This window comes from Musa acuminata, chromosome BXJ3-4, assembly GCF_036884655.1.
Source record: "Musa acuminata AAA Group cultivar baxijiao chromosome BXJ3-4, Cavendish_Baxijiao_AAA, whole genome shotgun sequence".
NCBI classification, from domain to species: Eukaryota; Viridiplantae; Streptophyta; class Magnoliopsida; order Zingiberales; family Musaceae; genus Musa; species Musa acuminata.
Window position 1 is genome coordinate 8,467,802 of NC_088352.1, and position 114,845 is coordinate 8,582,646.

At 39.3% G+C, this 114,845-nt stretch overlaps 10 protein-coding genes, 1 long non-coding RNA gene and 2 pseudogenes across 18 annotated transcripts; 3 read left to right on the top strand and 10 right to left on the bottom strand.

The window, feature by feature from the left end:
- Positions 1-3,141: 3,141 nt before the first annotated feature.
- Positions 3,142-4,291, bottom strand: LOC135634611 (probable CCR4-associated factor 1 homolog 7). The gene has a single exon (XM_065145030.1). It carries the CDS (start codon positions 4,029-4,031, stop codon positions 3,222-3,224), a length of 810 nt encoding a protein of 269 aa, XP_065001102.1. The 5' UTR covers positions 4,032-4,291; the 3' UTR covers positions 3,142-3,221.
- A 2,641-nt stretch (positions 4,292-6,932) lies between these two features.
- Positions 6,933-10,654, bottom strand: LOC103981194 (large ribosomal subunit protein uL14x/uL14z/uL14y). The gene is made up of 4 exons (XM_009397829.3): positions 10,516-10,654; positions 10,121-10,405; positions 7,497-7,538; positions 6,933-7,259 (listed from the first exon to the last, which is right to left on the bottom strand). Exons 1-4 carry the CDS (start codon positions 10,526-10,528, stop codon positions 7,177-7,179), a joined length of 423 nt encoding a protein of 140 aa, XP_009396104.1. The 5' UTR covers positions 10,529-10,654; the 3' UTR covers positions 6,933-7,176.
- A 7,900-nt stretch (positions 10,655-18,554) lies between these two features.
- On the bottom strand, positions 18,555-23,163 carry LOC135637110 (uncharacterized). 2 transcript variants are annotated; one of them, XM_065149526.1, is made up of 6 exons: positions 22,719-23,163; positions 21,977-22,264; positions 21,089-21,262; positions 20,884-20,990; positions 19,792-20,072; positions 18,555-19,258 (listed from the first exon to the last, which is right to left on the bottom strand). In XM_065149526.1, the coding sequence occupies exons 1-6, from the start codon at positions 22,902-22,904 to the stop codon at positions 18,717-18,719; spliced, it is 1,578 nt and encodes a 525-aa protein (XP_065005598.1). In that variant the 5' UTR covers positions 22,905-23,163; the 3' UTR covers positions 18,555-18,716. The 2 variants fall into 2 exon arrangements, with proteins under 2 accessions (XP_065005598.1, XP_065005600.1); XM_065149528.1 differs by having other exon boundaries at positions 21,977-22,261; positions 22,719-23,162.
- A 2,579-nt stretch (positions 23,164-25,742) lies between these two features.
- Positions 25,743-31,663, top strand: LOC103981196 (26S proteasome regulatory subunit 4 homolog; annotated as a pseudogene).
- A 2,173-nt stretch (positions 31,664-33,836) lies between these two features.
- On the top strand, positions 33,837-38,939 carry LOC103981197 (CASP-like protein 2C1). Its single transcript, XM_009397832.3, has 4 exons — positions 33,837-33,861; positions 35,180-35,634; positions 35,716-35,854; positions 38,517-38,939. Exons 2-4 carry the CDS (start codon positions 35,480-35,482, stop codon positions 38,793-38,795), a joined length of 573 nt encoding a protein of 190 aa, XP_009396107.2. The 5' UTR covers positions 33,837-33,861; positions 35,180-35,479; the 3' UTR covers positions 38,796-38,939.
- Positions 38,940-45,273: 6,334 nt separating this feature from the next.
- LOC103981198 (zinc finger protein 4-like) lies at positions 45,274-48,987 on the bottom strand. Of its 3 annotated transcripts, none has more exons than XM_065147847.1 (3): positions 48,408-48,884; positions 48,248-48,301; positions 45,277-45,897 (listed from the first exon to the last, which is right to left on the bottom strand). In XM_065147847.1, exons 1-3 carry the CDS (start codon positions 48,408-48,410, stop codon positions 45,526-45,528), a joined length of 429 nt encoding a protein of 142 aa, XP_065003919.1. In that variant the 5' UTR covers positions 48,411-48,884; the 3' UTR covers positions 45,277-45,525. The 3 variants fall into 3 exon arrangements, 1 of the variants encoding a protein (XP_065003919.1); XR_010495842.1 differs by having other exon boundaries at positions 45,278-45,813; positions 48,408-48,873; XR_010495843.1 differs by having other exon boundaries at positions 45,274-45,806; positions 48,248-48,987.
- A 1,727-nt stretch (positions 48,988-50,714) lies between these two features.
- On the bottom strand, positions 50,715-51,638 carry LOC135635321 (fasciclin-like arabinogalactan protein 14). The gene has a single exon (XM_065146326.1). It carries the CDS (start codon positions 51,636-51,638, stop codon positions 50,715-50,717), a length of 924 nt encoding a protein of 307 aa, XP_065002398.1.
- Positions 51,639-54,397: 2,759 nt separating this feature from the next.
- Positions 54,398-59,638, bottom strand: LOC103981668 (U-box domain-containing protein 52-like). 5 transcript variants are annotated; one of them, XM_018824655.2, is made up of 12 exons: positions 59,251-59,637; positions 58,977-59,160; positions 58,765-58,847; positions 57,873-57,994; positions 57,585-57,784; positions 57,425-57,482; positions 57,072-57,318; positions 56,809-56,910; positions 56,316-56,744; positions 55,402-56,157; positions 54,778-54,903; positions 54,398-54,675 (listed from the first exon to the last, which is right to left on the bottom strand). In XM_018824655.2, the coding sequence occupies exons 1-11, from the start codon at positions 59,500-59,502 to the stop codon at positions 54,802-54,804; spliced, it is 2,535 nt and encodes an 844-aa protein (XP_018680200.2). In that variant the 5' UTR covers positions 59,503-59,637; the 3' UTR covers positions 54,398-54,675; positions 54,778-54,801. The 5 variants fall into 5 exon arrangements, with proteins under 5 accessions (XP_018680200.2, XP_009396685.3, XP_018680201.2 ...); XM_009398410.3 differs by having other exon boundaries at positions 54,398-54,678; XM_018824656.2 differs by having other exon boundaries at positions 54,398-54,903; positions 59,257-59,638.
- Positions 59,639-60,672: 1,034 nt separating this feature from the next.
- Positions 60,673-69,451, bottom strand: LOC135637162 (YTH domain-containing protein ECT1-like). The gene is made up of 9 exons (XM_065149641.1): positions 69,243-69,451; positions 67,496-67,563; positions 67,241-67,418; positions 66,568-66,638; positions 66,141-66,483; positions 65,929-66,053; positions 63,151-63,651; positions 62,809-63,021; positions 60,673-61,351 (listed from the first exon to the last, which is right to left on the bottom strand). The coding sequence occupies exons 1-9, from the start codon at positions 69,274-69,276 to the stop codon at positions 61,007-61,009; spliced, it is 1,878 nt and encodes a 625-aa protein (XP_065005713.1). The 5' UTR covers positions 69,277-69,451; the 3' UTR covers positions 60,673-61,006.
- A 2,169-nt stretch (positions 69,452-71,620) lies between these two features.
- On the bottom strand, positions 71,621-72,203 carry LOC135636778 (uncharacterized). Its single transcript, XR_010496034.1, has 3 exons — positions 72,067-72,203; positions 71,833-71,941; positions 71,621-71,740 (listed from the first exon to the last, which is right to left on the bottom strand). It is a non-coding gene; the product is annotated as an uncharacterized LOC135636778 (long non-coding RNA).
- A 2,908-nt stretch (positions 72,204-75,111) lies between these two features.
- Positions 75,112-77,195, bottom strand: LOC103981669 (uncharacterized; annotated as a pseudogene).
- Positions 77,196-77,461: 266 nt separating this feature from the next.
- On the top strand, positions 77,462-89,605 carry LOC103981200 (chaperone protein dnaJ GFA2, mitochondrial). The gene is made up of 18 exons (XM_009397835.3): positions 77,462-77,769; positions 77,858-77,936; positions 78,065-78,133; positions 78,255-78,346; positions 79,963-80,043; positions 80,116-80,154; positions 82,092-82,217; positions 84,981-85,031; positions 85,125-85,212; positions 85,312-85,376; positions 85,469-85,543; positions 86,363-86,435; positions 86,930-87,021; positions 87,093-87,164; positions 88,715-88,771; positions 88,878-88,926; positions 89,106-89,169; positions 89,274-89,605. The coding sequence occupies exons 1-18, from the start codon at positions 77,683-77,685 to the stop codon at positions 89,371-89,373; spliced, it is 1,359 nt and encodes a 452-aa protein (XP_009396110.2). The 5' UTR covers positions 77,462-77,682; the 3' UTR covers positions 89,374-89,605.
- Positions 89,606-109,493: 19,888 nt separating this feature from the next.
- On the bottom strand, positions 109,494-112,099 carry LOC103981202 (probable polyamine transporter At1g31830). Its single transcript, XM_009397836.3, has 2 exons — positions 111,949-112,099; positions 109,494-111,194 (listed from the first exon to the last, which is right to left on the bottom strand). Exon 2 carries the CDS (start codon positions 111,150-111,152, stop codon positions 109,728-109,730), a length of 1,425 nt encoding a protein of 474 aa, XP_009396111.2. The 5' UTR covers positions 111,153-111,194; positions 111,949-112,099; the 3' UTR covers positions 109,494-109,727.
- Positions 112,100-114,845: the final 2,746 nt, after the last annotated feature.

A 114,845-nucleotide genomic window follows, 5' to 3' on the forward strand; every position in this document is an offset into this window, starting at 1 on the left:
TTTGGTCATTTATTTTAGGACCACATGCATAATAATTAATAATAATATTTGTTAATTGATTTGACTTTGACAAGACATCACAACATCGAATATAATTTACGATGTAAGCTGTCTTTATGTTGGAGAGGAGGGTGGGGTCCGTGCGGAATGGATTGGGTCTGTGGTTCCTATCCCGTGGACGCTGACATGGGACTGCCATTATTAAAGCCTCATCCTAATCCCTCCACTTGCATGGATCTTTTTATATACAGATAGAGAGACAAGTGCAGTGCAGTGCAGTTTCCACTCGATGCGTCACTATTGACTCGGTCACTACTGTCATCTCTTCGGGGCAGATCTTTCTATGGAGTGGATTGAAGTCAAAGAATGCGTTCCAAAACCATTGTTATCAAAACTGTTGAATTGTAGAAAACTGTGGATCAAACACTTCCAAGGAACAGATTAAATAACTGTAGCAACCGATGTGAAAGGGAACAAACTCCACAGCAACAAAAGGGAGAGTGAGAGGAAGACAAATAAGAGAGGAGGAGACGAAGAAAGAGACGCATAGGACGGAGAAGGGAGAAGAGAATGAGTAACTATTTGAAGAAGTAGTAAGAGGAATAAGCATAAAAACAACTCATCATATGAAAAGAGCAAATATCCAAATCCAATTTTAATTGACGATATATATATATATATATATAGCTTTCGAACTTGCAGCATGAAATGATTTAGTTACATGTGCACACAACATGCTTCAAGCAATTTGCTGGTAAGCAACCAAATGGCCTCTGTATTTGGTTCTTGTATAATCCAATGAAGCACTCGCCCACTTAAGCTTATCAAAAAATGGTCACCCTTAAGGTGAAACATTTATGTAAAGAAACTAAATTATTTGTTGGCTTCACCATTAACATGCAAATCACAAAGGATGTAGTTCGCAAAAGAAAATTGCCACTTGATACTTCATGTTTGTAGAAGAAACTACACAAAGGAAGCAGTAAAATCTTAAATGGTCAAAAGAATAGTTTAAATGTCGATCCAGTATCAGTTTCGGTAACCAATCGAACAAATGCAACAGCAGTATAAAAATACATCCTTTCCGATCCGACATATAGTATCGCAAAATCCATCCAGGGCTATTAAGTACCCCCCTAGTTATAAAAATACAGATTAAAAGAAATTTAAAGTAATAGATGGCATAAAAGTTGGATGAGCGTGCTCGCTAATTAGCTCCATAAGCTATAATACATTTAGGAATTTGAAGGACAAAAAATTTCTAGCAAATCTAATGCTAACTCAAGATTACCTCTAAAACCATAAACCACATCAGTTCTCTATTGAAAATGTGTTTTGCAATTTTTCTTTTCCCTCACTAAATTTTGCATCATAGCATTTATTTCAAATAAAGCTGTGAAGAAACATTTATACATCTAGATTCCTCTATGCAGATCGATTTTGCAAATGAGAACAATCTCAAAGTCTCAACAAGAAGTAATTAATAAACCACCAGAAATGCATCAAAGAATCTAAAAGACTATTATAGCTTTACCCGGTGCTACAACAAGCTCAAAGAAAGTATCAGATTAAGTATGATGGCTTCATCAAAATAGGTAATATCTAAAACTATGAACCCAAAGAGAGAACGTTGGAATAGAAGTTATTAACAACTAACAAGAAGCTCATCATTTCATAACGATAGTTATTGTGAATGTAAATAAATTGGTTCCACCCTAACTCACACTTTTGTTTAACATCTATTCCGATTAAGTATCTTTTTGTTCGACATGATCTTGTTGAACCCACCTGGACAAAGGGAAAAGACACACAAGAAACAGTAACATTTAGATATGAAAGTGGAATTGACTTAGCTTTAGCCTTTGCAATATGCAGAGATCCCGTGTAGCCACCCTCTTGTTTTCTCATCTAAACCTCTCCACTGCTAAGGGGAAATTGCTGCATCAAAATTATCCAAAGAGATGGGTCTTCCAAGCTATCCTGCTGCCACAGTACCACTATTAGTATCCACTGTAATAAGAGATCGGCATCACTAATTGACAGAAAAGCAAGGATGCGGTCCATGTAAGAAGGAAAAATAATATCAGTTCTAGTTGAGCCAAGAAATAAACAAAACTAAAGACATGTATCAACTTACCCATCTACTCTAGCATTTTCCTCAATTACATCCAAGAATTCAGTGAGATGATAAATAGAATCCTTAACCATTAAAACGCGTAGAACAGTCTAGGAGGCATTTGCATCCAACTGTTCCATACTACTAAAGAAACAAATCAAAAGGTCGATTAAAGCTAAGAAAGAAAAGTAGAGATGACAGTTAAAATGGGACAAACAACATACTTCGATACAAAGATACTGCTGAATAGAAGTTGGACATAGAATCCTTAACAATTGAAACACACAGAAGAACAACCAGGTTACAATGGGTCATGAAATTCCATACTAACATCGAGGCAAAGTAAAAGGATGAGAACAAAAGGCTATGCGGAAAAAGCATAGACGAAAAACAAACAATGCCTCCAGTTAAAATTGGACAGATAATGTGCAAAGACACTCCCGAATAGTTGTAATATCATCATTAGCGGCATTTTCCACCAAAGAACCATCTATATTTGTTCCAGTTCCAATTGAAGCAGCAAAACTCTAGTTCATCTGAAATAACCACAGGTGGCAGAAATTCCCCAGAAAAAGTCAACTACCTGTTAGAAAATAGAAAAAGTATGCAGTGGTGACTTCTACCATTCAAGTTCTTATTACAACCACCATCCATTCAATTAAATGCACAATGCAGAAGTTACCAGCGAAGAGCTTGACAGAAAACTACAAATAAGTGCCAATACTAAAACAAATGAAAGAAGAAATCAACAAAAACATGGAAAATGAAGACAATATACATGAAAGGTATCCCATCTGACATAGCAAAAATTTACTTGTCTAAACGAGATACAATAGCAACAAGCAAACTCGCAAAGAATTACCCCAAATCACATATTTCATCTAACAGTATGTAGAACTCGAAGCGAGACCAGAATCTCAGCAATGCAAAGAAGCAATAGAAGTTGACATGAGTAAAAGAACAGGGAAGAAAATATGAACACATTGAGAGGGGGCAAGAAAACATGAACAAATAGACATTACTCATCAAACCAAGTTTCTTTCTCTTTTTTTTTACTAATTCGAATATAAAAGTCTTGTATCTAACATCACTGACCACTCGACCCTCATTCAATATCGAGACCATACATAACCCCAGCATATCTCTCAATTGACCCATCAAAGTACTTGTCCGTCAACTTCCTAAATGTCTGTGCAGTAAGCAAACTATCTGAGCCAGCCTGATGGCAGATTCCAACCCTGTCAACCTCCAACTGCTCGGCAACCTTGTTAAGCCCCCCATGAAGGCTGTTTGAAAACCTCATCAGGTGCTTAATGTCATACACAACCGGGAAGAAAGTCCTGGCGAGCTCAAAGAACCCCTCCCGGTTGTCAGGTAGCCTTCTGCAAGTCAGGATCTTTAGGAGGTACCCGAAGTCGTAAGCACAATGGAAGGTCACCCAGCGGACGGAATCATTGAGAACGACGCCCGACGACATTAAGAGCTCGGCAAACTGGTTTGCATCGACCCCGTGCTCCCGATTCCTGGCGAAATCAATGCCGGACTTCTGAAGGAGGTCGATGGAGTCAGGGTTGCTGATGTCGCCGTCAACGTCGAACTCCCTGAAGTTGAACTGCCACACGATGGGGCGCGCGCTATCGGGCGAGGCTGGGAAGTTCCCATCGGCGTCCGAGAAGGTGAGCCCGAGCTGGATGAGGTGGAGGAGGTCGACGTTGGCACGGAGGATGTGGTAGTTGCTGTCGGCTACGGTCTTGAAGTCGCCGAGGGGACGGATGGCGACGCCGGGGAACTCTGTGTCCATGGCGACGAAGGGGAAGTCGTCGACGACTTCCCGGATCACGGCAAACTCGGCCTCGAGGTTTTCGGCCCAGACGTCGCGGATCTCGACGGCAGTGGCTTCGGCGGTCTTCGCCATAAGACAGGACGCAGATCGAAACCTAGAATCGAAGAATTGGCCAAGGGAAACCAGATCTGATCGTAGATCGACCGAATCGGAATCGGTATCGGAAAATAGGGGGATGGGGGAGAATTAGGGTTCGTGGGCCCGATCGAGAGCGGAGAAGGGGAAAGACGGAAAAGGAACGACCTTTTTGTCCCTTCAGCATTCAAGAGAGAGAAACGCTTCAGGGTCAGAGGGCGATGAGGCCACCACCCTCTGCACTTCACACTGATCTTGGAAACACCATGGTTTGACTTTATAGAGGAGGAAGGCGAAGGAGGAATGAGCGTGCCGTGTTCCGCTGGAACAGGTTAAATGATGGGAGCCGACATTATTACTTTTCCACCGAACATTGTTTACCCAGTGGCAGCCCAGCCTGTGACTGGAACAAACCTCGGGCCCCGGTGGGTCGGACGTGGAGATGACGGAGGTCAGTAGATGAAAGCATCGTCGTTCGTGACCGATGCTTTCCCTAATTGTTTGTCGTCTACCCGTCGGACCCCAGCTGTGAGCCTCATCCGGGGCATATGACGAGAGCCGCGGGGCCCACTAGGAAAACAACAGGGGTGCGTGAAAGACGCGTGCGATTTGTGCGTGGCGGAGGGGGTTGAAGGCACCCTTTGGGCCCGACCTGCACGTGGATTTAAAGCTGAGATCCACAGGCCAATAATATTAGGCAAGCCTTAAGAGTGAGATCTAAGGATTAAACCCACAACTCATCTCTGCCTTTGGTATGAGACGATTGATGTGGTGCAAATATTGACATCAAAGAAATCTCTCTCTCTCTCTCTCTCTCTCTCTCTCTCTCTCTCTCTGCCTTAAGAATGAGATCTAAGGATTAAACCCACAACTCATCTCTGCTTTTGGTATGAGACAATTGATGTGGTGCAAATATTGATATCACAGAAATCTCTCTCTCTCTCTCTCTCTCTCTCTCTCTCTCTCTCTCTCTCTCTCTGTGCCACTGGTCTACTCTCTTATCTGGTTACTGAATAGATGATACGTGACTAGAAGTTATTTATTACTAGTATATGTTGAAAAAAATCTTTGTTATTTTTCTAATTTGAAAAGTTAGATATGGTACACATTTTTATAACTTGATGTGGAACACATCTCATTCATTATTATTTATTTCATGTTCTTAAAAACCCTGATAAGTGTTGAATATATTTAGTTATTATTAAAGATAAAACTAATATAAATATATTTTCTCTTGATAATTAAGATTCTTTCTCATCTCTTATATAAATTTGGACAAACATTTTCTCTCTTTTTCATCTTGTATAAACTCAAAACTACGAGAGAATACCACAAAGAAGAAATAGATAAACGTTATCGCCTTCGATGATATTCCAAATACGGATGAAAAATTATTAAGTTTTATTTTCACTCCTATTTATGATTATGCTTTGGAGTTTTCCTTCAAATTTTTTATGTTTCTTCGTAAGTGATTTCATCCTAAAGGAAGAAAAGGTTTATATTGAGTCATTTAAATTCTTTAAAGACAAAAAGAGTTATCATTTGTTCACAAAAGGAAAGAATTTTTTTAGCACAAATAGAATGTTTGATGATGCAAAGGTTTTTACAACTCATACTACCAATCACTTAAGGTTTAGAGAATATTTCAGCCAACAAGCTTCATCTTATTTTCATTACCGTCTATAATCCAAAAAAAAAGGCTAAAAATTCGAAACATATGCTAGAGAACCTTATCAAAGATTTAGTTATCCACTAAAATATAAGTGAGAATAGAATTGATAATCTGAGAATTAAATCTGTATATCACTTTGAATCTTAAAAAGGGTTATCATAACTCAAAAATTTTTAAAAACTCTCAGGTAATCTTCTTATAAATAGAAAATGTTACTAAATTATTTTATAAGTCAAGTTCCCTCTCTAATGCTTAATGAGTGATAAATAAATTATCTTTGTTGAGATATTTAAATTGGTCTGTGTGTTATTGCATAATTAATAAATCTCATTTTTTTTTTTTTTCTGTTATACAACTAATGATGTTAAGAAAAATCCCTCATCCTTCTTTCCCCTTTCACAACTCACAAGTGTAAGGGGAGAAAAAGGATAAGCCTAGCCACCCTTCATCGCATCGTTGTCGATACCAATTCGGTAACGAAAAGAGAAAGAAGAATGAAGGATCAAGGAAGACCAATTCGGTAACGAAAAGAGAAAGAAGAATGAAGGATCAAGGAAGAATAATGAGCACCACCCGTCATCACATCATTGTCGATATCGATATAGTTATCAAGCAATACCAATGTAAATGCAAAACATTGACATCTATATCATCCTCTTCTTCAGCATTCTCATCAACCACTGTATCATTCTTACCAATCACAACAATCATCCGTGACACCTAATAACACCATAGGTTAAAATTATTTTTTTACCCATCATTTCCATACCAAAAATAATATAAAGATAAATAAAATTAAATATTTCACTTTTAGAAATCTCAATATTAATCTTTAAATCTAAAAACTAATTTACTAAAATATGTAACTACACAAAATAATATATAATTAACACTAATTTGGTGCGTACACCCTTTATCACAAATCGCATATTGGACAATTAAGACCATAACTGGATCAAATGAATGTAGATCCACAGGATCTGATTGTCCAATAAATAACAGCAGATAAACAATTCTGAAGCAAAGCCCCTAAGGTTATGATCAGGTCGGATCCAATAGTTTTAGGATCCGACAAGCAGGGGTTGTTCATTTATAGGCCAACATAGAAGACTTGCTAGTGATGACCACAAACAAGAGAAGTAGGCTAACAAGCTCATGATTTATCCTCATATTTGTCAAAACATACAACTAGGATTTCATAATATTGGATTAGAATACTAGTTAGATAAATCAAACAAAAAACATTAAGAATTCTAATAAAACATAACAACATCCTGCTCACCAACGTAACGGTATCAGTTTTAGAGTACCTCAATATTAATAACAGTAATATCAAATCCTTACCACGAAGAACTCTAGCAAACATCAGCTAGTTAGTGACCAACTCAGACTAACATCGATACAGAAAATTTTCATGGAACAAATACAACACAGTCCAAAACATCTGCATAGATCTCAAGAACCAAGACATTACACAATAGCATTTGCTGCACTAGCAATCCTTGGCCACAGGTCCGCACACTCCTTTCCGATAGGTCCTGTGATAGCAGATCCTGCAACAATTTGTTACAGACAAGTAGCAAGATTTTATGATGTCCCAGTCCAAGAAACAAACAACAAATAAGAAAGACCCTGAAGCATCTACAGGTTTGAGGCAATATTAAAGGTTTGCACAAGATTTCTCATGCTTTACGCTTTACGGTATATGTTCTATGGCTTTACACCTCTTTGAAGCTAAGTGCATAAGACTTCTCATGCTTTTAAGTGAAAAGATACTTAGTCCTTCGTACCTTTCATTTCTCCTTTCGGGTTGACAATAACTCCAGCATTATCTGTATGTTTTGAAAGGCTAAAGCATTAGATGCATGAAAGTTACACTAACATAAAAAAGTAGACATGTATCAAAAGGCATCTAAGGAATCCACTAAATGTTAATGCAGAAACAGAAAAATCTAATTATGGCATAAATAGGTTAAAATTTTATAAAATAAAATAATAAATTTAACAAAACAAGAACCCAAGGCACCCGAAAACTATCCTAAGCATATTCCTCACCACCATACAGGCATTCATCTAAGAAACCACCCAAGATGCAACTAGTCTACAACTCACCTAGGAACCAAATCTTGGATAATCGAGAAAATGTCCCAATAGCGTGGAAAGAAATCAGGATAACTAAAAATGTCAGAAAGGTTAAAGTCAATAGAAAATCAAAGGAATTAGAAATTTTGATCAAACTGCAAACAGCTTGAAAGAATTAAAAGTTTAGTGTTTTTTGAATTATAAATAACAAACTCCAAAAGGGGCTATTTATAGCTTTTTTTTCCATCAATCAAATGTTGCTGCATAGCAACATGCAAATGCACTGGTGGCACGTCAACATGAGCTATGCATGTGCATTGAAACAAACACTCCTTGAAATGCATGGCACAGCATGATGAGATGAAAACATGCCACATGAGAGATGTGCACATGTCACATGAGACATGACCAGAGGGTGATGAGAGAGAAAAGGTAAAAACATAAAGGAGTCATTTTGGTTTTCTTTACCAACTCTAATAATCCCCTATAAAAATATATTTTTTTAAAAATAAATAAGCAACAATAAAAAATAAACAAGTGAATTAGCATAAACAAGAAACCAAATAGGCATGGAAACCAAATTTATTATAGTTGTTTATTTTTTGAATAAAAATTCCATGTTTAATGGGGGTTTTGTTAGAGCTCTTAAAGAAAATCCAAAATTACCCTTTTGCTCGTTTACCCTTTATCTACTCATAATTGTGCATCAATCTCTCACGTTATATGCATACATCACAACTTATTGCTCTTACATTACATTGCATGCAATGCATGACCCAAGACAGGACACCCAACGCTCATAGCACTCACGACATGGTTCACTATTGTGCGTCCATTCACGAATCACTTGATTGTAGCAACCTCTATTGATAAAAAATGCTATAAATAGCCTCTTCCACAATCTATTATTTTCAATTTAAAGAAAAACCAACTTCCATTCTTACAAGTTGAATTAACTTTCAATCAAAGCTTTATATTCCTATGAATTTTCAACAACTTACATCTTTTCAACAACTTCCATTTTTCCAATAATCTCTCCACTGTTTTCACTAGTGTCCTTGATTCTCCATGATCATATACACTGGAGAGTCCAAGACTGGTTGTATCTCAGGTGGCTTTCTCGACCAACACTTGCACATGATCGAAGGATATGCCTAGGACAATGTTCAGTCACCTCCAAGGTTTTCTATTAATTCCCAAATTTCAATTTACAATATTTTAATAATTTTCCTTTAATTGAGGGTTAAATTTTTTCTTCCTATATCAACAATAAGTACTTGCCTTGCAACAACTATAAATATATACAACCACAACATCATGCTGTGTAAACACAGATTATTGTACGTGCAAATACATCACACAAATTGTAGAAAATGATTTGGCAACACCATATAAGCAAAATACTAAATAGCTTATCACTTAAAGCAACTGATCTACATAAATAATGTTAGCAACTAACACAACAATGAACAAAATATTCAAAATACTTAGAAGTTACAAATAATCATCCAAGGAATGGAAGGACAAAGTTTCAGCACAAAAATCAAACTGCATAGAATTACAATCAACACTAGGAACCGAAAAGAAAAAGTGGACACCAACAACAACTACCTAAATTTTAGCACCAGAAATGGATCAGACACCTACTGTCGAAGACCACCAAAGTTGTTCAACACAAGGATGTCCAAATCACCCTAAACAGACAGCTCTTGTATGCTCATCAAGTTAAAATCTTTTAAGTTGGGCAAATCCTCAATATTCTGAAGCACTAAGATTTTCAGCTTGATAACTTGTTTCAGATCCAGGAATCAAAGAGCAATATAGCAAGGTTCTTGCACTTTTTGTTTTCAACCATATTAAGTGTCACAAAAAAAAATACATGCAATTAATGGAGGCAGTTTCATCGCAAGATATTACCAACTCTCTTTCTCCAGAGATAAGAAGATCACTAAATATTTGCTTATTTAGGTTGGTTAGGTTTTGGAAACGGACATAATTTACCAGTGATCTCAAATTTACAGCATTGTTCATGTACAAAATAAACTTTTGCGGTACACCAACTCGTTCCATGTTATCAAACATCTACATCAACCCATTGCAAGAGAATAGTTTCAATGGATATAAAAAGAGCAATTCAACGGAAACAGCTCAAAGTAATCCAGCCTACTAGACGTAATCATAAGACACTCTCATTATATTCACAACATTAGCAGCAAAGATAAAGGTAATTTAAAGAGTAAACATTAAAAGACTTGCAAACAAAACAATCTGCAAGCCGTAACGAAGAACGTTAGAGGAAAAGAAGCTTGCAAACGGGAAGCAACCAACACACCTTCAAAGTACATGTAGACGCCATCCTTGCGGCGCCAGGGCTTGCGCTGGCGAACAATGACGGCGGGCATGACCTTCTTCCGGAGATCGGGCTTCCCCTTCTTAACGGTGGCCATGACCATGTCCCCGACGCAGGCCGAGGGCAGGCGGTTGAGGCGGCCCTTGATCCCTTTGACGGAGATGATGTATAGGTTCTTCGCGCCCGTGTTGTCCGCGCAGTTCACCGTCGCTGCCACCGGCAGACCAAGTGACATCCGGAACTTGTTCCCCGCCGTCCCTCCGCGCCCTGCCAACCTCGTTTCAACAAATCCCACTCAAACAACGCACACGAAGACCCCAACTCTCCGATCTCGAAGGGATTAATGATAGATCTAGCGATAGAGATGGAGCGTTTACCTCGCTTCGACATCTTGGAGGAGCTCGATCTGCCCCTAGACGCGACCACGGATGAGAGGCGATTGCCTCGAATGCTTTCGGCTTTTATATTTGCGGGAAAGCATTCGGTTTAGGGTTTTGGTGATCCTATTTGACGAGAATGCCCTTCTAGGTGAAGTTAGCGGCCGGTGGGCTTTGAATTTACATGAGATTTCAATTCATATATATATATATATATATATATATATATAACATAAAAGATCATTTTACTTTTATCGCTGGTTAGAAACGTCTTAGTCGTCCTTATGCAATACGCGACAATGGTGATCATTTAGTCTCTCTCTTACACACGAGGTCTACAAATAAAAATAATAAAAATCATATCAAACCCTCTCTTATACGTGAGGGTCATTGCCTCCTTCATCAATCTTATTGGACCCTCCCCTACATGAGAGGGTTGCTCGTCATTATCGTCGCCCCCCTCCCCTTGTCCTAAGTAATGCGAGGTGAGTCTAATAAGATTCGTAAAGATAGAAATAAAAGATAAATTAATTTTTTTCATATAACAAAAGTGTTCTGTTAAAAATTCTATAAGTTTAAACGCTCTACAAAAATTTTTCAAAGATATAAAACTTTTTCAAGAATTCATCATATATATATAATATTATAAATTAACTTATATTATAACATTATAAACCTCTTTCAAAACATTATAATTGATAATATATCTTATATATATAATATTTGGATAAAAATATTATATTAATTCATCTCAAGAATATTATGAGGATTATAAAAAATTGAGGGCATCATTTCAAAATTTTAAGAAGCAATATATGTTGAAAAATCTAGGGCGACATTACACATGTAGCATAAGAATAGAAAAATAAAATCTTAGATTTTCATATAAAAATTATTCTCTTGTCGTGTAAAGATTGATGTGTAATGACCCACAAAATCGAAAAATTATACATATAAGAAGATTGTGTTACTTTAGGAGATTGTATATTCTTGAATTCCTGCAGATCTGTGGGTGCGAATGTATGAGGTAACTTCCTCCTCTTTAGTGGTGATCGACACGACAAGGGCTACGAAGACACTCCTTAAATCAGTACACAATCCTCCTCGCTACGTGTACCACACAATCAAGATGGGACGATCCTTCTTGTTGTCCACACACCCCCAAGGAGAATAGGAGGTGACAGTCAAAAGGGTCTAGCATATAATCATTTGGTTCTCTTCCATTTATAGAGGTCCTCTGCAAACTTAGCCCTAATGGATCATATCCTATTGGGTATTGGATCTCAATCAAGCTACCCAAGTCTCTTAGATTAGTGAGTCTCTACCCAATAATATCTAATTGGCTCTTATTTGAACTCATATATAAGATCCAATAATTTATGGGCTTATTGGACATTCAATAAAATAGGGGTTCCAATGGATATCTCATATATGAACATTTACTCATCGCAACACCTTCCATATGTATGTAACCCTCTAGGCCCAATATCGAGCTGGCCGTAAGTCATACCGATCAGAACTTATTTTAACTCAATTAATATCTGAGGAGGAGAGTACTTGAGTATATAAGGAATTTGGTGCATTAAATGCTTCTTCACGAGTTTTTGCGCACAAATCTTTACACAACATTTTCTATGAAAATATGATATTTTATTTTTTTATTCTTCCGCTACGCATGTGATGTCACCCCAGATTTTCCAATAATAGTATCAAAGCCAGGTTGTTCATGCAAAAGATTGATTTTTAAACTACTTGTGTTATGTTCAATCGCGTAGAATTATTTTTATGTGATTGCTATGATTTTTATCATAGTTTTAAGATCTGGGCTACGCATCTTCTCCTTGCTAAAATGTATTTTAGATCAATGTTTTGTCACCAAAATTAGTATCACGAAATAGGGGAGAAAGGGTAGCAACTATTGCCGCTATACAATTTGGCCGAAGGCTGCTTGTAGCCTTGGCCAAGAGCATAGCTAGCTTGCTACTCTCAGCTTGGCCAAAAGCAGTAAGGGTGCTCTCGACCTACAAGATTGGTAGCCACCTGGTTTCCTGGCTACAAGGGGTACCCCTGGTAGCTAGGGTTTCCTAGTTGCCAAGGAGACCATAACGGCAAGGATTCTTGGCCGCATGGTGCTAGTCATAGGTGCCATGCAAGCCAATCACATGAGTGATGATACGTAGTCTTTTTGTTTATTATTATTATTTGATATTTTATTATTTTATATTGATTATTGTATATATACCTATATATATTGTGATGTCCTTGAATTTATGCAATGAGAATCGGATTGTGATGAGATCACGATAATGAGATCGATTCACCTTTAAATATAGATCCTAAATAATCCCGATCATCGATTACTCGAGAGGGACATCGAAATAACCGGATAGACTAGTGTGCTATATACCCATCCATATGATAGATGTAACTGGTCTCATAGCTACTCATATGGGGACACTAGGGATACAGTATATGTACTAATTAAAGAATAGGTTCACTAATTGATCTGCTCACGAAATATTGGATGGTTAATGAGACCTTATTATCAGACAATAATTTCATTGTCCTAGTGGTGTACCTAGTCCTTAGAGTTGAGACACCAATGATATCATATATGAGTGCTCTACTTTTTTATAGTTGACTTATAGGTTTGGATGTTTCAGATCTAATTCTAGTCATATGTGCCCTATAAGTCAATCATGTGAATGATACACGTGTGACTTGACATACAATCTCTATGCTTATTATATTTTTTATATTTATCACTTTATATTGCTTGTTATATATATGCATTGTGATGTCTTTTGATCCGTGCAATAAGAATCGGATCGTGATGAGATCACGATAATAAAACCGATTCACCTTTAAACATAGATTATAAATAATTTCAATCATAGGTTACTCAAGAGGGATATCGAGATATCAGGATAGACTGGTGTGTTGTATACTCATCCATATAATTGATGCAACTAGTCTCATAGCTACTCGTATGCGGACACTAGGAATAAAATACATATGCTCATTGGGAAATGAGTTCACTGATTGATCCGCTTATGTAATGATGAATTGTTGATAATGCCTTATTGTCAGATAACGATTCTATAGTCCCAATGGTGTATCTGATCCTTAGACTTAAGACACCAAGGATGTCATGTATAAGTGCTTCATTCTTTGATATCAGATTTATAGGTTTGGATGTCCTAGATCTAGCATAATCGGTCACTGGGAGTGGCGGCCAACCTTATGAAAGCTATTGAATGTCGATAGAGGATCATCCACTCTCGGTGTCATGAGAGAAATGTCTCATGTATTCTTACTAAGACAAATCCCTAACCAGGATTATTCATATTGAGATTGAAAGAGTTCTTCGGGAGAATTCGATCAGAGCGAGACTCAAGTAGAAATCCTATGGGTCGGACAACACCATGTCTGGTATACAGTCTTTGGGATATTAGATGGATGAGGAACTATATACACAGTAACTGATGATAGTTAAGTCTAATATATTTGATTCTCTTGTATAATCTAGGGACTACGACGTAGTGGGCTGATACGTCCGTAGTCGATGAGTCGAGTAAATTATTATGAAAATAATAATTCACTAAGCCAAAAGAAGTTCTTACAAGTATGACTCATAGCCAACTCGATATGGGGCCTAGAGGGTCACACATATATAATAAACATTGCAATAAGTAGATGTTCAAATATGAGATATCCGTTAGAGCCCATATTTTATTGCATATCCAATAAGTCATTGAATTATTAGATCCTATGGATGAGATCTAATAAGAGTCCATGAGATGTTATTGGATAGAGATCCACTAATCTAATATGTTTGGGTAGTTTGATGGAGATTCAATATCTAATATGGGAGAATCCATTAGGGTTAAGTTGATAGGAGACCTCTATAAATATGAGAGAATCAATGGTTTATAGGCTAGAGCATTTTGCTTGCCTATTTTATTCTCCTCCCCCTCTCCACTTCAGAGTAGGCCTGGAGTTTTGAGGTGCATTGTCACAACCCTACTGTGTGGATCACCGTTATAGAGGAGGACGCTTAATCTCCTTCACCCTCTCCTAGAGATCTATAAGGATTCAAGGATATACGATCTTCTTAAGTAACACAATCTATCTCACACGTGGTTTTCTGTTTCATGAATTTTACATATAAATCTTCGCACGATTACGAACATATTTTTTGGAATTAGAGATTTTATTTTCTGTTCTTTCGCTGCGCATGTGATGTCGCCCCCCAAGATTTTTCAACATCTAGCACAGGGGATAATAGGGATATAGTATATGTGCTCATTAAATAATGAGTTTACTGAATGATCTATTTATAAAATGCTAGATGATTAATGATACCTCATCATCAGATAGCGATTCCATAATCTTAATTGTGTATATGTCCCTTAGACTTGAGATACCAAGGATGTCTTGTTTGAGTATTCTGTTCTTTAATACCAAACTTATAGGTCTGAAAGTTTTAAATCTAATATAAACGATCATTGAGAATGACAACCAACCTTACAAAGATAATTAAGTGTAAATAAAGAATCATCTACTCTTGATATCATGAGAAGAATATCCTGTGTATTCTTAGTCATGTAAATCCTTGTAAATCCTTGATTGAGTTTACTCGGATTAAAAGAGAAAGAGTTCTCTAGAAGAATCCGATAAGAGTAAGGCTCGCGTGGATTTTATATGGGCATGATAACATCATGCCCAATATATGGTTTATAGGATATTAGATGGATAAGGATCTATCGATACACGGTAATTGAGGGTAGATATATCAAATAAATTAGTTTCGTACAATCTCGGGACTATGGCGTAATGGCCTAATATATTCATAGTCAATGAGTTGAGTGAATTATTATGAGAATAATAATTTACAGAGTTAAAATGAGTTCTGGGTCAAAATGGGTTCTAACAAGTGCAACTCATAGTAAACTCGGTATTGGACATAGAAGGTTATACACATATGGTGGATGACGCAACAAATATAGTATTAGATATAAAATATCTAATAAGTTTTTTTAATAAATCCATTGGGTGAGACCTAATAGAGAGTTTAAATTGTTATTGAATGGAGATTCATTAACCATTAAGCTAGTACTTATTGAATGAGAATCCAATATCCACTAAGAATGATCCATTAGGGTTAGTAAGAAGAGCTCTCTATAAATAAGAGAGTGGGGTTCAAAGGATCATAGGTTAGACCTTTATAGTTGTCGGCTTCTTTTCTCCTCGTCCCCCTATCTCTCCCTATCGTGAGCTATGAGAGGACAGCAAGAGAGCTGGTCCCTCTCTTAATTGTTGTTGTATAGTGGTATATGATCACAAAACGAGAACCCGTTGATCAAGGAGGTGCATCATCACTGTGTCCGCTTTATGGATTACCACTAGAGAGGAGTTCACGAGAGTTCTTTCATCCCATGGACTAGGATCTACGATTTGGGGATATACGATCTCTCCTAAATCGTCTTACCCTCTTGATGCGATTTTATCGTTCGGTGTTTTTCACGTACAATCATCGTTTGACAATCCGATAATATCTGTTTTAAAAAATTAATTTTTATTTTATTTTTTGTTGGGCATATGATGCTCCCTTGTGTTTGTGAACACTTGTTACTAGCAGAATTGATCTTAACAAAACTCCTAATGGTTAGACTTTGCCTCTTTGTTGTTTACACAGCTATTAACTATAGTTATTCCATAGATATTTCACCATTTTGATCCAAGGTTTTAAAGCTCAGTCTGGTACCGATCTTGTCATCTTGGTTACCTACCACTCCATTAAATTACCCTCGTATCTGTCATTACACCGACTCTCACTATCCGGTATCAACTATATATATATATATAATTGAAGATACATTGTACATGATTATATCTTGATGTAACAAATGAATCATTGTATTCACAGAGCTCCATGCCACTGTTTCTTGTGCAGGCTTATCTATGCATTGGAGGCAACTTGCCCTGGAAAAAGAAAAAGAAAAGCGAATCAACTCACGGATTCTGTCTCCTGAGCTAAAGAAACTTTGCTGGTATGCTATGCTTCTGCAATTATCCGCTCCGCTTAATCCATTTCGTCTATCCTTCGTACTCTTCTTTTAGATTAGATGCTTTAAATGTTAGCGCGTTAGAACACTTGTAGGTTTGCTTGAAGATTTAGTTCTGCATGCGATCGTGCTTTTGATTTATTTACCTGAATAGTTCGTTCTGCCAAATTCGGAGTCGGATCCTGTATGGATTTGATCCGAATGTCCTGTTGCTAACATCAGCATATAGGAAAAGAAAAAACTTATTTTCCATCAAATGCAACTTTTACATTTCGGAGTATATATTTAGATTCGAGCTTTCATCTGCAATCTTATCACTTAAACAAACATTTGTAGAAGATACGGTGCGAATCGAATGTTAGAAGACAAACCATCATGTGTAAATCATGCGACTCGCAATAAGCCACGTAATCGAGGGGCCCGCACCTTACAAGTGAAACGTTGAAGTCGGCCGAGACGGGCTATGTTTTTGCCTGAAGAATACTCTCGTCCACCAGTCTGCTACGTACCCAAAGTTCTACCTTCGAATTAACTGGAAGTCTCTGTGGAGCCGGGCAAATCGCCCACCGGGACCGGGCCCTACCTGTAACGACTGATGGGTTACGTGTGAACAAAAGGTTCGGAGAAGTATTACTGGGTTTTAAGCAGACACGGAGGGGGTCGAGGGTTCTCCGACACGTTAGAGGAAGCACGAGACGAGAAAAGGCTTCGGAGCGGCGTTGCATGTTCCTCAAGGTCCTACCTCAATCATCCTCCCCACCACTACGACTGCTGCAGTGTATTGATTCCGATCCCAGCCTTCGCCCCTTTGTTCTTTTTCGTCCGTCCGACGTTGATTTCCTCCTCCTCTTCCTCTCCATTTTTTTGTTGGTTTGATCCAAAGCCGGAATTTTGCATCTGCTTCCTGCTGACGGAAGCCCTACCGGAGGGAGGGCTTACTGCGAGCCCCTTGCCTAAGTTCTACAGTTAGGTCCACAATTCTTCTCTTTCCATATCAAAGATCGTTTCTTTTTGTTGCATTCTGCAACTTGTTGATGGCCATTGGCCATTATTTGTTGTTCTTACTCCCTAGATAGTAACGCACACCACATTGCCCTCTCTTTTTGCTGCAAATATCAATCACCAGCATCGTGTCTCCCTATAAATCTACCAACTTTATGATGGTCGATTGAATGTTCGTCTTCTGTGAGAGAATCGATCATGGAGAACTAATCTAACATATTTGACATATTGCGGCATAAGGATTCCCATCTTTTGCTTATTTTATAGACATAAGATGGCTGATTTTATTGCTTATTGATAAGAGAATAAGTATGAGAAATAAGGAATTGTAAGTCCGTTATGTCTCTCTTATTGATAAGATGGCTGTATGGGTACGTTGATCGCCCAAAGCGAACAATTTCTTATGAACTTACAAGCCGCACCAATGGTCGGCTAACCAAATTGTCCCTTATTAGATTGGCGCTAGAAGGAGCCATCGTTCAAAATGAATAATTCCTTACGAGCCTACGTACCGCACCAATGATTGGCCGATCAAATTATCCCTTATCACTTATTTTATTTTGATTGATTTTAGTTGACATATCGAAAGGAGGGTTAATGCCACTTTTCAATTAATGCCACTGGTCATAAAACTTGTAAAGCAAAAATTAATGAACATAAATATACTTTTTAATTAATTCTTTGCTCCTCACAAATTTAATGATTCATTGTTTTATTTTGCTTGTCACTTTTTTTCATTATTTTTGCAAATATTTGCTCTCTTGTGATCAGTTATAAAGATCATATCTGTTTTAGATATTGCATCTAATTTAGCATATATGAGGGATCTTACAGCCATAATCATAGCTAACATATTTGCATCTGTTCATGATTAATGATTTAGATACTGCTGGGAAATAATAATTTATATGCCTCCTTGAATCTCAGCAAACGTTTCAGCTTCTAACATAGCTTACACAGAAAACAACATGTATAAAATATTTCATCAGAACCAATATCATCAACTACATTTTCCAGCTACATCGATGGCACTTCATTCTATCATCAATATATGATAACCTGATGCATGACTAGATTGCTACTCTATACATTAATAGAGGAGGGATACAAATTCTTAATGAGAACTCTGGATTATTTTTGTGAACCGATATCTTCACCATCTTCTGCGATATCGAACAAGAACTGAGGCAGTGATGCAATGCGAGGAAGATGCATCAGTAGCTCCCCAAAGGAGTCCTTTCTTGAGATGTTTGCCGCTGTCCTACGACCCGAAGCCTTGTCGGACTCTTCTTCAGGATCGAAGACATTACCGGTTGTCGAAGTTCCACCCCAGTTCATCTGCTGGCTTTGTACCATGCCAGCGTCCTGGAGCAGACAGCAAAAGGAATTCACCTTCGACATGATCGATCTTTCATCGGAAGCAGGCATCTGGGAATCAGTAAAAAGAGATTCAACCAACTCCAATATTTCTTGGTCACGAATAACCGTGCCAGAAGACTGTGGATTCCTTGATGCGAACTGATCAGATATGCAATATCCTAGTTGATTGATAAAGTCATTGATCGATATTGAAGGCTTGAGTCCAGGAACTGTCAGATGATCCCAGCAGCTCTGATTCTTAGTCTCTTCGGTTCCAACAGCGCCGTTTCCTCTTGATACTGGAGGTTCAAGAACTGGAACACAAAATAGAAGGTTTTAAAACAATGTGGAATTGCAAAGAGTAACTATGTCGTCAAAGGTTAACTGATCAATAGATTAGCAACCCAAAAGCTCCATTTTAGACGAAGAAAAGAATAAGCAAACAGAAAGCACCTGCCCTATCCATCTCCAGGCAAGAAAGTCTAGCACCTTTGTTCCAAAGAAGACATGCTTGCCCACTAGATTTTAGATATACAAATCTAGAGATAATCAATATCCGATTATAGATATCGAAAACATGAGTTAGATGATGAGTTCAGCATTTTTTACGAGTGATATGTCCTGATTTCTTCTTTGAGGTTCAAACAAAAGGAGGAAGAAAATTTCTGCCTTATACAAAATGAGAAGACAATCAATTGTCCTATCCGAGCAATGATGCACTTCAATTAAGATCTCATTGGTAAAAAACAATGCAAGCCTTTCATAGTAGAAAGTGCAGAATATTTTTGTTTTCCTGAACCTTTAAAACACAGGTACGTTCTCACACAAAACTGAGTTCCAAAACTACCTGAGCTTGGTGGGTGGATTTCCGCTACAGAAACATCAACCGATGTGCCGCCCTTAGCAGAAGTTGATCTTCCGGCACAAGCCGATGCAGAATCTTGAAACTCTTGAACTGAAGATCCATATGAATCTTTGAGATTATCAAATGGATGACACCTTGGTTCAAAGAATCGGCTTTCCTGAATTTCTGGTTCTTGACTTAGCGCATATAGCCGTGGATCGTATTGGATAAGCTTCTCTAAATGCTTGCTTAGCAAACCTTGCGGGCATTGTAGAAAATGCTTCCTGAAATCGAGTATATCGAAATATACTATCAGCACAGTACATTAAAATAATACCGAAGAGAACACCAAATTGCAAGTTCTTCTTATTCCCCATTAACTAATTAAACGACAATTATGGAGAGTGGCACACAATTAATGTGTAATATGTGCTGATCAACCGTTTAACAGAGCCACTATTTCAAGTATGATTCTGAATTATCTTCAACAAACAACGAAGTACATGACAGTTTTAGCTCATGGTACAAAACACTAAATATCTCATAGGTAAATCATTCCTAGTATTGATTATTATAATATTCCTTGAACTAGATCAGCTAAATCTATTTCCATGCCTAAACAAGGCCATGTCTAATCCTTTTAGTACATCTTCATAAGCAACAAAAGTTCATCCCACCAACCCATGGAACTATGCTTTGAGGTCCCAACCCATGGAACTATGCTTTGATGTCACTTGGGCTATCCACAGAGTTCATGTATCTCAATCCATGTAAAAGAATAAAAAGAGTCTATGACAATTATAACAGACAAGAAAAGTCATGATATGTTAAAGCAACGAAAAAGTGTCTAAGAAAGGACTATAACAAGTTATGTGATAGTCGCAACATATTACATGCAAAACAAATTTGACGACTCCGACAAATATACATCACGATGAGAAAGGCAGTTCCAATCACTTTGCCCAAAATCATATGTTCTCATGCAAGAAATAGGCAGTGTTGATTCCTAAATGCTGGTATAATGGTAAAGTAAGATAATAAATCAACAGCACAATCCTCACTCCATCAATTAACCAATGCAGGAAATAAGTTTACCTGTGAATGCTTGCTTGCCCATCAGTGAAATCTGAAGTCGCTTGCCACAATGTGTGCTTCCTAGGCTGTGGATTGGTCTCTCTAAAGAAAAGAGGCTGCCTAGCCGACTGCATATAAGATATAAATGTTATATTACAAATCAAGAAGTCTTGACAAAACTCTCGAATGACCACTGGATCTCAATTTTATTACAAATAAAATTTACCACTACATCCAAAGTCCCAGGTCCATCTTCTGGGCAATTTGCTTTGAGAGCTGTGATATCTGACCACTGGATCTCAATCTTGCTCTTAAGACCTCCTTCGAGAATCTCCCAGACAAGTTTTCGCTTTGCGAAGTAGCACTTGGCTACTAAATCACCTTCATACCTCGACACATACTGCGTTTAAAAAAAAGAAAAGAGAACGGTTAAAATTCATAACACCACCGAGTTGAGAGCTTCTCATGCTCCATTAACATCTGACCAACCTAGAATACAGGATAAGCGCTTGCAGGGGATTATGCCAGCACATAAAATAAAGGCAATCATGCCGATTATGGAATGGTAATGCACAACATTTCAACTTCGCAGGCAACGCTGTGCTCACTCTTTATTATTAACAACCTAAGAGAAAGGTGTATAGATTTACTGACTCAGCTCTTTTATGCTAATATCATGCGTTGGTATAACTCTACCATGTTAGATGTGGAGAAAGAAAGAGGATCCATCCAGACTACACAACTTCAAACTACTTGGGCAGAAGTAAAAAAAACATGGCTTAATGAGGCATTCAATAGCTAATGTCAAAGCTACCTTTCATATATATAGTAACTACAGAAAACAAGATGTGAAGATCTATATGATCAGGTGTGTTGACTATACCGAATATGAGAATAACTTCAAGATAAACTTCAAAGCAAACAAAACATGAGTAATTTTATATGAATTAACCATATTTCTATAATCTGGTAGTTCAAATTATACAGCTAACAAAGGATTTGGTTATTTAGCCACATGAAAAGTGCTCTACTCAAATTTTTTTCTTGGTTCGCAATGCTAATAGTAAAGAGAGTAATCACATTCCAACAAACATAATCGAGAATTTGGGATTACCTCCCAACTCCCAATCCTCAAAATGGAAGCCGGAAAGTTTGATGCTTTCATCTTTTCGGTGGTAGCCAGAGCACTGCTTGACCTAGTTTCTTTCTTTTTTTCATCCCCCAAGCCTTCATTTTCCATGCTGTGTGAAGTAACAGCCGCATTTGCTTGAGACAATCTCATCTGAATCAAATCCAGCAGTGATGGACTCTTTCGCAGGCGAAGTCCCAGTGGACTTGGCTCATCAAGTAGATCATACTGAACACCCTCTGTTAGAGGCATATCTTTTCCTGTTCCCCACTGCTATCATACACCAATTTAGTTAGTAAATATGCAGAACTACAGAGTAGTTTTGTCTTGACGAACAAATTTTGCAATGAAGAAAGAATAGCAATTGCCTATCGCAGTACATACCAATTCAACTCTTACATAAAAAAAAAGGGAGAAGAGTTGGCAAATCAACATTAAACATGATCCATAAAAAACGTTTCATTCTTAATACTTGTGGATCTTTTATCACACGTTTTTAGGTTCCAAAATCCCCCCAAAAAACCCAACTTTTTAACAGTCGGTTTCACGAGGTACCCGAAAAGATATAAATGGAGGAAATTCATCATCAGAAACCCCCAAACACAATCAGATCAAGTAATTCTTTGAGAGGACTTGAGAATCATCTGCAAGCGAAGGCAGACACCAAGGAATTCGCAAAAATTTAGGCTTTTGCTTGAAACAAGACAAAAGAAGTAAAGTGAAGCACCTGCTGGAGATGAGGATCAGCAACCTTGGGTCTCTTGTTGAGCGGCCCATGCTGGTCCTCCAATTGGTCCTCAATCTCCAACTTCACCTTGGACGACGGCGGCTGCGGCTGCGGCGGCGGTAGTCTCTTCTTGATCGGCAGCTCGGCCTCCGAATGCAGCTTGCCGTAACTCGCCAAATGAACCATCAGAGACCCTCCCAAACAAACAAAGAAGAGAGAGAGAGAGAGAGAGAGAGAGAGAGAGAAAAGGCCCGAAAAGAACCGCCCAAGAAATCCGCGTGGAAAACCTAGAACTCCGGTCTCACGCAATCTCTTCCGCAACCCGTGATCTCGAGGAACGAACCCAAGCCCTGATCGCGAAACTATGAGGAAGAAGGGAGGAGAGGAAATCGGAAATGAAATAGGCGGCGGCGGCGGCGGAGACGTGTCGGCCGAGGACGACGAAGTCGGAAGGCAGCTACTGCTTATAACACAAGCAAGCAAGATGATGCGGCATGACGTGGACTCGGTCAGCTGCCTTACACGTGCCATGGGACCGTAGCGTACGTGGCGCTTAACGTCCTTCAAAAGTACGATTTTGCCCTCGAACACCCCTCCCCCTCTTCCCCTCCTCGGGAATCATCTACCAAATTCTATATAATACATTTGGTTTCATGTAAGACGGAACAATAACATACAATAATTATTTAGTGGATTATCTTCATTCGACTTCTTTTATTTTTTTAATTGAACTAATATATTCAATTTATTTTGTTAAAGACTTTTCAGTGAGGGGTAAACTAGAAGGTGACGCGGGAGAGTGTAAGGGTAATTTGGTCTTTTTTCGGGTGATGGGGACGGCATCATGGTGGAATTGTCGGCGTGTGGGACGGGGTTCACGAACCTTCGCTGCTACCGAGTATGGTGAGGCGGCGGAGGACACGTGCGATGGTGAGGTGGGCTTCCAACTCCGCGTTGTGGATAAGGATCGGATAAAGATGGAATTAAATGGAAGGTTTGCCGATGACCGCAACCACTGCACACCAAATTGGCATTTCTCTTTTCGACTTTTTCCTATCAATATTTTTTCATAATTTAATATTATATATAATAAAAAAATAAACGATTGAGATAAATTTTAATCGATCATATAAAATATTAATCAAATAAATTAGTTAGTGATTTCAAATATCTAATCCAGATCGATGAATATATCAATGATTATTGGTATTTTGAAAATATAAAAAAAAATTAATTATATATATATATATATACGATATTTCAGAATATTATTTGAACGTATCAACATGAACCAATATATAATTATCAAATCAAATCAAATAGTGATAGGGCGCAATTTCACAGCATGCCCTCCGATAGCATAATGGGGCCATGACAACACCAACATAGAATTTATAAGCCGATATGACAGACCACATCGACAGCTCGTGGTCATCCTCCCAGCTTGTGCAAGGTCGTACAAGCAACACAGTTGAGCATAGAGTCATCCCGGAATGCTCGGGACGACGTCGCTCGAGGACGACTCGTACAAGTAGCGTCGTCGAGTACAGAGCCGCCTCGAAATCCTCTGGACGACACCACTCGGGGACGATCTGTACACGTCAATCGCGTACGAAGGCATGAGCCGATTGCTTGAGGGGTCAGCGATCATTAACATATGGAGCACGATCGATCCCCAAGTGAAGGTATAAAATCCCATCACTTGGTCAGTGCAAAAGTACTTCGGAGACACTACTCTCTTTCATTTCACAAAAAAACTAATTTAAGCTTTGGAGGGGTTGAGTCGGGAAACCCCCCTCTTGACCTTCATCAATGTGTAGGAGCCCGTGAGTGGACCAGTAAGTCACTTGCTAAGAGAAAAATACCATGCTCGGAGGACACGGCTCGAACCCGACCCGACCAAACACTCGTTCTCACCACCTGAGCATCCACATGGGCAATCTTATACATCCGGTACTGGCTCGAGCCGTGCTGACACCTTAGCCATGGTATAAAAGTTCCGCAACATATAGTAACAAACAATAACTCTAGAGTTAGAATTTGATTTTGAACTATGCTAAAAAAAACTTAAAGCTTCTAAGTGGAGATATTATAATAGTATGATTCAATCCCATATTAAATAAATGTAGGTTAAAATTTAGATTGACTTTTATGATATAGTGAGAATATTATTTGAAGTTAGTGGTCTAAACCCAATGAGGTTAATAGGTTAGTTATTCTATTAGATAATTTGTTTACTGTGACTACTAATCAAATCATGCATTAATGGTTAATCCTCAATATTATAAATTGACAAGTATAAGTGGAAGTTTGTCAATACAAGGCATTGCAATGTCATTCTCTAAGCTTTTTTCTCTATTACTTGATAAGTTATTGCAATAACCTATAAAAGAGATAATTTCATTTGTGGTAACTAGAAAAATTGATAATTTATTATATAGGGATAAAATCAAATTGAATTTTTTTTTTGGTAATTGGGTCAATTACCCAGTGGCATTAGTATCCTTGTCAAAAGTTCTTTTGCTATGCTTAAATTGACAACTAATTGTAGCTTGACTTGAAAATTTGTTTGATGACTATATTATTTAAAAAAATAAAATGATAAATGGTGGGATTCAAGTTATATGATATTATAATAAATTATAAACACTTTTATTTATTTATTTATGATGAGATGATAAACTTTGATCACCTCTTTTGTTTGGGTCTTAGTCTCTCAAATGTTTAGAAGATGCACACTTATCTATCTTTTTTTGTTATCTAGTTTTCTAAATTGGTAGATTAATGTTTTCCAACATCCACACAACACATTACAAGCATTACATAAACATATAGTGTATTAATTGCATAATCATTTAACAGTATATGTCATCATTATCTGTAATGCATTTTAAAATAGTTAAAATTTCAAATAAATCTCAAATTTTGAGAAGCCTTTTATATTTAATTTTTCCTATCTAAAATTATGTTGGGCTCATTTGTAAATTTGAAGCCCAAATTTCTTCTTCTTCGAGTCACCGACGAATAAAGGCCTCGATTCGACGTCTTTCTTCTTGCCCGTTGGCGAAGCCTTCCTCTTCTCTTCTCGGCCTCGAACACCTCGGGAACCCTCGAAACCCTAGGATCCATGCATGGGCCAGGGAACCCCGGCGGCATGGGGGAGCAGAGCCTCCCCGGCGATAAGAAGGACAGGAAGTTCGAGCGGCGGCCCCGCCGTCCCGCGTCGGCCGGAAGCAGTGCAAGCAGAAGGGTCCCGAGGACGCTGCTCGCCTCCCTGTCGTTACGCTCCTCTCCAAGTGCCGCCTCCGCCTCCTCAAGCTCGAGCGTGTCAAGAACTACCCCTTCATGGAGGAGGAGTTCGTCGCCAACCAGGAGCGCCTCCGCCCCCAGGAGGAGAAGAACGAGGAGGACCGATCCAAGGTCGACGACTTCCGGGGGTCGCCGATGAGCGTTGGGAATCTAGAGGAGCTCATTGATGAGAGATCCATGCCATTGTTTCCTCGTCGGTCGGGCCGGAGCACTACGTTAGCATCCTGTCCTTTGTCGACAAGGATCAGCTGGAACCGGGATGTGCGATCCTTATGCATACCAAGGTCAGTTTTTGATCTAAATGATTAATTAGGGTTTGAGGTTTGGACTGATCATTTGGGATCGGCGAACACTTTTGGCGTATGAGATGGGGATTGTCTTCTTCATAGTTATAGCAAATTTTCTAGTGTTCGGGATAGCTTACGAGTATTTGGTCTTCATGGTTAGTTTAAAAGATGCTTTACTAAGTCCGGACGCTAGAATGGTCAGGCTGGCTTTGGTGTGTTCAGTTTCCTAGTGTGCTATCAAGGAACTGTGTGGAAGTTATAAGCAGAAAAGAATATATGAATTGCATTGGCCCCTGGCAACTAATTGGTCTGTATATGCTTAGGGCATCTTATGCCAATATGTGATATCGGTGGCAAATGGTGATGATGTGGTTGGTTTCACGGAAGGGAATAAGTGTAGATCTGAAAGCACAAGTGTAGTTGTGTCTTCAATAGGGTGAAGAGGACAGAAATTGGGTTGGGTAGAGAGAGAAGAACAGGTACAATAGGGCTTTGTTGAAATCTATAAGCTAATTGTAGTTGGATCTGAAAATTAGGAAAAAAATTCAAAGACTACTTTTCCTTTTTGGCAGTCAAAGTTGATCATATATTTGCCAACCTATTTTCTAATATCTGTGGCAAAATGTTCATTTATATAAGCCTCTTTCTGATAGTATGCATGGTTAGTGTGCTATATTCATCAGCTGTATGATGCACTTTGTATGACCAGATGTATAGCACCCACGAAAGAAGTTCCAGGAAATCCTCCGGTTTTTTGGCTTCTCAGGCTCTTGCCTTTTTTGAATTCGACGAGTCATTGAATAAAACGACCCCATTAAAGGAACCTATTACCTTGATTTTTTTTTTTACTAATAAGATATTCTGTGCTCTAGTTGATTTCAATTCCTAATAACGTTTTAAATTATTTGATTTAGCTTCAATGATTAATTTGTGATATCTTTTTTTTGTTTGAGTCAAGGTCTTTGATAAGGTTTGAGTCATTTTCGTTGATATTTTTAAGTAGTTAGATACATATTCACTCTGTGGTCTTCTTACTTTTAATTTATGAAGTAGTCTACTTGCTGTTAATAGTCGTACACAGCATAAATGCGAAAAGAAATTTGGTCAGATGATTCCAAATGATATTATATGTCTTGCTTCTTTTCTTTCCTAGTATTTTTACTGTTTCTCGAAGTTTTTTACAATGACTCCAAAATATCTTAAAGATGCAAGGGAATTATCTCTCCGGCTTATTTATTTTTCCTGAAGTCTTGTTCCAATGTTATTTTTAAGATGGAGTAGCAGGGGTTGTAATATTACTTGTTGAACAGCTTTCCTGTAGCTGGTTCACACTTATTCTGAATTCTTGTGTGATTTCTTGTTTCTAACCATTAAGTCTAACTGAAACCAAGTAAATTGGCACTCATGTTTTAGGTTGAACCAAAATGCTACTTGACCTGTTTATAGGTGTAGTTGGAGAAAGATATGAACACTGCATCTAGTAAGGATTGAAATATCATACCATACCGGAGTTTCGACATTCGCTCAGTATGGTATGATACTGTATACCGAACGGTATACCGCTCGGTATATGTATATATGTATATATATAAAATTCGGCGACGTCACCTCTCTCTTCTCCCAGGCGGCGACGTCGCCTCGTTTATATATATATATATATATATATATATATATATATATATATATATATATATATATATATATATATATATATATATATATATATATATATAAGATTATATATTTTTATAAAAGGCGATGCTGCATCATCTTTTTCGGCGATGTCGCCTTGTATATATATATATTCCATCCGGTAACGGGCGGTCCGTGTACCGGTCAACTGACGGACCGATACGTGTCGCTTGGTATAGGTGGTATTATTCGAAATTGTAATCCTTGGCTTCTAGCTTGATATTTTGTTTTGATGCAGAAGTGTTTTTAGCATTACGGTACCTGTCATTCTGAAACCATCTTATCCCCTTACCTTTTATGTAATTTCACTTTGCATGATTATGATTAGTTTCCAAAATGCAGCTTAATTCCATATACTTTTTAAATTTTACAAAAGAAATTAGGATATGTTGATTTATTGGTATTTTATTTTTGTGTGGCAGGTCTTATCTGTTGTTGGGCTTGTTCATGATGAAGTTGATCCTATGGTTTCTGTTATGAAAGTTGAAAAAGCTCCTTTGGAATTGTATGCTGATTTTGGTGGCTTAGATGCACAAATTCAAGAAATTTAAAGAATCAGTTGAACTTCCTATGACACATCCAGAGCTGTATGAAAATATTGGAATTAGACCTCCCAAGGGAGTCATATTATATGGAGAGCCTGGAACTCGTAAAACTTTACTTGCCAAGGTCAGACCATTCTTTTAATTTAGTATTCTTGATTTTGGCGAACTTCGAGGTAGCATGTGAATACTGGAACATGGACTTTTCGACACAATTTTGATATTGTCTTTCCTCTCACCATTCTCTCTCTGTATCTGTTTGCCTATGTATTGTGTGTGCAATATCTGACCACAATTGAGTGGGTGTATTTCTTAGGCAGGTATTTCTCTATCCATTTTTGATGATTCATATAAGCTAGTTTATCCATTAGTATTTCTTATGACTAAATACATACTTAATGAGAACCTATGTTACTATTGATATGTATTTGTTCATTTACCAATATAAACTTTTTGTAATTAAAATCTAAACGGTCCTGGTTCATTAAAAGAAAAAAAGTTCGATTGAGGCACATTTTCAGGGTTGAAATTATCTTTAATGTTGTTTACTACCTAACTAGTTCCTGCAGACTTTTGGTACAGACTTTATGTGCCCTAGTAATTTCAATGCTGATGTTGACATTTGCACCAGTTAGTATAAAACTCCTCCTCTTCGGACTATTTCTGAGCATTCCAATTTCAGGCAGTGGCTAACTCAACATCAGCAACTTTCTTATGCATTGTTGGAAGTGAGCTGATTCAGAAATATTTGGGTGATGGTCCAAAACTTGTCAGAGAACTCTTAGAGTGGCAGGTGAATTCTCTCCTTCCATAGTATTTATTGATGACATAGATGCAATTGGCACCAAAAGGGGTCTAAACAAATTTAAAAATTTGCCCTTTGTGTTGTGTGTGAATGACATTTCATTTTATTGAACTTTCTACATGATCATTTCTAGATATGATGCTCATTCTGGTGGTGAGCATGAGACACAGAGAACCATGTTGGAGTTGCTTAACTGGTTTGATGGTTTTGACTCATGGGGGGATGTTTAGGTCATTCTTGTGACCAACAGAATTGAAATCCTTGATCCAGCCTTGCTTCAGCTTGGTTGTATTGATAGGAAGATTGAATTTCCATTGCCAGATATTAAAACAAGATGATGTATTTTTCAGGTATGTTATGTTTCATTAACTACAAAATTATGCTTGGTATGACATCAGTTCATGCTTGTCCTCCCTTTGTTAGTTTTTATTTATTTATTTTCTTTTTCCTATCAATGTCTTTAGATACATACCTCTAGAATGACACTGGCGGATGATGTCAATCTTGAAGAGTTTGCAATGACGAAAGATGAGTTTTCTGGAGCTGATATAAAGGTGATCTGTACTGAAGCTGGCTTGCTTGCTTTAAGAGAACGCAGGATGAAGGTAGGCCATGCAACTACCAGTAAACTGTATATTAGTATTCTTTTCCCTAAAGTCATAATTAAATAATATGTATTGGTTACTGTAGTGATATTGTCAGGTATTATCATTTTGGTCATAGAGACTTCTATCATGCTTCTTTAAGTGTATTTCAACCGTAAAAGGTCACATCTCTGATTTTGGTTCCATGCAAAGGACTTTATAATTAACATCCAAACATATCCTTTAACAGCATCATTGGTTTGTGTTTACTATGTTTTACAAATCAGATTTGGTAGGGCTATACTGAGGGACATTCTTGCTCGGAAACTGTACCGCAACACATTTTTTTGTTTTTGGTCTGACTGAGTTTAAACTAGTGTCAATATGCTTTATATTTTACTTCCTGAGTATCCACGTATTTTCAGCTATGCATTGCTGTCACTTGCCTCTACATCACTTTTTGCTCAGGTAACTCATGCTGACTTCAAGAAGGCCAAGGAAAAGGTAATGTTTAAGAAGCAGGAAGGTGTGCCAGAGGGACTTTACATGTAACTGATGGTCTTGCCTGTTGAAAATTAAGGTTAGTTTTGTTCATTGCTTTTGATTATTACGATTCCAATGATTTCTCCAGGTGTTTGCTTCTTGACCTTGATACCTGTACATGTTAAATAAAACAGTTCTGCTCAAATGACAAATGACCTTACAAGAAGTTCTGATCATCTTCATGACCAAGTTGTATCTTGCAAATACATCTTATTTAAATATGATATACTTTTCTGTGGTAAGAAACTAAGACTTGCAGTAAACATTTTGCCTTTTGATGCATGACTTTTGTAGGAAAGAACTCAAAACTAGAACTGGCAATTCAGTAGCATGATTGCTTTGACTTCTGGATCACTTGAGGGAATTGATGGGAATCAGATGGAATTGGTGAAATGGAATAGTGCACTGATCCGGTATGCTGTCGTCACATGATTTATCTAGGGTTGAAAGTGATGAGTATAAACTGCTGCTAATGTTGAAACACTGCTCTTTTGATGTTTTGGCTAAAATGTAAAGGAGTAACGACTCACTGGCAATTATTTTGGCTAAGTTTAACCACACATGAATTCTGGATTGACTGAGAGAATGATTCCACGAATTTGTTATTGTTATTTTACTTATCTTCGACATATCATTGTCTTACCTATATTATATGTCCACATGTGAGAAAAATTTTAGATATTTATGAGATCAAATGATCAATTAATTAGCTTACAGGGAACTTGTAGAGGAGCTAACTACTTTTGTCCTTATATTCTTGTTTATTTGGCAAATATTTCAGTCTCTCTTTGGTGACTTCATTTTTTTCTGGCTACTTAAGTCTCTCTTTATTTATTTTATTGTTCTGGCTTCAGGTAAACGTTGCTCATACTACATGATGGTTAAGAGATTGTCTTACGAGGGAACTGTGATGACCCATCAGATAGTGTGCCCCTTTAACATGGAATTCAGTGATTGGCTTTTCTTAATGTTCCCTTTGTTCTCACTTGGGTATAAGGATTGTATTATATGTACTTGAATTCAATTTTTTTGCATTTTTTAACTAGAGAGTAACTACTTGACGAATATCTAAATGAATGTTTCTGGGACATTTAAGTTGTTACCTAGTCTACCATTTGGCATGCTGTGCTGCAATTCCTGTATTATTCATTTCCCTTAGGCAATGTGTTTTTTATTTCGATTACCATGTGTCATTAGAGAATAAGGGGATAACATTTGCATAATTAATATTTGCTTCATGATTTGGACTTCACAACAAGTGCATATGATTAATAATTAGAAGGTTGTCACACTCTTCTTGTGGATGATGATGTCAATTAACATTGACATGCTGGATGAGGTATGCTATGGATCTTGTAAACCTAAAACTTTCATCTCGTAAACCTTTTGTTCATGACTGAGTGGTTGATGCTACCCATCGGAAGGGAAGTTTTTCTGACAATATTTTATTTAGGTTGCAGTTGTACGCTGAAAATGAAGTTAAAGGGAGAAACCAGAAAGCCTCAAACTTCTAGTTGGACAGTCTGCAGAAGATTTGCTGGACTCGATTCATCGTGGAAGGGTAAGTCCACTGACCCTATTTCACTGCCAAGTTAGCCTGGAATCATTTTTGACATGGAATATTTTATGATAGTCAGATTTGAATCACATTATCGGATGATCATTGAAATTGATTCCATGTTATCATTAATGTTCTAAACTTACACACGTCTTTCACTTAATTATTTGTGATGCCACATTTATTGAATTATAGTTCCTTGGTCCTTTAATCAGGATTTTTTTACTAAAATAAAAATAGAAAAAAGATTTCAAATCTTTTCCTTTGTATTGATATACTTGACGTTTTATGTAAATGTTGCTTGTTCTCTAAACACAAGTTTGTACGTCTATGTATAATCTGTTCGTGAGCTTAGACATTTTGATCAGTCCAAAAAAAAAAAACCCCTTAGAAATTGTAGATTACATGTCTCATTGATAGGTGCAGTCATGTCTACACATTTGCTGTCTACTGTAGCTGGACACAGTAGAACATCTAGGCTTAGCCTAATATTGCCCCAGGGCTCTGCCAGTGTATTCACTGCTCTGGGTCATAGAGGACGAGTTAGGCCAGAGATTGCACTGTCTTACTGTCTCCTCCACAGTTACCCTATTTATTTTAAAGGGGACAACCCACTGTTAGAAATTAACATGATCCTTATCATCTAGATGTAGAGTTATGCCACCGTCGTTTGGTGCACACCATGAATGACTTACAAACAAAGCTAGGGGGGCTGAACGAGGATGACAGAACGTATCCCAACCCATTGAAATTATATTACGTATCAATGTAGTTATCCAGCTACCAAACCAGGCTATATAGTCCGGGGTTTGTAAACATGCTCCAGTGCATTGCATCATACCCGGTGATGGAGCTTTTTAGGTGCATCGCTGAGCGAAGGGAGACGTGTCCAAACATAGTTTCAGCCCGCAGCAAATAAGACAGCCTATTCCTCCCCTCGTTGAGGTCATGGCTCCATGAGACATCAACATTCAACCTAGGAGGTTACTCCCATCTAACTCGCAGTTGATATATCCCCTCAGAGAAGAGGGAAACATCATACTCCGGACAAAGTTGTAAACAACAGATTCTCTGACCAACAGTTTCATCTACAAGGACTTCAATCAAAATGTTAGACAAACGTAATTCCTGAGCCTTTCTTTGGCCCCATTAGTAACTCACTGCACTCAGCCGCCCCATTAGAACGCATTGCACTTAGACATAGACATGTTAGAAAACATCCAGTTGTCCTAGTATTTGATTTTGATGATGATGTAACCATGCCAGCTTGCACATCTTTAGATAAAAAGGAGCCATCAGATTCATTCAGATATGTAGATGCTACTTCCAGAAAAAATTAAAATCAAAATTTATTGTTTTTTCAAGTACTAAAGGTTACAACACTTAAATGTTTGGTCATGACATTATAGCTGAATAATAGTAGTTAGTTGTCTGATTAATGGCCAATGGAGGCGTTTTCTATGAAGCTGGATGTTGTTGCAAGTGGTAGGATGAGATTTGTAAAGATGCAAAACTTTTACCTGTGCTTCTCTTTATTTGCAAATCTCATGAGACACCACATATTTCTTCGTACGTGTCTCACATTCCTATGAGTCCATAATATTTGGTGGTGGTGGTGGTGTTACGTCCGCCCTCTGCAGGTATACACCACGCATTCTTCTTATTAAAGATCATTCGATGGGTGATTGGACAAGTCAGAATAAATATGCAGGTTTGCAGAGCTTTCTGCTGACCACCGTGCTATTGGAAGCCACGGTCCATTCCTATGAGTCCATAATATTTGGTGGTGGTGGTGGTGGTGGTGTTATGTCCACCCTCTGCAGGTATGCACCACGCATTCTTCTTATTAAATATCTTTCGATTGGTGATTGGACAAGTCAGCATAAATATGCAGGTTTGCAGAGCTTTCTGCTGACCACCGAGCTACAGGAAGCCACTGTGTGGGGCCCCCTTACACTAAAAGAGGAAAATTCTAAAAACTAAATTACTCAAGTATCCCTCCATAGGAGTGAGTACTTTTTGTTTTTATTTTTTTTGTTAGAAGTGGATATATATATATATATATATATATATATATATTGGAATCAATGTTGACATGTGTTAAATTTCTTAATATGCTATATCAAAAATTATAAGTTCGAAACTTTTTATAAGTAAATTATGCACCTCATAAATGTTATTAAAGGGGCCTTTTTTTTTCTGAAAAATATCCAATTTTCGTTTCTTTTTTTCTTTATTTTTCACATAATCTCTCTTACATGAGAAGAGGCAAAAGAAAAAAATAATCTTTTTGCCTCGGGAGATTTCAAAATTATCTGAAACGAAAAAGGAAATAGCTTATCATTAGGGATTTTAATTCCTAATTCCAAATGCATGTAACTATCAATATCATGTCTTGCCTTTGATTGAATTATTGCCCTATGCTTTAATGTAAAAATCATTTTCCTTATATATTGCTATCTATTTCATACGGTACTCATTTATTGCCCTACCTGCTTTTTAATCATGTTTGCTGAATGCTTAGTTCCTTAGGTTCTTCTAGCTCTAAACAAAGGGCATCTACTTTTGATACATTAACTCTTCTTATTTTCAACATAAAATAAGAGATGCAATATTCATAGTATGATCAGATGCATCCAATTAATGAGGAAAAAAACGCTTTTTTTGGTAATTAAAAGATATAGGACATATGTCTCTTCTTGAGAATGTACCACTATCTGCTTTTCCCATTCTACCCTTAGTTTTCTTCCTTTTATGCCCCTGTCGGTGTTCATATGTTGACTAACATTGGAGACGTATTGGTTGGTCAACATCTTATAAAAATATGATTTGCTGTCATAAACAAACAAACAAACAAAAAAGAAAAACTTGGATGTGTATTATAGATTCGTTCATCCGCCAATTAATTTTGGGCACCTTTAGTTTTCTTCACACTTTATTGTGGGTGTTGCTTAATTACCCATACAGTTAGATGTCCTTATCATAATCATCTGTATGTGATAAAACTTGGATCGAACAAAAAAAAAAAAGATTTTTTTTTTAATTGTAAGAATGAAAGAGAAAGAAACCACATCACGGGTTTCATATGCTGTTTAGGAATCACCCAGTTGAACGAAAAATGTGCATGTCAATTATTTGCAGGGTGCATTTACGATCACTAATTTGTTCGAAGTATCACTGCTAAGTCTCGTCTCGATCCATGGAACCTCCGCCAATGTCGTCCTTTCCTACAGTAGGTGTTCCGAAGCGAAAGGTAACCACCTGACGCCGACAGGTCTTCTCCCTCTGCTGTTGGTTTTTCTCAGTGCCCATCTGCAGACCTCTTCCTCATCTTTCCCGGTCTATAACTTGGGGTCGAGTCCACGGCAGAAGCAACAGCAGGAGAGGAGGAGAAAGAAGAAGAATAGAAAAAGAGAGGAGGAGGAGGAGGAAGAGGAGAGAATGGGAAGCAAGGTGTTGAGAGCTGAGAGTGTGCTGAGGATCTTGTCGCTGGTGTTCGCTGCCATGGCTGCTCTTCTTGTAGGGTTGGACACGCAGACCAAGACAGTCTTCTTCGTCACCAGAACAGCCACTGTTAAGGACATGGATGCACTGTGGTGAGTCTGCTACCTTCCTCCATGACTCTTCCTCTCTTCACTAGGATGTGCTTCTTAGTCCTGCTGCTGCTGCCGCTGCAGGGTGATGACCGTCGTCTTTTCCGTCGTTGCTGGGTATCATCTTCTCCATCTCTTCAGGTGCATGGCCTTCACTTGGCTGGGGAAGAATCCATGTCACTGTAACAAGTTTGTGGCATGGTTGTACTTCGTCTTGGATCAGGTGAACTTCTTAGCCTTGCTTTTCCATCATCATCACTCCAAGAAAAGATCACATAGATAAACAAACTTGCTCATTCTTCTTCACTGCAGTTCATCAACAACAATGTAAAAGTACATTGAAATAACACAAAGTTGAATCAGTCGATTTGATGATTCCAGAATCTTTAAAGTTTGTGGCAGTAAAGGTCTCTATTGGGGTTCAATACGGCCATGTTTTTTTGTCTGAGAGAAGCGCCAGAAAAATATCATGAAACACATGCACAAGCATAATTAAGAGGAGTTATGAGATTTTCCTAGAAAGAAAAATTCATAGTAGTCTATTGCAAGACAAATACAATAATTTCTGGAAAACAATGAGGGTTTTTTCTTCTTTTGCATTCATTTTCCCTTCATCCCAATAGTTTTACGTGATCAAATTCTTTTCTTAGTATGCATGCAACCAAGTGGGAATTTAATAATCAATCAACAGGAAACTATTGAATACCTTCTCAGAGAGGGATAAAGATGAATTGCTCAATCAAGTTTATTAATAGAGTTAATATTGATGATATATATACACTTATATATTCATATATGTATGTATGTATGTATGTGTATATGTTTGGAGTTTGGTACAATCACAAAATTGAAGTAGCAAATCAGGGAAAAGCTTCAGGATGGTTTTGTTTCTGATGAAAAATTTGTACTAGTTTACAGGAGTTCTTCAAAGGTGTAGTTTATGGATTTAGCATCCTGTTTTTTCAGGTCAATTTTCCAGTAATTATTTCTTTTATTGTTTATCTCTATAGTAATTTCCGAAGCTGCAGTAAAAGATAATACAAAGGGAATATACTTCTTTTTTTGTTATTTTTTATGTATATTGTCCTATTATAATTCTTAAAATTGCAGTAAAGGAACCATAGCGAGAGAAGTTGATTAATTTTTAATTAGATGCTGATTTAGACTAATAAAAAGGCTATGCTTTTTTTACAAATTATATACTTAATTGGATGCATATTATAAACTACAAAGAAGATAGGATTTTAAGAAAAGAAATATTTGATTTTCTATGGGTTTGCTTTCTGTGGTCAAACTCTTTCACATGATGTTTAATAGATCAAACTCTTTTCACTTAACTAATATGTGTAAATAAAATCCCTATAAAATTTAAAAATAAATGAAAATACCTTAAACATCATTAATGTCCTTCAATTTAAAGTTCTCAACAAAAGTACCCTTAGACATGGGATTTAAACAAATAAAACAACTAACTAAATGTTCTCTAAACTTTCAAAAAAAAAAACACCTATATAGATTTGAATTTTGCAATCATATGCTAAAACAAAATACAAGTGTTTAATGAAATTAAAGATTTTGTAAAGTCAACATTTGAACAAAATCATATGATAATGGAAGTATTTTATTGTTAGTATAAAACCTAATGGGAATTGGTGTTTTTAACCAATAATAATAACTAAAGTGATATTAAACTACTTGAAAAGTAGGAAATTGTAAAGATGATCTTAAAAAATGTACAAGTTAGGTGGCTATTCTCAACTAAAAGAAACCTTTCCTAAAGTTAGGTGGCTAATATATATATATATATATATATATATTAGCCACCTAACTTTAGGAAAGGTTTCTTTTAGTTGAGAGTAGAGACTGAAATTAAAGCTTCCTAAAGAGGAGGCTATATTATTGAAACTGAACCACCACCAAACCTACTTTCTAATAATGAATTGAGTCTCGATGCACAACTAAGCCTTTAATAGTTTGGTTGACCTACTTTCCTATTTCAATTGATGCCTTGAAAGGGACATTACAAGTGCATTGCAATGTTGAAGGATGAAGAAGCATTAATATGCCACCTTTTTAGATTATGTGGTTATCATTTGAGATGTAGGATGCCATCTCACACCAACATGAACTATTGATGTTAATACTACATGGGAGGAGACATCCTGGTGGTTGGTTAGTGCATGTTATTTCCATTTCACTAATAAGTGATCCTTTTTAAGGATTATTCTAACATATCTAAATGTAATATCCCAAAACTCTTTCCTGTTCTCATAAAATACTCATTCTACAAATTATATATAATGGCATAATATTATGTAAATATTTTGTCCATATATTTTTTTTATAAAATTATGAGAAATTAGAGCTTTTGAAATTTTGGTTCTTTATCCAAATATTTGAATTTTTTCTATATATATATATATGTATGTATGGATATTGCATAAGTTAGTATTTCCTTGTAAACCCAATATATGTGTTGCATATATGTTTGGTGGCTACTCTTCCTTGTTTCATACAGATGATTGTTCTTTTCATTCAAGTAATAATGACAACAATGGATCATGATATGTCAATTATTTATTGGTCAATCACATGAATAGTACAACCCCCCAACTAAATCTTTGATGAATTCATCTATTGATCCATTAATTAATTGAGGTCAATTAATTGGAATGCACATATATCACAATCTGGTCCTCAAAAAGTCTTCTGAGGTTTTGGGACATAAAACAAGTGCTGGAAACTGTATCGTAACAACGACCACATCACTGTGAAAAGCTTATTAGCAATCACCTGTTCATCTTAGTTGAGATTGCTGATAAGCCTCCATGGAGACTTGGAGGTGGTGTTGCTGACTTCTGCTTCCTCTTTTGCATGCAACCCAGGGATCCACCTACGCCACGTTCGGGGCCACCATGGCTGCGTTGCAGGCGGCGCTGGTGGGGTTGTTCGGCATCGGCAGCCTCCAGTGGTCGAAGCTGTGCAACATATACACCAGGTTCTGCGACCAGATCGCCGGCGGTATAATCTGCGGCTTGGTCGCGACGCTGGTCATGGCCGTGGTCTCCGCCATCTCCGCTCACCGCCTCTTCCAGCTCTATCCTCGGACCCGCCGCTCCTCCCCGAAGTCCGCCGGCGGAGGGCGGCAGTGGCTGCTCTTTTGAGCTCGGACTCCCTCGTCTTACGGGTTTGGTTTAGGATCCTAAGTGGATGACGATATGGTAAGTAGGAGAAGCTATGGATAGTAGAATGTGAGATCAATTATGTTATGAAGGGAAATTACAATTAGTGGTATCTCATCACATCCATTCCATTGTTGAACTCCACTAACTATTTATTTAGGTATTAGTTAATCTCCGATGCGGCTAATGACACCCTAATCTGACTTAAATTGTGTCCTCAGATGCACAAAGCATCAACGTGGAGTATTAATCAATCATTCGACCATCTGACATCCACTTGAATGTACTATTAATTTGGTATGCTTGAATTCGACTAATATATCAAATTGACTATCTTTAACGTCTCTTCGTATGCACAAAGCATCGTTACCTTTTGGAATCCACATTTAAATGAATGAATGATAATTATATATATTTGTTTCTTAAATTTTCCGTTTATCATTTTGTTGAGTGATAAGGGGTTTCTAATAGGTGGATAATATGATATATATCATCTCTCACCAAACATGTTGTCAGCCTAACATATCAATCAATTAACATTGATTTAGTATTGTTAGAGCTAATCCTATAAAATTTACCCGATCAATAATAATAAAGCAGAAATAATAAAAGCGACAAGAATATCATATTTACATCTATATCGACGCACGAAGAGGAGCAAATCATTATTATAAAAGATGGACTATTACAAATGTCTCAAGAAGATGTTCCTAGGCCATAAAACATCCGAATATATTAAACAAGAAAAACCAAAACTATAAACTCAAACTATTTAACTGAGTGTGGACTTAAACTCACAGCAAACACTTAGGCTTTTCTTGTGGTGCATCTGACTTCAAAGCCCAGATCGTTATTTATAGTTTAAACAAGAGATACCAAAGCTTCATTTTCTTGATGTGGGACTATGTGAGACTTGCCAAACTAACAAATCACCACCTTGGCATGTCCCAACAATACTTGCTCCACCTTCTTCACAAAAGCCCCAATGGGCAATCACCAATAATGAACACCAACCAAGTCCAAGCACTGCTTGAACTTATAAACTAGAAGATGTTTTGTAAGCATATCAGTTGGATTATCCTTCGTATGAATTTTCTGAACAAAGACCTTTCCCTCAGCAATAGTATCTCATTTGCGTCCAACAATTTTCTTACCCGAAGGCGGCTTCACAAAATCCCAAGTTCTATTCTGATGGAGAGATTCTATTTCTTCATTCATCGCAATCAACCACTTAGCGGAATTATCATAAGAAACTGCATCTGAGGAGGTAGTAGGCTCACCAACTTTACTTGTTTCTTCTGCAACAGATAAAGCATATGCAACCAAATTTGCATATCTTTGTGGTGGTCGAATATCTCTCCATGGTCTATCCTTGGCTATGGAATATTGCTCTTCCGCTATATCATCTTCGTCAGTAGACTGGGGACCATCTACTGGTATTATTTGAGTAGAAGAGTTCGACTTAAAAGAATTTGAACTACTAATCTCAAGCTCCACCTGCTTATGCGCACTATCATTTGTACAACTAGTAGATTCCTCTTTGGAAGATAATATAGACAATTCATCAAAAGTAACATCTCTACTGATTACAAATTTTTGGGATTTGGGATCAGAACATCATAATCTGTATCCTTTCACCCCAGAAGCTCTAATTTTCCTTCATTTATATGCATGTATGTTGGACACCCAAAAATTTTTAAATCAGAGTAATCAGCAGGAGTATATGACCAAACTTCCTCCGGAGTTTTAAAGTTAAGTGTCACAGAAGGAGCGCAGTTAACATATCATATTAATCGCCTCTGCCCAAAAGTCCTTTGTCAACCCTGCATTTGAAATCATACACCTTGCTCTCTCAAAGAGTGTTATGTTCATACGTTCGACCACACCATTTTGTTGAGGTGTCATCCTAATAGTGCGATGCCGAACAATTCCTTCATTTTTGCAGAATTCATCAAAGTCACCTTCACAAAATTCCATGTCATTTTTATACTTCAAAAAATAAACCCAAACTTTCCTGGAATAATTATCAATGAAAGTCAACATATATCTGGCACCACCCTTAGACTGAACATGAGATGGACCCCAAAGGTCTGAATGAATATAGTCAAGAATACCTTTTGTTTTGTAAACTGCCAGAGAATTGAAGCTGACTCTTTTCTGCTTTCCAAAAATGCAATGTTCATAAAAATCCAGTGGTCCAATACTATGTCCACAAAGGAGACCCCTTTTGCTCAATATGCTCAAACCTTTTTCGCTCATATGACCCAAACACATATACCATAATTTGGTGATGTCAGAATTAGACAATGATGATGACGAGACTGCAACTGAGCCTGTGACAGTAGTTCCCTGCAAAATATATAAGCTACTAGACCTATAAGCTTTCATAACAACAAGGGCACTTTTAGAAACTTTAATAACTCCACCTTCAGCTACGTATTTACACCAAAGGGCCTCTAGGGTGCCTAAAGAGATAAGATTTTTTTTAAATCAGGAACATGTCTGACATTAGTGAGCGTCCTCACAATACCATCATGCATTTTAATTCGGATTGTGCCTCTACCAACAACATCACATGCGTCATTATTGCCCATCAAAATAATTCCACCATTACAATATTCATACATGGAAAACAAATCTCTATTGGGACACATGTGATAAGAATAACCCGAATCTAAAATCCATTCATTTTTAGACCTCATCCTGTCATCAGTAGCAGAGAAAATATTTCCAACATTCTCATTAGCTGCTACACTAGCTTCAGCGGACTTAGTAGTTTTCTCAATAATTTTTCCCTTTTGCTTTAATTTATTTTTCAATTTAAAGCAATCAACCTTAATGTGACCTATTTTATGACAATATCTACACTCCAAATTTTTTTGTCTGGATTTAGATATAGATTTAGATCTACTACTATCAAATTCTCTTTTGATTCCCTCTACTTTCCCCTACTTTCCCTCAGTGATATCCCTGTCTATCTGCTCCTTAGATTTTAGTGCAAATTTAATTTCCTGATACGAAATTATTTCTTTTTCATAAATCATAGTATCACGGAAATACTTAAAGGATTGGGGAAGAGAACATAAAAGTAATAGGGTCTTATCTTGTCATCAATTTTCGCATCTATATTCTCCAAATCCATAACTAAGGAATCAAATTTATCAAGATGTGAGAGTATAGATGTACATTCAGTCATTCGAAGCATATACAAACTCTGCTTCAAGTAGAGACGATTCTCCAATATCCTCTTCGTATACAAGGCTTTAAGTTTATCCCACATGCTCTTAGTCGTAGTCTCCGTAGCTACCTCTTGTAAAACCTCGTCAGAGAGATTTAGAATAATGCTGGATCGGGCCTTCTTATCCATACCAGTAAGATCTTCCTTTGATGTACCATCTGGAATGTTCTCAACTCCCTGTAGTGCCAAATCAACTCCGTCTTGAACCAGAGTGGCCTCCATCTTGAGTTGCCACATGTCGAAGTTGACATTTCTGTCGAATTTCTCGACAACGATCTTTGTTATTATCATCGTTGCCAAAAGATCCCGAAACCAGGCTCTGATACCAGTTTGATAGAGCTAGCTCCAGGAAATTTACCAAAGGGTAATTTTGATAACCCGACAAAGACAATAAAGAAGAAATAATAAAAGCGACAAGAACATCATATTTATGTGGTTCGGTCAATTGACCTACATCCACGAACGAAGGAGGAACAAATCACTACTATAAAAGATGGACTATTACAAATGCCTTAGGAAGATGTTCCTAGGCTATAAAACACCCGAATCTATTAAACAAGAAAAACCCAAACTATAAGCCTAAACTATTTAACTGAGTGTGGACTTAAACCCAAAGCAAACACTTAGGTTTTTCTTATGGTGCATCTGACTTTAAAGCTCAAGCCCTTATTTATAGTTTAAACAGGAGATATCAAGCTTGATTTTCCTGATGTGGAACTATGTGGGACTTGCCAAACTAACAGGTATCATCTCAATTAATTTAATATATCAATTTAAGTTCAAAGCACGATAATAATAATGCTTGATGGTCTGATGCACCTTTCAATGACTAAATAAACACTAATGATTTAATGTAGTTGTTTCACAAATTAACACCTCATAGCTTCAATGATTAATCAATTTCTTTGTAATAATACGTTTTCCTTAGTTGTCTTATCATGGACTTGTGCACCTATAACACATTCATCGATAGATCATTCTCTGTAGACTATGGTATAGATAAAAACGTAAACTATCTCAGCACATTGGAATCCCGAGGATGACACTTGGGGGATGAGAGTTTAGGGTAGTATTGGACTTTGATTGGATTCATAAATTTGCACATTAAGCTTACAGGAACTTGCTAACGCTCCCGATACCCAGTGAGGAATTATTTGTAGACTTAGGATTGTTCGTTTATCTTCTAAAATCCTTGTTTTCTCTTTCATCTCTTTTTTTCTTTTGCATACCGTATATTTGCTAAATTATTTATAAAGTTGTTCGCTTCGTAAGGCATTGGGACTTGTTTGTCTCTTGCTTTCGAGCTAGTCAATTTATTTTTTTACAAGTTTTTTAGGACTTGAGCAAGGTTGCAACTAGGTCGATTCTTTGTGGACGGATAACGTAATGATGCCTCATGACTTAGGCAATCTTAACTAAGTTTATGACATTGGTGCAAAAGTGTCTTACAACTTTGGTAATTCAAGCTAAATGCATGATATTACTACAAGGGTATCTCACGACTTAGACAATTCTAACTAAGCCTATCATAATTTGTCGAATAAATCAAGCATAATATGCTTTAATACTTTTCGAATCCTCCGTAACTTAAGCATTAGAGGGATTTTTATTAGATATGCTTCGGATGTAATTTTTATTCAGATCCTTCTAGTTTCCTAATATCAGATTCGTAATAAGATGTCATGCTGGACCTCTGAACTCATTGATGTATCAAACAACCTTCAACTTCATTAATAAAAGAAAAATATTAATTTTCTTTGAGAAGTGGATAATTATTTATGGTAACTAACCTTATAAATTCTTGTACTATAATATAACGCATGCCAAAGTCAATGACTTAAAGTTGAATCTTATGACACTCAAAATGCATTTTCAATTCTTCTATTAATACATTTGTTAACCAATTGATGTCTTCCTTTACGTGTGTCTTAGTTTGAACTTAGTTTAGGATCAACATGTCTACTTCAAGATTGTCAAACCCTATATAACTTTGTCTCTAAGATTTAAAAAATTGGGTAAAGATTCTTAGAGTAATTGTGATTAATGTTGGTTACGTAGAGTAATTGTGCACTTCTCTCGATCTTGACTACGTTCGTGTTGTGTCAAGCCCGCTAACATAGTGATAGCTCAACTAGTTAGGTTATATGATATTGATATATCCATCATATAAGATCATGATATTAGTCAGATAGTATTAAGATATCGATTGAGCGACTATAAATTGATCTGAGTGGCATAAAGTATCGACCACATAATATCGAAATATCGATAGTATGAATCAGGTTCTTAGTTTCATATCAACATACAATCTATAAGTATTCATACCGGTGCTTCTATCATGATGTTACAATAACTTGGTCGTTACCTACGAGTACATAAAGAAAATCACCAACCGTCCACCATATATCAGATGGATGGTTGTGATCAAATAGAAATCCATTTCGCCGCACATATTTATGTCCCATAAAACTAAACATATTAGAGTCGAGAGCTTGATTGCGTAGTCATATATTTGCCCTTATAAATAAATAGATAATATATTACTTATTAGCAGTTTTCTAATAAAATCAACTCAAACAGTAATAACCATGATTATCGATAAATAATTTGAGTTTAAAACATAAGAATTTTCAGTACCCCCTTCATTGCATTAACAATACAACATTTGATCAAATGGTAACTAACACTGATTAGATAGTTAATAACTATGTCATATCATATCATAAAATGTTAGGGGTGCTTAATGGTGAATTTTCAAATTTTTTTTTGAACTTTTCTCAGAAATACTCTCATTTTCAAAATTTCCTAATGACGTCCGTCTTTGCCTGAGACATGAAATATCTTCGATCATCTCTCTCTCTCTCTCTCTCTCTCTCTCTTTTTGGTTCTGACTGATTCGGTTAAAATATTTTTACACTGTTTTCAATAATTTCAGAAAACACTGTAGCACTGTATAAGAATATTGTAACTGTAGCGTGCGTAAAAACACTATAAATATAATATTTTTTCAATATAAAATTTGAATAAAAATATTATTTTATAATGTCGTAATCATTTTCCAATATTGTGGAAAATATCATAACACAATTTAAGAATATTATAATTGAAACGAGAAAAAGGAGGAAAAATGAATAGGTGATCGATTGTCAAATTAAGAACATTTCAAATATTAGGAAAAAGACAGACGATATTAAGAAATTTTAGAAATGGAGGCACTTCCCATTAAAAGCCCAAAAACAAAAGTTTTTTCTGGAATTCGTCCGTTAATCTATACAAATTTAAAGAAAAAAAAATCTATAGTAACTTATAAAGGCAACTCACAAGACCGCACTCTTAATGAACGCATCTAATAGTATAGACTATATCACTACTTCAAACAGTAGTCCACCTTGATCTAATCATGATCTGACCTATTTAATCAGAATACAAGGAAGAAGAACATGGAACAAGTTGACTCGGAACTCAACAACGTTCTCATAGTCTCAAGGACAAGTCAATCTCTACTGCTAGCTTATTCCTATCATCCACACCGCCATTGCTGGTAGATCCGAAGCCGTCTGTCTTCTCACGGATGGCCAAGGCCAGCTCCCGGCGCTGCATGGCGAGGCTCCGCTCCAGCTTGTGAGCGTTCTGATGACCTCCTAAAGCCTGGGAGCTGTGGAACTTGCGGGGGCAGTAGGAGCAGGTGAACATCATCACTGGCTCCGGCAGACTACTCCATGGCTGCAACCCCAGCTCCAGATTCAGGTCATCATCTGCGTTCTTGAGTCCCAACTCCATTGCTGAATCATATAATGAACCGGAGAGAGCAATGCTTGTGTGTGTGTGAACTGTGGTGTTATATAGCTAGAAGAGAAAGGATACAAGACAAGCGACATGAAGAAAAAGGATAAGGACAAGAAGAGAAGACACTGTATTCAAAAGGAAAACATCTATGAGCAGACTTAGCAATGTTCTTCACGATTTTAAAATGTCACTGAAATATTTTCTGCATATTGTCACATGCATTTTTTTTTCTGAACAAAGAAACTTAAGGGAGCATGACAAAACATGCAACTGAGTCGTTAGCTGCAAAGTTACAAAAACGGGACATGTTCAATTTTTTGCATAATTGTCACATGCATGTTGACATGTTCAATTTAAGCTTTCATTTTCATTGGAATTTGTAATTACCAATTTGTGGTGTTCAAGAGTCTCAAGTCTAAATGGAAATTTCTCAAGAACTCCAAAAGACAAATCCAATATTATCAATTATTTGTTTCCTGTCAATGCAATACATACTGTTCATAGGAACTATCCAAGCTGTGTAACACAACAAAAATGAGTGACGGAGATGAATCAACGGCATGGTGTCAGAAAGAGCACAAGCCTCATGAAAGCTTAATTTTATGTTAAACTCTAAACAAAATGGTTTTACCGAACAAAGATACACAATTTTGAAGGAATCCTTCTGCTCAAATTTGTTGTAAAATTCCCGATGTTTATTATGTTAAATTGACTGAAGTTACAGTGATTTCATCTCATAGCACTATCCATCAGAAAAGCCAGTCAGTTTTTACTGGTAGGTCCTTCTCATCCACTTATCTATTGAGATGCATCTGTAACTAGAGGACATACATCCATATTGTCATTTTGGACATGTCAAAATACTGAGATCATAAGCTTGTGATGCTCAACTCAGTACCATGCAGAAAAAATTGCTCAGTGGGCAAGAATAATTCAACACATGCTTGATGTGCCATGATACATCCAAACAAGTCTAGACCATGCAATTCTTATCATTTCAACCTTCCCGAATTATTGGGTGGTGACTGGTGACAGGAACAGAGACATTGTACCATATGACAAAGGGTCTGCTTCACCAGTGGGGCAGTGAGTCAGTTGCGGTGGCTAGAGAGAAGTTGCTTGCTTCCGTGTGCATGTAACGGACCTAAATTGATGGAGACAACACTAACAAAGAAAACTTGCTGGCTAAAGAGAATGTATTTGCCAGCAATCCGACATTCTTCCATGTGATAGCCAGAAATTGACGAAAGAAACGTGCTGGCTGAAGATGCAGCCCCACATCCTTTTCTTTTGTGAGCCCATGATGTTTCTAGACCTAGTGTGACATGTTCAAACGACCAAATCTTATTCTGTACCTAAAGCTGCTCAACAAATGACCACTTCATTGTTTAAATTGTGCTAATCTCGAATTAGTAAGAAATTCCCAGTATCTAAATTATACAGTCAAATGCCATGGATAAATATAAGGTTTGAAATACCATATGATATAGATTATATTAACCAGTCCAACAATCCACCAGTATGCATACCAATGTAAATGACACACGACATCTACCACCAAATGAAGGGGGTTTAGGCCCTGTACAGGTTTTTTTTTTATTGTTTCAGTTTTTTACTTTTCAGAAATTTCTGAAATCCAGTACACTGGTACAGATCAGTATGATACCGGTCTAAGCCTTGACCAGTAAATGAAACTGTGAACCTTCCATTAACATCTAACGAAATGTCCATGTTAGCAATATTAGCAAAAAAAGGTCTACATTTCTGTTTAAACAAGGCTAGCATTGTCAAAAATAATTTTAAAAGACTATGTATATCGATCCTCCTCGAGCCTCATATTAGCAGGAGGCTCGTTTTAGGGCATAATTTGTTTCATGTTACACTAGAAAGCCAATCCAAACATAACTTCAATTGTGCTCAACTCAATAAAACTCAACGCTAACTAAAATGACTAAACATATGTAACATCAGATGAGAAGTAAAGGATGTCTTTGGCCAATACATCTTGCAAGTGGGTGGGTCAGTATTTTCATTTGATGAATGTAGTTGCTATCATTTCATCTAAAATCTCAAGTCTTTACACAGGACAAAATTTATGCATTTATATTCTTGATACTAGGAGAGTCAATATTTTCATTTGATATTTGTTTAATTATTTATTGTTATCATTCCATCTAAAAACTAAGTCTGTATATAAGATAAAATCTATTTATTAATATCCTTCATACACTGTGTATGAGATGATAAAACCCACTTTGATTCAATGTTCAATCATCGATTGCTATCTCTCCATCTAATCGTTAGTTCGTTCTCCAAAGACAGTGACACTTCAATGATTGACATATTTCTTCAAATAATTAACATGCATCTCGCTGTAAGACAAGACAAGAGGGGTATTTAGCCCAAATACCTTTTCCTCGAGGTTGAATCCGGCAACTTCTCGTTCCCACCAACGAACAGAGACCTTCGTGAATACGACGGTCAGAAAAAGAAGCAAGAAGCTACCACGGATCGGTTTCCCATCTCAAGGGCAAAGCGAGCATACGAAGACCATCAAATAAACGGCATACCATCCGCCGCGGGAGTCCACCAGATCCGCGATCCGGGTGCGCAGCAGAAGGCGGGACGAAACGGCACCGGAAAGTTCCAAGGAACAATAACTAGAGGATCAAGAAGCCGGCGATCGGGCGGCTGCCGCGTATGGGCGAGGCGAAGCGCATCTCGGCGCTCATCTACGAGGAAACGACGGGGCGCTTAAGATCTATTCGGAGAACGGCCGCGACCCGCAAGATCGTTACCGCCATGGGGCGCCAAGGCCGCACCTCTACGGCTTCGGTCTTCCCATCCTCCCTCTCCTCGGGTGGCGAGTTCGATCGGCTACCACCACAGAAAGGGCAGAGTTTAGTTAGTTAGTTAGTTAGTGAGTTAGTTATTTTGGTCTTCCATATTAATTGGGATAGAAAATTAAATATTTTAAATTAATATACGAGCGCTTCTCAGTAATTTGGAACCATTAATTTTACATTTAAATTAAAATCCCAAATTAATATATTTGGGATGACATATTCCTCTCAGTACTAAAAATATGGCATGGTCACTTCTATCTTTGATTTAAAATATAATATCTAACATATATCCAAAGGATACTAAATATTTTTATCATTGTCATGATTTAAAAAGGCATCTATTAGACTCCTTCCAATAATAATTATAAGAAACATATATATATATATATATATATATATGTATATATATATATATATATGTATATATATATATATATGTATATATATATATATATACATATATATATATATATATACATATATATATATATACATATATATATATATGTTTTTAGAATAATGATAACATATTTATTACTGTTTATGTCATATTTTTTCGGGTATAATATATTTTTTTGAGTCACGAAATTTTTTATGAGATTTTTATTTTCGAATGAAACGGATAACTATTGATTTTTTACTTATTCATGATAATATCTAAAATGGTGAGCTATATATCTCACATCTAAAAAAAAAAACATTGAGAGAATACATTACGGCTGAAGATAATAGGAAAGGATAGAATTTATGGTAATATATTATTATGATTTTAATAAAAATATGGTAGTAAATCTGTCTTTATTCTATTCACCATAATATTATTGGTAGGTATTTTTTTGCATTTATTCTTGATTGACAAAGCATACAATTTTCCTATTTTATAGTATTTGTTTGTGTAGATATATTTCATAATCAAAATTTAAGTTTGTGATCTGTGGTTCCATTGTTGTGTCACCTCGTTGAGAGAGAGAGATATGGTTCCTCCTTCCCATTAGATTCTTCTTTGAGGCCAACCTTTCTCTCTCGTCATATGAAGTCTCCGCTCACCACCCCTTCCTCCTCCCATCATCTCCTCCCAACTCCGAAGGCCAAGGAGTTTCCTTCGACGCTTCCCCAAATGGCCGTCCCCTCTGGCCCCGGCGGCCGCTCTGATCCCGCGGCAGAGCCTGATCCCTTCGAGTTCTTCTCCTCCTGCTCTCCCGGCTCCCTCCCGCCCATGTGCGCCGCGACGGACGTCTTCCTCGACGGCAAAATCATCCCCTTCGGCGCTCCCCAGCCCAAACGGGCAGACGTCCCTAGCGTCGTCGTCCGCTCGCCGAAGAGTTGCGCCGTCTCCGATGGCTCCGACCGGCGCAGCCGGTTCTGGGTCATCGGTGGCAAGAAGCCAGAGTATCGGAGGCTGAGGAAGGCGTCGAACTGCGACGGAAATGCGCTCCCGCAGACTCAGGTGGCGAGGCAGCCGCCGGGGTGGTATCTCTTCGTGCTCGGGTCGTTGCGGGTCCCTGCGAAGACGGACATGAGCGACATCAGAACCCGGCAGAGGCGGCGGAGCGCCGCAGCCGGGGCTTGCGCGAGGTCGGACGGCGACGTGCTCAGGGGCGCATGGAGGCTGCTGCAGACTCTGAGCTGCACGGCGCTGGAGAGCTCCACCGACGTCATGCCAACTCTCGAAACCAACGGGAAAGGCATTAAATTGGCAGGGGCGGGACGTTGGGCGTCACGAGAAGAAGCACAAAGTAGGTCACGGATGTATATCAAAGCAAGTAATTAGGTAATGTTATCTGTAGGAATACAAGGTGAGGTTAATAAATGTTACGCTTGCAGGTGTGTCTTAATTCATTGTTTTAGTAAGCTCCAAGAAGTGGAAGTAATGAATGAATCAGAGTCTCATTAGTGTTGGGATTGAAAGACTTATGCATAGTTAATGATTTAGATTGACCGTGCGCCAACGTGATACCTCCCAAAACCATGCAAGAGATATGCATGCTTGGCCATGCACGTAGCTAAGAGCTTCTCCTAATCGACTATCATTCAGAGAGCGCCTAACATGGCGAAACCCATGGCAACAGCGAGCCCAACAACACCAGCACCCACCCGGTCCGCAGCGGATTTCCCGCCACCGTCGCCTTCCGGGGCGTCGGCGCCGTCGGACGGAGCTCCCGCTGGTGATCCGTCTATGCCCGCTGAAGCCGGTGCGCCTGATGGCGCTGGCGCATCATCCGTCTTTCCGCCCGGAGACTCCGCATCAGATGCCCGCGGTGACGCCGCTTCGGACGGGGCCTCTGAGGGCGCTGCTGTGGGTGGCGCAGGGGCCGTCTTGGGCGCCGCCGTCGGCGTAGGAGATGACCGTGGCGCAGGGGCCGTCTTGGGCGCCGCCGTCGGTGTAGGAGATGACGCTGGCGGTTTCGTGCTGTGGTTGCTGGAAGCCCCGCCGCTGAGGCTAGGAGGAACGATGACGCTGCTGATCTGGAGGACCGAGATGTTGTAGGGTTGCGTGGCCAGGACCTTCACGAAGTTGGCGGTGAGAGAGGAGCCCGCCACGGCGGAGCCGAAGGCGATCTGCCCGTTTTCCATGTTGGTCACGTTGAGGAAGCCGTTCTGGCCTGCGGCGCCGCCGCTGGCCTGGAAGAGTGTGGTAAGGATGGCAGTGTGGTTGGAGATCTTGTGGATCTTGTTGTCGTCGTAGTAGTCGAGGATAACGTGCAGGGAGAGGATCTTCTTGATGGTGTCGATGGGTTCGTCGGAGACGGACGACACGGCGCCGTTGCTGACGGCGAGGATGGTGATGGTCGAGCGGCTGTTGATGTCGGCGGCAAGGTGGGTCTGGGTGAGGAGATCGTTGAAGGTGGAGAAGTCGGGCAACTGGGCCAGCATCTTGGTGATGTTGTGGGGAGCCACCAAGGGGAAGAGGAGGAAGAGGGTGAGGGTGAGGGAGGCGGCCGGTGCCAAATCCATGGCGGTGAGGTCTTGGGAAGGTGGAGAGAAAGGTGAAGGGAAGAAGAGAAGGGCGACGCTTTATATATACGTAGAGTTGGAGGGAGGAGAGGAAGAAGAAGAAGAGTGGTCGTCTATATTTGGATGTTGGTTGCTACCTTGGCCGGATATGGATGATGGGAGGGGAGGGGAGGGGAGGGGAAGCAGGGGGGAGTGTTGAAAGAGATATGGTTGACCTGGTGGGTTGGTCAAACTGGTGTTTCTTTGGGAAGAAGAAGTTTGACTTTTTCATTGAGGTCAATTCTATCTGGTCCGACCATGAGGTGTTGACTAGTCCAAAAAGAGTATATTTAAAGATATAATTTAAAATAATAATTACAAAAGAATTTTTAAATTTGTAATTAAAATAGTAGTTACAGAAGAATATTTTGTATAATATAGTTTTAGAATCTTAGACATATGTGAAGTTATATGTTCTCATTTTAAAGGAATAAAATAAGAAGAAAAGAGTGCTTAATTTCTTAATGTAATTAATTCCAAATATGCTGCATAAATACTTTGCAAATTGTAGCTTTTATTATCAATCATACCGAATCGTACCATCCGGTACGGACGATATGTACCGATCCGACAGGCTAACGGTACGTGGATTGTCCGCTATCGATCCGCATCGTAGGAGTGTAACAGTACAGTTTACTATTGCAATGCACTATTATAATAATAGTACAGTGCACCAGTACATTGTAGCAGTGCTACAGTACTCGGTACACTTGGATGTACTGCTCGATATACCGTACCATACCGGTACCAAGCTCAGGTCGAAATATCGATATGATACGATATTACGAACCATATTTATTATAATAACAATATATAGCCAAAACCAAATATTTAGTGGTATTGTATTTGAAATAAAAAACTAGCCATTGTTATAGAGACTTTGATAAGAATAATTTTTTTTTGACTAAAAACTGCAATGGAATTAATATACATTTTTGTATATATATATAATTATATAATCACTCAAAAATATGTGCAAAGCAAAACAAGAATGACTTTGAGTTTCATAAAATTATAATATCGATATTTGATATAGTTGTGATATGAGATTTGATCCTCAAACTTCATAGTTAGAGATCTAAAGATATTATAGATGAAAATTCGATCAATATATAGTTATCTATAAATATCAATACTCAATAATCATTTTTTTCAAAGATGTTTTAATTGGACAATATATCATAAGAGGTGAGGTGGATTAATTGATCTATCAACTTATATTCAGGTTAATTTTAATCTTATTCACTTTTGACATGAGACTGATTGATATGTTATAATTCAATTTTCACCGATATCATAAATTTAACTTTCCAACTATAATTTGGTTACTTCAATGAGATTTCTAAAAAAACACTTACACCAATTTATAAACAAATATAAAGAAATAATACATCATCCATCTGTCATCTGTAAGTCACACACAATATATGGAAGCTAACACACACTCCAGTAACTTAAATTTATAGATTATCGATTGTATCGATGTGTTCGATCCCATTAGTTTTGATCAATTTAATTCACTCTAATTTAATTATATTTGAGGTGAAAATTTTTCATGCAAGAACTAACAAGAAAACTTGGAATGGACAAAATATGATGTTGGCATGGTCACTTAGCAGCTCTGATTCGTCTACGAGAAGAAACGATGTAGGCCAAAGTTATTATTCTGTTTAGTCTCTCATATGAACAAATATTTGAATCGATTTATGACAATTTGATGAGTTTATTGTTGACTTGTACTTATGAATTCTGGATCAGTGATTTGCCTTACGGAGAAAATTTTTGTCATCACTCTCTTTTGGGACTTTCATGCACAAATGAGTTGGATCATTACTAGGTAAGATGTCACAGTGCTTGGATCCCCACATTTCTTGGGGTGTTATCACCCATTAAAGATTTAGATGTGTATTTTGTTAGATGTATTCAAGAAGTTTTCACAAAGCCTGAAATGATTGATGGCAAATATGGTTTATAAATTTGGCATATCTAATTGTTTATGGATTGATGCGTGAATTGCCTTTTGTATTTTCCTACTCCCAAAATTCTCCAATCTTCCAGCATCAAAATAGGAAATATATGATGTCACAATTTCGTCTCATAAGTAAAAAAAGATGATTGTGAAGGTACATGTGATTAGATTAGTCCACTATTGTAAAGCGAGTTAAATATTTTTGGTGGTATGTTTTAGTCTTATCAAGTTAATAGGTCAATTATCTCGTCAAATCAGTTTGAGATAATTGGTATTAAACCAAAGCTAATAATAGACATAGTGGGGAATCCTTTTTTTTTTTTTTAATCCTAAACTAGGATAGATTTTGATGTTCCAATTTAGCTTCATATTGAAAATAAGAATGAGCCAATTATCACTAACTTGGCTTAAGTATTTGGAGTTATGTGATTTAGATTCACCAAGTTAATAGGTCACTCATATTATTGAACTTGGGTTATGATTATATATATATATATATATATATATATATATATATATATATATATATATATATATTGTTGTGAATTGTAGAAAATCAAGATGATAAGCAGACTATAAATTATCATTCATGAACATGGAAAAGAAACCTATGCTTTTCAACGTTTATATATTTTGGAGTCGAGGAAAAAAAATACTCAAGTCACTATTGAAGGAAAAAGTTGTAGTCATTCATAACATTCCACAAAGAGAGAGAGAGAGAGAGAGAGAGAGAGAGAAAGAAGAAGGCAAGGCAAGGCAATGACGCATGCAATATATACTAGTAGAAGCAAATCTTCTGCGACCTATACATTTCAAATTTCTTGATGTTGTCATGAGGTAGAAGTAATATGCTTCAAAAGAACACAAAGCCAGTTTCTATAGGCCTTCACTTGCTGTTGGTTTCCATCAGCAATGCTTTTCTACATCTAAACACAGTCCCTTAGTACAAAAATTGTCAGAAGACTCCAAGAAGGAGAGTTCTTTTACTCCTGGTATAGAGAAGGAAGTTATGATATCTGCTTGGCAATGCTGCTGTCACCACAAAAAAAAAGCAGGATATTACTTTCGACTTGCACCACAAATATTTTTGAGATGTAAGAAGCATTTCATTTTTTTTCTGTGGAGATATACCCCAGAAGAACTGCTTCCTCCATCTCAGGAAGTGCTCAATCTTCTTCCAGGAGTGGATGATTCACTAAATCGGCTTATCGAACTTTCATATCCAGATTGCATAGTTTCAGGGTCGCTTCTAGTTTCCTAAACAAACAGATAGAAAAAAGAAGTATCATATGGGGCCATCTACTATTTCTCATTATGAGATGTTGATGATCTGACAATTTTGAGCTTATCTTGCTCAAGTTGGAAATCATATGTCATTAAGTTGAGCATTTGTTCTAAATCTGGCCATTTTATCAAACTGAAGAATATCAGTGCAATAATAAATCTACAATCAGCATATTATCAATTGCCATGACATAGCATGACCATTAGAGGCCTTTAAAGCTTTTTCATGGATGATAATCTCTATTATTGTTTCTGTACAGTAATCTCCAGGTTTGGTTAACTAATGCATTTGCTAAGGAATTGGGAATATTATATTGCATGTTCCCGATGCCACACTTCCTAATTTCCTTTCATCTACTTAAAGTTTATTGTTCCACAGGTATTTCCATAACTTAATGACATGCCTTATCTGCATTCATTTGAGTCGGACAATTCCTAACAAACTTAATTGTATTAGGGAAGTTAACATACTTGAGTAGAAACTTGACTCTGCATAGGTGAGAGGTGTGAGCTGTTCCCAAACAATGAGTACTGCATATTCTCCTCCGCGAAATCCCTGAGCCTGTTGAGTTCTGGCAAAATGACCGTCGCAAGATCTGGCCGATCCCTGCGTCTAAGCTCTGCGCACTTCAGTGCCAGCTTGGCTAAACTTAAAGCTTCGTCCATGGGCCAATCTGGCACTGTGTAATCCAACATCTCTACAAATGTTCCCGTCTCAATTGCACGCTCAAAGTAGTGTGTCAACCCCATGGGAGGTCTGCCACTAATGATCTGCAACAGCATGATCCCAAGAGAGTATATGTCGGATTTTATACCGAGCATGCCAGTCTGCTGATACTCTGGATCGATGTAGCAAAATGTGCCAGCCGTCGCCGTCAAGCGATACTGGGTGACACTGTCTGCTACAGATGGAGGAACCAAGCGAGCGAGACCAACATCACTGATCTTGCTGACATAATTCCTGTCAAGGAGGATGTTTGCAGGTTTGAGGTCTCTGTGAACAAGCGGCTCCGGCTTAGTCTGGTGAAGGAAGAGGAGGCACATGCCAATCTCTGCAGTGATCCGGAATCTGTGCTGCCAAGGGATTGGTGGTGTATTCCCTCGCCTCAACAATCGATCTTCCAAGCTCCCATTTGCCATGTACTCGTATACAAGACAGCCATATTCTGGGCAGGCACCCAGTAAAAGAACCATATTTGGATGTCGAATGCAGCATAATATTTCAACCTGTCCATGGAAGATGATACAACAAAATTGTTACAGTCATACATTTATACTTAGGCAGATTCCATATAATTTGTACTGCTACAGGAGACTCTGAGTATATGTGAACTGAAAATTCAGAGTTGTGATACTGTGAAAGCATGGGTGCCCGTGTTGCATACCTCTTGCTGAAACTGTGACCTTCCTTGGGCAGCATCAGGACGAAGAACCTTAACGGCAACAGGTGTATGATCTAGGTAACATCTGTAAACAGGACCGTATCCACCTTCTCCAATCTTCCTCTCATTCGCGAAATACTCGGTGGCTACTTCTATCTCCTCTATTGTGTACCTCCTGTACCTGAGACTTGTATGTGACAATGAATCGATGGCCTTCCTCCTCTCCTCCTCCTCTTTGAGTGCCTGCATCTCTGCACTGATTCTCTTTTGTGCTTCTGATTCTGCAATCCGTTTGGATGCTTCAGCTGTTTGTATTGCTGCCATACACTTTGCTCTCTCTCTCTCTACTAGAGCAAGAGCTGCTTCTTCTGCCTGTCGAGCTTCTTTTAGTCGTTGCCCTTCCTCTACCTTCCAGCGTTGGAGCTCCATTGCCTGCAGAGGAAGGCATTTTCACAAAGTAAGTTCAGTTTTTTGTGGGCACCGATGGCAAGATTACCTTCTGTTTAGCTGTAAGTGCTTCTTTGCATGCTGTGCTGTACATGTCCATCGTCTGCTTGAGTTGTAATCTTAGCCTCCTAATCTCTGCTTCCACATCTTCCTGCAAGTTGCAAGGTAATATGCATGCCATTTGTCATTGTGAATGGCTTATATTACATCAATTTAATTGATATGATTTAGACATCACTGTCTGTAAGTAAAACTCTTTTCTTTTTTATATTTAATTTTTTCTTCCTAGTAGTGAGAGAGGAATAGACTAACCATAGCCTGAGATGATGAGCTCTCATAAGAGAAGGAAGATAAATCATTCCCAGCAGAGTTTGAACCTAAGGATCGGGACAGTGACTCGAAACTGAGATCAAAGCTGTCTGAAACATTTGACGATCTTGGAGGGAAGCTGTGCTCCATGCTTGTCCCACCACTGCTCACAAATGATATATCGCTGTCCAGCATCAAATCTCCATATGATTTTGTAGTTGAAGTACGTCCTCCCCTGGTAAAAGGTGACCTATTTGAGGCAGAAATCTTATTGTTCAGCATATTTGGAGGGTACTTATGGTGTTTGTTCACACATTAGCCTTCTACATATTTTTTTTGATGATGGAAGTTCTTACTTGATTGATTCAGCATCTTTTTGCAGACACCATGGAGACAATGCAGCCTCATGTGGCACTGAGAAATTTCATAGTTTTCTTTAGGGGTAGAAGCAGCAAAAGCCAGAAAAAAACACACACACACTGATATAGTGCTTGTAGCAACACAAATTTTTCATACCATTCTTGGGTTTATGGTCCTGTGGATCAGGATTAACACTTGCTTGTTCTTGGATTTGATTCCGGAGAGAAGAGATGGTTGGAGGAGGCCGGACAGCATTCCTCATCGATGAGACCTTTCCCTTGGAGATGATGTAGACAGTGCAGAAATCAGGCACACCTTTGCAGATACTGGCACTGAGGTCAATGGTTCTAAATGATCTGAGGGAAATACGAAAAATCAAGTATTATGGGGAGGTCCAAGAGACTTCCACTTAGTTAAAGAAGTGTTCAAGTAGTTCAAGACAACCTAACAAATCCGCCTCTCGATGATGAACCAACGACTAGCTTTTCAATTGCGGCATGTGTGATGAAATCTGAAATTGCTTCGGCAACATCAGTGTCTTCAAGTATGACATCTTTGCATTGCACCTGTTCAGGAATACACAAATCATGCTTTCAGTTTGTGTTGTGATTGAAGGATGAGCTTTTCTCGATAGGATGGTACATATATCAAAAGACTACAATCACATTTTGGAGCTTAGTCTTGGGCAGCATAATTTGTTGTGATGCGCATTAGGTGGATTTAATCTCATAACACCACCCACCATCGACTGGTAGGTGTTTAAAAGAATATCAAGAGAACAAATTGTCCATACTGTGAGTCTTCTCGAGTTGGTGACAGCAGTCGACTTCCTCTTGCCAGGGGCTTTCTTCTTGAAATATATCCAAGTATCTTAAGAATTTTCCTTGTTCGAGGAGGACCATTGCATGAACCTGAGATGCTGCTTTCGGCAACAGGAGGTAGAATACAACCTCAAGGTACCTTGACTGCTCCTAAATATTTTGCTTGCTAGGAAAGGAACAGTAGATTCTTCACCAGTAGTGCGAATGTGGAAGTGGTCTAAAAATATTTGAGATGTTAAAATTTCTTCATCAATAAATTTCACCTAGTGCTGAATTTTTGCAAAACTAGGGGTTTCCAAACCTCAACCATTTGAGCAACAGCTTAGGCACATCTTAGATATTTATGCTCATAAATACACTCGGTTAATTTTTCTATCGCCTTATCTTGGCTTGAGAACTAATGTTGTTGCTCATTTAGTTTTCGCACAATTCAAGCGCCGAGACCTATGCCCAGGCTACAAAATACTCGCATTTACTAAGTTAAAATCTTAAATTAAGGCAAAAAGGTGGCTTACATCTTTTCGGGTGCAAAAACATCGAAATGGGATGAACACGTCCCTCGAAATCGCCGCAGAGGAAGCATCATCTCTGTAACCCGCTGCATCCCATCGAAAGGAGAAGGAACAGTTAATCAGAAAAAATATTTTGCAGCGTTCTGCATGGATAGATCATGCAAGGATCATGTTTGCATAAGCCCCGCGGGAGGAGCAAGGATAAGGCATCTTACATGAGGGCCTGGTGTTGACATGAATTAGGGTCAGGGTCTGGCCTCTGGTGACAACATTGTCTAGAGCCCACTTGAGAGCACTCTGGCTGCTCTTGTCCTTGTCGATGGCCACTGCTACTAGTCGGCATGCTGCACTATTTGCCTTCTCCCTGTGCGACATTCCTCTCAGCATTGACACAAACATCTGTTCTGCATCACAGCAGCGTATAAGGAACAAGAAGATGGAACGCAAAATGGACATGGGAAGAGGAAAAAGATAAGCAAAAGAGCTTGCTTTTACACTTTCTTCCTCTCCTTCTTTGGGATCCGTCGGTCTCTTGATGCCTCTGCCGCTGAGAGGCATAGGAGATGATAACTGAAAAGTTTTTCCTCCCTCTCTTGCTTTGTTGTTATCGTTCGTCTTCCACCACTTCCTCCTCCTCAATTTCCTCTCGATATCATTCAATCTGAGAACTTCTCTTTCTCTTGTGAGGTCCAGCGGGGATGGAGGGGTGGGGGTTCCATTACCTGTTGACACATTGACCATTGCATGGCCCTGAATTGCCTCCCTCTGCTTCTCTGCAGTCTTCGAATTCGTTGCATGGCTTTGGGTTCTGCAGCACTTCGGATTGCTACAATTGTATGGCACAGGGAATTCGGCTTAAATATTTCTGGGTCACAATGTGGCTGCTACGTTTGTTGTCGAGTCAGCACGTGACAACACTCTACTGAGAGCTTCCTCCATATAATGGCTAATACTAAAAACCCAAGCGATTTTAAGTTATTATTAGTCGGTTCAAATTAAATATCGTACAATATAAAAATACTAGAAAACCTATATATATATATTGGGACCCAGAATATATATCTTTTCTTTTCTTTTTTTCTCCAAATATAGCTTTTATGTGCTATGTTATGTGATTTTAAAGGAAATCATCTATCATCCTCTTCGTCTTTTCTTCTTATTTGCTTGCTTATATTCTGTCATTAACATCTCCTCATCATCTTCCTTCTTATTTGCTTGCTTATATTCTGTCATCATTAACATCTCGTCATCCTCTTCGTCTCGTCATCATCACCATCATCGCTCTGCTGATAAAAAGGAAAACTAAATTTATTCCGAGAGAAACATTTCATAGAAAGAAAAAATAAATTTATTCCAAGAAAAACATTTCATAGAGATTAATCGATGCACTGGTTCATGGAAGACAAACCTGTTCAGATTGATTCATGAGCTTCTTGAAAAGTTGGGAAATCATCACGGGCAACATAAGAGTTGAAAATGGAGAAACAAGCAGAGACCTTAAATCACCTTTTCAGAATGACAAAGCTCTACACCACATTAACTTTTAAACTCATTTAGGACTGATCACCTAAAAGCAGAGAGAACATAATGCTACTTTGATTAAACAGTCCTTGAGCAACACAAGAACAATCAACTTTGGGTCATTTCTAATTCGTTAACTGATGTAGATAGATCACAACTAAGAGATAGAGAGCTCAGTTCCAAAACTGGACTGAGCATCCAGTTTTAATTAAGTGGCCTGCCATATTAACATAGCTATTGAATCATGTAATAATCAGCAAAAAAAAAAACTCAAACATGTCAATGACATTACCAAGTATTACCTGAAACATTTCAGCTTTTTTCATGGTGCCAGACACAAAGTACTAGCGTCACAAGAAAACTAAGATCGACAGAGTTGGAACCGAACGATACGGCCAAATTATTCATATGCCATTCAAATGGAACTTTACAAAAGCTAGTAGAGAACTCCAGATCTGCCAAAGACTGTCAGAAGGAAACAAAGGGAGGAGGAAAAAAAATAGAGTTCTCTTTTTTCCCTTTTCTTTCTTTTCTTTTTTCTTGAATGGCCAACAAACTGTACAACTGCTTCAACAATACTAGAAATCCTACTCAACAGCTTTTCCAATGCCTAATTCACCAAACCTAGTCATCAGTCATTCTGAACATTAAGGATCTGAATAAGAGGCCTATACTCTTGAATAACTTTCTAGCTGCTCATTGTTATGGCTGCAGTTGCTGGTTTCTACAGATCCTTTGGCTTGGAAGCAACAGCAGTATTTAAGGAACTATTTTTATCTGTCAAGGGGTCAGCATTGCTTCTTTCTTCCAACGTGACAGCATGCGTAAATTTCTCTGAGATCTGGCCAATGAATTCTCCAGACATAGTAGCTGTGTTCCTCTGATCATCCCTAAGAGCTGCTGGAACAGGCCATGCTGAGTTGGATAGCTGTTGCTGGTGCTGGTGGGACTTCCTCTCCTGCATGGCTTTCTCCCGCTCCTCATAAAACTCGAAGTCATCAAGGATTGATACCTCATATTCATGCTTCTTAAAAATGCTTAGCATCTCCAGACCCTGCTCCAATTTCACCTGCAATTGTTCAAACACAAGTTAAACAAGTGAGTAGACCAGGCAACCATGTGAGTCAAATGTAAACCACGTAGAGGGCATAACTAAAACAAGAGAAGCCCCAAGTTAAATTATGGAGTATCAAATCAATTTATGAAATGAAGTAATGCTCAACACATTGGTTGAGATTTAAGAAAGAGCAGACTGAAAATTTTAAGCTTTTAAGCATCATACACCCAGCTCATACAATTGTCTTGATGGATTTCAATCTTGACTAGGTTCACACATATGATGATGCAAATTATGGATAATTTTAAAAGTCCTAGTAGTTAATTATATCATGGAATAAAGAACCCATCAACGTCTGATTTATTCTTCCCTCTAACTTTGACATTTGGATCTGACGGTATACATGACATTACCAGATAGAAAATCCAGTTGATTCCATAGGAAACTTCTAATTGTCGGCAATGTTTACTCCAAAAAATTATCAAAATCATTGACAACAAGTTTGGCACAAAATCAACAAAATGCATCACAGGTGTGAACCCCCACAATAAACCAAAGCTCCATTCAAGGGCTCAATTCATACTGTAAGCAAGATCAATGATCATCTAACATAGCTCATTTAGAAGAATTGGTTTCGGATCCCAAAAAACAAAATGCTGTACATTTAGAAGAATTACAATAGTTAAACAATTCTATGATCCTCAATTTGAAAAGTAAAAGATATAAATATAAATGAAGGTGGACCAGAAAGAGGGAGGGGGCAAGATAGGTGACACGAAGATGATGCAAGGAATGCAAAAAATATTCTAAAGTTGGTGTATTCGAATGGAGACTTAAACTATTTAAATAAAAATAAGATTGTAATATGGGAATCTGATCTCAATGACAAGCATTAAACTAATAAATTTTTAGTTTCTTCATTACATATAATAATAAATAGGTAATGTCAAATAAATACAATTGGAAAGAATTTATGGCTGCATGTTGTAAGCTAAAAGGATGGCCATGCCAGAGACATATCAGCATGTGCTATGCTGAATCTGTGTCATGATACATAAATATAGTGTTGTAGGCATGCACCTTCTCCCCTCCTAGGGTATATCCAACTATAGTCGAAACAGTTTAGGCCTTATGCCTAGAGCCACAGACCATGTTCTAGACATAGACCAGACTATTTTTGCAACATCCCACCCTGTCCATGGTAGCTCTCCAAGTTTCAAGGTTAAATCATAATTATTAAGAACTCCGTCATCTCTCAGCAGAAATCTCAATTTACAACCTCATGCACAATTGATATCCAAAATGATCAGGATTCTTGACTCCTTATGATTTATAATCTATCCATGTTCAATATTCGCTAATTAAACTCATTTTATGGTAATTTTCACATGCCAGGTACTTAATTCAAGAGTAGCTAGATATAAACCGTCTGTACAATATACAGTTCATAGTCAAAAGAAGAAACTCACTTCTTGGGTGTCTCTGCTGTTGGTGACAGGCTTATTGTCATTGTTTTCAAGAATAATATGCCGAAACAGATTGTTGGGTACATCTTTCACTATCTGCCACTTCACAGGGAACTGGCCACTCCACTTGTCTTGCTGCCAGTAGTCCACACTTTTCTCAAAATCAACAGGTCCAATCATTTCAGCCACCCCGCAGAAATGTGCACTTGCATTTACCTGTACAATTTTTTTATTTTGTTACAAAGCTAATAAAATAATGCCAACTTTCTAACATGGGAAACTGTTAAACCCAAACAGAAATACAAAAACTTGAAAAGAGTACATGAGAAATAAGAATGAAATTACCGAGAAAAATAAGAAAACTGGACAAGGATCTTCTTTCTTATTTGCTTCATGGTATGCAGAATCCAACTTCTTGTTTCCATTGGAAGTGCTAGCCCAAACACCATATTTGATGCTTTTATGAACATTATCCTCGCTGTAAGACTTAATTACAAAAAACTTGGCATCCTTGTACTCTGTAATAAAGTCAGGATTATTATACAATTTTTTATCAACCCTTGAAGAACTGTTTCCATTGTCAAGCGAAGGATTGTGTTCAGTCATCTGATTATTTGTTCTACTTGCTCGTGGCCCTCGATTTTGTTCGTTTAGAAAATCAAGATTGCCATTGCGACTGTACATGGTTCCCTTTCCTCCGCTCCTTCTGTCCAGAGCAATCAAGCTCTGGTCCTTGAATCCGAAGCTAGGAAAAGATGTCTCAAAAATGCTACCATGATACAGCCCACCATGGGGCGAATTGATAGAGGATCCAAAACCATACAAAGATCTGTGTTGTTGTGAAGCCTGAATGCAATAAGACAATCAAATGAATATACTGTAAGAAACAATCAGTAGGCATGAACATTTAAAATAATAGAGCAGAACCTTATGTACAGTGTATAAATTCAGTCTTGCAACCTGAAGCCACATCCAGTGAATATATACACACTGTGCTTTAGAATTCTCTGACAAACTAATGTTTTAATTTATTTCATATGGATAATAAGAAAATTGATGTAACCCATACCTAAATTTAACTAATATAGACCAAGCAAAAGCAATGCCAATTCAAATCCCAAGACCCAAGAATATTTAAAGACTTGACCTCTGCTTCAATGAAATAAAAGGTGAGAACAAAGGCACAATACTAAGATGGCTTAATCTTTAACAATACAACTCTTTTCCTAGCATGGTACCTTGCAACAAATTTAATTGTGTTTCTCAATGAGAGCATTTGTGAAAGGTTCCTAAAATTTGTAAATAGGTTTCTTTGGTTTAAACCTTGGCAATATGAACATGGTGAACACTAACCAACAATAGCATATGTCAGGAATATATGTAAAATCATGACTATATACCAAAAAAGTTACACCGTTAGAGAGAAGCTATGAGTGTACTACTGCTAACTTCAGCTTAAGCATTTTCAATTAGTGATTGACAGTTATCTCATCATGTTGGATCGTGATAATTGGTATCAGAGCTAACATAGTATTGGAGAATGGTGAGAGACTCGAGTAGGTTAGGGGTACTCATGTATGGGGCCGGTTAAGCTACATGTGAATGGGGCAGGTTAAGGCTACTTATGGATGGGGCCAGACGGTACGTCACAATGTGAAGCTATCACTAGACTATGTCTCACATGAATAATGCTAGAGTTTGATCTGGACCAGTGATTTAAAAAGCGCTAGGCACTAAGGTCAAAAAACGCTCAAGGCGCTAAGCGCTTGTCCGAGCGAAACGAGATGCTAAAATATACAAATATATAATATAATTAATAAATATAATTATTTAAATAAAAAATGATATTAAATTAAGAAAGTCTAAAGGACAAAATCACAAACAAAAAGTCTCAAAATTCAAAACAATAACAATAATTTCAAATAAATAAAAATTAGTAGTATTAAAATCAAAATAATATATTATTAATCTAATATATAAAAAATATTATTACTCGTATACGGTTTACGATATACTGTTAAGATACTGTTAACAGTATACTATCAAGTCGATGTGAGTAAGAGTAAGACCGAGGCTGCTGACTGAGAGCAATGGCAACAGGAGCGGCAAGTGAGCGAGTCACGACAGCGACAGCGACAACGATAGCAGCAGCGAGTAGCGATAGTGGCAGCGACGAGCAACGACAATTGCAGCGGCGAGCAACGACAACGAAGAGAGGCAACGACAGCGTAGAGAGACAACGACAGCGTAGAGGGATGCTGGGAGGTTGATGTCGGCGACAGAAAACGCTGGTTCGGCCGCTTGGTTTAACTCGGGTGCTCGCCTCTTTGAAGCGCATCGCCTGGACATGAAGCAAGGTTCTCGGGCCTCGCATCGCCTTGCCCAAGCGCCTATTAAAATCGTTGATCTAGACTATATTGGGCCTTGACAAGGACATCAAACCCTTCAGTGGGGGATATTGCAACACCCTGACGAGTGTACTCCTATTAACTTTAGCTTAAGCATCTTGAGTCAATGGTTCAGACTCAGGATAGTTATCCCATCAGGTCGAATCATAATAGAACCAGTTAAAGCATTATGAACAAATTGTAAAATCTCATGAATCATATTAAGACCTTATTTGATTAAAAAAAAATTGTAAACATGGTTTATCTTATGGTACACTAGTGTTGATGCAACTTCTTGTTGTATTACAATTAGCAGACAAAATTAACAAAATGCATGAAACGCAATTATCATAGAGAAAATGAACTTTTGGGACAGATGTAACAAAATTATATTAGTCTTACAGACCTACATTAAGCTTAATGATTATCTGTTACTTTCTCATAGTTAATCTATTATGTATGTATCCATCTTTTCATCTATTTGTCACAATTCAAAGGTATTAAATCTAATTAGCAGCAATTATTGGTTCAACCTACACTAAGCTGTATAAGAAACAAAATTCTACTATGGAAACTAAGCGTGTTAAACTGATAAAATTATATCGATGTGTTTAGAAAGTCACAAACGGTGAACAAATACAACTATGCATTTAGAGATACGAAGACACAAAAGATAGTAGTCATCGAAGAGGCTAGAAAACTCTGATACAAAAGAAACTAGATAAGTAATCATTACCATTCCATAAGTTGGAGGCATGGTGTTTTGCCCAAATGACATGAGTGCACCAACTGGCTGGGGAGAAGCTGCCGGTGGTGATAATGGAGTCACAGACCCAGTCCCCTCTGGGGATCTCAACCAATCTGACCAAAATCCACCATTGCAAAAACCATCAAACACTTGTCGTGAATCACAAGAATCAGTATTATATTAATTGCTGGCAAAACTACCTCTACCAAAAGACCCATAGGATAGTTGATAACCAGGTCTTGGTCCAAACGGGTGGGTGTTGAAGCTTGAGGTATCAACAGGAAATGCTCCTTGCTGATCAATGGGCATTGTCAAATCAGCTTGTGGTATTGGAGTTGGTGAAGACAGAAACGGCATATTAGGAGGAGCTGGCTGCTGGTAGTATGCACCTGGGAACTGGAACTGCTGCGGGGTGTAGAGTTGGCCATCTCCACTAATAGAAGGTAGAGGCGTTGTAGCTGGGGAATAGGGTCCATAAGGCATCTGAGGACTGTACCCATATCCAGTATGATATACGAGTGAACGATTCTCATTGTAGACACCCTACAATACAATAAAAGTTAAGAAGATTCAAAAGGAAAATAGAAGGTAAAATGATAGAGTCGATGTATGGATATTGATACTTACAGTGGAACCAACTTCTAGGCCTTCAACATTTAAATGTCGAGAGTACTCATCAGCAATTGGATTTTCATATCCTGAAGCAACATTATATGTTCAAATATGTTTTTCCAATTTCATATATCCGAATCAAATAACTACGAAGTTGCATAGAGAAAAGAAAATCGATCCAACTGAAGAAAAATATGCAAAACCAACGTAACCTAAAGCAACTTTGTTGAACTTTCTTTGGATGCAAAGTTAGTAGTTTAGAGGTACTATAAATTTATGTAAAGCATCAAACGATAAAGAGAGGCAAACAAAGAAATTCTAATAACAAACGATAAGACAAAAACTAATAAGACACAAAGGCCCATTAAACTTCACCATAACAACATTAAAACTGCTTTCAGGACTAAAACTTTTACGTGTATGCTCTCTTACAGATAATCCATCTTATAGGTAAACTCAAGCAAGCAGTGTTTTTAAGGCTGAAATATCCGCTTTATCTCATGCAAGTTCAAAAAGAAGAAATTTAGAGTCTCAATGTAGATTCAGAAAATAAGAGTTAATCGATGTAATAAAACTTTTGAACATACAAAATTTACAAGCTTGCTATGATGATAAAAATGCCATATACAGGTATGCCAAAAGATAATACTATTAGAAAGCACAAATGGATATTGGGACAAAAACTAACCTCTATACCAGAAGACATGTGCCGGAGGGGGCAAATTATTTGGTGGAAAAATTATACTGTCATCATTAACTGCATCAGAAGAACCAAAATGGTCTTGTGCATCTCTTGGGAGACCTATGTTACTTGACTCATCTGAAGCATTAGAGGTTGTCACTTTCTCATCTATAGCAGAAGGTGGCTGATAAAAGATAAGATAGTTATTAATGACTAGAAGTTGGATATAAGGAAAAGAGAGTATGTTCAAAGTGTAAATACCTGTTCGTTCAAGGTCTCAACATTAACAGGTTTCTGATCACCATCTACAGTTGATGATTCCAAAGGCTCTGGTGAGTTTTAGGAGAGTACAAATAACAACTTATTAGTTAACTACGGCAAATGCAAGTATAATGTAGGTGCCTGTAAATACATTATGTGTTTGTTTGAACAAATATGTATATTTATCTATATGCACATATAAGCTCGTGCATAGGTAAAAATAAACATCACATACATAGTGTGAAATACACATGAAATATTACACGTATGAATGTATGCTTATTATGGTGCATATATGTACATAAAAAGAACATCAACTTGAATGTAAAATTACAGAACCAAAGGTCAAAAAGACAGACCGTAACCACAAAAGGTAACCGGAAGTATTGAAGAAAAAAGCACTAAAAAATTCAAGGAAATATGCTCATTCATATATCAGAAACTTGGTTTATATGGAATAGTATTCCACAAACAGCAATAGATTTATTGCACTAGAAAATGTTCTGAGTTTAAGCACTAAATCATACAAGGACACAAACACCGGATTAGGAAAATAAAAACTCTAACCTTTTTCTGAAGCTAAACATAAGAAGCACCAGTAATCTGAAATTGCAAACATCCACATCCAAGGCCAGAAAAAAGATATTCTGTCTAATTAATAAAATGCAAATCAAATGCAAATGTTTGAACGTGCTCAATGCTTGATTTGTCATCTCACGATGTGTATGACTGAATTAATTCATGTGGCACATCCTAAATATTAAATCAAGGATGAATATTGATTAAATCAACACATTTCTGCAGGGCTAAATCCAACAATTGCTAAGTTTAAAATGTCCAAGGCCGCACCAGATTCACTCTCTAGCGTAAAATCCTCTGTTCACTTCTGAGACAGTAGTTAGACCCCATTTTTGAAGAAAGAGTGTCTAGAAACTAGAAATTGTGACCGACAGGACTAGATCTATCAAATTCAAGTTGCAAAAACAAGGATTTCAGACCACTAATCAAACTTATGGAAACAACTCGAGCGAAGTTTTCAAGTGTTAAATTCCAACCCATTTATGTTACTTCTCTGATCTCTCGAATTCTCCATCCCAACGATATATAAACGACATCACCAAACACTTTTTATTATCTAACAGGAAAATGGGAAAGTTAGATCCATGCCAGTTGCCCTAGATCAAGGTAACAAAGGAGGCCTTGGAAAATCAGACTTGTGGTGTTTTCCAGCATCCTATATCCGCAAAATAGTAGATGTGGCGATGACATTCTTCACAACACAAAACCATATTCTCAAATTTAGCACAAAAAACTCGTATCCAAGTCCTGGCGACACCAACTTCCCGCTATAGTGGTGGATCTGCCCATGTTACAGGTTAACGTAATCTCCATCTCTCTACTTGATACTACATACCAGAAAAAAAAAAAAAAAGCACAAAAATTATCTGAATTACACAAGGATTCAAAGGGAGATCTAAGAAAATTCACCACAAAAGTCACCGGATCGCTCTATCACAACCTGTTTCAAGGTCACGAGAGATTTCAGCTTACCCAGCTCCTTAACCCACATTGCCGCAAAAAAATCACGTCTTCATCAACAACTCGGGACCGACACAACGCCCAAACCACAAGAACCAAATCACGCCCCGCAAAGATCACATCCTTATGAATCAACCATGCAACAAAAGCCAAAAATAATTGGCAAGAATACATCAATACATAAATCCGGTGAAGGAATCGGGGATACCGATACGATCCAGCGCCTGCTGACTCGTCTCCATATCGAACCGAGATCCCGAGGCCCGTCCGCTTCCAGAAGAAGGATTAAGATGAAGACTCTGCGGCCCCCTCTTCCTCGATTCTCCTCGGGGACGAAGGGTTTAAGAGAAGAGAGAGAGAGAGAGTCTTTGTTCCGAGATGCGGCTTGGATTGGGAGGGGCGAAAGAACGGCTGCGGCCCTCTCTTCTGATAATAACAGAGGAAGGAAAAATAATAATAATATAAATAATAAATAATAAATAATAACATTGGAGGGAGAATATAATATGTTTTTTTATATTCTTTTCCTTTTTGATTTCTTTTGTTCTAATCCGTCCCCAATTCTACCTAATCATACAACTTATAGTACACGTCCAATTAGGGAAATAATTATTGTGAGGCATACTCTAATCGACTACGATTAAAGACTCCTAATAGATTATCTTGAAATTAATAATAATATATAATTTTTTGTAATTAACCCTGATTAAGATTATAAATAGTTTTAATTGGCTTGGACACCCACGTTAATAGGATTGCTCTTAATCCAGGTTTGACTTAAATTAGGCTCATTCTAACTCAATTTGTACACATCAAGAAGAAGGATTGGAATACAATCAAGTCAAAAGCATGGCTGGGAAAGTTGACCAAAGACATTATCATGTCATTAAAAAAAAAGCTAGTTAAACATATAATTTTTATTTATGTGAATTCCTATGTGTTGTGGGGAGATCTAAACTAACCTAATTTGACTATTAGACTTTGACTTTTAGATTTGGATAAATTTTAAGATTAAAAGAGTTATCTTTTTGTCAAAAAAAAAATTTCTTCACTGTATAAATCAAAATCATTGTCATGAACATACTTTTCTATCATTTATTGACTAAATTAGTTCGCTTATAATCGTCAAAATTATTCAATCAAGGTGATTTTTAGTTGAAATAGCTATGGATAGCCTCATGTAAATAGAATTTGTATCAAAAATTAGAGGTAGATAGCATTTATTAATCTTTTTTATATTATTTTGTATTGTTAAATTTTTTAATAATAGTAATTGGGAGATAGAAATAATATACAACAAATAGGAGAGAGCAACAAGTTTTTCTTACTCCTTTTTCTTTTCTTACCATTAACTATTGTTGCAATATCACGATATTAATTAGAAGGAGAATGAGATAATATAAGAGAGAGAAAGAGAGAGAGCATTTTTTGGTAGTAGTTAATGGTCTTTTTCTTGTGGGCTTTTGTGTTAATTTATAACAATGACATGAGGGGTTGAAGAATTTATATGATAGCAACTTGTTGGTATTAGTTTTTGGTGTTTTCCGGTGAAATCAAAGACCCAAAAGAAGAAAGTTAGGAAGGAAACATGGGTGGATAGGTGGATAAGAGCAAGGTTAAATGAAGCCTTGGGAATGGATTCGAGGGATCATGTGAGGGACAGTGTTTGGAAAAGTGGTGGAAAGTGGGTCGGATCTACGTGTAAAGTGTGGATGAATGTTGGTCACTCAATCAGTGTTGAAGCTTTGGATTATTCCTGGCTCCTAATCAGTGTTTACTTCTGCTCTAAGATGTTGGTCACCCAATTTTGATTCTGACCCCAGGTCAGGTGTGGCTACCCGTTGTGTTTAAGCATATAAATAAGTGGAGAAGAAGAAACTTACGAGGATTCCCTTAGTAACGGCGAATGAATCGGGATCAGCCCAACTTGAGAATCGGGCAGCTGCGTCGTCTAAATTGTAGTCCGGAGAAGCGTCCTCAGCGACGGACCGGGCCCGAGTCCCCTGGAAAGGTGCGCCGAGGAGGGTGAGAGCCTCGTCCGGCTCGGACCTTGTCGCACCACGAGGCGCTGTCGACAAATCGGGTTGTTTGGGAATGCAGCTCCAATCGGACGGTAAATTCCGTCCAAGACTAAATATGGGCAAGAGACCGATAGCGAACAAGTACCCTTAGTAATGACTGCTTAATGTATATTTTTTCGTGACTTAAATCATACATGATCAAAATTATTATGATATAAAGATTTTTAATATATTTGTTATTATTGATTTAGATATTGAGATGAAAAATTTATTTATAAGGACTTATAAACATCACATTAAACTCAACAAGTAATTAGATTTCATTACCAATCTATGTCTCTAAGGAAATCCATCACATCCTCTCCTTCTAATAATCATTTACATTGTTTTGCATTTTTATATACAGAACCATGCTTTTAATATGTATGCACCTTTGATTCACCAAGTTTCAAACATCATGTTGCTATCATTGCCAGGTGCTTCTCAACTTGATATATCTGAAAGCCCACTAAATGGGGTGCTCAAAAGAAATCAAGAAGCTCTTGTTGGAAGTTGATGCTCCAGTCCTAGTTACATGTCTTCATTGCATCTTAGTGTTGGATCACAAGGTCACCTCCTCACATGTTGTCAGGGATTTGGGACAATCTGCTCACCATGTCCAAGTTGAGCCTTTTTTCTGCACAAACTGAGATGAAAAACATCAGATAGAAATATTGAACTGTTGTCAAGTTATGATAACATATTGGCTCCCGGTTTCCATCTTCATTTCCACATTACCTGGGCCAGTTTTCTGTCCTTGCAGAACTTTTGATCCTTCAAGAAACATTGTAGAAGTTCATTGTTGATTAAATTTCATAGAAGAACTGATCTTCTGTAATGATTTAATCTGCATAAAGAACATGATAGAGTTGTGAGTGTCTTGATTAGAAGTCATCCACTTGACATGATCAAAGGCAGTGCTGCACAAAACCTCCTTTTCTTTTTTTCTGAGATTAAACAAATATGTCCTACCTCAAAATTGGTAGAGGAACAGCTTCAGGCATGACTGCAACTCTTCTGACCTTGCTCATGATTGTTGCATCACCAATCTGTAACCCTGCAATCAAGGTTTCAGCTTTTGCAGTAGAACCAGCAACTCATGTTTTTTCCTTTCTGCCCCAACCACCACAAGATGCAGAGACTACATTTCAAGAGTGTTGCTGGGAAGATTACCAGTTGTCTCAGGAAGAAGAATATGGTGACCTGAGTCCAGTACCAATCATCAATCCTGGTCAGCATGCTCCAGTCCCCCATGCTTGATTTGCTTATGTTTTGGGAAGCATGCCTTCTATCTATCTGCACTTCTACATGCTAATGAAACACACTGCATTAAAGTGATTTATATTTTGGTGTGACTGTGGGTATTTGGGTATTGCATGAATTGCATAAGAATTCAACTGAGGTGAACTGTGTTTCATCATGAATTGTATCAGAGAAGAAATCCTAGTTCCTCTTTACTTATTCCTTGTTGACTTTATGTTCTATGCCAGTCATCTTGTTGTATATTTAGAGCTGCTTCAGGACTTCCACCTCTTTCCTTCCCTGCAAAGTTGACTACACCAAAATTTGCTCACAAGCACTAAATTTAATTTTAGGGAAATCTTATGGCCTTGGATGGGTTAAAGAATTGCTATAATGTACCTGAACTAACACCTTTATCTGATCATTTCCAAGAAACAAACAAAGCCATCAGGAGAGTTCAGCAAGCTCTGTACAGCAATATATTATGGAGGGAAGGTCATTCAGATCTGCTGAAATCTTTCATTCTCCATCAATGTCCTGAGAATGAGCACACAACTTCTGTAGACATCCATTCTCTTTTTCTTTTCTTTTTTTTTTGTTGGATAGAAGTTTCAAGTGTCACACAAGCACTCATGACTGCAATCAAGATTCTGCTTATCATGGATTGATACAAGTTGTCAAGGATACCTTTAAAAACCAGCCAATTTAAACACATTAGGAATAGGAGCTACATCAAATGTTGTTGGAATTGATCTTCTTATTCAACTCAAGCAATGACATCCTTACCTTCAATTCTAAAGCAAACAAAAGCTCCATCATCTGTTTTCCAAAGAGAAAATTTTTATTGACTAAATTGATTTGCAATTGTGCCAAGAATCGAAGCAAATATAAAGAATTTAGACCCAAAGGTATGTCCATCATTCATGTTGTGGTGACTAAATAACAAGCAAAACCAGGTTTCATATATAGCAGGCCAGGTAGCGTGCATCATTCCACTTGCAGGTAATCCAGAGAGAAGGTAATCTTTAGACCTGATTTATTCCATTGCCTGATTCAATTAAAGCAGAAGAACAAGGGACTGTGATAAGTTGCTAAAGTTCTTGTTTCTCTATCAGCACTGGGTGCTGGTTCAGCCATCATTGAACCAAGCTAAATCAATGAAATATCACTCATTGGCAACATAATTTGCCACTGAAAGCCAAGACAAGCTTATGATGAATCACCCTACTCCAATCAGCTGGAAGATTTGGTCAGATGAACTCATTAGTCCATCAGTAAATGACTGGCAGATTCATAACCTTGTCATTCAGATCAGTTAGTTTCATATTCTCTCCATCACAACTTCCGCAACTCATCAAGGTATTCGTAAGAATGGTTTAAAACTTTAAATAAATAAATTTAGCAGGCCAAAAATTTATCAGAGCTATTAGATTGGCCTAAAGATGGTTTTTCTATTGCATGTGATAGAAAACTACAACATCAGATGATGAAGACCCTAGCCAGTATAATCCTTTACTGAAAACCTAGCTGCAGTAGGTCTACAGCAGGTATCTCCACAACAGTTCCTCCAAACTTCTCCTGAACATCCTTGGGGATCTTGATCTGCTTGGTTGTGCAAATTATATCCTTTCAAACCGATAACTGATAATGAGACAGAAAAATCAAGGCAAGCACAGTTAGGTAATATCCAACTTACAGCATTCAGTGCTTTGAAGAGAGACTTGAATACCATAAGGGGGTTCCTTGAGCCAATGATCTGTAAATAAGACAACCTAAGTACAGCCTAGATATCTAGAAACATAAAAGGAGTGCGAGGTCTTCACACCTTCGATTTGACATTGCTGAAACCAGCCAAGTACAGGACAGTTTCCACAGTTCTGACTGCTGCTGACATACCACTTCTCATCGGACAAGGCCAGAGGTATATCTCACAGAATTGATAACAAGTATAATCCATCTTTAACTCATCAAAATAATAAAAGAAAAGATGAGATGGCAAGGATTTGTGAAATTTATATACACCTTGGTTTTCTCATACTTGGATTGGATTGGATTGCATGAGCAATTGTGTGATCTTCATACTGCTCCACATGATGAAGATTTTGGAAACATTTCTCATATCCCTTTGGATTGCTCAACTGGACAGCAATCTAGCCACTGTCTGAATCGAGGGATACATCAAATCTAAAATGTCTAAAGTTACTATCTATACTGTGTGCATCATATGTTGGTGACAGAAGGGTTTAAATGACTAAGTTCTAATTGTGGAGATACAATATTAAAGGCCTTCATAGTGTTGCTCAATTTCCAACAGAATTGCATGAAAAGAGTAGGAAAAGCATGGAAGAAACCAATTTTACTTCTTAAAAGCATAAAGCAATTCTGTTGATTAATTTTCTTTGGGGAAAAGAAAACAAAAGCTTGATTAAAGCTTTCACTGGTCAAGATTTGATACTCAAATTGTACCCATAGCAAAGTTCTCACAGAACATCAATCACTGTTGGACTTCTTGATGATCACACCTCATGGAAAGGAATCAGATGGATTCTTTGAATCTTAAGCTAATTTTATTTTATGAATAAAGCAGCAAGGAGAAAAACCAAAAGGAAGCAAGAACAAAAAATCAATTAATTGAAAATAGTGTCCAGCAAGGGGAAAAAAAATGTTGTAATGACTACCTGTAAATATAGTATCCATTGTTAGCCTAAGAAGGAACTTCTAAAGCTTATTATTCCAGCAAACCCATATGTACTATCATCTACCATGAACATAACATAAGCTTGTTGGATCAAGATAAACCTTCTCATGTAATTGAATATACAATAAACCATTTAGTTAATTTGTGAACATTAAAAAAACTACGGGAATTATTTTTCTGTAGAGAGGTCTTCTTTTTTTTTCTCTGTCAAGGAATTTACTTCCTCAACAAGACCGTCAATTTCCTCTTCCAGGATCCTGCCTTTCTTTCCGAAAGCATGATCAAGCTCTGCAAGCTTCTCCTCCAGTTTCTCTTCAATGGCGTTGAATTTCTCTATAAGAATGTTATCTGTCTCCTTTGTTTCACTGAAATCTTCATCATCTTCCTCCAGGCCTGCCCCTTGTATCATTGTCTTTTCCTTCTCAAAGTCAGCACTGTCTACTATATCTTCAGGTGATCCTACTTGTTGATGGTAAATAACTCCAAAGTTTGCAGGATTATTTGGGTCATAGGCCTCTTTGCAGTCCGTCAACCGAACAGCTCAATTTAGCTTTTGGAGTAGAATGAATCTATCCTTCCCAATTGATTCTTTCAGGCAGGTCATCAGATCACGTATAACTCTGTATTCCAAAGGCAGTTTCAGATGTCGCTGCTCAAACTTGTCAATTTTCGTCATCCATTTGTGAGCTTCATCAAGTGTTTCTGTAAAAAAACAACAAAAATGAGCTACCATGAAGCAACTCCCACATCCAAACAAAAGTAATTCTATGATGGAAAGATGCTTGAATTTCTGCATCTCATAAGATAATGACAAAACCGAGTGAAAATGAAACTGAGTCTTACCGATGATTTGGGAATTTTCATGCAAGAATATGCAAATAAACCTACCTCAGATAAATTGTAGACTGGATGGTTTAATTACAAGCTGAGAGAAATGCAACGATTTCCCCATATCTAGATTCATTTCCTGCTCATGAAGGCTGATAATTGCCTAGATCATGCTCACTAATACTAATTAATCCTGTATCCATTTTTCTAATTTCATTATCAGCATTACTTAACCCATTTCATGACAGCCCAAATGACCAAATATGCATCTTCAATGTACAAGAGGCTTCCTAAAATTGTTTGTATTAACTATTATCTGTTACAAAATGGTACATCTAGAGGAATGAATAATTTACAGAGGAAATTTGCGGTCAACAGTTCAAACCCCATGAAAAATTCCCTAAAAGAGTGTTTCTGGTTTGCAGAATTCATATAAAATAACAAAATTCAACAATTTAATGTAAACTGAAGAAATGAGCTGTAATAATGATGAGACCAAAATATCATCTCCATCAAACCTTTGTCACTGGAATCTTTTATTAGTCGAAAAAGCTTAATTCCACTACCCAGATAAAGTAAGCTAGAAGACAACAGATTTGTTCTATCCCGACAACAATATGCAGACTTTGCACCACGCACGACTTCCAGTCTGACACCAGTTATCTATGCAGAAGACAAGACCTTTAACCTTAAGCAACAAAGAACTACACAATGTGCTCCAATTGAACAATCGTTCCTCAGATTTGGAAGATTACCAACATGCACGCAACAATCATGAAACATACCAGCCTCGGCGAAAAGTTCTTGAGAAGCTCCGAGTGGCGCTTGCACTTCTTCTCGAACTATCCAGACGCTTCTTCACCTCGTCGGGCGACAACCTCTCGTCATCATCACTCTCGGAGTCGGTGGGCACCCAGAACCGGTTGATGCTATCCGAGTCCTTAACTTTCGTCTTCTCTAGCTTCTCGATGAGCGGGACGACCCCCATGTAGTCCCCCTCGTCCTCGCCATCGAGGGCGATGCCAGCCTTCCTCCTCTCCTCCCGCGCCAGCTGCTTCGCCCGCTCCACCTCGGCGAGGAGATCCTGCACGACGCGGTCCCCCATCACGGGGTTGGCGGAGAAGTGGCGGACGGAGGGGAGAGCGGAGAGGATGGAGTTTGTGGGGAATGGTGAGGGATTCGAAGGGGTGGGGAGGAGGCGGAGCGGGGGGGTTCCGAGAGGGTGGACGGAGGGAGAGGAGGCGAGACCAGATGGTGGTTGCCGCCATTGATGCGGGAGGAGAGCGGGAGGGAGAGGAAGAAGGGGGCGGGGGAGATTAAACAATGACAGGTTTCACAGGGGATGATGAGAGTGGGTAATTTCTTTATTATTTTTATCCCTATAAATCTGCTTAAATCGAATGTGAAATCAAATTCTTTACCATTATTATTATTATTATTATTATTATTATTATTTCTTTTTTATTGTATAATTTAATAGTTGTCGACTCTCCATAGCATCCGTAATGTTTCTCATATATTTGTAACGGTCAGATATGTCCATTATATACACCGTTATAATAGGCCGCGACGACACCGACCATCCGTTACCAAAGAGAAATCTCCAGAAGGTGCGCTCACTCCTAAAGAAAGCGCATGCTTAAAGACCCACATTTCCAGAACGTGCCCTAATTGCCCCTCTCACTTTAGCCTTCCTCCGCCGCCGGGAAAGCGCGCAGCGGTCGCTCCAAGTTCACCGGCACCTTCGTCCTTCTCTGAGCCCTTCACCTGATGGAGAAAACCTACAATTAGAGATCCTGAGGTTTAGTTGGTTCTCCACGATGAGGCCTCACGCCGCTCGCCTCGCCTTCTGGTTCGCCCGCAGGTCTCTTCGATCGAAGCTCCTCGATGAATCTCCAATCATCGCTGTGCGTCTTTGCTGAATCTTCGTTCTTTTTTCTGTCTTCTACTTTCTTCTTTGATTTGCTTTCGGAACTTCGACGTGTTTTCTTATAGATTGAGGGCGCGTCTGGCCGGTTGGCTCCCGGGGTATGCAGCTCGTCTCGGGGATTTCGGAGTGGAATTTGTGATGAAGGTTCGGTGCGTTTGATTTTATCTTGTCTCTTCGGATATGGCGTGGTGGAAAAGTTAGGATCTTTTTCGGCTTTTATTATTATTATTATTTTCTGGGGGTAAATTGTGTATATCCTGCAAATTCTGCAGCTAAAGTTAGGCATGGCATTTTTGACGGAGCATTTCAGAGGCACTTTGTCTCGAGCAGGTCGTTTCATGGTACGTTATTGTATTTGCTTAACGCTTAGGATTCCCAAGTAATTAAAGACAATAACATTTTAAAGTGGGATGGGCAGAGGCTTGTTACCTTGAACTCTACATTTGCGTTGTTCCTGTTTAGGTACACGATCGGTATCTGCAAGGGATTATTATGATGTACTTGGTGTGAGCAAGAATGCAAGTGCCTCGGATATCAAGAAAGCTTACTATGCAGTTAAGTTTTCAAGCAATAGATTGTTGAAGTTATATCTAAGCATTATCCTTTCTGCAGATGTCTCATGTTATTCATTTTGTCATTTATCTTTTCAGTTTGCAACATGAACATGCCATATTCTATGACATCCTTAGCTAGTTTAGTTCGATTAGGTGCCTGGTAATTCACACATCAAGTGAACTCAGAATTTCTAATGACATACATGTCATGCATCAAGATATTTAGGTAGCTCGGTAAGACAGTAAATATCTTATGTGTTCAGTTTGAATACATAACCCGCAAAAAAGAATGTATATTGAACTCTCTCACTTATACAAAATCTGTGATATCACTCCTATTGAACTTAACATCAAGAAGGAAATAATTAGTGTAGGTCTGATAATTAACTTTAATGTATGCTAAATCTTGGAATATAATTTGTGAAATTAACAATAGGCTCAGACTTTGTCCCTGGGCTCATGCGACAAGTTGCAAGGGTCAGTGGAGCCTTATATGAATCATCTTATGAACCAACACATGACAGGATGTATGAGAACATCTTCATCAGAATCATGCATGTCTTTGACATCTTAGGTCTCCTCTTGAAATTGAAGGTGATATCATTCAAATTGAATTTACTAATTAGCAGGACATAATAGTAATGAAAATTAGCTTTTGTTGTATCTTGGAATCCAATTTGGGTATTAACAACAAAGACCAAGGGATCATATTGATGTTATGTGAATATGATGAATCAACATGAGTGCGTGCAGGAGAGAACATTTTTATCATGTAGAACATATCTTCTACACCCTAGGTCTCCTGTTTTGTTACTAATGGTGTGTTTGGACTAATCACATGTGAACTGTGTTGACAATTTTAACTAAATATGGATGATAAAAAGGTATTAGTTACCATCACAAAGCTTTGAATTCATGTTGACTATTATTGTAACTTCCCCACTTTGTTCTTTCGTCATCGCTAACCATTCATTTTACTTGATTAGATAGTTCAAGTCAGCTATATTTTTTTAAGAAGATTTCTCTGCAATGATAATACATCTCACCCGTTCTTTATTCTATATTTTCTTCTTTTCCACCCTTCCTCCTCCTCCTCCTCCTCTCTCTCTCTCTCTCTCTCTCTCTCTCTCTCTCTCTTCCTTTCACCTTATTGTTGTTCCTTTAACCAGAGACCACAATCTGTCCTAAGTCATAATATTTGTTCCAGAGTCATGGTGGTTATTATGAAAATGCATGGCCCAGATTGGACTCACCAAATCTGTTGACAGCTTTTGACCTATCACAATGAAGAATCTTAAAACATGTTTGATGATTTCATCATTCATGCTTTGTGGATCCACAAAAAATTGAACTTTTGATTGAATGATATCCTTTATAGTGATGTGAATTGTGAACAATTATTTAAGCCATTTTGGGAGTTTTTCAGTCACAAAAATTCTCTCTCTCTCTCTCTCTCTCTCTCTCTCTCTCTCTGTGCTGTGTGTAAATTGTTGTCAAGATTTTGTATGAGAATGATCCACTAGCTAGAGCACCATCATAAATGTATTTCATCTTTTTGTGTTCCATGAAATATATACTCTCTGAAATTTTCTGACTTTTTTTTGGGCATTTTGTAGCTTGCCAAGAAGCTGCATCCTGACACTAACAAAGATGCTGATGCAGAAAGAAAGTTCCAAGAAGTTCAACGTGCATATGAGGTAGTATACCGTGGAACTGTTCCATCATTTAATTCCAACTTTACCAACATAAAACATGAATTTTTTTTGCAGGTTTTGAAGGATGAGGATAAGCGAAGACTATATGACCAGGTTTTGTAATATGACCAGGATGACTATATATATGACTATAAGACTATATGACCAGGATGACTATATATATATGTGTGTGTGTGTGTGTATTTGCTTTTGTTTAGTTTTCCCTTATGATGTTAGCACATATGGAACATGGGATAGTAATTGCTCATAAGTCCCTCCATTTTGGATATGAGTGGTTCTAATGGAATTAGAACAGAGGGCAAGTAAGAAGAGAATGAAAGAGAGAAGAAAATCTACAGAAGAAGAACCAGCTTAACGAGATGTACTCTAGGGAAAGAAAAGAGCACAGAACAAAAGATTGATGATGAAATTACCGGATATGTGAAATTCACGTCCAAAGAAGATATTTCATTCAAACTATCAATAATCTTTTCATCCTCAAGCTATATAATCTTGTGTTCTAGACTTTTAGAGACGGTCCTTGCACAATATGGACTTTAAGTGTGATGGATACTCTTCTAAGTTATGTTTGATGGAATGAAGCAAAAAAAGCAAGTGAACAAGGTGCACTTCAAAATCCCCCCGGTAAAGTAGAATGTAGCTGTTCCCTGAAAAAAAAGGAAAAATTCAATTATGATACATTTTCAATCCTAACGATTCTAAGAATTTGAACAATTTTCTGTACAACCATAAACGAGTAACATATTATTACCTGAATTTGAACTGCATCGATGTGGATGATCCATTGCATCAAAGAGTAGTGTTTGACTGAAGGTTTGTTTGAGTCGGATTTAGGTTTAGTCTGAGTCATATTAGATTTAAGTCTTTGTGTTTCAAGAAATTTCATATTTTTATTGTTATATTTATCTGCCATTGTGAGGGGTCATATATGATTTATGTTTGAGAGTTTTCTGAGTTGGAATTACACTAGTTGAAGAGGATTCAGTTTGTTTTTAACCTAGTTAAAGGGCCATGTCACAGATAGAAAAGGCTAGTTACAGTACTAATTCGATGTAAAAATCATGTTGGTTGGAAAACTTGTGGGAAAATGATCCATGAAACAAAGCAAAACTGATTGGAAGATTATGGGAATATGATCTGTGAAAGGACGTGAATCTGATGTTCAAGTTAAGGCGATGTCTGTTCAGTTGACGTGACATTTATGTCAATGAACACAGATGAAATTTCAGGGAGTCGAATCTTCCTATTTTTTTGTGTATGAAGATGAATTTGAAGAAGAATGCCTGTTGCTTCTATAAGTATTAAGCCTTAAAAGTAGATTTTGGTCCTGACATAAGTGTCCTAAGATGGTTCATTTAGGAACCAGGGTCCAAAAGAAAGAAGATATTCTACTCATCTGTGTGCAAATTAGGATAATTATTCTCACTAAGGTAGCTCCACTCAATTTGTATTGATCTTAGATCTTCACTTGATGATTTAGTAAAGAAAGAAGGTTTTTCTTTTTGGAATTGCCCATCTTCCCCACTTTTCTCCTTTCTATGACATGATCTGTGCCATGTTTGCATCATTAGCACCTTTTATCTTGAGCAAGCTCATATCTTTTGGACAAATAGTATGCTCACGTGGAGTATTCATTGGGGTATGGGTTTATAAGTTCTATAGAACTCTACAAATTTGAGATCTGCTTAATTTGTTTTCTTGTGCTTGGTATTTAATTATGGAGAATTGGGAATGTAGTGATTGTTAGTGTTGATCAGTTGATGTATTTAAGATGTTTTCTAAGTGAATTGTAGACCTGTAAAAGTTAAATCCAATGAGGAGTTCATGCTCAAGCAGCCATTGCATTGTCTGATGATCATTTTACAGATTAGAATCAGCAGTTGGCTGTGTTAATGCATCTAGTTTATGTACGTTTGTGTTCTGCAGATTCACAAATGTATTTTCAGTTAAGTTTGTCACTGAGCAACTTGGATGTATGAATATTCGTAAACCTCGTTCTTTCTGAATATCTTCCATCTGATACCTGGCAGGTTGGCCCTGATGCATTTGAACAAGCTGCAGCAGGAGGTGGTGCAGGTCCTGGTGGACCATTTGGAGGTGCTGGATTTGGAAATCCATTTGAAGACGTATTTGGTGGTGGCAGTAGATTCAATGATGTATGTACACTTTTGCAAAGTGATCTTTCAGTTTGTTTGCTTAATGTAGAAAGATGACTTTTCTGGTTACATTTGCTTTTGTATGCTTGATAAATTTGAGAGACAATTAGCCATGACCTATGAAAAGAATATTTGGTCTTGTTTATTCTCTGACTGTTTATAATCTGACCTTGAGGATCTAGGTTATTCAAAATTTTAATTTCCACCTAAAGCATTTCTAACCCCACATCGTTGAGCCTAAACTTACCATAAAATTGTATTTAAAGTCAATCAATTATCTTTTTTTTAAAATTGTTTCTAACCTGATTTGTTAAGTGATATATAATGAAAGCATGACGTAAATTTGGACCATACAAAAAGGTTCCAGCATGTAGGACTTAAAATATTTCCTTGGCTTGGTGTTTAAGAAGTTTATTTTAAGAGTTTCTGGCATTGGTCATTTGTTTATGCTCATAGGATGATTAGAAAAAGTCATTATGGTGGAAACATTGTTTCTTAATTCATACTTGTTATATGCATCCGTTATATTTAGGTGATAATATACTTCCACTATTATCATCATTTACCAAACAAATGTTATTATCTGTTGTTACTTTGGTATCTGTGTCTCATCGATTCTCGTCTGTGATTTAAACATAAAGTTAATTTAATTTTAGGCTTTAGGTTACTGATTGCTTCATAGTGTATATCTTTTTTTACAACTATCCATTTTGAATATATTTGTCATGCATGACTCATGTGGCTTCTTGGCTTAATTTCTCAATTTATTATTTTTAGTTTAATGATATCATTTTGTCCCATTTGGGTTTTGTGTTGGTTGGACTCTATATTGCTTCAGTCATGTACTTCAGTGAAGTTACCGGCAACCTGGGCACTTGTCTAGGTGCCCAGGCGAGGCATGGCCTGAGCGCCCACCTTTTGGGCTGGGTGGTCTTCGCAGCCCGAGCACTGACCTGGGCCCAAGCACTAGGTGGGCTAGGCGCCTGCTTGGTTCAACTCATACTAGGTCGAGCCTGAGTTGAACCAAAATGTAGAACCAATCACTCTCTGGTTCGATTGAACCAGGTAATCTCATGCTCGAACACTTCGAATGCCCCTGCATGAGCTGTGCCCTAAATGCAGAATTGAGTCTTTCCCCAGCATTTTTTGCATGGTGGCAAACTTCCCCCCAATCAGCGAACGACGGCAACAGTGATAGCGACATCTTCCTCTAGCGGTAGCAGCAACGACGTCTTCCTACAGCAACAGTAGCAACCTCTTCCCCTAAGGCAGCGTCTTCCTTTGATGGTGTCTTCATCCAGCAATAGTGGCGACAACGGCTTCTTCCCTCACAGTATATCTCTCTCTTTCTCCTCCTCATTCCTCCCTCCTACCTCTTCCCCGTTAACTGTAGCCCCCTGTCCCCCCTGCCTTCTCATAGGCTCATAGCCCCTCTTCCCTTATTGCCGCACCTCTTCCCCTGTTGTTGCAGCTCGCCCCCCTCCCTGAACCAGAGCTTTCATCCCTCTTCCCGTCTCTCTTCCCTGAACTGCACCTCTTTCCTTGTTGCTGCAGCCCCACTCCCTGGACCACAGTCCTCTTCCCTCTTCCCCTATTGCCGCAGCTCCCCTCTTCCCCGGACCACAGCTCTCTTCCCTCTTCCTTTGTTGCGACAGCTCCCTTCTTCCCTCTTCCATCTTCCCTCTTCTCTTCACTCTTCCCCTGCTGTCATAGCTCCCCTATCCAACAGTCACCCCTGTCGTCGCAGCTCCCCGATTCAACTTTGATGTGTTATTTTAGTTTTAGTTTATTTTTTATTAATCATGATCTATAATTCTTAAATTATAATATTCGGGAGCAACTTGCTTTGCTCGGGCCAACGCCTTGGGCATTTTGGGACTATGGCACCTAGCGCTTTGGACAATATTGATGTACTTTGATATGATGACTCTATATTGCTTCATTCATTTCATGTGCTTTTATAGGATTTAGTGTCTCCTATTGGTTACCTTCTTTTGGAGGGAAGGACATCTCCTAGAGAGAATTGAGGAGAAAGAGAAAACAAGAGGAACAACAAAGGAAATTTGATAGCTTAACTTGTGTTGCCTCTGGGGCTTAGAAGATCTTTACTTATACTCTCTCTCTCTCTCTCTCTCTCTCTCTCTCTCTCTATCTATCTATCTATCTATCTAAAGCAACATGGGTTTGAACATGAGCTTAAATACTCATAAGAAAAGTTTATTAAGCATTCCTCAATATTCCTCTTAAGCAACACTCTAGAACTCTTAAATTTGTGGATTAGACCCTGAAATTTGTTTTTCTTTATTGTCAAGATCTAAAAGGGAGTAATAAATTGTTTTTCTTTATTGATTATGGCTTCTAGGGAAAAAAAGATGTAAATTCAGAAAACATATCGTTTATGTCTTAGCTTTATCAGAGGTATATCTTCATAATATTTCTTATTGTTGCAAGAACCATATGCGCTATGCTTTGGGCTTTCAGGAACTAATGTACAAATACAAGAACTAAGAAATTCACATTTGTTGGCATGATAGCAGAAAACCAATGTGTGAAGTAGGATTATAGAGCAATCAGCTTTTGCCTTGTGTTGACAAATATGTCATCAATGAAAACCCTGTTGTTGCTTTTAGTCATAGATGACCTGTAGTTGTTTAAATTATTCTGACCAACAGTTCAAATTAGCCAAGTTGAATTATTTATCCTTATGTTTCAATTGTTACTAGTAATTGACTTTGACAGTTCTTTTTTTATCTCATGCCCTAGTTTTTCAAAAGCATGTTCGGAGATAGAGATTTTGGAGGACAAGATGTTAAGGTTCTACTTTCTCCTTTCCTGTTATGCTTTCATATCTGAAGCTGTTATTCTTTCCTGGTTGCTAAATATTGCACTATCATTTTGCTATTACAGGTTCCTCTTGAAATTTCATTCATGGAAGCTGTCCAAGGGTGCACCAAGACAGTGACGTTTCAAACTGCTGTAACTTGTGAAGAATGTGGTATGATTTATGTTCTGCTGAGGAAAGCCAGCGATATCTAACTGTTTTTTTACATAGTTCTACCAAGTCCTTTAACATTATAGATTTGTTGCTTTCCAGATGGTGCTGGTTTCCCTCCTGGAACTAAGCCTGAAACCTGTAGGGCCTGCAGAGGTTCTGGAATGGTTAGATCATGAATACTTTGGTTTTATACTATAGTCCTTGTTACTTGACTGATGTTGTTACTTAGTTAAATTATCAATTTTTTACGTGGCAGATTTTCATGCAAAATGGCCCCTTCAGGCTGCAGACAACATGTTCACAGTGTGGAGGATCAGGAATTACCGTTAAGGTGAAATTTATTTGATGCATGGTTATTGAATTCTTTGGTAGTTACTTACCGTGATTCTAGATATTCTTGGAGTATGGTGTGGTTTCTTTTTTACTTAAAAACCATGAACAATCTACACATTTAGGTTACAAATAAGAAATCTGATTTCTACAGAAGCTTAATGAACTACATAGAATTTCAATATATGATTGTTCTTCAAATCAGAAAATTTGAATGGCAAAAAGTGAGATAAAAGTCTAGCACTAGAGGAAGAATATAGAGTAGTATAAGTATATACTTTTCCAGCTGTTTCTGAGTAATGGCAGTTTTCTTAAACCATTGTGTATATGTTGGATATGTCATGATAATTTCAGACAAGAAACCATGAGAATTTCTTCTGCCAGGTTTTGTTTCTATTTGTGATTCCTAGCCGATTGAGGTTTTCCTTCAAGACTGTGCACTGACTGGTAGTAAGTAACCAAGCATTGGATGCTTTGCCATGCCTGAAACCTAAAAGGAAGATGGTTTCAGCATGAGACCTGAAAATTCTTGCGGGAAATCTGCATTGCTTATGACATCATCATCTTATGCAGTCGTAAGAAATTTTTGTCTACACTCCTTTTTGAAAACTCGTACCTCACAAGTTCCATAAAAAGCAGTGTTTAGTCCTTGGTAGGATTTAGACAGCTTGGCATTTATATTAGCTGCAAAGCATTCTTAAATTAGATTCATATGATAGGTGGTCATTCTCATCAAGTTTTAGTTCTATTGCCTGTTCTGAGCCATCCTTGTTAATATGCCTGCTGATGAGGGCCAAACAAAATATTTTCCTTCTTGTAGAACCTATGCAAATCATGCAAAGGACAAAGAGTTGTGAGCGGTGTAAAGTCGGTCAAGCTGGATGTGATGCCTGGTACGTTTGAAAGATGAAAGCTAGTTGACACGTAACTTATTGATTTTGATGCTATATTCTTAAGATACAGTTTGTTTGCTATATGATTAATAAACTTGTCAATCTCCTCTACTTCTGGAATTTGCACATCCACCCAGGTTTCTCCCTTGTTCTTTGTTCTATTTCTTCTTGGTTGACTAATGTAGCAAGAGAGTAGCGAAGGCCAATTTTGTGTCTGCTTGTCTGCTATAACATGTAGTATTAAGGTTTTTTACATTTATAAATAGTTCTGTAACTCTTGCCCATGTGTGACTTTAACTCCATCGAAAATTTTGAATATCATATTAAAATTGAAAAACATATTTCTGTAACTAACTGATTGATTAGATGTCTATGAATCTTAACCACTTAGCAATTTTACAAAGAATCTGTAGTGAAAAAAGAGGACGTTTGATATACCTTTTAAATGGTCCACCATTTGTAAACTTTATTTCTCTTGCTACATTTATATGCAGGAGTGGATGACGATGAGACTATAAAAGTTTATAGAAGTGGGGGAGCAGATCCTGATGGCAATCAACCTGGTGATCTTTATGTTACTATAAAGGTGAGCAATTTTTCTCCCTATCAAAAGATGAGCTGAAGTTAATTTACTGAAACGTGGAAATTTTATTGCAGGTCAGGGAGGACCCTGTTTTTAGGAGGGAGAAGGCAGACATTCATGTTGATGCTGTCTTAAGTATCACCCAGGTATTTACTACTATGTTCATATGTACCTTGTAGCACACTTGGATTTTTAGTTACATAATAATTGTTTTCCGAGAACCATACTGGTGGACTGGTATGGTCTTGGTACGCTGGGGCATACCATGTGTTGGTTCATACTCGTATGTTTTGACACTTAGATTGTCAAGAAAAAAAGGGGGTTTAGGGTGTGAGTAAATTTGTCCTAATAAGTTGATAAACAATAAATAGAAGTTTTGACTAAATAATGAGTGAATATTGGGGATTGAAATATGCTTTAAAAGTGGATTACAATTGTACATTAAGAAAACATGTCTAAATTTAAAGTCCTAAACATGAAATATTAAATAAGAAACTAATCTCATACCATAAATTATGCCTTCAATGGGAGGTGATTCAAGATCCTTGATGTCAAGGTTTTAAATCTCAGCCTGGTGGTAGTTTCGATTGGCAGTGGAAATGGAATTGCATTGGACACCTCGGTACTAGTTGGTGCCACTTGGACCACAAAGAGATGGAGTGAAGAGGGGAGGAGAAGGAGAAGAGGAGGATTGGCAAAAGGGAGAGGAAAAGGTAGAAGAGGTGCAGATGAGATGGAGGTGGCAATAAAGGGGAAGGAGGATGAGATGACACAATGACAATATAGGAGGCAACTACATTGGAGGCGGATAAGGCATACTGGAGATGAAGCGGCGATCCTTGTGGGAGGCAGTGGCTATGAGATGAAGTCGAGTGGAGGTGGTAACACCTCAGTTCAACGGAGAGGAGGATGAGGTGGAGGGGTGAGAGAGATACATGAAAGAGAGAGGAAAGAGAGCATAAGAGGTCTATACAAAGAAAATTAGAGAAAAAACTAACAACTGCTAAAAGATTAAAAATAATGGGCATACTGAGCGGTAGGCTTGTTGTCATGTACATCTGGTTTTAACTATTAAGGCTTTGACTGTATTAAACGGTAAGCCAGTATGAACTAAAATTGAGCGAAAACCAGTGGTTTGCATACTATTATACTATTGGACTGGTAATTATGGGCCTGTACCGATCAAGTTTGATTGGTTTTTAAATTGTGTTCAATATGACTTGGTTGTAGATCAAGATTGTAAAATTGAAAAACCCTGTGTGTGAAACCAATCCTACGATATCTGATAATAGTAAACAATCTGATTGAATGTGGTAGCAGTCGTGGTCTCATTATCATTTATTAACTGTGTTTTTTATTTACATTGTATTTGCCAGACTTTAGAAATAGTTTTCTGAAGAAAAAAGTTATATTCAATGCTTAGTCTGTCTTTGAAGGAGAGAAAGGAACAATTGCAACAGATCAAATTTCGGTTCCCAGAGTGAATGAATAATTGCAACAATGGGGCATTTGGTCATGTGCATATGAATATGGCAGATGTTATTAAGGAACTATATATAGTTCCTGTATCATTAGTATATGAACTCTGACAACGTGGTCTTGGACTACAGTGTCTAAGCAGTTGTAACAACTAGCTTTTTACTGATTATATGTGTTATTCGTCTAAACTGCTGTTGATTGAATGTCATATCTTCAGGCAATTTTAGGAGGAACAATTCAAGTGCCAACTCTCACAGGAGATGTAGTTCTTAAGGTTGGTCAGATTGTATTTGTTGCCATTTCTGAAATATTATCAATTAGAACTTCCTCTAACCATTCAACGAATATCACACAACCGGTGCCATTTCTCTACTTTTCAGGTTAGGCCTGGTACTCAACCTGCTCAGAAGGTTGTCCTGAGGGGGAAAGGTAAGCATGGCTAAGATTAATTCAATCAATTTCCTCGTGGTCCTTTTCGTGGGAGGTTGTTGATTGTCATTGCTGATAAACACAAAAATGATGCTAATTTGTTTGACCATCCCTATTCGAGAGAAAGTAAAATGATGTAGGTTTAGTATCAAATCTTATTCTGAGCATTTTATTTGCAGGAATAAAGACGAGGAACAGTTCCTACGGGGACCAATATGTTCATTTTAACGTGAACATACCAGTGTAAGTTTCTTTTAACCTTCTTGTTAATATAATTTGAACCTTCATTTGGTGTACATCATGGAGAGATCTAGGATTTACTGGTAAAACTGTCTTTGCTTCGGCAGGAATTTGACGCAGAGGCAACGTATGTTGATCGAGGAGTTTGCAAAAGAGGAGCAACGAGAAGACGAAAAAGGAGCCACAGCTGCAGGCGCATCGGGATGAATTGCCCCCACAGCTTTCAAAACATGTCGAGGCTAAAATTACTTTATATCTCAAGCTTTAATATCATACGATACGTATTTCTATGGTCCTATTTAGTAAAACTCCATCATAGGATTTCGTAGTCGAGCTGATGATGTAATTAATCAGAGACAGCAATTCCCCGCAGGGCTGAGATTCTGTGCCTGATGAATGCATCATCGTGAATGAAATCGAAGCTCAAAGTTTTATTTGAGTGTTGATGTTCACATTTGAGGCTTTATGGGTTGATCCAATAGTTCGAGTATTATTGCAAATGGTATTGCCTCGGTACTAATAATAAAAAATAATTTAAAGCAACAAAACATTGATAATATTACTTGATCGAAATTCCACTTTGATGCATTTTCATACACGTAATAACATAAAAATTGAATCAAGTAAAATATTGATAAATTTATTTTTTTTTATTTTTTTTGAATTATGAAATAATCAAAGTACTCTTGAAAATAATCGTTTCCTTGATAGGGGTAAATTAGTCATCTACCACCTTGGGTCCACCGACCATGGACCCAAAGCATCGGGTCAATGGTCTGACCATTGGCTATTTAATAATAATAATAATTATTATTATTATTATTATTATTATTTTTAATTTGATCGATTCGAACCATAACCAAAACGTCCAAGCCTGATTCCAATTTTGTTCCAATCTAACGAACCACTCGATCGAATTCCGATGCTTTCATCTACTATGCAAGATGTAAGCATCCAGTTAAAGATTTTTAGTTCGATGCATTGAGCCTAAAGAGCACAGAGGCAAGGAAAGCAATATCCTACCCGACCATCGGATCAGTGACGGGCCGGTATTGTCGGTGCCAACAATCCTATTTATGTACTAATGTACTAACACTAGCAATGATTTAAAAAACGTTAGGCGTCAAGGTCCAAAAACGCCCGAGACCCTAGGCGCTCGCCCGAGCGAAGCGAGACGCTAAAATATAAAAATATATAATATAATTAATAAATATAATTATTTAAAATTTTAAATAAAAATATGCTATTAAATTAAGAAAAACTAAGATACAAAATCACAATGTCACATTAACAAAAGGTTTCAAAATTCAAAACAATAAAATTTTACATCAAAGTCATTCATCATAATCAATATTATCGTCATTTTCACCCAAATCATCTTCATTGAATTCGTCTTCTTCCTCTTGTCCTTCGATTCCTTCCTCTTCATCAAGATATGTTTCATTCTCTATGTCTTCAGCAATAGCAGGAGCCGAGCTTGATGCTTTTGCTCTCATTTTTCTCTTTGACATCTGTCTTGTATATGTTTATAGTTCTCCAATACCTGAAGCTCTTGCCACATCTCCCCATGTCAATCTATCATCTTCAAATACAAGCTCGTCTTCAGCATCTTGCAAGTTAGCACCCATTTCTCCTACTAACCACTCATTTGAATCATCAATATCTTGCAATGAGATTGAATCAAATCTATTTTTCAAATCATGATGAGTCTTCAAAGCTTGATTATACTTTATGTAAACAAGATCGTGCAATCGTTGATGTTCTAACCGATTTCTTCTCTTCGAATGAATCTGTCATGTCATATAATTTAAAAATATATTAATACATATATCTAAATAAATAAATAAATTAAAACAAAAATATTTAGTAATACTTACATGCTCAAAGACACTCTAGTTTCGCTCACAACCCGAAGCACTACATGTCAAACTAAGTACTTTGATAGCAAATTTCTGTAAGTTCGGGGTGGAATTTCCAAATAGACTCCACCATTCAACTACAAAATTTATGTTATTATTAGCAATAACATAGTAATATAATATATATAAAATTAATTATATCAAATTATTAATACCTGGAGAGGTAATTGTCTTGGATCGAACGGCAATTGGAATTCCAAAAAGACCTTCAGCATTTTTATATAAAGATAATTCATGAATAATCTTATCTTGAACCTCAAGGCTAGGAACTAATCTTGCAACGCACTGATATAACCCACCTAAAACTTCTGCATCAAATCCAACAGATTTAATCTTATAAAAGAATTCAGGGTTCAAATAATATCCTACTGCATGTAAGGGACGATGAAGTTGACAATTCCATCTTTCGTCAATGATTGTAAAAATTTTCTCATATTTTTCTTCATTTTCATTAAAAGATCTTTTAATCGTCTCATTTACTCTATCCATAGCCTCATAAATATATCCCATTGCAGGTTTATTTTCATTATCCACCAACCGAAGGACTCGAACAAGAGGGCTCATTACCTTTAATATATAAACTACATGATTCCAAAAGGATGACATTAAGATGATATCAACAGCCCTCTTGCCTTTTGTTTTTTTTGCCCATTTGCTTGTCACCCATTTCTCAGAGGTAAACATATTTCTCAGATTATGTTTTTGACGATGCATGCTCTGTAATGTCAAGAATGAAGTAGCAAATCGGGTAACACCATGTCTCACTAATTATTTATTCCCTATAAATTCTCTCATCATATTCAAAGCTCCAATGTGATTATAAAGAAATCCAACAACAAAAATTGCCCTTTCTAAGGTTTTCTTGATTTCTAAGATCTTTCCAATATCCTCCAACATTAAATCAATACAATGTGCTGCACATGGAGTCCAATACAAGTGTTGTCTTTTTTATTCAAGCAATTTACCTGAGACAAAGGATAACAAAAATGATAAGACTTAAGAGTTTAACACACTTAATTAAAGATAAAATAATTAACAAAATCAAAAGATGAATATTACCAGCTAAAACATAGTTGCTTCCATTGTCGGTTATGATTTGAACGATATTTTGTTCTCCAATTTCTTCCACGAAGTTGTTAAGTAAATCATATATCTTGTCTCCAGATTTTACAAAAGATGAAGCATCTATTGACTTCACAAACATAGTCCCTAAAAAATAATTAATCATAAAATTAATTATATTCCTACGCCTCCTGTCAGTCCAAACATCTGACATAATAGAGCAACCATATGTTGCCCATGATTCTTTATGACCATTTAGTAAGTCATTTGTATAATTCAACTCTTTTTGCAGCAATGGAACTCGCATCTCATAATAACTTGGAGGTTTCAATCCTGTACCATATCTTCCAATAGCTTCAATCATATCCTTAAAATTGTCTAAACGAGTTATACTAAGGGGAAGACCAGCCTGATAGAAGAAGCAAGCAATGTGCTGAATTGTTCTTCCTCTTATTTCTTTATCACAAGCATCACTTATATTTGTTTGTCTAAATTTTGAGCCTCTTGCTTGCCCTTGTTGTTTCTGGAGTCCTTAAAGCATATATAGATCCATCGGTCCTTTTTTACCTTTCTTAGTACTCATAACTTCTTTTCGCTTTTTTTCGTATACTCTTTTTTCACTTGGGTTAATACTCATAGAATAATCTTCTTCTTCATCCCTGAGATGTTCAACATTGTCTTCTGGTAAATTCCCGTAAGATTCATTCTTTTGTGTCTTCTTTTCATTCATATAACTCAACAACTCTTCTTTTACCTCAGGTGGACATTTTTTGCAAGCTGCTGCATTCTTGAAATTTCCTACTAGATGTTGTTTTGCACGAAAAATATCACCTTTGGTAGTCTTATCGCAGAATATGCAAGTCACTGCATTATGATCTTTCGGATCCTTCAAATAATTATACTTCAATGCAGAATCTTTTTTTGATACCATTGGAGACTCTATTGAGTTGCTCTCTACACTTGTCATTTATGTTGAAACCTAGCAATAATTTCAAATAAATAAAAATTAATAACATTAAAATTAAAATAATATATTATTAATCTACTAATGAAAATTTATCATTTCAAAATTTAAATAAACTTAATATTAAGAGTATACTGAGCCTGACGGAGAAAGGAAGCAACGGCGAGCGGCGGTGGGAAAGGGAAAGGGAGCGGGAGGCGCGAGTAGCGGGAGGGCTCGCGGGAGGTGCGAGTAGCGGCAGGGCTCGCGGGAGTAGCGAGCAGAGGGAAGGCTCGCGGGAGGCGCGAGCAGAGGGAAGGCTCGTGAGAGTCACGAGCAGAGGGAAGGTTCGCGGGAGGCGCGAGCAGCGGCAGGGCTCGTGGGAGTCGTGAGCAGAGGCAGGGCTCGCGGGAAGCGCGAGCAGAGGGAAGGCTCGCGGGAGGCGCAAGCAACGGGAGGGCTCGCGGGAGTCACGAGCATGAGTCGCGAGCAGAGGGAAGGCTCGCGGGAGGCGCGAGCAGAGGGAAGGCTCATGGGAGGCGCGAGCAGCGGGAGGGCTCGCGGGAGGCGCGGGCAGCTGGAGGGCTCGCGGGAGGCGCGAGCAGTAGGAGGCGCGAGCAGTGGGAAGCGCGAGCAGCGACAGCGATGAGCAGCGGCAGCGGGAGCAGGAGCGACGAGCAGCAAGATCGGGAGCGACAGCGGCGGCGGGTTAGGGTTGGGTAAGGGTTATATCGGTTTAGTTGGTTCGATTGAACTAACTAATAACCAAACCAGGACCGAACCAGACCTAAAATCCTAGTTCGGTCACTTGGTTTACCCAGGCGCTCGCCAGAAGCACCCAGCGCCTGGGCTCGGGCGAGCACCCAGGCGGCGCCTGTTTGAAGCGCGCCGCTTGGGACATTAGCGAGGCGCTCGGGCCTCGCCTCACCTCGCCTCGCCCGAGCACCTAGGCGAGCGCCCGAGCGCCTCTTTCAATCACTGAACACTAGTATGACAAAGGGCGGAAGGAGGATAAGTCACATAGGAGAAGAGACAGACTGTCACGACCTTAGCTGGAATTGCCTAAGGTGTGAGGCACCCTTGCGGCCAAAGACGCGAACTTAGCTTGCGTTGCTTAAGTCGCGAGTTACCCTTGTGGCAAAGACGCGAACTTAGCTTGTGTTGCCTAAGTCGCGCTTTGCCCTTGCGATATTGCTCCGTAAGGATTAGCCCACTTTATAACCTCTCGCAGGTCCCGAAGGACCTATAAAAGAGAAAGTTGGTTAGTTCGAAAGAACGAGCAACGGACAAGTCCCGAAGTCTCGCGAAAAGGGAAAGCTTTACAAACAATTCGACGAACACCTTGTGTGCAAGAGAAAAGAGGGAGAGGGAGAAAAACAAGGCTTTCAAGGATGAACGAACAGCTGCAAGCCCACAAACAACCGCTCACCTGGTCCCGGGCGCGAAGACAAGTTCCCGTAAAGGTCACGTGCGAACTTGCGAAAGAGAGTTCTGTTCGGAAATCTTGGGGGCGACATCACATGCGCAGCGGAAGAACAAGAAAATAAAATCCCCGATTCCCAAAAAGATGTTCATCGTCGTGCGAAGATTGGTACGCAAAAATCCGCGAAACATGAAACTGCGTATAAAGTAGATTGTGTTACCTAGGGAGATCGTATATCCCTGTTTCCTTGCAGATCCTTAGGAGAGGGTGAAGGAGGTCAAGCGTCCTCCTCTCTAGCGGTGATCCACACAGTAGGGTTGCGACGACGATCCTCAAAACTCCAGGCCTGTTTTGAGGTGGAGAGGGAGAGGAGAATAGGAAAGGCAAGCAAAGACTCTAGCCTATGAGGCTCTAAATCCCTCCTATTTATAGAGGTCTCCTGTCAAACCCTAATGGGTCCTCCCCTAGTGGGTATTGGATCTGCATCCAATAAGACAAGGGCTCCGTCGGATATCTCATATCCGAACCTCTACTCATCGCAATGCCTACCATATGTATGTGACCCTCTAGGCCCAATATCGAACTGGCCGTGAGTCATACCTGTCAGAACTCCTTCTAACTCAGTGAATTATTATCTCTGTAATAATTCACTTGACTCATCGACTACGGAAGTACTAGGCCACTACCACGTAGTCCCCAGACGATACAGGGGAATCCAATCCATTGGACCTGTCTATCCTCAGTTACCGTGTACCTATAGTCCCTCATCCATCTAATATCCCAGAGACCGTATATCGAGCATGGTGTTGTCAGACTCATACGGTTTCTACTCGAGTCTCACTCTAATCGGATTCTCCCGGAGAACTCTTTCTCTCTCAACCCGAATGACCCTGGCCAAGGATTTGTCTGAGCAAGAACACATGGGATATTCCTCTCATGACGCCGAGAGTGGATGATCCTCTATCGACACTCAATAGCCCTCGTAAGGTCGACTACCACTCCCAATGACCAGTTGTACTAGATCTGGGACAGCCAAACCTATAAGTCTGGTATCAAAGAGTGGAGCACTCATACAGGACATCCTTGGTGTCTCAAGTCTAAGGACCATATACACCACTAGGACTACGGAATCGCTGTCTGACAATAAGGCATCATCAACCATCCAGCATTCCGTAAGCGGATCAATCAGTGAACTCATTCTCTAATGAGCACCTGAACTATATCCCTAGTGTCCCTACACGAGCAACTATTAGACCAGCTGCATCCATCATATGGACGGGTATACAGCACACCAGTCTATCCGGTTATCACGATGTCCCTCTCGAGTAACCTATGACCGGGATTATTTAGGATATGTGTTTAAAGGTGAATCGATCTCATCATCGTGATCTCATCACGATCCGATTCTCATTGCACAAATCCAAGGACATCACAATATATATATGCACATATGCAATAGTTATAAAGTGATATACGGCAAAATATAATAAGCAAAAAGATTCTGTATCAAGTCACACGTGCCATCACTCACGTGATTGGCTTGCTGGGCACCTATGACTAGCAATCTCCCACTTGACCTAAAGCCAATCACCTATGTGTCTGATCCCCATCAGACCCCTGTGACGCTCAAAGACAAAATGAGACAACGGCTTTGTCAGTGGATCTGCAATGTTATCTTCGGATGTAACTCTTTCCACTACTACATATCCTCGGGTTACGATCTCTCTGATAAGTTGGAACCTCCTCAAAACACTTCTGTTGAGACCCGGGTTCCCTTATTCGAGTAATCACCCCATAGTTGTCGCAATATAAGGAGATCAGCTCCTCGCTACCCGGCACGACTCCCAAATCTATGATGAACTTCTTCACCCAGACTCCCTCCTTTGCTACATCTAATGCAGCAATGTACTCCGCCTCTGTGGTCGAGTCAGCAGTGGTATCTTGCTTGGAACTCTTCCAGCACACTACTCCTCCATTCAAGGTGTACACATACATTGAATTCGACTTGCTATCATCGACATCAGACTGAAAACTTGAGTCTGTGTAGCCTTCAACCTTAAGGCTATTACCTCCATAGTAAAAGATCCTTAGTCCTTCTTAAGTACTTAAGGATACACTTTACTGCTTTCCAGTGCTCCAAGCCTGGATCCGCCTAATACCTGCTCGTGACACTCAGAGCATGCACTATATCAGGCCTAGTACATAGCCTAGCATACATGATAGACCCTATTGCTGAGGCATAAGGTATCATATTCATGTTTGCCTTTTCTTCTGGAGTCTTTGGGGACATACTCGTAGAAAGCAATATCCCATGTCTCATCGGTATGAGACCTCTCTTGAAATTTTTCATGCCAAACCTTTTGACAATGGTTTCTATATACCTGGACTGGGACAAGCCAAGCATCATTTTGGATCTATCTCTATATATTCTAATCCCCAAGATATAGGATGCTTCCCCTAAGTCCTTCATAGAGAAGTGTCTAGATAACGAAGTCTTTACCGTGGATAGCATTCCTACGTCATTCCCAATGATGAGGATGTCATCCACATATAACACCAAAAAGGTGATAGCGCTCCCACTTACCTTTCTGTATACACAAGGCTCATCTTCGTTCTTAACGAAGTCATAAGGTCTGATTGCCTCATCAAATCTTATGTTCCAACTTCGGGAAGCTTGCTTTAGTCCATAAATGGATCTAAGCAACCTACACACCTTATCTGGGCAATTCTTGGACACGAATCCCTCATGTTGCATCATATACACCTCCTCCTCGAGGTTCCCGTTGAGGAATGTGGTTTTCACATCCATCTGCCAGATCTCATAATCATAGTATGCTGCAATAGCCAATAGAATTCTGATGGATTTTAGCATTGCTACAGGTGAGAAGGTTTCGTCGTAGTCAACACCTTGCCTTTGACGATACCCCTTAGCCACTAGCCTTGCTTTATAGGTCTCTACCTTTCCATCTACTCCGATCTTTTTTCTTAAAGATCCACTTGCAACCGATAGGTACAATACCTTCGGGCGCATCAACTAGGTTCCAAACCTTGTTGGAGTACATAGAATCCATCTCAGAATTCATGGGTTCTTGCCACTTCCCGGAGTCTATACTCATAATAGCCTCCTCGTAGGTCTGAGGATCAATATCCTCAACATTCTCTCCTCTAATATGTCCCACATATCTCTTAGGAGGATGAGATACTCTATCAGACCTGCATAAAGTTGAAAATTATGTATTATGTACCCGAACAGACTCGGGCTGTAGAGTGGTGCTTGAGCTTGGTTCTCCAACCTCGCTCAACTCTATCATTCTCCCACTGTCTCCGCCAAGAATGTGTTCCTTCTCAAGGAACACTGCTCTCTTAGCTACAAAGACCTTTTGGTCCTCGAGATGATAGAAATAATACCCACAAGTTTCCTTGGGGTATCCCACAAATTTGCATCGCTCTGTCCTTGATTCTAACTTATCGGGGTTGTGTCTTTTAACATGGGCAGGGCAGTCCCAAATCTTAACAACCTTAAGATCAGGCTTCTTCCCTTTCCATATCTCATATGATGTAGACACTACCGACTTAGTTGGAACTCTGTTCAGAAGGTAAGCTACGGTTTCTAGGGCATATCCCCAGAATGAGATGGGTAGGTCAGCGAAACTTATCATGGACCATACCATATCTAATAGCGTACGATTCCTCCTTCCAAAGACACCATTGAGCTGAGGTGTATAAGGAGGTGTCCATTGGGATAATATCCCATGGTCCTTGAGGAACTGAGTAAACTCTGTACTTAAGTACTCACCTCCTCGATCTGATCGAAGAGTTTTGATACTCTTTCCAGTCTGGTTCTCCACCTCATTCTTATACTCTCTAAATTTCTCAAAGGCCTCGGACTTGTACTTCATTAAGTACACATATCCATACCTTGATAAATCATCAGTAAATGTAATGAAGTAGGAGTAACCTCCAATGGCATGAGTTGACATAGGTCCACATACATCACTATGTATGAGTTCTAACAACTCAGTGGCTCTCTCTCCAGTTCCACTAAATGGAGAGTTGGTCAGTTTTCCACGAAGGCAAGGCTCACAAGTTGCATATGACACATAGTCGAATGGATCTAGATATCCATCATTTAGCAACTTTTGAATCATTCCCTCATGGATATGACCTAGCCTACAATGTCATAGGTATACACTGTTCACCTCCTCTCGTTTCCTCTTAGACACTTACATTCATGATATGTGGAGTAGTGTCATGCATAAACAAACCTTTATGCAATATTCCTCTCGTCAATCTCCCCTAAGCTTTGCTAGAATTTACAATAAATTGTAGATGTGATAAGCAATATTGGTATCCAATACCAATGCACTATCACAAAAATCTAACAATTGGAGATTGATCATGAATGTACCTGAAGCTTCACCAAGCTTCTTGTTTCGCCCTTTCTGCAAGGTACTCTTTGCAGTTTCTCTTCCAGTACCCATCTTTACCACAGTGGAAGCACTGGTCTTTGTCCTTTGCTGGGTCTTTCTTAGCAACCTGTGCTTTACCTGATTTGCCCTTGCCCTTTCCCTTCTTAAAGGACCTTTCTGCTTTCCTTTTCTTTCTAGTCTCACTAGTGTAGAGAACTAGCTTCTCTTTCTTAATAGTACTCTCTGCCTCCCTCAACATATTGAGGAGCTCTGGGAGAGTCACCTCAAGCTTGTTCATATTAAAATTTATTATGAACTATGAAAAGGAATCTGGTAGGGACTGAAGCACAATGTCCACACACAAGTTATCCTCTAGGACCATTCCTAGACCTGTGAGTTTCTCTATCCACTCAATCATCTTTAGGACATGGTTCTGAACCGGTGTCCCCTCAGTCATCCTAGCATGGAAAAGGCTCTTGGATATCTCATATCGTTGAGTCCTTCCCTATTCCTCAAACAATTTGCGGACAAGTAGGAGAATGGATCTGACATCCATCTTTTCATGTTGTCTCTGTAACTCAGGAGTCATAGAGCCCAACATATAGCCCTGAGCAAGAGTGGAGTCATCAATGTACTTCACGTAGCGAGCGATCTCATCCTCGTTTGCCCCTTCTTCGGGCGTAGGCATCACTGTATCAAGGACGTACACGATTTTCTCCGACGTGCGAACAATTCTCAAGTTACGGAGCCAATCCGTATAATTTGGACCAGTGAGGCGGTTGACATCAAGTATGCCACGTAAGGGATTTAAAAGCGACATTTTCTGAAAATAAAGATGCAGCAGAAATGAATAACATGCAGATTTTGTAAGAAATAAACTATCAAGATATGGACTTCTATCTTAATATGCTCCCACTATTTTACTAACGAGTCACGCGACACCCTCAGCACGTGAAACGGAAGTCTTCGGCAGACTTCTAATGGGGATCAGGATCCAATCAACGTCTTAGTGTAACCTCGAGGGACTCGACCAATTACACTAAGCCTAAAAGGTAGGCAACTCTTACCAATCACAACTCCTTGTGATTCCCGTCCTGTTCGGCCTCCGAATCACCATGGCCTCGAGGGACTCGACCAGCCATGATGCTCGGTTAAGTCAACACCTTCGTTACAAGATGAGTCTGATTTGATGATATACCCTCGAGGGACTCGACCAAGTATACCATGCCCTCAGGTCACCGGTGACATTTCTATGTCGTAAGCAAGATAGCGAATCGCGATATAGGTGAGTCTCGAGGGACTCGACCAACTCAACCTACACCAGAAATCGGTTCCTACTTATAACGATGGAAGGCCACGTGGGTCAATCTAATTGCCTCACGTTTACCGACTTAATATTATCGAGAGATGTTTCTATGATTTGGTCTCCTAATATGACATGTCACACATATACATATTTAATATATATCTACATCGCATGCAAATATATATACATATCTAGTATGTGTATAAGCAATCAAACCAGATGATCATGGACCATAACCTAATATGATTAGGCCCGAGCCAGTAGGCCTAATCACTCACATCAAGATCTATGTGTGCAACGGTGCATCTCTATGCCCTGTGATCGTCCATCTCGTCCTCGTCGGTTCCGTCGACATCTTGATGCATCTCCATGCATCACGATCGTCCATCTCATGGGTCCCGCTATCGCATCCACGCTCCCGCTGCGCCTCCTCATGTGATTACAACTTAATCATAGGCACGCAGGCCCGACAATAAACGAGAAATATAATGGAGGCTCGCAGACCTCAATAATAATAATCACAAGTACACACATCACACGGTCCATGATCATCCGTCCACACATCATACATCACATGTATAAATAATCATCATCATATAGGACTACTAGATAATAATAAAAATAATAATCAACTAAACCTTTTAATTAATTAATATTTTCTGAAATCAGGGACATGTAAGAAATTTCTTAATTTATAGGGATATTTTCGTAATTTGAACAAAAGACAGAAACTGAAATTTCTCAAATTCCGAGGGGTAAAACTATCTTTTTCCCAGAAAACCCTAATGCCCTACTACCCTTTGCTACTGCCGCCGCCGCCGCCACCCTGCTGGCGACGGCTTGTGCGGCGGGGCGAGGGCGCTGCCCTCGCCTGCAGGCGGCACGCCCGCTGGCGGAGCTACCGCTGCGGGTGGGCGCCCCCTTCGGGCGTCGCTGCCTCCGGAGGGGGTGTTGTCCCGCTGGGCGGCCGCCCCTGTGGGGGGGGGGGTTTCGCCCGCGGGAGCAGCGGCGGTAGGCACCGCTGCCCTGCAGCGCCTCTGCCCGTGGGCTGCCACCCCCGCCGACAGCAAGCCTGTTGCAAGCAGGCCACCGGCCGGCTGCTGCAGACGGAGCCCCTGTGTTGCCCGCCTTCGGCTGCGCTTCACGCACGCAGATCGAAGGCAGTAACTGTTGCTGCCCTTTCTCGCTTTTTCGTCAACGATTTTTGACGTCAATATTCTTCCTAAACACAACACACGCAGTTCAAAACCAATCATTCGCACGAACAACCTGGCTCTGATACCACTGTTGGGAAATCTTGGGGGCGACATCACATGCGCAGCGGAAGAACAAGAAAATAAAATCCCCGATTCCCAAAAAGATGTTCGTCGCCGTGCGAAGATTGGTACGCAAAAATCTGCGAAACATGAAATTGTGTATAAAGTAGATTGTGTTACCTAGGGAGATCGTATATCCCTGTTTCCTTACAGATCCTTAGGAGAGGGTGAAGGAGGTCAAGCGTCCTCCTCTCTAGCGGTGATCCACACAGCAGGGTTGCGACGACGCTCTTCAAAACTTCAGGCCTGCTCTGAGGTGGAGAGGGAGAGGAGAATAGGAAAGGCAAGCAAAGACTCTAGCCTATGAGGCTCTAAATCCCTCCTATTTATAGAGGTCCCCTATCAAACCCTAATGGGTCCTCCCCTAGTGGGTATTGGATCTGCATCCAATAAGACAAGGGCTCCGTCGGATATCTCATATCCGAACCTCTACTCATCGCAATGCCTACCATATGTGTGTGACCCTCTAGGCCCAATATCGAACTGGCCGTGAGTCATACCTGTCAGAACTCCTTCTAACTCAGTGAATTATTATCTCTGTAATAATTCACTTGACTCATCGACTACGGAAGTACTAGGCCACTACGCCGTAGTCCCTAGACGATACAGGGGAATCCAATCCATTGGACCTGTCTGTCCTCAGTTACCGTGTACCTATAGTCCCTCATCTATCTAATATCTTAGAGACCGTATATCGAACATGGTGTTGTCAGACCCATACGGTTTCTACTCGAGTCTCACTCTAATCAGATTCTCCCGGAGAACTCTTTCTCTCTCAACCCGAATGACCCTGGCTAGGGATTTGTCTGAGCAAGAACACATAGGATATTCCTCTCATGACGCCGAGAGTGGATGATCCTCTATCGACACTCAATAGCCCTCGTAAGGTCGACTACCACTCCCAATGACCAGTTGTACTAGATCTGGGACAGCCAAACCTATAAGTCTGGTATCAAAGAGTGGAGCACTCATACAGGACATCCTTGGTGTCTCAAGTCTAAGGATCAGATACACCACTAGGACTACGGAATCGATGTCTGACAATAAGGCATCATCAACCATCCAGCATTCCGTAAGCGGATCAATCAGTTAACTCATTCTCCAATGAGCACCTGTACTATATCCCTAGTGTCCCTACATGAGCAACTATGAGACCAGCTGCATCCATCATATGGACGGGTATACAGCACACCAGTCTATCCGGTTATCACGATGTCCCTCTCGAGTAACCTATGACCGGGATTATTTAGGATATGTGTTTAAAGGTGAATCGATCTCATTATCGTGATCTCATCACGATCCGATTCCCATTGCACAAATCCAAGGACATCACAATATATATATGCACATATGCAATAGTTATAAAGTGATATACGCCAAAATATAATAAGCAAAAAGATTCTGTATCAAGTCACACGTGCCATCACTCACGTGATTGGCTTGCTGGGCACCTATGACTAGCAAGTTCAACGCCCGGTATATAATCAAAGCCCCATCTAGCCCTGTGCCACCCGGGTGGTTCTAGGGGTCTGAGATGGCTGACATTTTGGTGAGCGGAGGCAGCTCTCCGCAACCCTCCCGCGGCACGCGGAAACGGAGCTATTTTGGGCTGTTTTGGGGCTATTTTGCTCGATTAGGTGAGCGGTCGCTTTGCAACGCTGCAGCTTGTTCGAACTTACATATTTACAAGCAAAATGACCCAAAACCAAGAGAAAACATGCTGCCAAGCAGCTGTACATGCAGGTGTGAGCGACAAACGGTTCGTTGAACGGAGTTGTTGCAGGTGCGCGACGACCGTTCGTGACATTCTCCCCCACTTAAACTGTCGATGCCCTCGTCGACGCTTGTTGGTAGTTGTTGATGACTTCTTCTTCATGTCGTAGGGCGTCTTCAGGCTCCCAACTGGCTTCAATTCAGGGAAGCTTTTGCCACTTCACCAAGTACTCTGTCTGCTCAGCTCCGTTGGGTAGCTTTATCTTGCGGTCCGCTAGAATGGTTTCCACTCGCTTCTCATAGGAGGCTATGATGGGAGGTAGCCGAGTTGGAACACTTCGGGAAGCATCTTGCGGATCCGAGTGGTAGGCTTTTAGGTTGCTGGCGTGAAGAACGTTGTGAATTTTGAACCACACCGGCAGCTGCAACTTGTAAGAGACGTTGCCTACCCTACTGATAATTGGGAAGGGCCCTTCATACTTGCGAACCAATCCCTTGTGGACTCTTTTCCTAAAGAAATGGAGTGATGCTGGTTGGAGCTTTACCAACACCAAATCGCCAACTTTAAACTCTTGTGGTCGCCATCCCAAGTCGGCCCACTTCTTCATCCTTTTTGCCGCCTTCTCCAAGTAAGCCCGCGCAATATCTGCATTTCGATGCCACTCCTTTGCGAAATGATAGGCTGATGGACTACTCCCTGTATACTCAATTGCCATGGTGTGCGGATTCGACGGTTGTTGTCCTGTGATAATCTCAAAGGGGCTCTTGTTGGATGCAGAGCTCCGCTGCAAGTTGTAGGAGAATTGGGCAATGTCCAACAGCTTCACCCAATCTCGTTGATTGGCACTCACGTAGTGCCGGAGATATTGCTCCAAGAGCGAGTTTATTCTTTTAGTCTGGCCATCCGTCTGGGGGTGGAGGCTTGTAGAGAAGTATAACTTTGACCCCAATAATTTGAATAGCTCGGTCCAGAATCGTCCCAGGAACCGAGCGTCTCGATCACTAATGATATTGTGCGGGACTCCCCAATACTTCACTACATCCTTCATCATCAGCCTGACCGCCTCTTCTGCTGAACAATGTAGGGGAGCAACGATGAAAGTTGCATACTTTGAAAATCGATCGACCACCACGAGTATCGATCCGAGTCCCCCTACAGGTGGCAAGCTTGATATGAAGTCTAAGGAAATGCTCTCCCACGGCCTTTTTGGTACGGGCAACGGCTCCAAAAGTCCCACCGGCTTCCGCTGCTCCACCTTGTCTTGTTGGCAAGTAAGGCATGTTCGAACATATTCCTCCACATCAATCCCCATTTTCGGCCAGTAGAAGGCCCTCTCCACGAGAGCCAATGTTCTGTGAATGCCTGGGTGTCCAGCCCAAAGGGAATCGTGACACTCTTTTAAGAGCTCACGCCTTAAATTGTCCACTCGGGGAACATAAACCATATTCCCTTTTGTGTAAACAAGTCCCTCCTGGACCCAAAATCATCGTGCCTTGCCTTCTTTGATGAGCTGCATCACGATAACTGCTTGGGGATCACTATACAGTACATCCCTGATTCGGGAAAGGAAGTTGGAGTGCAACTGACTTGCTTGGCCTCTGCCCTCCAGTTGTACGGCATTCACGCATTCCACTTTCCGACTCAGCGCATCGGCCACGACATTCGCCTTCCCGGGCTTGTACTCCATTGCCATATCAAATTCAGTCAGGAAGTCCTGCCATCGTGCCTGCTTTGGGGAGAGCTTCTTCTGAGTTTGGAAATAGCTCAGGGCGATGTTGTCTGTCCTCAGCACAAATCGCGACCCGAGGAGGTAGTGTCGCCAAACTCGTAGACAGTGGATCACTACTGTCATCTCCTTCTCATGCACTGGATACCGCTGCTCGGTCTCGTTGAGTTTGCGGCTCTCGTAGGCCACCGGATGACCCTCCTGCATGAGTACTCCCCCAATAGCGAAGTCCGAAGCGTTTGTATGGACTTCAAAGGGCTCTCCATAGTTCGGCAATTTGAGCATCGGTTCTTCCATAACAACAGCCTTCAGATCTTGGAATGCTCTCTCACATTTGTCCGACCACTTCCACGGTTGCTCCTTCTTCAGCAACTCCGTTAGTGGGGTTGCTCGCTTCGAATATCCCGCGATGAAGCGTCGATAGTAATTGACAAAACCAAGGAAGGATCTCAACTCTGGCACCTTCTTTGGAGTTCGCCATTCCGCAACTGCTTGCACCTTCGACTTATCCATCCGAATGGAGCCATCACCGATTCGATGCCCCAAGAATAAGATCTCAGTTTGAGCAAAGTAGCATTTCTCCCTTTTCACGAACAAAGTGTTCTCCCTGAGAACTTTGAAAATCGTCCGAAGGTGCTTGACGTGCTCCTCGAGCGTTTGACTGTAGACGACGATATCGTCCAGGTAGACGACCACAAACTTATCCAAATACTCCTTGAATAGATGGTTCATCAGAGTACAGAATGTGGCCGGAGCGTTGGTTAAGCCGAAAGGCATCACCAAGAACTCAAACGCTCCATACCTGGTCACACAGGTAGTCTTCGCTTCGTCGCCTTCAGCAATGCACACCTATACCCCGACCGAAGGTCGAGTTTTGAGAAATACTTAGCCTTGCCCAATTTGGTCGAACAAGTCCGCGATGAGCGGGATGGGATACTTGTTCTTCACTATTACTTTGTTGAGGGCTCGATAGTCGACGCATAATCGGAGGCTCCCATCTTGTTTCTTTTGGAAGAGAAATGGAGCTCTGAAAGGTGCTTTAGAGCTGCGGATGAGACCACCGCTTAGCAGTTCACCTAACTGCTTCCTGAGTTCTGCCAACTCTGGCGGGGGCATGCGGTAGGGTGGTCTCGCTAGAGGCTTCACTCCTGGCTCCAGCTCAATGCTGTGATCCACGCCTCTGCGTGGTGGGAGAGTCTTCGGCAACTCGGGTGGCATAACATCTTTGAACTCTTTTAGGACGTTCGCCACCACAGCAGGTTCCTGAATGACCACCTCATTGAGTGGCTCTAGCTTCATAGCAGCCACAAATGTCAATTCGCCTTTTCGCACCCTTTTCTTCAGTTGTAATGCCGAAATGTATTGGGGCTCCTTAGTTCCTCTCCGAGAGACGGGAACCACGCAGGGGTCATCGCCTCCCATCATACATAGGGAGTTCAAGAACGGCATCGGCACCAACTTTGTCGAGTGCATAAACTCCATTCCAAGAATCACTTGGAAGTCGTCCAGTGGTACGGCCATCATGTTGGTGTTTCCGCTCCAAGTCCCGATTTTGATGGGAACACCCTTCGCCAACCCGGAGATTCGCCTGGCCTCCGAGTTCACCGCCTTCATTTGGCTTGGGCTCTTCTCCAAGGTCAACCCAAGTCGTTGTGCTTCGCGATCGGCTATGAAGTTGTGGGTAGCGCCCGTGTCCACCATTGCACGGGTCGTTTGGGCATTTAGCTTGATGTCCACATACATCAGCTCACTACTTCCTGTTTTTTGTGCCTTTGTCTTCATGTTCTCCCCCACTTGACCCCGCATAGCGTTCAACAGACGCATTGCTCCCATTCGGGGTCCTTGCGACTCCTCATCGTCGCTGCTGGATTCAGAACTGCTTGAACTAAGAGCAACAGCTTTGCCCTTGTCCGATCGGGGGGGGGGGGGGGGGGGGTGGATAGAAGCTATCAAAGCATTGAGTGCCTGTTTTTGTGGGCACTCCCTTACCATGTGCGGTCCTCCGCACAAGAAGCATCCTCCAGGTTTTGAGGCCTTGCCTTTCGGGTTTGGCCCTTTGTGGGAGCTCTTCTTCTTTTGTTCGCCCCCGAGCTCCTTCCCTCGAGAATGTTTTGGAGGGCGATTGCCTGAAGATTGTTCCCTTCTTGCTGGGTCTTCAGAGAAAACAAAGTCGGTGAGCCTTTCTGCAGCCGCAATTGCCCCGACCACGTCGGTAACATTCCTTCGATTTAGCTCCTGTTGAGCCCACGGTTTCAAACCATCGAGGAAGCTGAACAACTTGTCCTTTTCGGACATGTCCTGTATGTCCAGCATTAGTGCAGAAAATTATTTCACATAGTCTCGGATGGTGGTACTTTGGTGGAGTTGTCTCAACTTCCTTCTTGCGACGAACTCCGTGTTCTCCGGTAGGAACTAAGTTCTCAACTCCCGCTTCAAGTCCTCCCATATGTCGACTCGACACCGACCTTGTTGGATCTCCTCCCAACGAGTTCGCCACCAAAGTTTCGCATCTCCGTTCAGATACATTGTTGCTATAGAAACTTTGGTATCTTCAGAATCGGGCCTTGTAGCCCGGAAGTATTGCTCCATGTCGAACAGAAAATTCTCGAGCTTTTTGACATCTCTGGCCCCTCCATATCCATGAGGCTCAGGTGCCCTCAGATTTTGTGGCGGTGCAACGCGGGTGTTGCCTCCTCCCACATTTAGTGTTCTTGTGAGCATGGCCACCTTTGCAGTGAGTTCCGCCACAACATCCTGTCAGTGTTGCACAGAGTCTTTGGTGTCGTCAGACAGTCGGTCGATTATGGCCTCGACCTTGTCGATCCTGGACTCTGCTTCCTCTTGCGAGCTCTCTACCCCAACAAGCCTTTGTTGGCCATGGTAGAGTTCCTCCATGCTCGCTTCAAGAACGTCCAGGTGGGTTTCCGCCGTTGTGAGTCTCTCCTTGTGACTCTTTTTCCCAGTTAGCGCACCAGATTGCGCTTCCTCCGCTCGCGGAGAATAGCCAACTTCTCGCTCATCCTGTTCGCTGCCGCGCTCCTCTTGAGCGGTTCCAACAGCATGAGAGCGAGTGTGCACATGCAGCCCACATGCGGCTGCTTGGGGCAAGGGTCCGGCTTGCCCCGTCTTGCTTGATTCGCCACGATGCTTTGCTATGGCGAAGTTGCGAAGTTCGTTCGCTGTTCGCTCGAAGTGCTTGCCTGCTCTGATACCACAATGTCACGACCTTAGCTGGAATTGCCTAAGGCGTGAGGCACCCTTGCGGCCAAAGACGCGAACTTAGCTTGCGTTGCCTAAGTCGCGAGTTACCCTTGTGGCAAAGACGCGAACTTAGCTTGCGTTGCCTAAGTCGCGCTTCGCCCTTACGATATTGCTTTGCAATGATCAGCCCACTTTGTAACCTCTCGCAGGTCCCGAAGGACCTGTAAAAGAGAAAGTTGGTTAGTTCGAAAGAACGAGCAACAGACAAGTCCCGAAGTCTCGCGAAAAGGGAAAGCTTTACAAGCAATTCGACGAACACCTTGTGTGCACAAGAGAAAAGAGGGAGAGGGAGAAAAATAAGGCTTTCAAAGATGAACGAACAGCTGCAAGCCCACAAACAGCCGCTCACCTGGTCCCGGGCGCGAAGACAAGTTCCCGTAAAGGTCACGTGCGAACTTGCGAAAGACAGTTCAACGCCTGGCATATAACCGAAGCCCCATCCAGCCCTGTGCCACCCGGGTGGTTCTAGGGGTCTGAGATGGCTAACATTTTGGTGAGCGGAGGCAGTTCTCCGCAACCCTCCCGCGGCACGCGAAAACGGAACTGTTTTGGGCTATTTTGGGGCTGTTTTGATCGGTTCGGTGAGCGGTCGCTTTGCAACGTTGCAGCTTGTTCGAACTTACATATTTACAAGCAAAATGACCCAAAACCAAAAGAAAACATGCTGTCAAGCAGCTGTACATGCAGGTGTGAGCGACGAACGGTTCGTTGAACGAAGTTGTTGCGGGTGCGCGACGACCGTTCGTGACAAGACGATACCGAAAGAGAAGAGGAGAAGAGGCAGACTAGAAGGTGGGGAGGAGAGGCAGCAGCAAAAGCACAGAAGGAAAAGGATGGACTACATCAAAAGCCATAGAAGTTCGAACTTGCATAAAAATACCTAATAGCCAAGAGACCAAGGTGCCATCAGAACTCTAGGATCAAACAAACAAGAGCCTCTTGATGTTGCAATGTCTTCCATCAGTAAGTGAAACAGCCGAAACTTATGGCTACTTACATCCCAAAACATACATACAGAGGCCAAGAGCATCAGCTGTTGTGATGATAAAAGAATCATTCAGTTGTACACATAAATATACCCTACCCCACAAAAAAAAAAAAAGTATGTGTATTCACAATTTAACCAATACAGCCGAAAAAGGCTGCATATCACTGTCGTATGCAAAGGACGCTGCATATTATTGTCCTACGCAAAAGGATTGCTGACTAACTTAGACAAGATCATTGCATGGTTATGTTCTCGACACAAATTTTTAAGATGTTTTCTTTGAGATAAAATCTTACAGAGACAGAAAAACTAGAGTAACTTTGGCAGCAAGATGCAAAGAGAAGTTTGCTTACAGAGACGGAAAAACTAGAGTAACTTTGGCAGCAAGATGCAAAGAGAAGTTAGCTTGCATGCACAATTGAGCACTGCTGCAACATCAATCTCATTACAGTACATAAAAGTTCAGGGCAACATACTTGTGTGATGGTACTGACCTAATCGATCAAGGAGGACTCCACAGTATTTTCACGCTGGGCTTCCCTAAAATCAGGGAGGTCAGAGTTCACAGAGAACTTCAACAACCTTTTCTTCTCCACATGTTTGAGACAAGGCTGCAGGATGAACCCAATAAGCATAGCTGTAACACTTACAACCATGACCTTCAATGTGGCAAGCGCCAGAACCACACATATCAAGATAGTAGGGGGGATAATCATCAGAATGCAACCAGCAGTCCCTAAAGGAATTTTATAAGGCCGAGGAGCATTCGGGTAGATCAGTCGTAACTTTATGAAGGCCACAAACTCCAAAATCATTCCAAAACAGTACAGGAAATTCTCAGCAGCGACAATCTCTTGAAAACTCATCCAAGACAGCAAAAGAACGCCAGAAGCAGAGAACAGTATCCCCACGAGAGGAGTCCCATAGCGGGATCTCTTGCCAAAGAACTCTGGAAGCATACCCCTTTCTGCCATTCCAAGAAGTTGATAAGAATCACTGCTCATTTCAGCAACAAACATGCCCATGTTGGATAGAGCTGAAGCCCCTTGCACCCACCATCTCAACCACACCCCAGCAAGAATTTTGGCCACATCGGAAAAGTAACCATCCGTCCATAGCTCCCTATCAAGTGGGATGGCTCCTGTCCCTGCTAGAAGAGGATATAAATAGCCAAAAACAACTAAGATAAGTGCATAAAACAGAGCCTTCGGGAGGGTGCTCTTAGGGTTATCCACCTCTCCTGCCAAAGTACTGATTGAGTCCCAATAATTAAGATTCCAAAAAAGCGTATTCAAGTACAAATTCCAGTCGACCTTGTTTATGTCAACCACCAACCACCTTGATGGTCTGAGTTTCGGAATCGCCACCAACCCCATCAAAATAAAAGGAGCAATTGAAAAGATCCCAAGAAACACAGCCATCCAGCCAACTATGGTCAATCCTCTATAGTTCATGTAAGTCAGTGCAACTGTAAGTATCAACACTGCCAAAGTCCTCAGCAGCCCACCTCCCAAAGCTGGAACACCAGACTTCAAATAGTCTAAGAAAAGAACTGGATACAGAGCATTGTCAATGACACCACTAAGCCATTTCATCCAACCTTGCTGGAAACCCCAGAAAGGGCCCAAAGCTGAAGAGACCCACACAACATAACCTCCATTTTCGGGGAACATGGTACCCATCTCAGCAGTGATCAGTGCTTCAGGAATGCTCCATATGAAGGGAAAGATCAGGAAGCCAAGTATAGCCAGAAGAGGGCCACCAGCCTGAACACTGTCCTCTATCCCAAAGGGGCCACCAGATACCTCATAGAATATAAGGAAGACAAGGGGGATGACCGAGACCTTCCGAATATTGTCTAATTTGGGGGGAGCTCTCTCATCGACGAAATTGTTCCCTGGATTGTGATACTCCCCCATGTGAAGAGAAATAGGTCCAATGCTTGCAGTGCTCCTCAATCACTGCAAAAATGAATAAGAGTTGTCTTATTTGTTCAAACAAATTGCAGGTTGACACTTCAGGCAGCATAAAAATTTCTGTCTCTAAATTTACAGCAAGATTTCAACTTTACTAAAAGAAAACATATACAATTGCTTCTGTAATACGAGAACTGATAATTTCTGATGTCAGGGATAGAAAATTTTCGCTTTTGGATTATTGAGTTTTCTTCCATCATCCTGATATTAAGATTTGGAATAAAGTAAATGCGAAATTTTTCATGGTCATTAAGCAGAATAAGTACTCATCTCATCGATGTTAACTTGAGAACAGTGGAATTGGATTCCAAACAATTGGGAAAAATTCCCGTCTCAATTCACTGGAGGCTACACTGCCACAGTAAACAACCAAAGGCATATATAAAAGATTGAAGTCTAAATTACCAGTTCCAGATAGTCAGGAGATCACCACTAAGGGAAATCGAAGAAGATAATTTACGTGAGCAACCAATATAAGCTACACCCGAAAAAAAAAAAACACTTTTTTTTCCCAAAGAAACGATTTTGCGATCGAAATCAACGTCAGTAACCTAACAAAATCCAAAGGAGGAACAAACGAATAAGAAACTCTACCACGAGGGCGAAAGAATCCAAATGTCAAACTGAGATCAACACAAAGGGCCACCAATGCAAACAATCTAGCGATCCCAAACAAAGCAGATCAAGGACAGTCAAATATAGCAAATTAAGGTAATTAAAGAGTCGAATTTGAACTCACCACCCACAGGGAAGGCCTTCGTTGGGATTCAATCACTCGATCATCAACTCCCCTCCGCTGCCAGATAGAGCGATCGAGTTGCCGACTCCGAGGGGGAAAAGGGGGCAGAGAACAAGCTGGAGATGCAAACAAAGAAGAAGAATGGAGTCACCGAGAAGTCACTGACCCAACGTATGTTACGTGCGGGACCCACCAATAACCACCCAGTTGGACACCAACGAGGGAGGAGTCTCCGTCTGGGATCGCTGGCTGGGTTACCCCGAAATGGGTGAGAACAGGCCGCGGGCTACACCCGCGAATCGTCACCGTTCATTGTTGAACGGACGGGCTACAGAGAAGCAAGTTATGCGAGGCAGCAAAGTTGGGGGACGGGAATCTGTGCGATCTCGGATCAGTCACGAATCTCCAGGTAGCATAGGTGATGACATCCTGTCAATTTCAATACATTAGCTAAACAATTTATGATGCCTAAATTATCATTAATGATTCTTTTAATGTTAATAAGATTGTAAAAGCATCATCTTCATTTGGGGTAATTATAGATTCTCAGTGGTAAGTTACCTTCAGCTATATGTATACTTTAAAAAATTATACTCACATCTCTTTAATTAGGAAAGTAAAATATCTATATCTATTTATCATAACATAGTCGATTTTACTAATAAAAATATAAAATTAAAAGATAAAAAATATAATTTTAATATTCTAATTGAAGATGGACAACACCACAACTAAGGACTGTAGATAGTTATCGTGGATAAGGAGAGAGGCGGTGAAAGATGAAAGCCGCTCTCCATGCATCGACGCCGACACAAATGGCAAGTGGCAAAAGGATTACGAACGAGGCGACGACTCTTCCCAAGGCCATATGCAACCATCTGTAGTCGATCCAAGAGCTATGTATGGAGCTGGAGAGGAAGAGGAGCACGACGACGTCAGCCACGATGGAGGTCATGTCAATGATTCTCCAACTCCAACGCAAGAAGTTTGAGGTCCTAATGGAGGTGCACCAGTTCAATCGCTTCATTGAGGAGAAGACAACGCATAACTAGCAAGATATCCCCACCCTGAGGACCTCCTCTTGAAGTATGACGAGACCATTATCTTCCGCTTCTATGAGATCAAAACCTACCGTCATCGTCTCTTTAGCTCCGACATTGATGTTTCTGATGCCCCTACATCTAGTCTCCAAATAAGGCCACTACTACTGATTCCCAATTCAATTTCTCATGCCGACAATCACAAATTCTCGAATTGGGCGTCGATAGTGGTGGCCTCATTTGGAGACTCTAGCTTGGATGTAGGGGCATCGAAAATACCAATGTCAGAGTTGAAGAGGCGGTGGCGATAGGTTTCAACCTTATAGAAGAGGGGGATAATGGTCTCGTTATACTTCAGGAGGAGATTTTTGAGGGTGGCGATCTCTTGCTAGTCACACGTCATCTTCTCCTCGATGAAGCACTTGAACTGGCACACCTCCATCTAGACCTCAGCCTTCTTGCGATGGAGTTGGAGGATCATCGACATGGCCTCCATCTTGTCTGACGTTATCATGCTCCCCTCCTCCTCCAGCTTCGTACATAGCTTCTAGATCGATTACAAGTGGTCACAAACGACCTTGGGGAGAGTCGCCACTTCGTTTGTGATTTTTTCATCACTTAGACAATTGTGTAAGCATTGACGCATAGAGAGTGTCTCTCACTCCTCGTTGTCTCTCTTTTCATCCACAATAGTCACATACGACCCTCAGCATATCATCATCTATCACCACTGACATCGTCTGTCACCACTAACTAGAACGTTAAAATTATATTTTTTATAATTTATTTTTTATTTTTATTGATAAAACTGATGGTATTAAGATAAATAAATTTATATATTTTATTTAATTTTGTAAAATGTAAATAGATTTAGATATTTTATTTAATTTTGTAAAATGTAAGGATCGGAATGCTATAAATAACTCGAGGGGAAATGTAATTAACCATCTCCATCACCTGCACAACAGCACGACAAAATTCGCACGTTGTCGACCATCCATCAAGTGATCTGGACCGTTGAAATTAGGGTTTTAGTTTCTGTTGGCCTTGTTCCATTTCGCGTTGAACTCGTTCGAGAACCCTTCAAGCGACCGGCACAAAACCCTGCTTGAACCCACTGCGACGGAGCCGAGGGTGAAGGGACATCGAATTACGGTGAGATTTGCCGGTCTGTGCGCGACGCGCCGTCTTTTGTTCTATCCTAAAACCATTGCGGGTTTCGTTCGATTCAGAAGTCATCGATTCGATGTTGGCTTTCTTTTAATTGCTACGCGATATTGTCTATTATAGCGGTGGAAACTTGAATCTGTCTTATTCTAGTTAGTCAGTTATATATCTTGTGAAAATGTTTGGAACTCGAAATCCAGTTGAAAGTTTTTTGGATTAATTTGAAGTCTTTTGGATGATTTGGTAGATGATTTTTCAGTGCCATTCGTCAAGATCCTTTTTTTTTTTATGATGCCATTGAAAGATTATTTTGGAATTTATATTGATGGTTCTCAGAATTAATTGATGTAAGTTGTGAGAACTTTACGTAGGTAGATATGAAGCCAGAAAGACTCGGAGATCAGAATTATGCAGTTGGAAATTTAAATTCATTATTTGTTGGGAATCTATTTGAGGATTTTGAGTTAAAAAAAATATTAGATCAGCATTCTATGTTTGCAAGTGGTGCAAGTGTTCGGAACCTCCTCTAATTCTATCGATTCTCTTCCTGCTAAATGATGACACTGAGGTCTGGCTTCTGGTATTCCTTGTTTTGGCTGAAGCATCAAGGATTAGGGGTGATACCATTTAGAAGCTGAGCATAAAAGAAAAGGTTCTCGCCAATCTGGAATCTGGATGGGTCAATTTACA

Bases quoted from the DNA above. Each gene is read 5' to 3' on its own strand.
- LOC135634611 (XM_065145030.1), bottom strand. From the start codon at position 4,031: ATGGCGAAGACCGCCGAAGCCACTGCCGTCGAGATCCGCGACGTCTGG.
- LOC103981194 (XM_009397829.3), bottom strand. The intron at 7,539-10,120 runs GTGTGTTGGTTG...CAAAACATACAG, and splicing joins CGTCTACATGTACTTTGAAG to ATAATGCTGGAGTTATTGTC. The intron at 7,260-7,496 runs GTACGAAGGACT...AAATTGTTGCAG, and splicing joins CCCGAAAGGAGAAATGAAAG to GATCTGCTATCACAGGACCT.
- LOC135637110 (XM_065149526.1), bottom strand. From the start codon at position 22,904: ATGGTTCATTTGGCGAGTTACGGCAAGCTGCATTCGGAGGCCGAGCTG. The intron at 20,991-21,088 runs GTAAATTTTATT...TCTTATATGCAG, and splicing joins CTGGGACTTTGGATGTAGTG to TCGGCTAGGCAGCCTCTTTT. The intron at 19,259-19,791 runs GTAGTTTTGGAA...TTTGTGTTCCAG, and splicing joins AATCCACCCACCAAGCTCAG to TTCTTGAACCTCCAGTATCA.
- LOC103981197 (XM_009397832.3), top strand. From the start codon at position 35,480: ATGGGAAGCAAGGTGTTGAGAGCTGAGAGTGTGCTGAGGATCTTGTCG. The intron at 35,635-35,715 runs GTGAGTCTGCTA...CTGCCGCTGCAG, and splicing joins AAGGACATGGATGCACTGTG to GGTGATGACCGTCGTCTTTT. The intron at 35,855-38,516 runs GTGAACTTCTTA...CATGCAACCCAG, and splicing joins TGTACTTCGTCTTGGATCAG to GGATCCACCTACGCCACGTT.
- LOC103981198 (XM_065147847.1), bottom strand. The intron at 45,898-48,247 runs GTATTTGGGCTA...TTTCTCTTCTAG, and splicing joins GATTCAACCTCGAGGAAAAG to CTATATAACACCACAGTTCA.
- LOC135635321 (XM_065146326.1), bottom strand. From the start codon at position 51,638: ATGGATTTGGCACCGGCCGCCTCCCTCACCCTCACCCTCTTCCTCCTC.
- LOC103981668 (XM_018824655.2), bottom strand. From the start codon at position 59,502: ATGGTCAATGTGTCAACAGGTAATGGAACCCCCACCCCTCCATCCCCG. The intron at 57,995-58,764 runs GTAAGCCACCTT...ATTCCTGAACAG, and splicing joins GTTTTTGCACCCGAAAAGAT to GTGCAATGCAAAGATGTCAT. The intron at 57,785-57,872 runs GTTGTCTTGAAC...TATTTCCCTCAG, and splicing joins TCGAGAGGCGGATTTGTTAG to ATCATTTAGAACCATTGACC.
- LOC135637162 (XM_065149641.1), bottom strand. From the start codon at position 69,276: ATGGAGACGAGTCAGCAGGCGCTGGATCGTATCG. The intron at 67,419-67,495 runs GTATTTACACTT...ATCTTTTATCAG, and splicing joins TTGAGACCTTGAACGAACAG to CCACCTTCTGCTATAGATGA. The intron at 66,639-67,240 runs GTTAGTTTTTGT...ATGTTGCTTCAG, and splicing joins ACATGTCTTCTGGTATAGAG to GATATGAAAATCCAATTGCT.
- LOC103981200 (XM_009397835.3), top strand. From the start codon at position 77,683: ATGAGGCCTCACGCCGCTCGCCTCGCCTTCTGGTTCGCCCGCAGGTCT. The intron at 88,772-88,877 runs GTTGGTCAGATT...TCTACTTTTCAG, and splicing joins CAGGAGATGTAGTTCTTAAG to GTTAGGCCTGGTACTCAACC. The intron at 89,170-89,273 runs GTAAGTTTCTTT...TTGCTTCGGCAG, and splicing joins TTTAACGTGAACATACCAGT to GAATTTGACGCAGAGGCAAC.
- LOC103981202 (XM_009397836.3), bottom strand. From the start codon at position 111,152: ATGGGGGAGTATCACAATCCAGGGAACAATTTCGTCGATGAGAGAGCT.